A 128,666-nucleotide genomic window follows, 5' to 3' on the forward strand; every position below is an offset into this window, starting at 1 on the left:
GCGGAAATCAGACTAACCTTAGTTTTCAGTTTTTACCAGAGTTTTCTCAGGTAAAAAGTTTTATGCAACAGGCTTTAGAAAGTAACCTTTTAAGGACTGCATTTAGTGACTCATGAATAGTATATCTCACGAACTAAATAATGAGAGTGCGAACCGCAAGCTAAAAATTTGTGATATTCCAACCTGAAATCTGGACATTTTATACATTTTTTTTTTGTAACCAGGAATAGAATGAGTTCCTCTATAAACAATACTTGATGCGAGCGAGAAACGTGAGCCAAATTTTTCAGATTTTCCAACCTGAAAACTGGACATTTTAAGCATTCTTGTAAAAAAATAATTGATGCAAGTGCAAATAAGCGCGAGCCCAAAAGGGTATTCCATTTTGAAAAAGGTGACTTTTTTCCGACAGGATTTTTGGGGGGCAAGTATCCACCCCCCCCCCCCCGTCCCCGGTTGCGCCACCCCTGAGTGAAGCGAGCAAGATTTTGGAGCATGGGCGATTTAGCTCTAGCAACTTAAACTCCTTTTGTAATCATGAATAGGGTGAGCATCTAAACAAAACAATTAATGCGAATGCAAAGCGTTTTAAATATTTGAATATATATATACAGTGCGTCCCCAAAAAAAACTATACACTTTTGAAATGGCTGCCAAATAAAAAATGTAGCACTTTGGGGAAAAAGACTTACATATATGGAAAGCTAATAAAATCAACTTTCAAATAACACCAAAAAATTTGAAAACTATTCATGCTTGAGCGAGCACTGCCCACTGAAACAAAGGGTATGAAAATTAGGGTGGGCTGGAATTAGCCTTCCAATTTCTTTCAGGTTTTTTGTTTGGTACATGCAAAGTTGAGGGTTATTTGGTGATTTAAAGATCAGTTGTGATCAGTTTGTTGATTGTGAAAATTTAATGCGTTATTAAATTGAAATTTAATGCATGAGTGATCATGAATTGCAATATTTAGTGCAGCATTTTGTCTTTATCATGTGGATCTCAACAATGTGTTCATGACAGTCAGGAGAAGAGGGGGTAATATGACTTAGGTAGGTGAAGTATGTTGATGGGATAAAGGTCAACAGAACATTTAGCTACCCCTCTCTCCATCTCACCCCCCCTTGCTTCTCTCCTGAGAGACTAAGCTCGGCTAGGCTGGGCAGGAATTAGCCTTACAGTTTTTTTGAGTGGTTAGTCCTTTGGAACTTGCTAAGCTAAATTAATGAGTGAGATAAGTTTTGGATTCTTAGGCAAATTTCATGAGCTACTAAATTGAAATTTAATGCATGAGTGAACAGGAATTGTAATTTTAGTGTAGCATATTCATCTTGTGGACCTCAGAAGTGTGTTCGTGAGAGTCAGAGTAATGTGATGGTACCTGTTACAAGTGAGAGGGCGAGATATGCTAAGACTTGGTTAAAAGGGCATTCCTCTTCTTTTTGTCCTTTTACAAATTAAAAGTCATATGTACCCTCCCCTCTCCACATCTATTTCCCAGCACCCCCCTCCCTTCTCACTCTGTCTCACTTCCTGGATTATAGCCTATTCAAAACTTATAACTGCCAAGTGACCGGTGGCTGATGGTCAGTTTTTTTTAATTGAATGATTACCAAGAAATTTAATGATTATGATGATTAATGAAATAATTTATTTATTGAAAAAAACCCTGAATGTTTGATTGATCACATTGCACATTGAATGAGTTGATTTACTGATAAATTGTTGATTAAATGATTGATAGGACAAAGTTGATGCCCCAATTCAGAATTATTCATTAAATCGACATTCTGCTCTGGACTTCACGCGTACATGACAATAGCCATCAGTCTCTCAACAGGAGGGGAGGGCGGGGAAGAGGGAGGGGGCGGGGGCTGAATGTTCTGTTGACCCTTATTCCATCAACCTACTTCTCCCACTTAAGTCCTATCTCACCCCCTATTCTCCTGACTCCCATGGAAACATTGCTGAAATCCACATGATAAAGTTGAAATGCTGCCCAAAAAGAGATCCAATTAATAAAGTTGAAATACTGCCCAAAAAGTGTAATTTGTGTTCACTCATGCATTAAAGTTCAATTTAATAATTTATAAAAATTTGCTTATGCAACCAAACTAGTCACGGTTGATCATTAATTTATCACAACGCCCTCAACTTTGCAAGTTCGAAAGGATTTGCCTCTCAAAAACTGACATAAATTGGAAGGCTAATTCCAGCCCACCCTAATTTTCATACCCTTTGTTTCAGTGGGCAGTGCTAGCTCAAGCATGAATAATTTTCCAACTTTTTGGTGTCATTTGAAAGTTGACTTTATTGGCTTTCCATATATGTAAGTCTTTTTCCCCAAAGTGCTACATTTTTTATTTGGCAGCCATTTCAAAAGTGTATAGTTTTTTTTGGGACGCACTGTATATATATATATATATTTATATATATAGGGAGATAGGCAGAGTGGTCGACTGACAAGAAAATTTGATATTTCAAAGATTATTACTTGGAGTTCAGGAATGGGATATAAATCTCTCTAATCAAATGATGGGAGCTCGTAGCGCAAGCTAAACATTTTTTTCATATTCAGTACTTTTGTAATCATGAAAAGAATGCTTAATCGCGTATCTCGCTGAAAGCTACAAAAATCGAATCGTGAGCACAATAATCTGTTTAAATTGACTAGAAAATGGCCATCATGAAATTTCAAAAAAAAAAAAAAAAAGAAGCTCGCTCCTCATCAGTTTTTTATTTGGTATAAGGTATTCGTCCAGTTCTTGGTAACAAAACATGCATATAATGTCCACTTTTAAGGTTGGAATATCACACATTTTTGGTTCGCATTTTGCGCTCGCACTAATTATTGCTCATTAAGGTAGTCATTCTGATCCTGGTGAAATAAAATTCCTAGAATGTCCAGTTTCATGGATAGAATATCACAAATTTTCAGCTCGAGCTTCGCGCTTGCATTAATCGATTGGTGAGATATGTAGGCCTAGCACATATCCCATTCATGAGTCACCAAATGCAAAAGGTTCCTCTCCTGGTCAGTATATGAAAAATTTCAGCTCGCGCTTCGCGCTCGCGTTTGATTCTTTAGTTAAATTCACATCCTTTTTTCATGATTACGAAATAAAATCGGAACGTTTACTTTTTATGTGGGGCGTTTTGGCCCAGTGGATAAGTCTTCTGACTTTAAGGCAGAGGGTCGTAGGTTCGAATCCAAGTCATGGCATTATTTCCTTCAGCAAGAAATTTATTCACACTGTGCTGCACTCAACCCAGGTGAGGTGAATGGGTACCCGGTAGAAATTCGTTAATGCCTTCCTTTGGGCGCCTAGGCAGCCCAGCTAAAGCCGGGATAATAATAATAGCTGGGAGAACAGTTTTCAGAACTGAAGTGGCTTCCCTGGGTAAATAATATCCATATCATTATTATCATTATTATCATTTTAGGCCTACATGAAATTTCCAAAAGTTTGAGCACGTGATCCGCTCGCAACATCTCACAAAGAAATGAAACGTAAATATATAACTTATCAATCAGAGATCACTTAAAAAATTTTGCTCAACTTAATTACTACAAAACACACAACCTCTTTATACAGATGATAATGGCGAAAATATCTGTTTGCACCAAAATGCCCCTATTCGCCCCTTTTTTGGCTATGTCCCCCCCCCCCAAAAAAAAGGAAAATACGTTCCGCTGCCACTGGTTTAAAAACACGCATCGTCTTCATGGCTAACTGCAAAAAGTTCTTAAAATGTCCCCTTTAGATCAGGTCAGAGTCAGAGCTTATATTTAAAATTTCTGTTCGCGCTTCTTGCTAGCAGTTATTATCTAGTTACATAGGCATCTCGTTTTGAAGATCACAAACATATTGCCCATCATATTAAAAAAATATAGCTCGCGCTCGCATTATTTAAAAAGGGTTTATCATGTTATTATATATTTACTTTATTTTATAAGTATAAAGCTAATTATTGACTGTTAGGACTACCATTTCAAAGAAACAAACAAAAATCAACTTTAAGCTGTCGATCGAGGAAAATATGGCTGATAAAAAATTTGCCCCCCCCCTCCTATTTGAAGTTGGATCCGCTGGGAGGGAGGCAGGGGGCACTTGCACCCCAAAAATGAAATAAAAAACAGGGAAATGCATATTTTTCCAAAATGGGAAAGTTCCTTTTTCAAAAATAAATATGCTGTTTTTCATGTTTTTCGAAATAAAATACTATTTTTAAAGTATACAAGTAAAGTTTTCAGGCTGGAATATTGCAAATTTTCAGCTTGCGCTTCGCACTCTCAATTATTCGATTGGAGAAATATGTATCCTAAAGAGGTCACTAAATGCTTTCTTTAACAGGTTCCTTTTCTGGTCAGTATGTTTAAGCTCGCGTTTTGCGCTCGTGTTAATTCTTTAGTTAGATGCACATCTTTTTAATGACAGCAGAAATCTGCTCGGATTTTTAAAAACTTATTTTCATTTTTTATTGAAATACCCTTAAGTTTTAGCTTGTGATTTACGCTCGCAACACCTCGCAATAATGCCATTTTAAGAATAACTGACCCCTAAATGAGTTTTAAAACTTCACCTTTAAATTTTTTTTTACCAAGCCGCTCGCTCATTATACTCTCTCCCGAAAAATAAAGCCTAAATATACATTTTGCCATAATAAAAAGTCACTTCAAAAAAGTTTTTCTCTACTTAATCACTATCAAACACACAATGACTTCAAGCAGATGATAATCTTAAGGTGAACATATCACCAAAGTGCCCATTTTGACGTATGAGTTTCATTTTTTGGCTTTACCCTCCGAACGAAAATTTGTTCGGCCGCCCTTGCCTTCCCATCCTCATAACAATTGAACGGCAACAGTGTCCCCCGCCCCCCCCCCTTGCCTCTGCCTCGGCTTTCCCGGTTTTCATTTTTTGGATTAACGAACCTTATTTTGTTTTCGGAACAACGAACCTTATTTCGTTTTCGGATTAACGAACCTTCGGAAAAACGAACCTTATTTTGTTTTCGGATTGACGAATCTTCGGAAAAACGAACCTTTTTTCGTTTTCGGATTAACGAACCTTCGGAAAAACGAACCTTATTTCGTTTTCGGATTAACGAGCCTTCGGAACAACGAACCTTATTTCGTTTTTGGATTATCGAACCTTCGGAACAACGAACCTTATTTCGTTTTTTCGGATTATCGAACCTTCGGAATAACGAATCGTCGGAATAACGCCACAAATGTTCGGATTAACGAACCCTTTTTCATTTTCGGATTAACGAACATTGAGGTATAGGCAATTTACGTGTTTCGGAATTACGAACCTTCGGAATAACGAACCTTCGGAATTAAGAAGCTTCGGAATTACGAAGTGTAACCGTAACCTTGAGCATTTTCCGCAAATTAGCAAAATCCAATATGGCCGCCAAAATATGCACATTACCCATGAAAATCATAAAATTGTCCGCACATTGGCTATGAAATTCATGAAATTGTGTGGCAGGAGTGAAATACTCTGTCAAAAATGATTTTTGACAAAATATTTATTTTCCTGATATTCACAATGGCCGCCATAGGCCCCTGTATACTCTATTATGTACAATATGAATAGGGAAAACTAATTTTCACAAAAATGAGCACTAAACTGCAAAAAATCGCGATGTATGAACGAAGTAATATATGCAAATCATCATTACTAACGAGATATATCATTTATTATGTCATATATGGGAACATTGCTGTATTTTGATATCTAAAATAGCCGCCACTGGCCCAAACAGTATTGCGTATAATGGCAATGGGGGCCAAACAATTCACAAGAGTGATCACTAAAATGCATATTATTAAGATTAAATGAGTGGAATAGTGACTAAAAACATAATTGTTAACGAAATGTATTATTAATATGCCATGTATGTGATGAATGTTGTATTTTGATATTCAAAATGGCTGCCAAAGGCCCTAAAAGTATTACCGTAAGTAACGGTCTATTAACCGCACCTTTTTCTCGGCGGTATAGAAGCAAAAGTCGGGGGTGCGGTTTATCCACGGTGACGGGTCTGAGCCAGCCCGTCGTAACCCCTCTGCCAGTTCACAACACATTGAGTGGCCGGGCGTAGCCGCCCAGGGCAATGTCGTTTAGAGGGGTATGAGCTGCGGGTAATGAGAAGCGATTATAACATACGCACCCACCTTCATGACACTAATTTCGACTTCATTCTCGGTTCAAAGCAGCGAAGTTCCCTGGCTAAGTTCAAAGAGAAGCCAAGCATACTCGGTAATATTTTGTCACAGCTGAGCGAGCACGAGAGTTGAGTTAGCTGAGCTAGCTTGCGTTGTATATATTGTGGTTATAGTGCGACTTAAGCTGGCGCTATTCATTTTAACCCTCGATCCCCTCCAAAGTCCCGTTTTGCGCCAGCTTATTTTTTCTTTCCCCGTTTGCTTTTCATAACATACCATGTACACCACGCAACGAGAGAGACGGCACGAAGCCGTCAAAACAACTGTAAAAAATGCCAATTTCTTTGTTTCTTGAACCTTCCTGTAATCCCGTATCCAAAATTCATGCTAAGACATCGAATGCTAGACAAATTCTGAAAGTGATTGTGAGTTTGTGATGCAAGAAATGTGAATGTTTCTTCCTCCTACGGCGGGAAAGACACAGATCATTATTTGATAAGATGTACTGGTACCGTATCGTAGTTTGCAATGTACAAGAACGGCAGTGCTGTGTGTGTGTACACTGTGACTGTGAGGTGAGTGAGTGTGTAAGTGGCCAATATTGTCGGGACCTTTCTTTCTTGCAAACATTTGTAGATGAATTGATCAAGAACAGCAGATTTCCGCATACCGGTAATCTCTTTGGATACTTTGAAATCTTTAACTTAGTTTTTGTTTCTTCGTACCTCAAGTATAATGTGAGGATTTTTTTTTTTTTTTTTTTAGTCCAAAGTTGGGGGTGCGGTTAATCCACGGGTGCACAATGAGAAACAGGAGCAAAGAAATCACAAGAGTGAGCTCTAAAATGCATATGTGATAAATTAATGGGATACTGTCTAAAAATGTATTTTCTAACAAAATATATCATTCAGGTTTCAAGTTTGTGTTAAATACTGTATTTTGACTTTCAAAATGGCCGCCATAGACATTATACTGTATTATGTACAATGCAAAGTGGGAAACCAATATTCACAGGAGTGAGCACCATAAATGCACGTAATAGTGATCTATGAGTAAAATATTGTCTGAAAGCATAATTTCTATTAAGATATATCATTTATTCTGCCAGTTAGGTGATAAATACTGTTATTGGAATGTCAAAATGGCCGCTACAGGCCCTTACGGTATTATGCACAATGTGAATGGGAACAAATCATTTCAACAGATTTTGGCTTTGCTTGGCCAAATGGTGATGTATGAGTGAAATATTGTCTGAAAACATGATTTATAACAAAATGTATCATATCTTATGTAATTTAGGTGATAAATACTGTATTTCAACATTCAAAATGGCTGCCATATGCCCTTTTTGTGAACATTATTTGTCTCCATTCAAATTGCATATTATACGATAAGGGCCTATGATGGCCATTTTCAATTTCAAAATGCAGCATTTATCACCTTAATTACACAACATTATGATATATCTCGTTATAGAAACCATGGTTTTAGACAATATTTCACCCTTAGATCACAATTCACAATTATATGCAATATTTAGAGTCAAGCAAAGCCAAATTCTGTCAAAATTCTATGTCCCATGTTACAATGTACACAATACTTTTAGGGTTTGCGTACTTTTAGGACCTATGGCAGCCATTTTGGATTTCAAAGTACAGCATTTATTACCTCCACGACCAATATGTGATGTATTTAGTTAGAAACCATGTTTAAGACAATATTTTTACTCGTACATCACAGTTATATGCATTTTATGATTCTCACTCTTGTGAAAATTAGTTTCCCTATTCGCATGTTACATAATATAATTAGGGCTTGTAGAGGTTATTTTGAATGTCAAAATACAGTATTTATCACCTATATGGCAGAAGAAATGCTATAATTTATAAAAAAATGTTTTCAAATAACATTTTACTCATACAAGTTCAGGATTATATGGATGTCATAGTCAAGCAAATCCAAGTTCTTACAAAATTATATGTCCCCATTCACATTGTAGATAATACTGTTAGTGCCTATAGGGGCCATTTTGAATTTTATAATACAGCATTTATCTCATGCATGACAAAAGAAATGATATGTCTTGCTATAAAACATGTTGTCAGACAATATTTTACTCGTAGATCACAATTACATGCATTTTATGTTTCTTACTCATGTGAAAATTAGTTTCTCCATTTGCATTGTACATGATAAATATAGGGCCTATGGTGGCCATTTTGAATTTCAAAATGCAGCATTTATCACATAAATGGCATATTAACAATTATGTTTTTAGTCAGTATTCCACTCTTTATCTTAATAATATGCATTTTAGTGCTCACTCTTAATTGTCATTTTTTTGGCCCCGGCCATTGCCATTGTACATAATACTGTTTGGGCCAGTGGGCTATTTTAGATATCAAAATACAGCAATGTTCCCATATATGACATAATAAATGATATATCTCGTTAGTAATGATGATTTGCATTAATATTACTTCGTTCATACATCGCGATTTTTTGCAGTTTAGTGCCCATTTTAGTGAAAATTGGTTTTCCTATTCATATTGTACATAATAGAGTATACTATGGCCTATAGCGGCCATTTTGAATATCAGGAAAATAAAATTTTGTCAAAAATCATTTTTTGAGAGAGTATTTCACTCCTGCCACACGATTTCATGCATTTCATAGCCAATGTGCGGACAATTTTATGATTTTCATGGGTAATTTGCATATTTTGGCGGCCATATTGGATTTTGCCAATTTGCGGAAAATGCTCAAGGTTACACGAGTGGCATCATCCAGATTCGTAATCAGCACCCTCAAATTGACAAGAAACCATCAAAAAATATTGTATATATAAAAAAACAAGGTTTGGTCAAGTTTCTATGGGGCCTATCCTGGACTACTTTCAACAACGAACGAAGATCAATTTTTTTTAATCCGACCCAATATAGCCTTACGGTTCAAAATTCTGGAATATTGACCTCAAAAAGTAGAAACATACTTCAAAAGAGTTCCGACCCGCAAAGAAAATCTTACGCAATTATTATCTATAGGGTCTATGCAACATACGACCATTACGGTACATGAATTATGGAATATTACCTGATAAATATCCTTGATTGTTTAAAACATAATACTTCGGAAGTGTGCCAAGTTGGAAAGAATCTGGATATTATTTACCTTGCGTAATTAATATATCTTTCAACAACTTACGAGTATTGCTTTTTTATCCGACCCAACATAAAATTACCTCATGAAATGATGGAATATTGACCTCTAAAAGGTTTTAGATTGTTAAAAACATATTTCGGAAGAGTTCCGATCCGCACAGAATCATATTTTTATTAGCTACCTTGCGTAAATATTATCTTTATTTTCGAAAAACATACGAGTTTCCCTTTTTGTCCGACCAAAAACATTACGGTACAGAATACCTGAAAATGTCCTTGATTGTTCAAAATATAATACTACGGAAAAGTTCCGAATCGGAAAGAATCTTAATATCATTTACCTTGCGTAATTAATATATTTTTCAACAACTTACGAGTATTGCTTTTTTATCCGAACGACATAAAATAACCTCATGAAATTATTGACCTCTAAAAGGTCCTAGATTGTTTAAAACATACTTTGAAAGAGTTCCGAGCCGCAATATTACCTGAAAATACTATTATGATATCACCTTAAAAAAAGTCCTACATTGTTCAAAACGTAATACTTTGGAAGAGTTTCAAGTCTGGAAAAAATTGTATTGATACCTTGAGTATCGCTTTTATATCCGACCCGTCATGACATTACTCCATGAAATGATGGAATATGAACCACATAAAGGTCCTAGATTGTTAGACACATATTTCGGAAGATAATGTTATCTCTATCTTCCAAATACGAACGAGTAGGCCTATATATTTTGGTCAGGCCCAATAAAATTACGGTATGAAATGATGGAATATTACCTAAAAAAATGTCCTAGATTGTTCAAAACATAATACTTCGGAAGAGTTACGAGTCGGAAAGAATCATACTGATACCTTGAGTTATTATCTATATCAACTTACGAGTATCGTTTTTTTTTATCCGACCCGACATGAAATTACTTCATGAAATGATGGAATATGAACCTCAAAAAGGTCCTAGATTGTTAAAAACATACTTCCGAAGAGTTTCGAGTCGCACAGAATCATACTGATACCTTGAGTTATTATCTATATCAACTTCTGAGTATCACTTTTTTTTATCCGACCCAACGTGAAATTACTTCATGAAATGATGGAATATGAATTTCAAAAAAGGTCCTAGATTGTTGAAAACATACTTTGGAAGATAATGTTATCTATATCTTCCAAATACGAACAAGTAGGCCTATATATCAAATTTTTTTTTCTTTTTTTTTTTGGTCCGGCCCAATAAAATTACGGTATGAAATGATGGAATATTACCTAATAAAAATGTCCTAGATTGTTCAAAACATAATACTTCGGAAGAGTTACGAGTCGGAAAGAATCATATTGATATTATTATTATTATTATCAAATTATTATAATCCGAGTATCGTTTTTTTTTTTTATCCGACCCGACATAAAGTCACGGTATTGATGCAATATTTACCTCAAAAGATCTTAGATTGTTTCTTAAGGCAAAAAACTATCATATTGGTATAGATAATCACGCAAGGTATATACTTTATATCTTTAAAAATTATTACGAGTATCGTTTTTTTTTCCGACCCAACATAAAGTCACGGTATGGACCTCAAAAGGTCTTAGATTGTTTTTAAGGCAAAAAATATCATATTGATAAAGATAATCATGCAAGGTATACTTTATATCTTTAAAGATAATTATAATACGAGTATCGTTTTTTTTTTATCCGACCCGACATAAAGTCACGGTATGGATGCAATATTCACCTCAAAAGAACTTAGATTGTTTCTTAAGGCAAAAAACTATCATATTGGTATAGATAATCACGCAAGGTACACCTTTAAAAATTGTACGAGTGTTGCTATTTTAGGTATGAAAATATTGAAGGTATAAAATTATGGAATATTGATCATGCGCTTTCTGCGACGATTGACCCTTTTTAACTCAATTCTATTATTTGTACATGGATGCATTGTTGAAATCGTGCGCTTTCTGAACTGTGATAAGAAAAATTAGGGCACCTACAAAGGGAGGGGTTGGGGAATGGAAGAGAGAGAGAGAGGGGGGGGGGGGTCAATAGAGGAAGAGAGTGAAAGCGACAAAGATAATGGAGGGGTGAGGTTGATATTCTATACGTCTTTTCATATGGGGTTGGATCAAGAAGAAGATCAACTTTTAGTTTTAAATTGTGGGAAGATGATCACGCAAATGTTATTATTTCCACCTCGAATCTCGTCAGAATTATGAAATATAAATGGAGTGTGCTTTATATTTGCAACTTTTATTGTACATTTATAATTCTGCTCATTAATTGACAATCAAATAATCTTTGAGTTTGATATGATAAACCTTCAATCTTATCGTGCGGGATAAAAAACAAGCTAGACTCATATTTGGTTGGAAGATAGTTATTATAGCTTCCCTTTCGGCCTTTTCCCTCATTTTCTTTAATTTACTTGATATACATTGTTATTTCATGCATTATTCATTATATCTGATCACCTGAGGAGAAATACACTAAACTGGAAACTTGAAATTCACAATGCAAATTACATAATAAGATCTGAGAGCGATTAAAAGGTGAAGAGGAAAGAATTATAGTAATGTCGAATTTCATTCTAAAAAAATCATTATCATCACGCGTATAATACTCATTGGTCATCTACCTATATAGTCTCAATGATCCATCATGTGCAAATGGTAGCATAGGCCTTCGCACTTGAAATATCCTCATTATCCACCCGGCCCCCTTCCACCATCGACACAATGCGGATTATAAGTTTTGCAGTACCAAACAATCCCGGCAAACAATACATCTGACCCGAATCCATTCACTCATTGATTCATTCATCCAGCTAATCACTGTTAGGCGTTCAGGTTCGTAGTAATCAATGAAAAAAACCCTCTACACGGTTTTAAGATTTTGAAGGCGTTAAGAATATTTAAAAAAACTCATTGTTAGACTCAATGTTATCGTCTATGGTTGTATGAGCATGTAGGTTTATTTTGGTTTGTAATAGTAATTTCTTCATTTGCCATTTTTCATCAATTTTCACTTCCGCTTGTTGTGGAGTTTGTATTTATTACGTATATTTGTTGAATGTAAATGTATATTACCATGGAATGTATTCTTGGAATAAATAATAGTTTGATAACGTACACGCTTCATTTGTATAACAGCATTTGTTTAAAGATTTTTCTTTGAGGGGTTTTAGAGCATGACGAAAAACCTCCATTTGAGAACACTATACCCCAGTTTCCCTTGCAATAAATTCTCTTCTCCAAGTACGACAAACCCTACTGCCCCAAGCATGCAATGTAAGTATCAAAACACCTGTTTCTTGACCTCAGTCCGAAGATAACACAACAGCCCGGCATATGCAGTCACAGCAGGGGGCCACACACGATGGGATGCATGCGCAGCGCTGAGTGCGGACCCGGTAAGCAAGCCGTCATTTCTATTCGCTTACTTTCCTTATTTCGAGGTCGATTTTCTTCGTTCGAAATTAAAAATGGACTAACATTGAATTTCTGAATACAATATGCCTTTGAAAACGTGATTAAATATCGAATACAATAATTTCATTCAGAAGGTCCTACTACAGGCAGAGAAGTCTTACGTAATAGTACAGCTGTTGTTTATCATTTCGTCCTTGGCTCAACGCTCATAATCTGGCCTGTGGAGGTGAAATTGAGACAGCGGGGATTACCTGGGCAAGCAGGGTTGATCAGGCGGGTGTTTCATAAAGCTGTTCGTAAGTTAAGAGCGACTGGTGATCCTGTCTTGCGGTAAATGGTACACACCATTGGCGATAATCACCAGTCGCTCTTTAAGTCGCTCTTAACTTACGAACAGCTTTATGAAACGGCCCCCTGGGCTTGGAAATGATGTTTTAGATTTTCAAATGCAAAATGGGGTGAAATACCGCAGTTTGCAATCTGAACTGCGGTAAATTCTCAAACGGGGGTTTGACGTAATGGAGAGCTGAGTGAGGGGGGGGGGGGTGATTTGGAAATATAACAGGGAAATAGAAGTTGATCAAGAGTTATAACAAAATGGAATGGAAGATAATCAAGAGTTATAACAAAAGGATGAAGAGTGGTCTACAAAAATATGAAGTTAGAAAGTCAAAAGGGGCCTAAGCTTTCGATCCTAGCAGAATCTTCGTCGGGCATCCCTTCATACTCGGGAAATGTCTAGACGTCAAACGTTCAATTAAAAATGTCTGGACGATTAATGTTTAATTTAACCAAATAAAGACAAGGATACGTTCGTCAAAAAAATATGAAGTGCTAGTTTAGCACTTACAGTGCTTGTATAGTGACTGCACTACAATCAGTACTTGTAGTGCAGATACTATACAAGCACTTTAAGTGGTAAAATAGCACTTTATTTTTAACAGTGTGAAGTGAAAATATGCGATCATGGATTAAAGTATAAGAGAGATTTGAAAATACCAAAAAAGTTATGAGGGGGAAAAGCAGATGAGTATAAATTGATCAAATGTTGAGTAAGGGAAGTGATTGAAAGTGGATTACTGTACTCAGAGTGCGGTATCATGGTAAGAATATATACTCTGGAAATATTTAGAAATGACCACCCAACGATCTATTCTTAACATTAGATTGTGAATGTAACTGAGGAAATACTAGGAAATACTGAGGAAAAAATAAAAAGCGCACAGTTTGGGCATCCCTTCATACTCAGGAAATGTCTAGAAATGTGCGTCAAACGTTCAATTAAAAATGTCTGGACGATTAATGTTTAATTCAACCAAATAAAGACAAGGATACGTTCGTCAAAAAAATATAAAATGCAGTTTGGACATCCCTTTATACCCAGGAAATGTTTAGAAATGACCACCCAACGATCTGTTCTGAATAATAGATTGTGAATGTATAACTGAGGAAATACAAGAATATGGTCGAAAAATTAAAAAGCGCAAAATTTAGACATCCCTTCATACTCAAGAAATGTTAAGAAATGTGCGTCAAACGTTCTATTTTTAATGTCAAATATGTTAACTATTAATTAAACTTATTAAGTACAATAGTACGATCGTCACCCCAAAAAAAATGCTGTTTGGGCATCCCTTTATACTCGGACAAGTCTAGAAATGTGCATCAAACGTTCAATTCAAAATGTCAGGTTGATTAACTTTTAATTCAACCAAATAAAGACAAGGATATTCGTCAAAAAATATAAATGCAGTTTGGACATCCCTTTCTACCCGGGAAATGTTTAGAAATGACCACCCAACGATCTGTTCTGAATAATTGATTGTGAATGTATAACTGAGGAAATACCAGAATATGGTCGTAAAAATTAAAAAGCGTCAAGTTTAGACATCCCTCATACTCGGGAAATGTTTAGAAATGTGCGTCAAACGTTCTATTCAGAAAGAAATGTGGATTAACTTTTCACTGAAAAAATACCAAAATACGTTCGGAAACTTTAAAAAAACTCTGAAGTTTAGACAGCCCTTCATACTCGGGAATTGTCTTAAAATGATCGCACATTCTTTTGAATGTAACCGAAACATACCAGAATATGTTCAGAAACATAAATAAAAAAAACTGAAGTTAAGACAGCCCTTCATACTCGGGGAAATTCCAGTTTCAAATTGTGAATGTAACTGAAAAATGTCGGAATACGTTCGTAAAAATAAAACAAAACGAAAAGTTTAAACATCCATTCATACTCGGGAAATGCTATGAAACGATCGCCCAACGATTTGTCCTGCGTTTTACATTGATTGAGTTTGAATGTTACTCCAGAAATTCGAATGCGTTTGTAAGAATAAAAAGAAAAAATCTGTTTTAATAGTTTCGGACCCGGGTTTTGGAACTAAATACTCGGAACTGTCTTGAAAATTAATGATCGCCCGACGATCTGTCCTGAGTTTTTAATTGCGAATGTAACCGAAGAAATACCAAAATACGATCGAAAAAATAAAGAAACCGCTAAGTTTAGACTCGAGGAATGTTTTGAAATGATCGCCCAACGATTTTTCCCTAGTTTTTAATTGTGAATGTTACTGAAAAAATCCAGAATACCGTTCGTAAAAATCAAAAACTCAGTTTCAACATCCCTTCATACTCGGGAAATTTATTGAAATGATAGGCCAACGATCTATTCTGAATGTCAAATTGATTAACTTTCAATATAAACTGAATATCAAGTATATGTTCGTCTAATTTCAAAAAGTGCGAAGTTTGGTCAATCCTTCATACTTGACCATATTGTCCAGCGTGTGCGACAAGCGTTGTGATAATCTGAACGTTTACATGTATTCATTCATTGATAATCCGACCATTCGCTTTGCCGTTCAGTGGCACACTCCTTTTGTGCGAGAAGACAATGAAAATCAGCAGTCTTCTCCGCTCACTACTTCAGTGAGATTCTGAACTTGAATGAACGTGAACGAACGGGGTCTATTGTCCACCCTTCTTAATCCCTGTTCAGAGCCCGTTCGCATGCAAGGAGGATTAAATCTCTTGTGCCTTAGTCCAATAAGCCTGTTCACGGTTGTAAACTGCGCACGAGCAGAAAAGGGTCATTGGAGACAACAATGAAGGTGGCTTTCAAATTCACTGACATAGGCATTTGTGATTTGATGATTATTCATGTGTTCCTTTCAAAATATTTATCACATCCAAGCTGAAGAGTAATAAATAGAGCCTTCATAATCACTGGTATTTGACAGTAGCCTAAACAATAGTCAAATGTGCCAAAGGCAGACAATAAAGCAGATATCCAAACTTTATCCCTGATGTTCTATTCTAGTCACCTGGTCTATACAATGCCTTTTGTTATTAGAATTTGAATACTCTACCGGTAAAGCTTACGCAACATCTTCATTTGAAAATGATAGTGCTTATCCTAATGAAAAATCACAAAGGTCATTTGAGAAAAGTTGATCATGAGCTAACCGTGAACTGGCTTATTCTCTTTTGGTCTAATGACCACTTGATCTAATAGCCAATTGGTCTAATGACCACTTGGTCTAATAGCAAATTGGTCTAATGACCACTTGGTCTAATAGCCAATTGGTCTAATGCCCAGTTTGGCTAATCCTCACTTGGCCCATTACTCAGTTGGTCTAGTGTGCAGTTGGTCTAATTTCCTTTTCGGCTTATTTCCACTTGGTCTAATTTCCAGAAAGTCTAACATTCATTTCGTCTACATACCACTTGGTCTAATTTGTAAAAATTAGTGACTTATTTTCAAATTTCTGGTGAAATTTGATTATTATTTAAACCCATTCCCAGTTTCTCATGTTTTCTAAGTTGTTGCAGTGAATTACTTGTATTATTATTTTTTTATTATACATGTAGGCCTATTTTTATTTTTAATTATGTACCAGTAGGCCTACTTGTACTGTAGTAAAAGAGGCTACACTTAAAAAAAAAACACCATAAAATTTCATTCAATGAATGTTGTTTTAATATACGACAAAGTTCAGTGTCTGACTGACTATCGTGCTTTCGACTTTTGGGCCGATCAAGATTCCCTGCTTTTGCCCTCATTTAGGGCATTTTCCCCTGATTTTTCCCTGATTGGAATTTTTTTTTTAAATCCCTTATTTCCTTGATTTCCCTAATGGGCTGAGAACCCTGCCAATCCATTTTAAGGAAAAGGCAAAGAAGTAGAACAAAAAACAGAATGAGAAGATATATAAGATTAATGACTACTGTGGTGATAGCTGATAAAGGTCTGCAAGCGTAGATATACTATGTTATTACACGTCAGAATGAGTTATGGCTGCTACCAAGATGGTGGCCGTGATGTCGCAGCTAACCCAATAAACCTGTATTGTGTTATCAAACTGTATCTAACTGGTATGTTATTTCCCTCCAAACTTACTATTGAAATAACTTAACAAAATATTCATAACAAAATTACATGATCTAATGGCTTTGTAACTATTGGAATCCCCCAAACTGCTTATCTATTGCGTATTTTCCATCAAGTTGAAGTATTGTCCGTAATGGTGCATAACAATGATTTAAAAGAGGCATAAACATGTTTACCAGATTCGTATCCACACAATTATAGTTTCGTTCCTTTCTTCATAATGTTATTCTGATGAAACCGTGCCATTCCACCATTACTAGTATAAGCTACAAGGTCCCCAACTTATTGTTCTGTAAATGTGCATGCAATTATGTAGTGATGAGTATGATATAGTTTTCATCATCATCTTTATTATCGATATATAGGCCTGATTATAAGAATTATATTTGATTAGAATAATTCATTTGATGAGCAACTATCTCGTCATCGATAGTCCTTTACGGTGAGGTTTTGCGCCCAGCAGCCCCACCCCAGCTCTACCCCTCCGGATACTGGCGAGATGTATTAACTGATGCATGATATTCATCCATTACGTACCATATTTGTTCAATCTAGATCAAATAAATAATAATGAATTATGTTATATTAGCATAAATTATGGACATTAGACCAAGTGTGAATTTGACCAAATGAAAATTAGACCAAGTGACAATTAGCCCAACTGGGCATTAGACCAATTGGCGATTAGACCAAGTGGTCATTAGACCATTTGGCTATTAGACCAAGTGGTCATTAGACCAAATGGATATTAGACCAAGTGGTCATTAGACCATTTGGCTATTAGACCAAGTGGTCATTAGACGAATTGGATATTAGACCAAGTGGGAATTAGACGAATTGGATATAAGACAAAGTGAGAATTAGCCCAACTGTTTCTTAGCCCAAATGGAAATTGGACGCATTGGATATTAGACCAAGTGGGAATTAGACGAATTGGATATTAGCCGAACTGGTAGTAGACGAAATGAGTTTAGACTATGTAAAGTTGGACGAAGTGGTAAGTAGACCAAGCGGTAATATACCATCTGATAATTCACCAAATTAACATCTATGATCATGGACAATAGAATTGATTTGACAAAAGGAAGTGAGATATGACAAAAACTTACATCTTCAAGTAATGGTATATATTCATCTGAGCTGTATTTGATAGCCATGTCTAGTCTTAGATTCTCAGGCATCAGAAGTGAGTTCCAGATATGTTCAAGTTTATTCTGTGTGGTTTCCTTCTGTTTGGTTAGTTTCCCTGTTTCAGTGCGCTGCAATCAATCAAAGAAAATTTCATCACTCACTTGATTTGACTGGATATGACTTCTATTTCAAGCCAATACGAACCAGCAGCCTTCTCCAGTGCCATCTCAAGTCCTCAATGACTCAAATCCAGGTTACTAACCTGCAATGCATATTCAGAGCAATGTAGTCTTATAGGACCACTTGAATGTTATTAATTCACTACTCAATACATTTATACTGCAACAATTAAGTTACCATGGAGCAAAATAACTTTTCCCCACAAAACATTTTAGTCTCCATAAACAACTTATTAAGGGGTGTATATATCAGGGGTTGGATACATTATTTTATATATATATATATATATAGTCCGGGTTATAATTGAGCAAGGTGCCACACGGAAAAGGATAAATTTTCATATAGTGCATCTAGACCAGTTTTTTACGCTGAATATGAATATATGAGGTAACCAGGCTGTATCCTGAAAATTAACCCGTGAGGGCGCTTTTTTCAAAATGGCCGCCAAATTTTAAGAACATTTGAATTTTCGTACATAGATTTTGACATAAACATTCCATTGCCACAAAATTAGTGTCATATGAAAGACAAATAAATTTCCTACAATTTGGTACCACTTATAGGGGATAAGTAAGTCATTTGGCTGAGATTTTAAGTAGAAAACTGCATTTTTTGTCATTTTTTTCCAAAAATTGAAAATTTTGCAAATACATGATTTTACATAATTCTGAGAAAAATGAATCAATTATCTTGAAATGTTCCAGAAAACTTTATTGATATACTATTATCATATGGATGAAATTCCAACTCTGTATCATTCTTCTTAGCAAATTTATAAAGTATCAAACTTGAATACTTCAATTTCAGAAATGTCGCTTTTTGTATGCATTTTCATAGACTAATACGTATAACATGTATAATATGTATAATGTATAGTTACAAATTAAATGCAATTATCTCTGCTCGTTAATCACTTGGATAGTTAAAAATAGGCTTTTCTCTATCAGCTACATAAAACAAAATGTCGGCACATCAAGGCCTAACACTCTCATGGGGTGGGGGTGTCGAAGCTCCCCCCCCCCCCCCCCTTGGCTATATCATGTTGTTGTATATTGCCTATTTGTTGAAAAAAATCATTTTTTGGAGCACCCATTGAAGCAAAAACAGGCATTTCTACTATACAGTACAGCCACTTTGATTGCTTTGAAACCACTTGGATAGGAAAGAGTAGGCTTTGTTCTACCAGCTACATCCAAAGAAGTGGAACATCGAAGCCTACCCCTCTCGGGGGGGGGGGGGGGGGCTTTTGCTTAATATTGCATATTTATTTGAAAATTCACAATTTTTGACCCAACATTGAGGCCAAAGAGCGTTTGTGCTTCAAATATTGTGCACCCCATTTTATTGATTTGAAACCACTTAGGAAAGAGTATAGTTTGTTCTACCAGCTACATATAAATAAGCACTGGCACATCGAACCCTAGCCCTCTCAGGGGCTGTCTAAGTCACCCCCCCCCCCTCTATATCAAGTATATTGCCGATTTATTGGATATTTCACCATTTTAGATCACCCATTGAGGCAAAAGCGCGTTCCTACTATACAGTGCGTCCCACAAAAAACGAAACCGAGATTTATCGATGATTTATCATAACTTAATCGCAAATACAATAGACAAATGACCTACCATTTTAAAGCTTAGAATCTACTCTTTCATCTGATATTACTTAGATTATTTCTCATTCACGCATGAGTGAGTAAAAAGAATTTGAAAAGGGGATACCAAAAAGTCACTTGGCGGGCCGTATCTGGGTTTTAAAAAGAAAACCACATTTTTAAAAAGTTCAATATCTGCTCTTTAATTTGATACCTCAATTACAGAAAATGGTCAAGAAATAACAAAGTTCTGGTTATTTGAAATAAGGCTTCAATTTCAATAATTTCATAAAATGAAGAGGTTTTACAGGCTAGCGTTCAAACTCACTTGACACTCCGTTTTGTTGACGATCAGCCATGCATTAAGTCTTTTGTTACCGTGCGATAGCTTCTGTGGGAAACCGGTGAAAACACGTTTATTTAATGAAATTATGGAAATACAAGCATTGTTTCGAGGGATCATAACTTTTTTACTACTTGACCATTTTCTGTGATTTAGGTATCAAAGAAAAGAGAAGATATTGTACTTTTTAGTCATGTGATTTTCTTTTTGAAATTCAGATACCCCCCGCCAAATGAGTTTTTGGTATCCTTTCTTCGAATTGTTTTTGCTCAATCATGCGTGAATGAGGAATAATCTAAGTAATACCAGATGAAAGAGGAGATTCTAAGCTTTACATTGGTAGGTCATTTGTCTATTTTATTTATGATTAAGTTATGATAAATCATCGCTAAATCTCGGTTTCGTTTTTTCTGGGACGCACTGTATAGTACAGCCAATTTTATTTTCTTGCAATGACTTTGAGAAGAAAGAGTAGGCTTTGCTCTATCAGCTACATAAGTGCTGGCAAATCGAAGCCTATCTCCTTCAGGTGGCTTTAGAAGTTACCCCACTAATTTTCAGTATTTGGCTATTTGTTGAAAAGTCACAATTTTGGAGCCCCCATTGAAGCAAAAAGGTGTCTCTGATATATAGTTCTGCCACTTTTATTGCCTTGAAACCATTTAGAGAGGAAAGAATAGGCTTTGCTCTATCAGCTGCATAATTTTGTGCTGGCAAATAAAAGCCTACCCCTTCCGGGGGCTGTCGAAATCAGCCCCCTCACCCCTTTGCGTTATTGCCTATTTATTGGAAATTCACAATTTTTGAGCCCCCATTGAGGTAAAGAGGCATCACTGATATATAGTTCTGCCACTTTTACTGCCTTGAAACCAATTAAGGAGGAAAGAATATGCTTTGCTCTATAAAGAAGTGCTGGCACATTGAAGCATACCCATCTGGGCGGCTGTCAAATCACCCCACCCCTCTTGCATTATTGCCTAATTATTTGAAAATTCACAATTTTGGAGCCCCCATTGAGGCGATATGCACTTCTGCTGTATAAAACACCCAATTTATCTTTCTTGAAACCACTTGGAGAGGAAAGAGTAGGTTCCCCTCTTTCAGATATATATAACAAATTGCTGCCATATCGAAGCCTGACCCACTTCAGGGGACGATACATGTAGATGTTACCCCACCTTTTTTACGATTTTTGCCAATTCATTGGAAAACTCGCCATTTTGGAGCCCCCATTGAGGCAAAAAACGTGTTTCTGGTATATAGTAGAGCCACTTCTTTATATGTACCTGTTCGAGGAAAGCCTACTCTTTCCTCTCCAAGTAGTTTTAAGGCGGTAATAGTGGCAGAACTGTATATCAGAACCGCCTTTTTGCCTAAATGGGGGCTCAAAAATGGTCAATTTTCCAATAAATAAGCAATAATGAAATAGGGGTGGGGTGAATTCAACAGCCCTCTGATGGGGATAGGCCTTTTTTGCGAGCATGTCTTTATATGTAGCTGTTAAAGCAAAGCCTATTCTTTTTCTCTCCAAATGTTTTCAAGGGTGAAAAACGGCAGAAACATAATCAGAAATGACTTTCTGCCTCAATGGGGGCTCCAAAGTGGTGACTTTTTCAATAAATAGGCAATGCAAAAGGGATGGGTGATTTCGACAGCCTCCTGGATGGGGTAGGCTTTTATTTGCCTGCACCTTTATACGTGGCTGATAAAGCAAAACCTATTCTTTCCTCCTTAAGTGGTTTCAAGGCATTAAAAGTGGCAGAACTATATATCAGAACGCCTTTTTGCCCCAATGCGGGCTCCAAAATGGTGAATTTCAAGGGGGGGGGGGGTAATTTCGACAGTCCCCTGAAGGAAGTAGGCTTTTATTTGCCTGCACTTCTTTATATGAGGCTGATCAAGCAAAACCTATTCTTTCCTCCCTAAGTGGTTTCAAGGCAGTAAAAGTGGCAGAACTATATATCAGGAACGCCTTTTTGCCTAAATGGGGGCTCCAAAATGGTGAATTTTCCAATAAATAGGCAATAATGCAAAAGGGATGGGGTGATTTCAACAGCCTCCCGGAGGGGGTATGCTTTTATTTGCCTGCACTTTTTTATGTGGCTGATAAAAGAAAACCCATTCTTTCCTCCCTAAGTGGTTTCAAGGCAGTAAAAGTGGCAGAACTATATATCAGAAACCCCTTTTTGCGTAAATGGGGACTTCAAAATGGTGAATTTTTCAATAATTATGCTATAATGCAAAAGGGATGGGGTGGTTTCAACAGGGGGAAGGCTTTTCTTTGCCAGCACTTGTTTATATGTAGCTGATAGAGCAAAGCCTACTCTTTCCTCTCCAAGTCATTGCAAGAAAATGAAATTGGCTGTACTATATAGTAGAAACGCACTTTTGCCTCAATGGGCGATTCAAAATGGTGTAATTTCCAATAAATAGGCAATATACATGATATAGAGGGGGAGGGGTTGACTTAGACAGCCCCTGAGTGGGATAGGTTTCAATGTGCCAGGGCTTAATAATATGTAGCTGATAGAGCAAAGTCTAAGCTTTTCTCTCCAAGTAATTGCAAGAAAATAAAATTGGCTGTATGATATAGAAACGCCCTTATGCCTCAATGGGTGATCCAAAATGGTGAAATTTTCTATAAGTAGGCAATATACATGATATAGAGGAGGGGGTGACTTTGACAGCCCCTGAGAGGGCTAGGGTTCGATGTGCTAGCGCTTATTTATGTAGCTGGAAGAACTAATTCTACTCTCTCAAAGCAATAAAATACTATAAAGCACAAACACATTTTTACCTCAATGTTGGGTCCAAAATGGTGAATTTCCAAATAAATTGGCAATTAGCAAAAGGGGGAGGGGTGACTTCCCCAGGGAGGGGTTGGCTACGATGTACGTGCCACTTCTTTTGATGTAGCTGGTAGAACAAAGCCTACTCTTTTCCTCTCCAAGTGGTTTGAAAGTAATTAAAGTGGCTGTATTGTATAGCAGAAATGCCTTTTGCCTCAATGGGTGCTCCAAAAAACAGTGATTTTTTTCCAACAAATAGGCAATATACAACAACATGATATAGCCAAGGGGAGGGGCTTCGACACCCCCACCCCATGAGAGTGTTAGGCCTTGATGTGCCAACATTTTGTTTTATGTAGCTGATAGAGAAAAGCCTACCCTTAACTCTCCAAGTGATTAACGAGCAGAGATAATTGCATTTAATTTATAACTATATATTATACATATTATACATGTTATACGTATTAGTCTATGGAAATGCATACAAAAAGCGACATATCTGAAATTGAAGTATTCAAGTTTGATACCTTATAAATTTGCTAAGAAGAATGATACAGAGTTGGAATTTCATCCATATGATAATAGTATATCAATAAAGTTTTCTGGAACATTTCAAGATAATTGATTCATTTTTCTTAGAAATATGTAAAATCATGTATTTGCAAAATTTTCAATTTTTGGAAAAAAATGACAAAAAATGCAGTTTTCTACTTAAAATCTCAGCCAAATAACCTACTTATCCCCTATAAATGGTACCAAATTGTAGGAAATTTATTTGTCTTTCATATGACACTAATTTTGTGGCAATGGAATGTTTATGTCGAAATCTATGTACGAAAATTCAAATGTTCTGAAAATTTGGCGGCCATTTTGAAAAAAGCGCCCTCATGGGTTAATTTTCAGGATACAGCCTGGTTACCTCATATATTCATATTCAGCGTGAAAAACTGGTTTAGAAGCACTATATGAAAATTTCTCCTTTTCCGTGTGGCACCTTGCTCAATTATAACCCGGACTAATATATATACATATTTATATAACAAAATAATGCCAATGATAACGCTTTGATTGCCAATAAAGTTTTTATTATTCACTCAAATTTCAACGGTCCTCCGTCTTCTTCAGGAGTTTACAATGTGGTATCAGATCAATCAGAGAGCGCATCCTCAGACCCCGGGGGGACCACTTCCACTGACGAGTGGATACCATGCGCGACCAAGGGGTCTCGAAAAGCACCCTAAACACGTATTTTCCATATTCTGAAAATGCACCCCTTAACAAGTATTGGCGTCTGAAACCCTACCCTTAACAAGTATTGGAAACAAAACGACACTCTTGGCAAGTATTCCCTGAAATGAACCCCTAAACAAATACAGCGATATTTTATTGTTAAAACGGTCCGTCGGTCGTCGGTTTAACCTTTACAATTTACACACCATTTGGTTTAGTACGGCCCCAGCTTCCACACCTAGGGCAAATCGGACTCTAAACACGTAGTGTTGGGGCAAAAAGGACATCCTTTATAAAACATTTTAATATTGTTTTATCATCCCCGCAAAGTTGACCCTAAACACGTAGCTTTCCTAGCGAAATAGATACCCTTTTCTCATTATTTTTGTATTTTTGACACCCTTATCACGTTACGTACGTAACGTGCCCTATCTTGAAAAAGACATCCTTTTTACATGTTTTTTTGGTCGCGCATGGTATCCACTCGTCAATGTAAGTGCTCCCCCCCCCCCGGGCCTCAGACAGATGTTTCTATGATGACTGGCTGAGGATGCGCGCCCTTCACAGAAACAACTGTAGTCATAGTAACTCGTGTTTGTGATGATCAAATTGCTACGTAACAGTAAAGAAAATATTGCATAATAACATTACTCGTTACGTAACAATAAGAAAATTCAGCGATGAGATAATAGAACGAAGATCAAACTGGTTCAGAGAAAATGATTCTCTGAACTGATTTTCTGAAAATGCACCCCTTAACAAATTAGTATTGGCGTGTGAAACCCTATCCTTAACAACGATATCTTGTTATGTCACGGACGTCAGCTTTACCTTCATTGGGTTTAGTACCCCTACACACCTCGCTCAAATCGGATCCTAAACACGTAGTGTTGGGGACAAAAAGAACATCCTTTATAAGGCATTTTAGTCTTTCATACCGTCACAAATAGGACCATAAACACAGAGTTTTCCTAGCGAAATATATACCTTTTTTTCATTACTTTAGTGTTTTTGACACCCTTATTACATTACATACATAACGCGCCCTATCTTGAAAAAGGGATCCTTTTTACATGTTTTTGGGGTCATGCAAGGTATCCACTGGAATCCAATGGAAGTGCCCTCGGAGAAACTTAAGTATTAAAGATGGGGGTTGTTTCATCCTTCTCTATATATTGTGCAAATGAACATATCTGGGACAACTACGATCTTTTGGAGCAATAATTCATTGTTCACTATTTTGGATGTTCCTCTTTCTCCCTCCCTCTCTCTTTCTTCCCCTCTCTCTATCTCCTTCTCTCTTTTCTATATCCCCATCTACCTCTCCTCATTCTTTCTCCCTTCTCACTTCTTTTTTTTTTCTTTCTTTCTTTCTTTCTCAGTCTATAATGATGTTTACAAATTGTATAAACACTGGGAAGAGTCCATGTTGTTCGCTATGTTCACTGTCTATAATTATAACTTTAAATAAATTTTCAATTTTGTGGCCAAATTCAATCATCCTTGGTATTTGAGTATTGGAGAGATCCCCGTCCCCGATTTGTAATTGATAAGTTAATAATATATATTTTGCTTTTAATAAAACATCCCCTTTATGTTTATAACTTTAATAACTACATTGCTGATTTTTTATCTTTATTTCTTATTCTCATTTTAAAGATAAGGAATATACATGTAAATGTTATGTACCTGTTATTTCTATCAATACTGTATACTTATCATGCTGAAACTACTGCCCTGCATTGACAGAAATGAGGCATAACCTAAGTTCATCTTAATCCCTTTTTATACACACTTTGTAACTTCTGCTCTTTATTGTGATTTCAATAAAGTGATATGAAACCATGTTATGCAATTGCCCTTAAATTAATTTGACATAAAAGAGAAGGCAAGAGAAGAGAGTAATATGAGTAGATCATTAACTTTTGATGTGCCACAAATATTTGTATTGAAAAAAGTTGATTTTCTTCTTTTAATCTATAAGAAAATGTGAAAAATCACATTGCTTGGAGTGAATGACTCAAGATTAATCAACAAACATAATAAGAAGGGTATTGTTGTTTAGCAAAGCCTGTCCTGTCAGCATTAACCCTTATCTAACTGGGGATCAATTTGACCCCCTGGACAAATTTTGTCACTACGCTGTCCCGCGAAATTTTCTGACCGTGCCGCTCGCAGAATTTTTATTTTCAAATCTCACGCATATTTGAGACACATTTGCGACCCCCAGGTATGCAGTTCCAAAATTACGCAACATTGTGTAAGTGCATATTAGACCCCAAATTGCTCAAATATGTGATTCGGTGTACAAAGCCAATTATGCAAATTGTCTTTTTCAACCAAAAATCATCAATGTATGATTATTTTTACTTTTTTTACTTTTGTACCGGTAGGAAGTAATTCCTTAAAAAGCTGTGTGCGCTATGAACGCCTAGCTTAGCCGGGTAATATACATGTAGGAGCGCCTTGAGCACCTAACAAGGTGGATATGTGCGCAATATAAATACCCTATATTATTATATTATTATTATTTTTTTTTAATGGATTTATTTTATGCTATTTATGATCGCAAGGGGTCCCTGACAAAGTTTATTGGAAAAAACAATAAAATACAAAGGTAAAAAAAACAGAGAAATACATAAGAATTTTAAAAACAATAAAATACATAAGAAATTTAGTATATTTTGGCAACTTTTTTGTTGATATTTGTTAGAAATGCAAAAATTAGCATTTTAATAGTTATATAAAGTGAGTTAAAGGCAAAAACATACACAAAAAACCAAGTCTAGGGCAAATTTCATATGCTTATTTGCATAATTTATGAAACAATAAAAACAATTTCTTTTAAAATTTTACTTTACAGTCTTGCAGTTTACATCTTAATCTACTGCTCTACGCGCATGCAAATTTTCAGGGCAATCGCGCAATCAGCGGCCAAGATCTTGGGGGGGGGGGGTCAAATATATCCTGGTCTTAAATAGCCCAGTTAAAATAGGGTGAAAGAAAATGCATTGTTATGATTCAGATTGTTTCTATGAAGTGTCTCTGGAACGCAAGAGTTTATCTAAATGGGAAGCAAATTAGTTCAGAGTAAGAAATATTTTCAGTGTAACTGATAACTTACAGATGTAAGAGATGCTCTACTTGGAGTCCGGTATGTACCTCTGGATTGCAGCAGAGAATGCTGGCTCTGCCTCAGTGAACTACCCCCTCGAGGGGTGAGAGTATTACGTGATGTATTCCTACTCACAGCCCTGGAGTGTGTTCTCCGGATCATACCTTGAAATGCATCCTGAGAAAGGCTCTCTGAATCATCAATATCAACTACAAGTAGAAAGACAATAAATGATTTTCATATGGTCTAGTGAAATCCTTCTGTTCGGAGGAGTTTTTAAACATTCTTTGAACTTTTTGGGGTTTTCCTCTTACAAAGACAGCTAGCCATCTCACACGACATAACGAGCAAAAGTAGTTGAATACATCATGATTATTAAAGTAAATCATACTTTAGAAGTATGTTTAAATGTATCTTTTTTTGCCCCCCCCCCCCCCCACAGCCATTAAGATGACTGTATTATTGACAGTCAGACTGCAGGTCCCAAGAAAGTGGCTTCTTTCATCCAAGTGATATTCATGACTTGAGATGTTTTGCATATTTAATGAGCTTGATGCGGACCAAAACACCTCTTTTCATTCGGTCATTGCTGCTCTAATTGTGCATCAAATTTCATGAATTTGGTACCATTGTAAAGAAGAAGAATCATTCTTTCAGGTCATGTGTTTGGATTTATTCAAAGATTTTGTAATATAGGTTAAAATTTTGATCTAAAATATGCTACAAAATAAATATTTTCACCTGACAAAAGCTGCTATTTTCACACTTTATTTTTGTTTGAGCCCAAATGATTTTATATCATGATAAAGCTGAATATGTATGCTTTGAAATGATATAGGTTTCAAAATAAGAATTGGTTTAATCGGGTCAAGATCACACTTTTCATTTGCCAAGTACATAAAGCAGTTTGAAAACAAGAATACTGCACTCTGATTGGTCAAAGGGACCACACAATGGCAAATTCCAACGATCCCAGTGCCTGGGTTCGTGGGAAGGTCACACTTCCCTTGTGGTAATCTCCTCAAATACCCCGCGCCTGTTGTTCTGTGAACCTTATCCAGCCAATCAGAACTCTGGATTTCATGCAAGTACAAAATTTCAGAAATCTCGTCTTGTACCTTGGTGGGAAAAGTGTGATCTTGACCCGATTAAAAGGTGCCGCATATCAAGAGTGGCATTGTGAGAAAGTACAGAGGTTCAGCTTTATGGTGATATAGATATCATTGAGGCTCAAAATAAAAAAATTTGCACAATTTACAAAAGAAAACAGAGGAAGAAAATTCAGTTTTGAGGCACATTTTCAGGCCAGAAATTTACTTATTTAACAAAATATTGTATACAAAATAAATGACCAATATGAAAGAGTAACTTTTACTCTATCTGATGGTGCAATAATATTTCATTTAACTTGAGGTTAAAACAGGTAAATTCTTAGATAAAGAAAATCTCACGAATCACGAGATTTTGCAAGGAGGAGGATTCAGCCACGAGATGATTTGGATGAATCTGGCCTTTTTGCTCATTAGCATAGGGACCTGCGGTCTGACTGTTGAAGGCTCAAAACAGCTGAAGTACATGAACAGTAAAAAATACCTAGGGGTTGAATTCACTTTTCTTAAGGACGTTCCACAGTTATATTTGTGCGCATTATGATCTGCGCATAGTTTACACTCTGCGCGCTGACGTCACAATGGATGAACAGGTATTAATTAGCTGCGGGTATGAGCTGATTTTTCTCATCTTCTGCACTTTAACTGCAGATCCGATGCGTTATTTCATGAAGCTAAAAAGTTGAATTATTCCATGGACCATTCAAAAAAATATTCTCTACAATTTCAAAATACTTTACTCTGCAGTGCTGCCAAGAATCACGAATATTAGCCCGAGTTTGAATAAATGGTAGAGTGGTTTTGATTTTTTCTTCACATAGATACTAAGCATTCGGCCCATTTTTGGTGTTTTAAAAAGCACATTTGCTCTAATAAACATGCTGATAGTTTAAAAACAAGCACATGAACCCCTATTTTTTAATGTTTGTACCTCTTAGGTATACCTTCCTCTACAACTCTGCAAATTTTGGTGAAAATGACATGGATTTTGAATAAAGTGCAGCATTTATTGTACGTTTGTAGTTTGTTACTGAAATTTTACATTTTTCAGATTGGGATTTTGTTATCTTTTACGCCATTTTTAAGAACTGACAGTGCTGTTAAACTAAAAATTGCAAACAAATAGCACTATTAATAGATTCTCCATTCTAACGATACAATTATTAACTCTCTTGCGAAGTTTGATGACTTTTTCATGTATTTTGAATGAGTAATGGAGGTTTAAACTCATTGTAGTAATCTTGGGCGGTCTAAAAATGCCAAATTCTTTTGAATGCGCAATTCTTAAGAACATCAATTTGGGTGAACTTTGAAGCTCTATAGCAAAAAATCAAGCACATGGACCTATGTTAATTTTTGCATATTTCGAATATTAAGGTTCTAAAGTATCTATGTGCAAAGTTTTGTGAAAATGACATGGATTTCACTTTAACTGTGGAACGTCCTTAAATTGACCAATGTTTCCTCAGATTGGTTTTAAATGAATTTTAATTACACTTACAGGTAACCTGTTCCATTCTGATATCACTCTTTGGGAAAAAAGGATTGCCTTTAAATGTGACTTTATTTTTCTTCAAGACTTTAATCTGGGGGGTGTTTCACAAAGATTTGAGTATGACATAGAGTTGTACTTAAATGTCTAGTTGCGTGCAGTATAAAAGGCATGACCGCATTGGTCAGATCATGTGAGGAGGACGAGCACTACTGTGTATTGATCAATAAGATTGGGCATTGCATATCATGTACATGTACGCGTTGGTGTTTAAGTGCGACTCTAAGTCATACTCAAATCTTGTGAAACAGCCCCCTGGCATTATATACTGTCTAGTGTTCAGTTGCCACATGAAAAATCAAAGAATTCAGACCGCTGAAGATAATAAATTCTCTGAGCGATCTTGTATCTATACACATTTAATCAGATTTGTGACAGCTGTAAGTTGGTGACCGTAGCTTAAAGATTATATATATATATAATAATAAAAACAACTTCAGAAGGTTGACTGGAGGTTCATCCAAATTTAATTGCAACTCTGAGTTTCACGCAACCTTCGTGAGGTGCGATCTTCAGGCAACTGATAAAACTTTTCAATACCATTGAACAATGCATGTCGCGATCGCGCACAGCGCGTTACACCAAACACGCACATAGTGGGCGCAGGAAACTAGGTAACCAGTGCGCGCTGAGGTTTTTATAATTTGAATGTTTTCCAAATGTTTTTCAAATAATCGATACGCCGCGATGGGTGGTTGATCGATTAATCGATAATAAGATGAGATGCCATAGAAATGATAATAATGAAAGTGTAAAGGCTGCATCACTAGTGTTGGTGATGTCACTGCATTAGACGATGTGCGTGCATGGTGATTACGGGAGATTGTCTTTGAAATTGCATAACTTGAACTTGTTTTGGTGGCGGCATTTCGAAACGAGTTCTGGGCGTTTGTTCAGCAGTGACTGCTTATCAGCGTTCATAATGAGAAGTTTTTCGGTGAGGCACAGGTCACATCTCTTTGTCTCGTTGGAGTATGCTTGCACATGGCTGGCGATGGACCACTTGATGGTATACGGCGTGTCGCATCGTTTCAGGTCCCAGATGAACTTCGACAGTTCCGTGCTGTTCTGGTACCATTCGTGTCGGAAGGATTGGGGGTGGTTATAGTACCTGGACTTGAAGGGGGGCTCCGTGAGGCCAATGTAGGTCATCCTCTTGTCTGGGGTTGTTACTTCCGCATTGTAGATGACGTTGGTAGCCAAGCAATTCCCTTGGAGAGGGCAGAGGTCTTTTTTCCGGCAGTTGCACGTTATGCTGTTTGACTTATTGTCTACCTTCATTGCTTGCTTGTTGTGAGTTTTGATGATGCTGGCGACGTTCGGCATGCAGCTGTAACTCACTTTGAGCGTATTTCTATTGAAGATGCGATTGAGTTTGGATTTCTTCATCTGGGACCTGAAACGATGCGACACGCCTTATACCATCAAGTGGTCCATTGCCAGCCATGCGCAAGCATACTCCAACGAGACAAAGAGATGTGACCTGTGCCTCACCGAAAAACTTCTCATTATGAACGCTGATAAGCAGTCACTGCTGAACAAACGCCCAGAACTCGTTTCGAAATGCAGCCACCAAAACAAGTTCAAGTTATGCAATTTCAAAGGCAATCTTCCGTAATCACCATGCACGCACATTGTATAATGCAGTGACATCACCAACACTAGTGATGCAGCCTTTATAGGCATAATTTTCATTTTCACTTTCATTATTATCAATTCTATGGCATCTCATCTTATTATCGATTAATCGATCAACCACCCATCGCGGCGTATCGATTATTTGAAAAACATTCGGAAAACATTCAAATTATAAAAACCTCAGCGCGCACTGGTTACCTAGTTTCCTGCGCCCACTATGTGCGTGTTTGGTGTAACGCGCTGTGCGCGATCGCGACATGCATTGTTCAATGGTATTGAAAAGTTTTATCAGTAGCCTGAAGATCGCACCTCACGTAGGTTGCGTGAAACTCACGAGTTGCAATTAAATTTGATGAACCTCCAGTCAACCTTGAGAAGTTGTTTTTATTATTCAAAGCTCTTCCTGTGAAGGACATTGAGCACTCTATACAAGGATAGAATTCCCGAAGTATACAATAATAATAATGAGATGAGGTCATCTTTTGGGTTGACCTATCTCACATCTCATTATGTTTCACTCACACCTCAAGAGCGTTCGGTACAAGTAAACTTGTCATCACATTATATACAGTGCGTATCAAAAAAAAGTTTACACTTAGAAAAAATCCTGTAAAATTATACATTTGTAAAATCCTGAAGATTTTCCCACATTCTAACATTGGTACAGATCCATTTAAGCAAATGACGATATAAATGTCGAAAAATATTTCCGCTTGAGTGAGCACCACTTACTTTTGAACAGTTAGTGAAAAATGATTTGCGCAGAACTTTGAAATAGTTTCGCAATTAAAAGTAGACCTTAATCACGAAGAACATGTTTAATCTAGCTATCAAAATTGATTTGAAGATATCTTTTACTTTTTAATCTTGTTTCCTTGCCTAAAACACTTCGAATAGTGCATTGCGCCACACCCCACTCCCCCACACATCGAGGCCATCGTGATGATATTTGCTTTACACTGACCTGTGATTTCCATGAAATGGCTGAGGCTTGATTTTGATTTTGTTAACCATTGTCAAGCATGGGAATAGTGTGGAGAAACAAGTAATAAATGAAAAATGAAATGTAAACCCACTTTAAATGATTAAAACTTAGTGAAAAAATGCTGGAGATGTCATAAACTTTTGTTGAGGTTCACTTATGTCCTCAGATCCAGCTGGCACAAAAAGGGTAAAGGTTGTGCTTATTAAGTGTTGGAATTTCAATTTGGGTGGCAAAGTTGTTACAAAATGCTTGAATGTATCCGTTTTATTTCAATTGACTAAAAGTGCAAGGGAAATGTATGAGAAATGTTTCGCAGGGTAAGTTTGATTTCGCCCTTTCCCTTCGGCACAGCGTGAAAACAAGCATTTCTGCGCAAACAAATTTCTGCAAGCTTTACAAAAATGGACAGTGCTCACTCAAGTGTAACATTCTGTCAAAACTTTTTACTTTCATTAGATAGATGAGACCCAAACCCAAGATTATATGTGAAAAAATTACCTTTGTGTTGTATATTTTTAAATCCCAGGGCTTTTTCAAAGTGTAAACTTTTTTTGATACGCACTGTATATATAAATACATATATATTTATACATATTTATTCAGGTGAACATAAACAATTTCCTTGATCTATCTCTCACAGCATAGAAAGTGGTATAGTTGTTGGAAGTAAAGATTAGATACAAACACTGGAAATCAATTTCAAGACCTATGTGATCAATTTCTGGTGCAAATAGTAAAAAATGAAATCGAGTTTAACAGTTAAGTCTATCCCAGAAAAATGTTGATTGATGAAATAGAGAAAAATCACACTAGTGTAACGCTGAAAATTTCATCAAAATTGGATGTAAAATCAGAACAAGTGGAACGCCTAGCTGGCAGTCTCGTCTGCATTACGCGATTTAATATAGCAGCAGTGCTAACTTTGAAAACTACTATAAAATAATCATTCACAAAAACACCATTCATATAATAACACAATACCACGTTCAGTGACCATAGATGACATTTGAACGGTGACTTAAGACTTGTTAACTACACCCATGTCCACATTTCATTCACTCTATCCATAAACTTTCAAAGTTATGATGGCATTCAACAATTACCCCAACATGGCCTACGTTTATTGACCTTAACTGACCTTTGACCTTGGTTTTGTGACCTGAAACTCACAGGGGATGTTCAGTGATACTTGATTACTCTTATGTCCCAAGTTTAATGAAATAGAACCATAAACTGCAGAGTTAGGATGCTAATTTAACAAAGACCCCCAACACGGCCAAAGTTCATTGACCTTAAATGACCATTGACCATGGTCATGTGACCTGAAACTCACACAGAATATTTAGTGGTACTTGATTAACCTAATGTCCAAGTTTCATGAACTAGATCCATAAATTTTCAAAGTTATGAAGGTAATTCAACAAATACCCCCAACTTGGCCAAAGTTCATTGACCCTAAATGACCTTTGACCTTGGTCATGTGACCTGAAACTCAGGAAGGATGTTCACTAAAACTTGATTAACCTTATGTCCAAGTTTCATGAACTAGATCCATAAATTTTCAAAGTTATGATAGTAATTCAAAAAATACCCCCAACTTGACCAAAGTTTATTGCACCTAAATGACCTTTGACCTTGGTCATGTGACCTGAAACTGGTGCAGGATGTTCACTAATACTTGATTAACCTTATGCTTAAGTTTCATGAACTAGGTTCATATACTTTTTAAGTTATGATGTCATTTCAAAAACTTAACCTTAGGTTAAGATTTGATGTTGACACCGCCGTCGCCATCGCCACCGCCGCCGCCGCTGTCGGAAAAGCGGCGCCTATAGTCTCGCTCTGCTATGCAGGCAAGACAAAAAGGGGAATTTTTTTTCAAGAGATCACCCATGCAGTGCAGGCAGGCCTGAGAGTGGCCCTTTTAAAAAATATCTGTTTTTTGTGAACGTAGGGAGCGAAGTGACCAGAGTTTCGCACCTAACGGCCGAGGGTCCAGGGGCGATGCCCCGGAGGGGGTCAAAGCCCCCCAAAGGTCATGGATTTGGGGGTTTTCAGAGGATCTAGAAGGCATCTCCTCAACACCATGAAGTACCTGGAATTTGCTGTATAAAAGGGAAAGAATTGTGTTTCTGAGGCACAATTGACAAAGTGCTTAAATTCACCAGGAAATATACTTTCATTGGTAGTGCATGCAACAATACCTCTCAATTATACATGTTAGAGGTTTATGAGATTTTGAGTTCGATATTTCTGAATCAAATGCACAATACGTACATTAAATAATTCTATAGTAAAACTTGTGAGCATCATACATGTGCTGCTTGATCATGCTCCAGCCGCCATTCGCGTACTTGACTTCCTTATTACACCACGTACGTACAGTATAAGCTTTACCAGGTTCCTCAATTTTCCGTATGCACTCACTTGCCACCCTTCCATCCACTGATTTTTCAACTCACTTCCAAGTCCATTTCTCATGAACTGAAGCGTCGATCCCTTTCACCCTCGCCTCTTCACCTCGATCAAGAAATTTCCATTGAAAAGCCATAAGTTTTCACAAACTTTTCTTGTTTTTTCGCTCGCACGAAAGAACTCCCGTATTAACAAATCAACGTAATCACGCCTAGCGCTAACCCAGGGAGCGCCCGCGAAGCGGGCCGGAGTTCCCTGGGTTATCCTAGCGCCTGCATGCATGCATGAATTGAATGCAGCCATCGCGCGCGCACCGAGTGCACGCTCTTTCCTCCACTGCAACGCGCGAACGGTCTGGTGGGTAATACAAAATAGCAGCGCCTCAGGCCTGCGTGCAGGTGAACGGGCCGGTAATTTCATAGAAAAAGCCAGCGGCTGGTGTGAGACTGCTGATAAGCCCAGCCGTCACGTAGCAGCGGTCTAAAATGACGGAGAACATGAGAATAAGGTCCTGTCATGCTCGGGGAATGTATTAATGCAACCTATAAGGATGCAACGCCCAGCCATCGGTAACCGAGAGCTTGCCGACAAGTTGGGGCTGAGAGCCGTATGTCGGAAGTACCTGCATAGTAATGGAGGTCACCCGTGCAGGTGAGCGGGCCAGCGATTCAATAAAGGGCGCCGGTGGTTCAAGAATCAGAAAGAAAGGTCTGACAACCTAGATTTTCTTCTTCTTCCTCTTCTTTGCAGGCCCCGCGAGGGGGGGGGGGAGGGGGGGGCAGAAGAGGGCACAAGAGACTGGGGGGACGTGATCTCGCATGAGAAATGTCGAATCTGATCAAGCCATTCAGGCGCATAGATGCGATTCCATCGTTCCACCTTCTTGGGCACGTGGACGCAATTCTATGGTTCCACCCTGATCAGAGTATCGTGAGTTCAACACAGTGGAGCTCACGTGTCTCTAGCGACTAGGGGCTGGTAGCCCTGTGCTAATGTTCCCTGACAGAGACTGACAAAGCATCGAGCCTAGTCTGTGCCGGGAAGAGTCCCACCCTCTTAACCCGGACTAGTTGGACCAGATAGCCGGTGAGTCAAGCAGCCCTGGAGGAGTTGAGGTTTTCTCCACTAGTACAACACTCCCCCAAAATAGGTTCAGGTCCCAACGAGGGATCCTTGGCTATCACCTTTCCTGCACGTGGCCGCAGCGCCATGGTTCCACCCTAAATGCTCGGGCACGTGGGCGCGGTTCTACGGTTCCACCCTCTTGGGCACATGGATGCGACTCCAAGGTTCCACCCTTCTTTCTCAGGGCACGTCGATGCAAACCACGGTTCCATATTATGATATATAATATTATGATCATTAACAAGATGCACACTGACGGATCCAGCTGTGCCCCCCCCCCCCGGCCCCTTCAGAGGCACAATCAATATTTTTAATGTAAAAATTTACCGTTATAACAAATGTGCGCCCCCTTTTAAGAGCGAGGACCATTTTTTTCGCTTGTAAAATTTTCCTAGGGAAAATGTGCCCCCTTGGAAAAATCCTAGATCTGCCTCTGAAGATAGAAATACTAAAACAAAATAATCATAAAGGTAGGGCCTATAGTGCACTGAACAAGTATCACGTGTGACTTTGTCCCCCTTTGAGTCAGTGAAATTGATGACGCCTCCTGGGTGCCTCTCCCTCCACCCACTCCTCCTTGGTCCTCTGCATGGGCTTGGAGAATAAATAACGTACCTACATATATATATTATGTCTTTTACATCTTCAGATACCTGAAGAAGGCCAAACTAAATGGCCGAAAGCTTGTACTAATAAAAGTTGAAGAAATCCAGGCTACGTCTCTAGCTTCAATGCTTTTTGAGCTTCTTCGCCAATATATATATATATTTATATATATATTGATTGATTGATTGAATGGTTTATTTATTTCAAAATTCACTGAAAATAGCAGCCAAAGGCTGAATTACATTCAGTTTACAAATGGTACATGTATATACAGACATTTAAAAAATATACAAATTGGAATAAAATAGGCAAATATCAAAATGAAATTGTTCTACAAAATAATTATACATATATGAAATTAATTGAAATACCCAGCATATGAGAAGAAAGCCTCAGAGATAGAATAAAGTACATGTAGTGAAAACATGTTGGAACGAAAGACAGAATGAAATAAGAGGAAGAGAGGGAGACAGGAACAAAGTTAAAGAGGTTGGGTATTTAACAAAGATGGAAAAAAAATTATCGGTAATATATGTATATAATTATATATTCGAGGACACATACAGCTAGGCGGAACTATTTGGGAAGGCGTCTTCCATTTCTGTGTTATTCTGAAGTTCCGATGATGGTTCAGCGAATGTGCTTCATGCAAAATCGTGTTTTGGCATGACTTCTCAGAGCTGGGCATGTCAACGGACAAAAAAATAAATGAAAACATGTGATGGATCGAAATGGTAAAAATACATATTTTAAAGAAAACCAACGTTATAAAATTCAGTCAAACCAACATTTTTTGTTAATACCATGCAGTTTGAACTGAGATCAAAATTATAACCCGAGGCTATATTAGCACCAGGGGCAGCGGAACCGGGGGGCAGGGGCACTTTTCCCCCTAAAAAAATCCCAGTAGGAAAAAAATGCCTTTTTTAAATGGAAAGTGCCCTTCTTTCAACATGATGTATGTCCCTTTTCAAAATAAAATACAAACAGTACATTTTAGGTTGGAAATCACAAAAAATTTTGGCTCGCGCTTCGGGCCCGCATCATTTATTATTTAGTAAGGCACTCATTCTGTTTTGGTTACAACTTGTGCTTGCAATGTTCAATTTTCAGGTTGGAATGTCACAAATTTTCAGCTCGCGCTTTCCGCTTGCTTAAAAGGTACACATCTGCACATTATGTTCTTGGTTTCAAACTGCTTAGAATATCCAGTTTTCAGGTTGAAATATCACAAATTTTCGGCTTGCGCTTTGCATCAATTATTATTCATTAGGGCACACAATTAAGTTCTTGGGTTCAAAAAGTGCTAAGAATGTCCAGTTTTCTGGTTGGAATATCGCGCTCGCGTGCATTCTTCAATTAGATGCACATCTTTTTCATGATAACAAAATTGCTCGGAATGTTTGATTTTCAGGTCTTATTAGTCATGTTAGTACATGCAATGTCCAAAATTTTTAGCTCGGGATTTGTGCTCACAACACCTCGCAAGAATGCTCTTTTAACAATAATTTGCGCGATAATAATTGACCAAAAAGTGGCGAGTTTCACAACTTCAGATTTGACAATGTTTCCAAACCGCGTGCTTGGTACGCTCGCTCCCGGAAAAATAAAGCCTGAATAGATATTTCATCAATCAGAAAAGACTTTGAGAAGGCTTTGCTCAATTTAATTACTACAAAACGCACAACTACTTAACGCAGATGATAAGGGAGCTTGTCAAAAGTCCATGCACCGTTCTTGATCGTTTTTACCGCATCCGGGTTTTCGCTTCGGCTTTCCCGCCCACCGTTCCCTTGTCTTCAAAGGAACGGCCGCCATCAAAGGCCCATTGATGCCACCGTTCTTTTGTTCGTCTTTCCTGCAAGTCTTAATTTCTGTCGAAAGACCGAAGAATCTATTCTAAATAGCTCCCTCTACGACCAAAACAAAGGCGTGCCTTCATATTTACTGTCGGATCGGAGAGTTCGGGTCACTGTGGTTCGCATCTATAATGGAAGTTCGGGCGCATTCATAAAGCCACGGTAGCTTAATAAAAAATTACGCACGTGTCATAAATCGTTACTGATCTTTCGAATTTGCTGCAATAACCATGAAAACCTCCTTTTTTTGCAATTGGAAGAGAGTCAATTCAGGATGTTTTAGGTGGGAAAATAAGATTCCATACATTTTCGTTTCGTAGGCCCAAGCCATTCGTAGAATTCACGTCAACTTGGAATATTTATTATTACTCGCATCTGAAACAAGTTTGGAGCCCCCCCCCCAAAAAAAAAAAAAAAAAAAAAAAGGAAATGGAAAGATGAAATGACCATGACCGGAACAGCTTGGCACTATTAGGCATAGATAGATCAACGATTTATTAGAAACTGTAAGAAATAGTTTGTTCAATTTTTGGACGGGCAACCATTTCCCCAGGATAACATATTGTCTCAGTCTTAAATTTCCTTATCTCCTTGTTTTAAAGAAGCGGGACCAAAAGAGAAGTTGAAAAGAGGAAGAAGAAAACTAAGAAGGATAGGGAGAGAAAAGGAAGGGGAAACAGAGAGATAATAAAAAAATAATATTGGGGTGGAGGAAGAGGAAGGGTGAAAAAAAAAATTGGAGGAAAAACAGTTGAACGAGAAAAAAAACTAGGAAATTTGAGAGGGGAAGAAATTTAGGATCGACAATCAACGGGAGAGGGGGGACAAATTGGAATATGGAAATGGATAGAGACAGAAAATAAGGGGAAACAAGAAGAGAGAGCTGGTGGACGATGGGGGGGGGGGGGAGAAAAAAAGGGGGAAAGGGAAAGGGTAAAAGGGGAACAGAGGGGAAGACTTGCAGTGGCGGAGGCTGGATGTGTGAAAAGGGCTAAATTTTCCAATGAAATTTGATTTCATACCTATCACATCACAATCATTTTAGGGCCATGCTCATATAACCAAGGAGATATCATCTCCTTGATATAATATAGTACTCAAGAATGTAATGGTGACATGAACTTTTCTGACCGGGATTTACCAATATAATTATAAACTTAAAAGCTTTAAATCATCATCAAGAAGGAATGTAAGCGGACAAAATTCAGTTAAAAAAATAAGAATAAACTAAATGGGAGGCTTACAAGTTGCATAAATTGTGTGTGATTTTTATTTCATCAAAAAGTATGTTTCTTGGTGTTATTCATTGAATGTGCATGTGACTTTCGTAACGTTCAGTATTTTTCATTTGTCATAATCACCAAGGCTATACCACTACCACATTCACCATCACCGCCACCACCACCATCCTCATCATCAGTGTTGATTATCATCACTATCATCAGCAGCATCATTATCGTCAGCAGCAAATCATCTATGTCATTATCATAGTTATTGAAATTAGGATCATTTTGGTTAGGAAATAATGAAAGGGACTGAAAAAAAAGGTTGTAGCGGGAAGGGAAGGGGGTGAATTTGTTCTAAAGTAAAATCAATGTGAGTAGAATTAACTCCATGTTTTTATCTATATTGCAGTGATGGTAAAAATCAGTACAATACTAGGATGCCATGATGTTCAATAATTTAAACTTCAAATTTCAATACTTCACAGGTGAAGATATGGGGCCGTAAGCTTCAGGGTAATTATGTAGAATGATATTAACATTAGATCATTACTCTAAAATAGATGAAAGATAATTATTTATCATCTATATCAGGTTGTACACAACTGGCCTACAGCAAAAGCAAATGGGGCCATGATATAGTCTTCTCCAGCAAGAGAATTGAACATTATTGACCTTTCAGGATTACTTGGCATTAATACTGATCGAACTGTTCTTAGTCATTGCCCAGGCCTATGGTCATGAAAGAGCAAGATCACTCACCCGTGTAGAGAATCATTAATTGACAATGGCATGCTCCGCGGGTTCGCTATAGACCACAATGAATGGGAGAGGCGCTCAGAGAATAGTTCCCCATATCCGCTGTCGTGATTATTGTCATAATTTCAATAGACGAACCTACTTCAAAAGACCGTTGGCCCGTCCAATGGGGAATCTTTTGTACTATAGTGTATTAAAGTTCGTGTATACAGTAACTACCGTCCCGACTTCTTTCTTTCACCATCATCGAGTAGCGATTAGCACGTAAAATCGCATAAATTATCTCACAAAACGGATCTAATGTTCATGATTACCAGCATCACCATAATCATTACTATTATCTTTCATACATTGTATATTCTTAATTATATAAAATATAAAATTGATATTGGAGAACGATTGTAAATAGATAATGAATGAATGATGATGGTGATGATGATAACAGTGATGATGATAATGATAATTATAACTTTGAAGTGATATTAACAGACATGATAATACGAATAATAATATCAGTGATAATGTTGATGATTAAATGATAACAAATGAAGATGATTGGCATATTTTGCGTCAATGAACCATGTATAACTTGAGACGCGTTTTTTCTTTATCATGTTTGTTTTAAAAGGGTTTTCACATCATGATCCTGAAATACATAGATTATATTTAAATTAAAAAAAGAGAGAATGGATGGCCTTCATCTAATTTTGGAAAAGATTTTGCGCGTTCTCAAGTCCAACGCAGTATCAAACATGATTGCATATCGAGGTCGATGCGATTTTTATATCGACATCATTCCCCAGAGTCTATCAAGTTATGAATTTGTGTGCATTTTCGCAAAATTGGCATTTGTAATACGAGATTATTATAATGTTAGAGTACTGTAACATCCGAACTGCATGCCATCCCGGCTACGTACGTTTTGAATACATCGGCTATTTCGATTTCTGGATGCATGATTTAAAGCGGTGTACGCCTGAATTATATTGATTGTATTAATTTTATTATAACGTCGACAAACAGAATTCATCAGATTCTTTATCATTACACCAATGACATGAACTTATGCACATATAGGCCTACGTCTTCTGCTTGATAGAACACTGACCCCCCCCCCCATTAGAGCGAGAACAATGAAATTGCGCTCTCTCATTAATATTGATTTCGATACGGAGATCGGGAAACGCACGCCATTAATTAATAATAATTTACATTATTTGTATACCACTTAGCACAAAACGTTTATCTAAACGCTAAGGAAAAAATATATAGAGAGAAGGAATTTAACCAAAAATAAAGTAGTTGTACAGTTCACAGTAGGCTGTAAACAATTGAGGGGCTTCACATGCGGAGAGAAAGCTATATTTAACAAAAAAGGGTTTTAACACGGATTTGAATTTCTCTCTTGAATTTGAATTTGCTTGTTTAATACTTTTTGGTAGATTGTTCCAGAGTTGGATCCAGGGGTGGGGCAAGGGGTCTGCCCTCCCTCCTCCCCCTATTGGCGGAGCAAAAAAGGGGGGAAAGGAAGACCAAAAAAGGGAAAAGAGGGGAGAAAAATGGTACACATGAGAGGAGGAAAACGAGTGAATAAATAAGATGAGGGGCAGACTTCGAAAACAATAAAAAAAAAATCTGTCATGTCATTATATAAAATTTTCGCTCGTGCTTCGCGCTCGCATTACCTTTTAGGTGATTTGCATATATGGAACTTTAAACATCAAATTTTGAAGTCGATATACATAACATATTTCAGCTCGGAAATCGAACTTAAAAAAAAAAAGTGTTTTGTAAAAATTTCTTTTTTATTGTCTGAATGTTTGAATATTAACATTTTCTGCTTGCGCTGCGCGCTCACAAAATTTGATTTGTTAGGTACCTATTATTTTCCTGTATGCCATATAGTTATCAAAATATCCCTATTCATGTCAGATTGTAAAAACGTATCAGCTAGCGCTGCATGCTCGCATTTTGATTGGTGAGTTATAAAAATGTAAATATTAATTTTATAACAAACTACTTAAAATCTCAATTTTATGACAGTTTATCAACAATTTTCGGCTGGCGATTTGCGCACACATTGATTGTTAAAAATATATTAACTCATGCATCTTATTCATTATTACAAAAGTGCTTTAAATGGCCAGTTTTCAGGCTATAATATTGACTGATTTCTCGCTCTGATTAGGCTTATTAGATTAATACATTAATTTAATGATTTGATCCTGTTTTGATCCTGTTCAAAAACACAATTCGAATTAACTTCATCGCAGTGGTGCCAACACTGAACAGTTCAATGTTCTTGCTCGTGAATAAATGCTATTTTCCCGAAAGCACGAATCCAATTAATGCTTATTTAGACCACATGTCTATCCCGGCTTTTGTATGAAAAAAAGAGATCAGGCTCAGTGGGATTGAAAAAAAATCTTCCCCGCGCCTGAACAAATCACGCTTGCATTATTTAGTCTGATACTTACCCTCTCGATGACTTTGAATTATTTTGGTTGTAATTAAATCGAGTATAACATCTGTTCTATGAAACTTGATTTTGTAACATTTATTATAAAAATACTAATAATAATACTAATACTAATAATAAACAAATCATATTTGGTATACATAAAAAAGCGCCTTCTCATATTTCAATTTTACCTTAAACGTACACTGTAAATATTTTCAAACGAAATCTATGAAAAGGGTGGAAGTTAGACTTTCATTTTGATGCCAAATAGTCTCATTAATTGGGATTAGTTGCAAACACGGTGTTCGAGTAAAAGACACATCGGGGACACACCAAAGTATCAAGACAGTCACCCGCGCTGACAAAGTGGTAATCTCCCCCCGGGGGGGCCACTTCCATTCACGAATGGATACCATGCGCGACCATGGGGTCTCGAAAAGCACCCTAAACACGTAATTTCCATATTCTGAAAATGCACCCCTTAACAAGTATTGGCGTGTGAAACCATACCCTTAACAAGTATTGGAAACAAAACGACACTCTTGGCAAATATTCCCTGAAATGAACCCCTAAACAAGTACAGGAATGTTTTATTGTTACGGGTCCTTCGGTAGTCGGCTTTACCTTATTTGGTTTAGTACGACCCCACCTTCTACACCTCGCGCAAATCGGACTCTAAACACGAAGTGTTGGGGCAAAATGGACATCCTTTATAAAACATTTTAATTTTGTTTTATCATTCCCGCAAATTCGACCCTAAACACGTAATTTTCCTGGCGAAATAGACACCCTTTTTTCATTATTTTTGTGTTTTTGACACCCTTATCACGTTACGTACGTAACGTGCCCTATCGTGAAAAGGACATCCTTTTTACGTGTTTTTTTGGTCGCGCATGGTATCCACTCGTCAATGTAAGTGGCCCCCCCATTGAAATACCCCCACCAATCAAGGGGTCATCCTTCTATTGAAATCCGCCACCAGTCAGACCACCTCTATGTTCAACAATAGGGTAATCTCCCCAATAAAAAATGGGGTAATTTAAATCTACCTTGACAATTGGGTAAGTCGAGCTCTCCCATTAAATACAGCTAGCAATGCACTGGCCCAGGTCATTTTCAACGTCCGGCTTTCGGGGAATTAAAATGAGCATCAAATGGGTAGTTTTCTTGTACTCGTTTTGTCCCCATACTAGAGCCTTGATTTTGGTTCTTTTCGTAATGTGTATTTTAATATCTTTTCCATTATATTTATCAGCATTTCGACATTTAATGTAGTTTAATACTTGTCTTTATAAAGAGCAATATTACATAAAACCTGTTTGGCGCAGGAAATTATAACATAACGTTCCACCGATATTTCATCAACACATTTTTAATTAACCATGTAACTTTCCTCTTTATAGGTCTACTCTTAATATATACATTCGAGTTATATTATTTGCCTATCATCTCTCCGTGCATTTTAATAATCAAATATATTTGGAAAAGGGGTGTTTACCAGGCGAAAGTGAAGGTCCTCACTTGTGCATGAACGACATATCCTCATTAAAATACATGCTGTGAGTTTCAAAGGGGGCACACTTGTGTAAAAATGGCATATTTACATTAACAAATTCATAATGGCTCTCAAAGGGGGAGGGTGCACGGGCCGGATGCCACCCCCCCCCCCCCACCGGAATCACTACCGTGCCCTCCAGGTGCAGAATATAGACCCACTGACTTCTTTTAGTAGAGGTCACAGAATAGAGCACAATACTTTTGAGAGGCCAACTATTGTTCAAAATAAATACAGCGCCTATTAGATTGTATTATGTTACTTCGGCAGGATCTGCGCCAGCATACACTCCATCCTTCTTGATCTAGTATGCCTAATACCTCGGTCACATTTTTTTCTACGGCGGCCGTACGGCGAGTCGAAAACAGCCGTTTTAACAGTTTTCGTACCAGCTAAATATAGGTGGTTTGAATAAAAAATGAATAAAACGGCTGTTTTCGACTCGCCGTACGGCCGCCGTAGAGCAAATGTGACCGAGGCATTACCATTTCCTGAACGTTTATTGATTTTTGTGTGTGTGTCAAAGTATTTAAATAAAAAAAATGAAAAAGCTATACAGAATACAACTATGCGATTAAGAGGTGAAGTACAAAGTTAGAAGGGAAACTGGGCCAAAGAGCCTTCCGTATTACTTACTTTACGTCGGTAAATTATGTTTACCTTAGACACTGGGAATCTAATTTGCATTTTGACACACACACATTGCAGATAAATTCAGATATTTGATAGGAAGAAGAAATCAACGGCAATATGCACGTACTGCATTAGTCAAACGTGAAGGTTAAAGAAATAAGTATAGAAAAGATTTAGACAAATTCAAAGGAAGAAATGAAGTTGGATGAAAAAAAGGAGCCATAAAATTAAGTTGAAAAAAATTAAATATTGTGAGTAGAACTGGAAAATTGAAAGAAATAATTAAACCTCCCCCAACTGCAGAACGGTTTTGAAGGGGGATCACCATGCATAAACTGATGGTACTTTTTACGTTTTGTACGCTATTTGGGGGAAAAATAGTGTGGAGGCTTCAGCCCAGACCCCTTCGGTTCTGTGGCTCCTGGATGGTAATCGAGAACACTTGGTCACTTAGTACTCTAGATCACAGGGGAAATTGATAAGAGAATAAAGACAGATCCCAGGTAAAAATGTCGGGAAATGGAATTTTGTGAAGGCGAAATTTATAAGGATTTAATTTGTGCGGTGAGATCTGCGTATCTGAACCAGGTGTTTCGAATATTTACGCTAGGTTACGTAATCGTACTAGGCCGAATTTACTTTTTTTGAAGCGCATTGATATATGCATCTTTAATTAGGTCGTACTCGTACCGTTTCACGTGTGATAGCCCTTTGGGTGTGGTTTGATTAGGAGAAGGCATTTGAAGATCTACGTGCACGGACGTGTTTGTAGGCAGAGCACGAGAAGTTTTAAACGTGTGTTGGAGATTTCTTCGGTATGTAAACTTTTATAAAGCATTTTAAGTCTATAAGATGTCACTTTAATGCTGAGAATAATTCTAAGAGTATTTGTAACTATTTTAACTGGATTTAAGAGATTATTTTGAGTACTTTCCATGTCTTGACTTTGATGCGTCTGAAGGATAAGAATTTCGATTTCTGTAACAAATTGTGGGAAATGATGCAAATGCTCTGTGGTTATCTCCAAATAGAGATTTATCGGGTTTTCAGTATTTGTTGTTAATGATTTAATATGTTAAAAGATAACAGGCTCAGATACTTGCTTGTTATAGGAGTGATTTAATTGTTTTTGGTTCAGCATTTACGAACGTAGAGGGCGCCATTTTATCCGACTTCTCAAGATCGATGGCCGCGCCCATGAATCGAAGATATAAAATGTATGTATAAGATCATGAAGTGATTACACTGTAACATTACACTGATATCAAATTATAAGATGATTATTCCGTAAATAATATGATAATTCATATACTTCTCAGAGTATTTCGAGTGTAGAATTGATGGTGATGAATAAATTAACTTCTTATTTATAGCTGGGAGAATTGGGACTTCAGCTGGTCCAATAGGCAGTGGGTCTACCTGTGGCAGTGGGTGGCAGTGGCTGGTAGTGAGCTACTGTGGGGCTTGCAGTGGCTGTGGAGTTTGCAGTCCAGGGGTTGCAGTCTGTGGGTTGCAGTCTGTTGTACTGGTAGTGGCAGCCTGTAGTTTGAAGCAGTTGATTGACCTTTTTCTGACCTTGGGTAGGCATCTTAGAGTTTTGTTTCTTATATCATCAGATGTGTATCATGTATTAATGTCTGATATTAGGATGATTGCATTAATGATTTTATAATGTCTTATAATATTGTCAAACGGTGTTACAGAGGATTTGTTTTGACAGTTTAATTAATCTTATACGAAATAGATTGAACAGATGCAAGAGTTGAGTGAATAAGCTGGTATTGGTATTATACTAGATATTGTTCGAGGTGCTTTGTACTAAAACAAAGAGGGATTTTATAGGCTTATGCTGAATTTATAGTAGGCAAGAAAATAAGTTGTTGTAAAAACATAATTATTTTGAACTCTTACAAGGGAAATAGTTTCGACTGAATTTAACTTGGTAAAATTCAAGATTGTTTGCAGCGAGGCGTTAAACTTTAATGACAAGAAGTCTGTTTCATTTTTGTAAGCATTACAGAACTATCAAGTGATGAGATGGTAACTGTTTACATGTGAACTTTGTCATTGATTATTTGAATCTGTAATATGATACATGTAATTTATTGCGGTTTTTGTTTATGTATCTTTACAGGGTTTTTTGTTATGTTTCCTATGACGCCGATTAAATGAAACTGCCCTAGATCTGGTGTCCCGGTTTCTTTATTGAACTGTCCGGTCCCTTAGCAAGGTCCAACCCCCACCCACGACAGATTTGGCGACGAGGATGGGATCACTGGTTCTGCGCAGTCTTCGCCGATGACCGTCAGGAGTCGAGGAACAAAACCCCATGGTCAACCAGTCAACCGAGAAGCCGTAATAGAGGTCAAGTCAGCAAGTCTTCGCAGTGAAGTCAACCAAGTCTTCGCAGTGAAGTCAACCAAGTCTTCGCAGTGAAGTCAACCAAGTCTTGCCAGTCAAGAACGAACTTTAAATTGAGTGGTAAAGGTTAAAAATTAATTGTTGTCACTGATGTATACTATGTACTTGTGGTTATATTAAGTACAGTATATTAACCTTTTCTCCCGAATAAGACCAATCTAGCCCTTGTAACGATGCCCGGCGAAGAAGCGTCGATGTCCGAGATGCTGCAGGCCTTGACCGGTGTTCTGACAGGCCTTTCCGTGCAGCAGGCTCCGCCAGCTCCACCAGTCAAGCTACAGAAATTCAGAGGACTGCCTAAGGGGCCAGGAGAGCCCTCCCTAACCGAATGGCTCGAGGAGTTTGACACTTACTGCCGTAGGTACAAGCTAGAAGGCACGAACAAGGCCCAGGCTTTGGTTGAACATTTGACTGGATCGGCCAAAGAAGAGGTGCTATGTAGGAATTCCAGTGTGCGAGGCAACTATGATTCTTTGGTCACTGTCCTGAAGTCGCTCTTCAGTCCGGCGGAGTCCGTGCAATCGCTGAGTGCCGCTCTTCACTCAAGGGTACAGCAAGAAGGGGAGTCACTCGCCGAATACAGTAGAGTCTTAATGCGATTACACTCAAGAATGGAGCAAGCGGCCAGTTCTGAGGAGAAGAAGGCACTGGAACTCCTTAAAGATGGTTCGCTCAAAGAGAACTTCTTGAACGGCATTAGGGAGCCTTGGATGAAGAGAGAGGTACGGCGAATTAAACTCGCCTCAAGAGGAAGTACATTTCTAGAAATGAGAGAGGAGGTTCTAGAGTTTTTCGAAGGACAAGAAACGTTTGCCAGTAAAGCTGTGCTGGTGAAGGAGGCAGTGGCAGAAAAGAGGGAGATTCCTAGCCCTTCAGAGATGGAATTATTGAAAAGTGATATTTCAAAGTTGGCTCACCAGGTCTCGAGCCTAGTTGAAGTTGTGAGTCACATGACTAAGGACAACAACCAGAGGACTGGTCGTAGCAGTAAAGCAAAGAGGGACACGACCTGCTATAATTGTGGGAAGAAGGGTCACACTAGATCAGAGTGCCAAGAACCTACCTTGTGTTACGGCTGCAAGGGGACTGGACACATGAAGAAGGACTGCCCAGAGGGCCGACGAGCTGTCATGTCAGAGCGTAAAAACAGCCAGCATCCAGGGGTTAACATGGGTACAATCCAAGAGTCAAGCATGGGTGCTACTTCGTGCAGTGATGAGGGTCTATACGCCAGGTTGATTTCTTCATGCCCAAGGACGAAGATTCTGATATGTGGAGAAGAGCTTGACTGCGTTTTGGATAGTGGTGCTGAGACGTCGGTAATTCCTTCTTCGGTTTATCATAGCCACCTCAAAGACAAGTTGGGAAGCCCGAGACAATTGCCATTCTCCCTGAATGTGGTAGGCGTCGGAGGAGTCGCAGTTACGGAAGGCTATATTGAAGTGCCAGTTGAGGTGGAGGGACGGATGGTACTTGGTAGCTTCCTGATCACTCAAGACAGAGAGAACAGTAATCGTACCTCGATACTTGTAGGATGTAATATCCTAGACCAGATTAGGGACAAGGAGCGCCTAGTTGAAAGGCACCCCCTCTTGAGTGTGGTACAAGCAGATAGCATACTTGTTTCTCTGTGCAACGTTGTCACCGAGCATGAGCCATGTAAGGATGATGGAGATGGAGTTAGCCCACGCAGTGGTGATCCCTGCCTTCCCCTAGGTGTGCAATTAGATGGACTATCAGCTGATGAGCAGCAGAGATTAGTAGAACAGGCTTGTCGGAAAGTATCTGATAGGCAGAGAGAGGATGCCATGAAGGAGGAAAAGAGTCAACAGAAGAAAGAGAGAGGATCTGTTGCTGCCATGGGAATAGGCGACAGGGTGCTACTCCATCGTGATGCATTCACAGGCAGACATAAACTTGTAGACAAGTTCTATGAAAGACCCTACATCGTTGTTGCAAAGAACAAAGAAGAGGATGTCTACCAGATCCGCCCGGTTACTGGAGGAGAAGCTAAGTGGGTAAATCGACGTCGCCTAGTTGAAGATCCTCGTCAGGAAGATAGAGGGATAGACCAGATTTTCCCTTACCCTCAGGATAATGTTGAAGCAGAGAGTGAACTTAGTCGTCACGTTGATGATAACGTTGATGATGTCGACATCGAGAACCGAAATGACGACGGCAATGATGACAGTGATGATGAGGGCGATATCCCAGGTTGGCTCTATCTATCGAGTAGACAGGGTCTGAGGAATCCGGAACCCGAAGTAAGAGCCCCGGTCCGACGTTCGGCGCGAAGTAATAAGGGTGTAAATCGAAATCCTTTTCGATTACCCACGTCCTCCATCACAGGCCTTCCCACTTGTTAATGTAACTGTACAGATTATCTATGACACAAGCGGGGAAGGAGATACTTTGCACTTGATTTAATACATGATTAATGTTTTGGGGTTCATTTTTCTAAAAGAAAAGGAGGTTAATAGCAACAGTGGGAAAAGTATTGAATTTTCGAATTTGGCATTACTTTGTTTCCTGTTCTAGAGAAAAAGTGGTTTGTCAGTATATTCAAATATCTTTTCATTACAAAGATGCTGGTGCAGCTACTTATGGTTCCTTTTCCAGTAGTATACGATTGATATTTTGGAAATGTGACATTTGTTTTTTTTTGTCATATATTGATAGAGACCGGTTTGTGACATATATATGTATATATAGGATAGGAGTATAAGATTGAATTATTTTGAGCTATGAAATATGAATTCTTTGTGGGTCATATTATATATTGACAGAGAATGGATATAGTGTTCAGTTTCTGAAATATATTATAAAAGGTGTGAAATCAAATTTCATAGATATTCTGCTATAATTGTTTTGGAATTGATAAAATCAATGGATTTGTGTATAATGATTCAAGTATATTTTTGGGGTTAATCATTATAGATATAGTTTGTCGGGGACGACAACGTAACAAGCGGGGAAGATGTCGGGAAATGGAATTTTGTGAAGGCGAAATTTATAAGGATTTAATTTGTGCGGTGAGATCTGCGTATCTGAACCAGGTGTTTCGAATATTTACGCTAGGTTACGTAATCGTACTAGGCCGAATTTACTTTTTTTGAAGCGCATTGATATATGCATCTTTAATTAGGTCGTACTCGTACCGTTTCACGTGTGATAGCCCTTTGGGTGAGGTTTGATTAGGAGAAGGCATTTGAAGATCTACGTGCACGGACGTGTTTGTAGGCAGAGCACGAGAAGTTTTAAACGTGTGTTGGAGATTTCTTCGGTATGTAAGCTTTTATAAAGCATTTTAAGTCTATAAGAAGTCACTTTAATGCTGAGAATAATTCTAAGAGTATTTGTAACTATTTTAACTGGATTTAAGAGATTATTTTGAGTACTTTCCATGTCTTGACTTTGATGCGTCTGAAGGATAAGAATTTCGATTTCTGTAACAAATTGTGGGAAATGATGCAAATGCTCTGTGGTTATCTCCAAATAGAGATTTATCGGGTTTTCAGTATTTGTTGTTAATGATTTAATATGTTAAAAGATAACAGGCTCAGATACTTGCTTGTTATAGGAGTGATTTAATTGTTTTTGGTTCAGCATTTACGAACGTAGAGGGCGCCATTTTATCCGACTTCTCAAGATCGATGGCCGCGCCCATGAATCGAAGATATAAAATGTATGTATAAGATCATGAAGTGATTACACTGTAACATTACACTGATATCAAATTATAAGATGATTATTCCGTAAATAATATGATAATTCATATACTTCTCAGAGTATTTCGAGTGTAGAATTGATGGTGATGAATAAATTAACTTCTTATTTATAGCTGGGAGAATTGGGACTTCAGCTGGTCCAATAGGCAGTGGGTCTACCTGTGGCAGTGGGTGGCAGTGGCTGGTAGTGAGCTACTGTGGGGCTTGCAGTGGCTGTGGAGTTTGCAGTCCAGGGGTTGCAGTCTGTGGGTTGCAGTCTGTTGTACTGGTAGTGGCAGCCTGTAGTTTGAAGCAGTTGATTGACCTTTTTCTGACCTTGGGTAGGCATCTTAGAGTTTTGTTTCTTATATCATCAGATGTGTATCATGTATTAATGTCTGATATTAGGATGATTGCATTAATGATTTTATAATGTCTTATAATATTGTCAAACGGTGTTACAGAGGATTTGTTTTGACAGTTTAATTAATCTTATACGAAATAGATTGAACAGATGCAAGAGTTGAGTGAATAAGCTGGTATTGGTATTATACTAGATATTGTTCGAGGTGCTTTGTACTAAAACAAAGAGGGATTTTATAGGCTTATGCTGAATTTATAGTAGGCAAGAAAATAAGTTGTTGTAAAAACATAATTATTTTGAACTCTTACAAGGGAAATAGTTTCGACTGAATTTAACTTGGTAAAATTCAAGATTGTTTGCAGCGAGGCGTTAAACTTTAATGACAAGAAGTCTGTTTCATTTTTGTAAGCATTACAGAACTATCAAGTGATGAGATGGTAACTGTTTACATGTGAACTTTGTCATTGATTATTTGAATCTGTAATATGATACATGTAATTTATTGCGGTTTTTGTTTATGTATCTTTACAGGGTTTTTTGTTATGTTTCCTATGACGCCGATTAAATGAAACTGCCCTAGATCTGGTGTCCCGGTTTCTTTATTGAACTGTCCGGTCCCTTAGCAAGGTCCAACCCCCACCCACGACAAAAATATAATATAGGTTTTCCTGTCCGATTTCATGTAGGAGTCACTTAAATGTGTTAATTTGCATTTTAATTCACGCGATATTTTTCCCCCGGAGACATCGGTCATTCAAAGTTTAGAACGGGATTCATTAAAAGACGCTATAATTCCTTTATAAACATTTAACTAAATTCATGGTCAAGACTACCTCAAATTTGATATTTTTAATACTAATTTGTTAAGTGCTTTTGATTTCGTTTGAAGGTAAAGATGTTTGAAATGGTCTTACAAAGTAACGAAAGTACTTTTTGTTCTAAATTTCGGGCAATGAAATTCAAGAATTGTGCATTTAATCAACAATGACCGATATGACTGCTTGAGCATCCAATTTATTTTTTAAAAGTTCAAATTAATGATATTTTATTCGTTTGTTTTGCACGACATTTGTATTATGTGTGAATATATTAGTTTCTAACATGTTAATGTTTAAACATATGTACAATAAATTAGATATAGGCCTATGTTTAGCTCAAATATGAATTTCAACGATGCCCTTAGTTTTATCATTTTTCCCATAAAAAAAACGCTTGCATTTCATGTGTTTATTATTTTTTGTCACAGTAGCGTTTCAATGTAGTAATTTAAATGCCATCATTTTGGGACCCAGGTATGATTTATATTGCATCTTTTGCGAAGGGTTTTGCATTTCGTTTACAAAGAAGTTAAGGACAGTTCCATATTTTTCCTTTTCGCCCGACAATGCTGACTGTGTGGGCTCAGTGTGATGAAAAAAATCTTACCCGCGCCTGAACATTTACTTTTAGAAAGTCAATGTCTTAACGGTATATTCTTCAAAATAAAACAACTCGTGCTAAAGCTTAATTGTTCTATTTAAAAAAATCAAATCTAAATCTAATTGAACTTTGTCACTACTGAAACCTGAAACGAAAAATTATCAAAATAAATTGTGAAAGCGTAACTTTGGAAAATATATACCCCATTGGACTAGGCACACCGATAAAAGGACACAACGATATTCAGATCAGTGATACAGATCGGGCGTTTAATAGTTTGCCTAAAACGCCGATATCGTGGACATAGAGGGCGCTCATGCAAAAACATCTTATCGGAGAGCCTACCGGGGGGGTGTCAAAAGAAAAGATAAAAGCGCACGCTTCCGTTTTCGCTGCAAAAGGGCACGCTGGCGTCTTCAATGGCAAGAGCACTGACCCGTAGAAAGAAAAATGGACAACTGCACGCTGAGCGGGTTCGCCGTAGAATATAAAGGAAAAGACGCACGCACACCTTTGACAAGACGCCTAATCTCATGGTAAAAATATCAGTTTGCATAAAAAATGCAAATTTTTACCTTTTGCCTTTTTTGGCTTTGCCCCCCGGCTCCCCCCAAAAAAATTGAAAATACATTCCGCCGCCCATGATTAGCACCTATCGCACTCGCTGGTATTTCTATTTATCATCATTTACACCCTCTCAAAGAAAGCAGACTCACTTTTGCCCTTTATTTAGCCTACAATGGAACTTGCAGGAAAGCATATCAAACAGGATGCAAATGGAGGGGTATTCAGCCGGGCGTTATTTACACGCTTTGGAGTTTGGATTCTTGTTTGCCTAGAAAATGTAAAGTATTTCAACAGTTTTTATATTTTCATTACATCTTTGTCCTTATTTCTCTATATCCGTAGCTCTACCACGCGCGTATTCGGGGGCCCTCAGGGCACGCCCCCCCCCCCCAGGTAGGCAAAAAGGGGCGCCAAAATAGGGAGAAGAGGGAAAGAAGAGGGGAGGAAAAATGAGGGAAAGAAGAAGAGAAAGGGGGCAAGAAAGAGAGGAGGGGATAAAGAAGCGCTGAATTGATGTTCGCCCTAGGGGGGGGGGGGGGGCGCCGAATCGATAATCGACCTAGGGGCGCCGAATTTAAGTCCAACATAGATAGGGGAGCCGAATTGTGGTTCGACATAAGGGGCGTCGAGTTGATGTTCCACCTAGTGGGCGCCGAATCGATGTTCGACCTAGGGAGTGCCAAATTGATGTTCAACCTAGGTAGGGGGGAGCAAATTGATGTTTACATCGGGTAGCCGTATAGATGTTCACATATAGGAGGGCGCCAAATCAAAGTTCGACATAGGGGCACCAAGGGGGCGCCGAATTGATATTTTTTTGTAGGGTTGCCGAATTGCTGTTTGACATAGGGGGGGGGGGGTGCGCCGAATTGATGTTCAATCTAGGGCATGTAGGGGGTGCCGAATTTATGTTTTGCTTCGGGGTGCCGAATTGATGTTCGACCTAGGGGGTGCCAAATTGATCTACAACCTAGGGGGGGACGAATTGATGTTTTACCTCGGGGCGCCGAATAGATGTTCGACATAGGGGCACCGAGGGGGCGCCAAAATGATGTTTAACCTAGGGGCTGTAGCGCCGAATCAATATTTTTCTTAGGGGAGGGGGGGGGGGCCAAACTCATGTTTGCTCCCATCAATTACCAATCCTGTTCATGGTTACCAAAAGTGCCTAGAAAGTCCTAATTTTAGATCAGAATTTACAAAATTTCATCCTACTCTTCGCACTCGCATTAATTGTTTAGTAAGGTGGCGATCCTGTTCATGGTTAGATAAGTGCTTAGAATGTCTGACTTTGTATCGAAATATATATATTTTTTAAAGGGATGGTCCGGGCTGAAAGTATGTATAGCTTAATACATAGAGTAGAATTAACAGAGCAAAATGCCGAAAATTTCATCAAAATCGGATAACAAATAACAAAGTTATTGAATTTTAAACTTGAGCAATATTTTGTGAAAAAAGTCGTCATGAATATTCATTAGGTGGGCTGTTGATGTCACATCTCCACTTGTTCTTTTGTATTTTATTATATGAAATTAGATTTATTCAAATTTTTTCCTCTAAGAACTAGAAAATTGGATTGACAACTGATTTAGTGCATTAGATATTTATTGCTGCAACTTATTTCATTATAAGGGAGACATATTATTGACACAAATATGAAATAATGAAAAAAATATGATTTTATGTAATAACATAAGAAAACGGAAAGTGGAGATGTGACATCATCAGCCCACCTAATGAATATTCATGACGACTGTTTTCACAAAATATTGCTAAACTTTAAACTTCAATAACTTTATTATTTGTTATCCGATTTTGATGACATTTTCGGCATTTTGCTCAGTGAATTCTACTCTATGTATTAAGATATAAATATTTTCAGCCCGGACCATCCCTTTAAATCAGCTCACGCTTCGCGCTCGCATAAACTGTTTTGTTACTGCTCATCCTGTTCATGATAACCGAAAATGCCTACTCGAACGTCCAAATTATAGGTAAGAATATGAACAATTTTCATCTCTCTCTTTGCGCTCGCATCAATGTTGTTTAGTTAGATGACAATTCCGTCCATGATTACCAAAAGTGCTTAGAATGTCCAAATTTTTGGTCAAAATATCAATCACTTTTTAAGCTCGTGCTTTGCACTCGCACAATAGTTAAATAGATACCCATCGTTTCCATGGTTACAAAATATGCTTAGAATGTCCAGTTTTGGATCGGAATATCAAAAATTTTAAGCTCGCGCCTCGCATTAAATGATTTGTTAGATACCCATCCTCTTCCTGATTACTAATAGTACTTAGAATGTGCAAATTTTAGGTCAGAATATCAAAAAATTACAACTCACGCTTAGCGCCTGCATTAATTATTTAGCTATATATCCATCCTGTTCGTGAATATAAAAGTGCTTATGATATCCAGTGTTGGATAGGAAATTCAAAAATTGTCAGCTCGCACTTCGCGATCGCATAAAATGTTGATAGATACCCATCCTCAGAGGCGGACCGTGACCCGGAGACAAAGCATTAGACGGGCACAGCATTGTTCACAAAGAATACAGTGCCCCTCCAATCATTTGTCTCCTTCGGGTCACGGTCTGCCACTGCCCATCCTGTTCTTGATTACCAAAAGTGCTCATAGATTTTGCCAAATTTTAGGTCAGAAAATAAAAAAATTCAACTCACATTTCGCGTTCGCATCAATAATAATTGTTTAAATAATTCATATACATATCATGTTCACGGTTGCAAAAAGCTTAGAATGTTTGATCGGAAAACAGATGAAAATATCCCCCTCCACTATTGGCGAAAGCTGAATCCGCCCCTGGTTAAGAAATTACAGCTCCCGCACATAATTTTAGTATGGTTTACCACTCTGATGAGAAGTTGAACTAAATTGAAACCCCAAAATGCTGAACATTCTCAGCTTTCTGGTCGCATTTATTCTTTTATAGAAGTGGATACAACTTTGATCTTTTTTTCATGAACACATTAAAAAAGTGGTCTTGGATTGCCTTTTTCACGTGATTATGGAATAAGATAATTCAAAATGCATTTAGGCACTTATGTTTGCCTGGCTGGGCGGGTCGGGGTGCCATTTTCCGAAATCCTGGATACGCGCATGTCCGTTGGGCATCGTTTCCAACATTGTACCGGCATGATACTAAATCCATGGATCAGATCGGTTTACTTCCAATTCGTCTGATGCCAAATCGTCAAATTGCCAACTCGCCTACTTTCATTTAGTTTACCATAAGTTCATCCACTGTCGTCTAATAACCAGTTGGTCCAATAGCCATTTAGTCCACATACCATTTGGTCTAATTGGACAACGTGCTATTGTGCAAAATGAATGAAAATGAATTGGATACTGGACCAAATAGTTGTTCGACAAAATATTGATGGATGGAATGGCTGTAGACTAAATGAAATTAGACCATGTGGTGAGTGGACGAGTTGGCACTTGGCAGTCGACGAATTGGCAATTTACCAATGGACCTAATAGGCCACTCTATTGAACTTGTCCGAGTGTGCCATAACACCTAAACTGCTTCCTCATACATGTCATATCTGATACCCTCCATCCTCCACCGCCCCAATAAAGGAAAAGGGGAGGAGAGAGAAGAAAGGAAGAAAGAAGTATATTGTTGAAAGGGAATCAAAAGAACGATCAAAAGGGAATATGAACGCAACATTATAATACTCTGTTATTCTTTTAATTGATCGCTTCTCTTTCATGGAATTTATATTTTGAATAGATTGTTTCAGTCTTTCTCATCATTTTACTTTCAACCCTCTATTTCATCTATTAGAAACCTGTGGAGCGAATTACAAAACATCCCATCCTCGTTTCACCACCCATGACATTACGTCATTATCATTTTATCATTATCATGTAATGAAATTCATAATGTGTTTACACGCTGCATCGGCTGTCAACTTGACTACCTTGTAAATATTTATTTACAAGGTAAAGCTTATTTCCAAGGTAATATTTATTTACAAGGTAAAGCCTATTTCCCCACTGGAAATAAGCTTTCGAGCTTTCGTGGGTCATCCTGTGTAAGCCTGTTGTTTTTAATGTTACTGTATATATGTTATGGTGACTTGCCAAATAAAGTCAATCAATATTTTTTGACGATATTCAGTTGAAATAAGTGGCATTCAAAATAATGGGGAAAGCTTGGGGATAATATGGATTCCCAAATTTGTCACGGCCAAGACAAGAAGAAAGCGAGAAGGGGAACTATTATCTGAATATCATGTCAAAATGATCTATCACCGATAAAAAAATGATTTGTGCCCGATACGTATATCTGGCCCCTTCATATTTTTTACGTTCATTATTTACGCCACTCGTTGAAATTATACATTCATGAATAGTATATATAAGGGAAAGCATCCATATTGTATTGGCAGCGCGCACCCGGCGAGCGTACGCCTGCACACTCTAAGACGGGATAATAGCGTCGGCCAGCGGCAGCTAGCTGCGATAATTAAAGCACAATAGAACTCACATCCGCTCTCGCAGCTCCCCCTGTGCCTGCTGCCGCTCGCTGCCATACTTTATAATCCATTTGATTAGAGATTTAATCCCCAGCTCGCTGTATCTAGCGGCAGCTCGCTGCCGCTAGCTGCGCTGTACATATCTCAAGCGCTGCCGCTGCAGCGTTGCCATTTGGGGATCTCCATCCCCAAATTTTCAAAATTTGGGGATTTTGAGAAGCCTTTGGGGATGGAAAAAATTATTTGGGGATTAAAATAAATTTGGGGATTTTTCATGCAGTTTAGGGGATTTTCGAAGGTTTTGATGGAAAGCACCAAGATTCGTTATTTTTCAGTAATATTGCTAAAAATACATAGAGATATAGGCTACTCTTTATGCTAGAATACGTAGATGATCCGCAATTCAACCGATGAATTCATAACATTGAACTTCATTGGTTGCACAGTAAATGGTGGGGTTGCCAATCTAAAGTTACTTTGCATCGAAACCTAAAAAAAAAAAAAAAAAAAAAAAATTGTTGACTGCTGTGTATGGTATGAACAAATTAACACATATTAACTAATTTTGGGCAATAGCCATGATAAATGTCCTCACTTTTTCATAAATTATGGTGATTTTTAAAATTTGGGGATTTAGGGTCCAATTTGGGGATTTTTCGAGTGTCATTTGGGGATTTTCTTCAGCTCGGAGCTGGCAACACTGTGCCGCTGCTCCCCATTTCTATCAAAATTCGCAAAGGCAATCTCACGTACCCCGCGCCAGCCACGACTAGCCTTCAATAATTCCGCGGCTCGCTCTGCAATGAAGACCCAGAATGAAGAGTTAACATATACGTCGTGGTGCCTGTACTAGCTAGTTCCACTTGTCGTGCTGTTTTACTTCGATTTATTATTTTTATAAGCATGATAATGAAAGGCGTTCCTCTTTTATGTTCCTAGCAAAGCATGCATGCAAGCACGCTCTATATTGGAAACGACTACAGCTAGCTAGTATATGCTCGGCCGCATCGTGTCGCATGGCGACCGAGTACAGATCAACATCCACGCCACGTGCGCACGATGTGATTATGACAAAAATTCTCGATCTCGATATTAAAGTCGCGATGGTTCTTGATAGTTTCCGTTGTCAACGAACTGAACTGAAAATTAACACTATCGATAGAAATACTGCCGATTTCGAAAATGTTGCAGCTTGCGAATTGAGATTGACACAGAAGATTCACACATGAAAAATAAGTTGAATTAATGACTTTTTTAACGTATGATTTTGGGGCCGGATACTGATGGATAATGCATTACACGCCTATTTTATCCCGTTTTATCCGAACGTCAACATTGCTTCTTAGCACTGACAACAAAAATATTAATTCTTGAGCATGAAAATCAAGAAGCACAAGACCAACCGTTCGTTTTAAAAGAATATCAATGATCGAGCAGTAGCACGAATGGTGCCCATGCATAGTTTTTACCTCTATTGAGGCCATAGTTTGAGACATCTTGGTATGAATAGGCCTATATCATCCAACTCGCCGGATAATGTCCACCAAGAGCGTATAAATAGAGTGGTAGGCCTATTCATCTTTGCCATAGGAAGATATTAATATTTTTTAGTGGCCATATGAAATGAGACAATATGAATATGATGCCCGAATGTAACTAAATTAGTGCGAACTATGATAGCAACGGCAGACTAAATTTTGGAGAATGATAATGACGCCAAATCATTCAACACGTTAAATCGCAAATCAACAAAATGTCTACTTCTTTTTATTTTGTTTGACATCATGCTGCCTTACTTTTTATGTTAATTTGATATACTTCCTTTTATGTTTTTTTTGTTTTTATGTTTTTGACATTTTGATTTTGTTTCTGACATCATATAATTTGTTTGGGTATATTTGTTTTTTGTTGTTGTAACTTTTGCCGAATTTTTGATATTGTAGGCACTCTTGATTCTTGAAAATTATTGGGAACGCAATCTGCTTCTGTGGGACTTTATTGGAAAAATACGCGAATTGTATTTCTTTCAGGAGAATAAGAGTTTACATTGGGAGGTTTTAATTGATTTCATGATATTTATCATTTCCACTTCAAAACAATTTCGAAAATACGTCTCGAACGATCGTGCATTATAATCTAAGATGTCGAGTACTTTTATTTCAACGTATTTCCCTTTCTGACTTTATTGGAAAGATAAGCGAATAATATTTATTTCAGGATAAATAGTTTATGGTATCTGAAATAAATTCTATATAATTTCCACCTCAAATAATTTTTAAAATACGTTCCGATCGTTCATGAGCTGATCCGACGTTGAGACCATTATCCAATGTATTTAGAATTTAGATTTCTGACTTAATTGAAAAGAGACGTGAATTGTACTATAGGGTTAGGAGGGTTTTTAGGAGAGAGTTTATTCTAGAAGGTAATTAAATTATTTCAATATAATTTCCAAATCAAAACAATTTTGAAATAATTTCTGTCCCGAACGATTTTCAATTAATCTGAGACGTTTAATTCTTTTTATTCAAACTCTTACCTTTTACCGGACCTAATAAACCGGCCAAAGTCAACGATCAGCACCATTAGCGTACCAAATATATAGGGGGCAGACTTCCCCCCTGACGAGTCACAACACATGCAAGTGAATATCCCTGCCCCCCCCCCCCCTGACGAGTCAAAAGTGATACCTGACGGGCCATAAGTGACCCCTCTCCTAATGTGAAGACCTTTTTTTGCTTGTCTTTTTTTCTGGCGCGAAATGTCATTTACTTGTGGTTCAAGACCTTTTTTGTTTGTCAAATTTTTGGGCGGACGAATTTGCACCCCCCCTTGAAAAATCTAGGTATACGCCACTAATCAGCACTACTATTTATACCTCGGTCACATTTGCTCTACAGCGGCTGTACGGCGAGTCGAAAACAGCCGTTTTAACATTTTTGAACCAGCTGCAAATACGTGGTTTGTATTTAAAAAAATGAATAAACGGCTGTTTTTTATTCGCTTTACGGCTGCCGTAGATCAAACGTGCCCGAGGTTTAAGTCTCGGCATAAAAATCAGTACTTCTCAGTATCAAGAATATTCAATACTGTATTTTCTAGGCACGGGATTAAATCCGATCAGCCTTTCATCCACCAGTTTCCTATAGTGCGCTAACAATTCCCTAGTGACGCTAAAGACCACACGCAGAGTGGGGGAGGGATTGCGGGGGCGTTAAGGGTCGAATGCAAATTATCGCCCATTATCATTAACTTTCAAAGCTAGACAAACGCCGTCTTTTGATCGCTCTGTATCATTTCGAGCAGGAACAATAATAACAAACCGGATATGCGGTTTAGTAGTCCATTTTTTTCTTATTAAGAAACATTGAATGAAGAAAAGAAAACGCTTGGGATCCACAGATGACATCCCCATACAAAACATGTTACTTATGAAAAAAAGGGAAACTGTATGATACTCATTGTAACTTCCCTACTGCAATATTTGATGACCCAGTATCATTTTAGGTCTATTTTTTAAGTTTAGCAACATTTTGTGAATAAATAGGCTAGGGCCTTTATACAACTGATGGGAACTGATAGATGTGACGATCCTTTTTTTGTGCGCATGTGGTTATTCAAATGAGGAAACTCTTCACCCTCTATATTTTGTTATGAACATGATGAATGGGTGCTATACTGCGTATTTCGCGAACCAATTCCATTAGATTGTTGGATGCATGGAATATCTCTGTCGTTCTTTGATTTTCGCCATCATTTCCGATTGATGTTGTTTTGAGGTGCAAACAATTCAAGATAAATTTCATATATCTTTAGGACTGAATTCATGTTCTTTGAGAACATAAATGACACTTTCCCCGACAATATCGGAAAGACAAATGAAATGGAGTTACAAACATCTCAAATTAATGCACGATCGATCGTGCATGATTTTAAATTTAATTTGAGTGTAAACGATTTAAATAACTGATATTTCCCTAGATGGACGAACCTATGTTCTGTCCGAAAAAAAATTAAATGACTAATTTTCCCGACAAAGTCGAAAAGGCATTTTTTAATGAAATAAAAGTCACAACATTTCTTATTCTTGATCCAATCCAGCATGAGATGAAAGTATTTCAGTATGGAATATCGAGTTAAAAGATATCCTCTGTCAATAAAAATATATTTGAAGACTTTCGATGTGGAAATAATTGATTTTTGTAGGATTATGATTATCTATATCTTCCAACAATATACGATTGTTGTTCTTGATCCGACCCGTTATAAAATGATGGTCGACTTCAAGAAAATCGTAGATATACCTATACAGAGTTTCGATCTAGATGATACTTCTAAAAGGTTTCGAATCGGAAAGAGATCCGACCCGACATAAAATGGCGGTATAAAGTTGACAAATATCGAGTTCATAAAGATCTTAAATTATCAAAAATATACTTCTGAAGAGTTTTGGAACGGAAAGAATATAATTCTCCCTACGCTATAATATCTACATCTTTTAACAAGATGCAACCATTGCTTGTTCTTGTTCCGATATGAAATTAAGTATAAAAAAGTTACTCCTCCCCCTAATCAAAATTACACTGCTGCCGCCCATCCTCCTACCCCGGATGCCGGGCAAGGTGATTTAAAAATATAGTAATGTACATAAAATAATGATCCGCATATATTCATACAATTTGCGTTCAGAATTTTATATTGCTCTAGATGCACATCACAAGGCGGTAAATGAACGTGGACTGAAAAAGGGACGATATGTTCTATTTCCACTCCATGCAGAATCATTGCCATGTTCGTGCCATTTCTAGTTAATTGATGCATACGCAATTGTTGATGATTATTCTACATCTCTAACAATTTTGTCCAAAAAGCGTCACTTTTCTCCTGTATCTAATTTGTCAACAAAGTTAGAGCTGCAATGCTTTTATCCTCTCAACGATAAAATGCGAAGAAACAATAGATTTAATTCCCTATAGAAATTAGAGCTATTGTGACAAGTTCGAGCAACTGGCACTTCGTCATTTCACAAAGGAGTGATTAGTCCTCATGATCGAATTCATTGAGCCCGAGCTTCATTGAAAACAGTTGGCATCTCGGTTTTTTTTTGTCTGGACGATCTTTGTGCATTTCTTGGCAAAAATAACTATTACAAGATTTCTTTGAACAGGAGTAAAAGCAGGAAGCCTGACCAGGTTGACGTTATTCCAATAAACCCCAACATGAAACTATGAACAATGAGCACGCAATAAACAGACGAGCATTATATTTCAAAAGTGTTTCGGGTAATTATAATTTTTCAATGTAATTTAAAAAATCGCGAGAGCAAAAGAAAGTGTGAAAACGGAGAAAAGCAAAAGGATGTTAAAAAAAACAAATGTGAAAAATAGAACATGAAGATTTAAAGAACGGGATTTTTAAAATAGCGACCAATTAAGCCGACATTATATGTTTTGGGTAGTTGGACATCAAACATGTGGTGGGGGGGGGGAACACGTCCTTCCAAAAGTCAGTTAAACGTAGAGGACACAAAATTGCCATACATGTAATGTACCTCCCTGCTCACCCCCACCCTCTCCCCCCAGCAAATGGAAGCTTTATTTCATTTGATTATTTACGAACGTTCTCTACTTGTCAAAACTATCAAAATTGTCAAGGATCTGCCCTATAGAAAATTCAAGCGCACTTCGTGTCGTGTTCTCGTGCTTGCGCCATTTACAAAGGCCAAATGAAATTTGATCTTAGTTATATAGCAATATAATGAGGCATATCTCTTAAAGTAGCTGAAAAGGCGGCAAGGCATTGTGGCCCCGGGTAAATCTAGGAGTTACACTCATAAGTGCCCACATGAGTATGGACTTGGTTTTATACCCCTCCCCCTATTTTTAAGTTTATCTTTCTTTTAATTATGTTAACAATTTGCATAGATTTTGTATCCCCACGCCGATACAAAAGGTAAGTTAGAATCAAAGTTCTAATAATCCCGCCTTCTAACAAGGTATTCTGTTTGGATGCCTATTGACATTACCGCCCTAAAAAAATATAATTGTGCATAATAATACCATAGAGCTATATATACTTTGTTGATTTCAACGTGCCCGGGATTTTATAGGTCTAATAAGTTTCGACCCCCCCCCCCCTTTACATGAAATCGCCGACCAATTTTTCAAAAGATTCTAGTGTTGGATGACTTTTAATAGCATTAAAATATTATAAGAGGGCAAAAAAGTAGAGACTCCACATGATGTTCCTTCTTATCCCCTTTTAAGATTAACTGATTAAGAAATACCTAACAAAGGTGCTGTTTAAGTCATTAAAGATCAAAGCGTCATTTTGCTTTCACCATATAATGCGCGGCGAGTTCTTTTCAAAGAAAGTATCCGACTTAGATTATATTGATTAATTATCATTGAAGGGTCATGGGCGTAGCGGACATAAATATTCTGCGAAAGATCCTGCTCTTTTCATTGCGCTTGAGCGTTTTTCATTAAATTGATTAATTGTGTATACATGTACATTGTACGTGTATGAAAACAGTCATAATGAATTGTGAAGAAGCACTATTATACTCACCTGCTGCGACCAAATAATTCAATGATTATGTAAAAATGAAATGAAATTACTTGAATACTTTTGCATAAAATATTATGGCATAAAATCACAAATTTTGTAATTTGAACCATCAAATTAATGGCAAGGTGAACTATATCATTCTAAAACAGGAACAAGCGATTATCGTACATTGGTGGAAGAAATAGTTAATTTTTAAGCAGGGTTAATTAGATATATATGAATCCATCCACCTTGAAACGTACTAGAAGTATTTCTTAGATCGTTTATAAGACAGTTTATGGCTCAATATTTCGCACATTTACGCCTTCATTTCGTGTCGGAGCAGAAATAAACAAACAAGCTATAATCGTTCATTGTTGGAAAATACCGTAGATTATTGCAAAAGGCAGTCAGATGCTTTCCGCCTCATAACTATTTAGAAATCTGCTACCCGTTTTATCTATTAACATTCCAAATATTTTGCTTCATTTCATGTCGGGTCGGATTCAAGAACAAGCTATCATCGTACATTGTTCGAAGAATAGAATGGTTATTTTATTTCCGCGTTAAATAATCTGGGATCCGTGTTATCTGTCAATATTCCAATATATTTTATTTTATTAAATGTCTGGTCGAATTCAAGAGCATGCGATTATCGTACATCGTTCAAAGAAATACGTAATTATTTCGCAAGTTTAATTATATGAATACGAATCTTTCCACCTACAAACGGACCAGAATTATTTCTAAACCATTTAAGACACTTTTAGCTCAACATTTCATTCTTTTATACCTTCACTTCGTGCCCGAGCGGAAACAAACACACAGGCGATAATCGTACAATGTTGGAAAATACCATAAATTATTACGAAAGGTAATTAGATTCTTCCCGCCTTAAAACTATTTAAAAGTATATTTAGAATAATCTACGACCCGTGTTATCAATTAACATTCCATGTATTTTGTTTTATGAAATGTCTGGTCGAATTCAAGAACAAGCGATTATCGTACATTGTTCGAAGAAATACGTAATTAATTCGCAAGTTTAATTACATGAATACGAATCTTTCCACATTGAAACGTACCAGAAATATTTTTTAAAAGTTTTTAAGACACTTGTTAGCTCAATATTTCATTATTTAATACTTTCATTTCGTGCCAAAACGGACCCAAACAAACACGCAAGCGATAATTTTACATTGCTAGAAGATTCTATGCCCTATTTCATGTCGGGTCGGATTAAAAACAAGTGATGATTGTACTTTTTTTGGGAAGAAATAGATAATTATTACGCAAGGGAAATAATATAAAACTCATATCAATATGAATCTTTCCACCTCGAAACGTACAAGAAGTATTTTGCTAAAAATCTAAGAGTCTTTTTAGCTCAATATTTCATAGTTTAATACCTCCATTTCGTGTCGGGCGGACAAGAAAAATCGCCGCATCGGTCGCGCACATTTCACCAACGGAAATATAAAAAAGCACATCATTTGAGTACGAGTCTTCGCTTGCAAGTTGGCCGCATGCAAGCTGCGAGAAGCGGCGAGAAGCTGCAAGGATGAAATCTAGGATTAATGATTCTTGTTAATCTGCTTTAATCTGAGCAGCGCGCCGCCGCTAGCTGCGTCTAGCGGGGAGATACATCCTGTTCACTAATTACCGCAGCGGGGGTGTGCTCGCCGGGTGCACGCTGCCAATGCAATATGGATGCTTTCCCTAAGCATGGTTCCTGACATCTTTCTGTATTTTTCGATGTTTATACAATTCCTAGCCTTGGGTTGTGTGTATTCCTTATGTTTGCATTTTAAATGTTATGTTTCTCTTTATAATTTATTTCAATATTATTCTCTCCAACTTTATTATGGTATGACTATTCAAGGAAGTATAATTATTTGTTTGCTTGCCCTCACTTTTGCAGATCAAAGTGTCTCTCAGCGCGGATTCAGAACTAGTATTACTGTATTCTCATTGATCCCCCTGGAGTTGTAAAACACCCATAAAGGCAAAATATTATATTTTCATCGGTAGCATATGTGCATTACATCACCATAAATTAAGTACATCAGAACATAGGGTCCATGATCAGAATTAAACCTCACCAGAAGGGGCTTGCCCAAAAATTTCAAACAATTCTATTTTTGTTTTGTTTCGAAAGTCACATCACCACATAGTTGAACCATTCCAACACTTTCTACGATCAATACGATCGCCTCGACTGATCTGATACAATTAATTATTCCGCGATTATAATTATGGCCCTTGGAACCGGGGGTTTAAAGCACCCCCAAGATTTTATAAGGGGGTGCGGCGTGTATTATTTTCCATATAGGCAGCACCCCTGGAATTCTGGTAGGTGTCAAATTGGATAAATGTAGGAAAATTACCAACATTTTGTATTGGAACCTTTTTTATGTTTTTCTTTTGCTTTGTCAAATTGGCCTAGCTCAGCACCGCCACAAAAAATCGTAACCACGTTTCCGGGCGTCACAAATTTGGTCTAAAAATTTGCGGGAGACTTGAAAGTAAAAAGTCAGTGAGCGGCGAGGTAAACAAATTTTGCGCAGCAGATATATCGCGAAAATTGTCGAGGGGGGGCCATTATGGCCCCCCCGGGAGAATTAGGGTTAAGGGGTAGCAACAGTTGGTCTCCCATGGGGTGCCCCTATCTATTACTTCATCATTGGTATCCATTTGTCTTTGACCATCCATTGTTGGGATAATGCATCAATTGGATGATCCATTCAGATATGACTATTCATCCATTCTTTCAGTCATCCATCCACTGATCATGCTAATGGTTTGATTATAGCATGGACCTAATAGAGCCATGATTATAGGCAACCCCCTTCCCTCCCGTACTGTATAAAAACTCGGCGACCCATGGACTGGTCGTATAAGAGTGTGTTCTTCTCTTGAAATGTACACATTTCAAAGCAGACGTATAAATAACTAGTACATCCCCTTGTTCGTTGCTGCTTCTTCCAAGTTTGCTTAGTCTTCTTTCACATACATTGTTGCACTTTGCCCCATGGCGTGTCTCGTAAAGTTCTGTTGTAAAACTTTTACATGCTGGTCGGCCCCGGGAGTCGGCCCTGAAAATCACCCCTCTGCATACATAGAGCGGTTCTACCAAAGACCATAGCACCGCGCAAATTGTTGATTTTTTTGATTTTTTTTTTTTAAAATAAAAAAAATCTGATTTTTTTATTTAAATCAGATTTTTATGATTTAAATCAGATTTTTTTTTTCCCAACGAAAACTAATGGTCACACTTAACAAGTTTTAAACTTATATTTAAACTGTTTTACACCAATAATAGTGGTCAAGTAGTTTGAACATTGTGTATTGTACTATTTGACACAATAATCCACTTATATACAGGTAATTTTTTTTATTTTTTAAACTTTTTTGGAGTGCTTCTCTAAATGATAACACTTTAAAGCATTTTTTGCTCTGTTTCATTTCTATATTCCCATAGACATGTTAGCATACACGTGAGAACATGCAACTCAGATTTTTAAGACTGAACACAATGTTAAAGGAGAATGAAACCCTTGAAACCAGCTGAATCCATATCAAAGAGAAAAATCAAAGAAACATATTGTTGAAAGTTTGAGGAAGATTGAATGAATAATAAGAAAGTTATGAGCATTTGAATATTGAGATCACTAATGCCATGTAGATCTTCCCATTGGCAATGCGACCAAGATCTGTGATGTCACACACGTACAACTCCCTCATTACTTTAGTACTTATTTCACTTATATTCTCACTTTTATAGAGTCTATCACAAGGTGAGGTGTTCTCTTTATATGAGAGGACAAGTACATAGGTTTCACAACATTATATCATTGATGAATCGTTTGTCATATGATTAGAATGAGCAAAAAGAGATGTTTTGGGGTATATTTTCAGTGTCCAAAAGGGGAGAGTTGTTCATCTGTGACATCATAGATCTTGGTCGCATTGCCAATGGGAGGATCTCCATAGAATTAGTGATCTCGACATTCAAATGCTCATAACTCTTCTATTGCTAGTCCTATTTTACTCAAACTTTTGTTGATCTTATTCTTTGATTTTTCTGCTTTCACAAAAGCTAACTTGCTCCAAAAGTTTCATTCTCCTTTAACCAATGCCTTTAAGCCATTGTAAAGCTTTATCATATTAAGACTTGTTTCCACAGAAATAGGGTTTGCAACTCTAGAGCTACATCTGGTATACAAAGCATTCGCAAGTCACAACTGTACGTTAACATCTAATTTGAATGTAATATTTAACCAGATTTGCAATAGGCACTTCCTGATATGCTTGTAACAAAATACACATTTTATGTTTTCATTACAGTGTAACAGGCCTGCAGTGTAACCTCAGTTCCAAATAAAACTTCAATAAATTTCGTTGCAAGATGCAGGATAAGCACCACTGTCCACCACATCATTGATGTGCTGTTTTTTCAAACTATTACATGAACAAGCAAGCACAGCAGTTGTATTGCTGCATACAGTAACACTTGCCCAGCAACTTTCCCATTTTTAAATTCTTACTTATTAAGTATACATGTGTACTTTGAAATTGTGTAATTGAATGTATGGGTATTGATAAGAAAATACACAAGCATGCAAATATACACGTAATTCTTATCAAATGTACACATATGCCTTCAACTTAAGAAATTGAAAGAATGGGTATTAATAGTAACAAGAAGGAGGTACATACAAGTAGTTCAGCTGTTTTGTTAAAGTATCCAAGTTGTGGACTTTGAGCACCTTAGTAGATTTTATATATTATTTTATTGAAGATTTAACAGTTTGGTGTACATACAGAGAGTTATTTATCATTACTTCGTTAGAAACTTGTTGTTTTCATCAGTTTTGCTTGTTTTACAATTTAAAAATAAAACAGTGGTGTTAAATCAGACTCCATGAGGGTGTATCATTCTTTTAAAGTATCTCTAAAGCATGTGGAACAGAAATGAAAATGATTACATTGAAAGTATCTGTTAAGAAGAAGAGAAAATAGAGAAAACTAATTTTTGATTTAAAAGTTGATTTAAATCAGTGATTTTTTTGAAAAAAATCAAGTGATTTAAATCGCGATTTAAATCATGATTTAAATCAAACAACCCTGCGCGCAATACTCAACATCTCATTTTTCCATATCTCGATGCAAGCTTCTTGGCTTTCTGGCTGCAAAAATAAGAGTTTCCAAGAAATCTTGTCCCAGACGTCATTTCTGTCCCCTCATTTTTTTGGCTCATGACGCCTCTACTCTATTTGTTCGAGATTTGCAACTTGATGCGTTGGTCACATTCACACTATCACAGTCTACACGATGTAGACTACACGTATGTACTTCGCGTTGACAGGTTTCTCAGCTCACCTTTTGACCTCGCAAGTTCAATCTAAACAAACGAAGAGTAGTCAAGTGTTGCATTAGGGTTGCATTTTGTTGCATTGCACCTACTTTCATCTCAATACTGCAAGTCCTCATGGTCCTATCAACTTTATCTTTGTTTTATGTTTTCCTATAGACCTCTATTTAACCCCGTATTTAACCATGGACGTACTACGTCCATGATATAACAGACCCTGTTTTATGTTGTAGAACCCGCCCTGAAATAATCGTGTTTCTCTTCGCCCTTCCCTTTCTTCATACTTTTTGTTATAACTTTTTTTCCAATTTCTCCTCTTTACTTTGTGAGTGAAACACTATAAAATATATCATGATTTCAGGAAAGATAAAAAACACCAAAATATTATATTAGGGTATGTTGTGTTCAGATCCCTTTATGATCGCTCTCCTGATTCTCTTTCACCAATCCATTTCTTTTTTCTCTCTCCTCCCTCCCCCTTTCCTTTGGGGAGGGCCAAGGAGTCAGTATACAGTAAGCTGCGCTAGCGCCTCGCTCCCAGTTCCCATATAAGTACGCCAAGCTAAAAGTGCATAAAAGAGCTACAATCCACATGAATAAAAAATTCAAACTCGGCCCTTGCCCTTCTCTGGGATTCTCAAATCTCTTTTAGTCTTGGAGGACTTTCAAATTCATGACATAAGATTCCGAAAGTAAGCCGTATTGGGCAATCCTTTGCTTCGTCATTCACGTCCGATAATCAACGTGTCTGAATCGTTATTCACGTACGATACAATCATGGAGCTATAGCTCCATATAATATTCTTGTCCTGTGTGTGCTTTCGCTAATAGTGGATTATGTCTGAAACTAATGCAGAGCGCAAGCATATCGCTAGCCGGCTAGCATCGGCTCATTGAGCTTGCACGCACCTTTCGGTGTTTGCCTCTACTCAGCTACTTCTGCACACAGCACTGCACTTTGTTGATATGGGGATTTCTTGATACTGCGCCATGCGCCATGACGTATTTCATCAATATGCATGAGGTTGTAATGAATATGCATGATTCGAATGGTGTTCTAATATCAATTTATTTTATAACTCGAGAGGGCGTCAACAAGAAATCTCCAAGTTATCTCGGTTAACCGAGACGCTAATAATATATGTTTCACCCCTCAATATCATGAAAATAGAAAAGTTATGCAAGTTTCTTTTCCGTGATAAAATAGAGCAATAATATAGGTATTTAATGGATGTTATAATTTCAAAATTGATTCATTGCCCTTGTCTGAGATCAACCAATCATACAATATAACTTTAAAGTAATAAATTATCATATTTTCGGAGAACTAATACAGGTCTTACAACTTTATTTCATAATTAGTCATTTACAGGGGCCGCGGAAATGGGGGAGGGGGCTGCGGGGACTTCAGCCCCCTCATTTTTTTCCCAAATCCGTGTAACGTAAAACTTACCAACTAGTTATGATTTTTTGCATGGTAAGCCCCCCCCCCCTTTCGGCTCAGCTCCCTCACTTTTAAAACCATTCCGCAGCCCCTCCGTCTTATTCTCTTCTTTTTGCATTTTCTTTTCTTCAGCCTTTATAATTTATAATTTTATATTTGTTTTTTCTTCCCCCTTTATCTTTTTTCTTCTTAGCTTTCCCTTTCTCATCCATCCGTCTTATTTCTCTTCTTTTTCTTTTCCTCTGCCTTTCTTTCTTTCCCTTTTTTTGAACACCAATGTGGGGGGGGGGGGGCGTCGACCCCCTGGAACCGCCTATGTAAACAGTTGCATTACATGATTTGTTATGCATGGGTTATACACACTATAGTAAACTATCATTGAAATATTAAAGATCAATTAAGTTCTTTTTATTCAGACACTGTATTAGGCCTACTGCAAAAAAAGAGAGAAGAAAAAATAATCCCTGTGATTATCCCTTTCATTCTCGCAAAGCAGGATGTTGATAGTGACCAAGGCTAGGTTGATTTCAACCTGACTCCATTGTCAAAAAGGGCTCGACTTGTGGGGGATTTTAATGGGAGAGATTACCCCATTGTCGAGGGTGACTAACGAGGACACTTTGAACCTCTTTTTTCAACAAACAGTATCCTAAGCTTTGTACGGTATCAGTAGAAAGCTTATGCCTCCATAGTGTTGGTTTGGTGATGACATTTCAAGGGAGGAAGAGTCGCAATAAATATGGAATAAAATGATGTTTATTATTATTCTAAATATGATAACTCAATGTATTAAAAATGAAGTGTCATGAAAAATATCTTATACCATATAATACTACAATATTTTTGTTATTATCAAGTATTGAAGAATTATAGCAATTAAGTTGATTCGGAAGACTCAATAACGGTGTACAAGAACGCGTGGGGACATCCCGATAGACCGCGGGTCCGATAGACCGCGGGTCCGTTAGACCGCGGGTCCGATAGACCGCGGGTCCGTTAGACCGCGGGTCCGATAGACCGCGGGTCCGATAGACCGCGGGTCCGATAGTCCGCGGGTCCGATAGACCGCGGGTCCGATAGTCCGCAGTGTGTGTAAAATTATGATCAGATATATCAAATGTCATCGAGAGGTCCAAAGGTCAAATGATACGAGGCCATGGGGTTCTATCAGGTGCGGATCCATGGAGGGCCGAGGGGGAACTGCCTCACCCCCCCCCCCCCCCCACCCCCATGCAGCTCCAAAAGAGGGGGAAGAGGGGAAAAGGGAGAGAATAAAAAAAGAAAGAGGAAGATGGGAAAAGAAGAGAATAGAAAAGAAAGTAAGAAGGAGAAAGGAAGAGAAGAAAAAGGGGGAAGGAAAGACCAAAAAAAAAGGAGAAGAAAAGGGGAAAGAAGAGGGAAAAAAGAGGAGGGAAAAGGAAGAGAAGAAAAGAAAGGAGAAAGGAAAATGAAGAAAAAGAAGAGAAAAAAAAGAGGAAGGAAGAGAAGAATATTTAAATAGAGAGGAAGATGGGAAGAAAGATAAGAAAAAAGAGAGAGAGAGGAAGAGGGGAAAAGAAGAGAAGAAAGAGAGAGAGGGAGGAAGGGGAGGGAGAGAAGAAAAAAGATTAAAAGATAAAAAAGGGAGAAGGAAAGAAAAAGAAAAAGGGAGAAGTAAAGGGGAAAAGAGAAAAAAAGTGGAAGAGGGAAAAGAAAGAAAAGAAAAGAACGGAGTAAGGAAAAGTGGGAAAAGAAGAAGAAAAAAGAGAGAGAGTAAGTGGGAAGAGAGGAAAAACGAGAAAAGAGAGAGGAAAAGAGGGAAAGAAAAGACAGCAAAAAGAGAAGAAAAGGGGGAAAGAGAAGAAAGGGGGGAAAAGAAGAGAGAAAGAAAGAGAAAGGAAGGAAGGGGAATGAGGATAAAAGAAAGAAAAAAGAAAGAAAAGGAGATGGTAAACGGAAGAGGGAGATGTTGACCTGGGGCCCATTTCATAAAGGTACAGCGTCAGCGTCAATTCAACGTCGATTTGATGGCGCCAAAATGACGTTCGAACTATGGGGCGCCGAATTGATGTTCGATCTAGCGGGGCACTAAATTGATGTTCGAACTAGGGGAGCGCTAATTTGAATTTTGACCATAATGCGACAAATACATGTTTCAGAGAGGGGAGGGAGGGCAAAGTTAAAGTTCACATGGGGGCGCCAAGTTTATGTTCAACCGAGGACGCCAAATTGACCTTGAACTTAGAGGGCTTCATGCAAATTCATTTTCGACCGGGGACGCAACATTGCCTGTTTATAGTGAAATATATGTCCTGCCAAAAAACTTCAATTAATGCGGCTGAATTAAAATATCCCGTTTTTACGATAACAGAAAAAAAAAAATGTTTTCGAGTTTTAAGTCTGTTTAGCGAGATAGATACCCTGTTCAGGGTCACAAAAAAGGGTTATTATCTAATTCAGCTCGCGCTACGCGCTCGCAATATTTGATTAATGAGGTATGTATCCTCTGCTTCAATCCCACATGTAAGTGTTAGTGTTTTTCAAGTCAACATACATAGGTCGATCCAGGGGGCAAAGATTTTGCCCCCCCCCATGGTGGCGCAAAAAGGGGTAAGAAACAGAAAAAAGGAAGAAAAAAGGACAAGCAATTAGAATAGGAATTATACCTTAGTCCTTCTTAAGTCAGTATATACAAAATTGAGCTCGCGCTTCGCGCTGGCATCAATAAATTGTTTAGTTATAATTATACGCATCCCGACCTTACAGTTTTTTATGCGAACGAGAAGCACAAGCTGAAAATATTTGATATTCTAACCTGACAACTGAAAATGTATTTTTCATTTCATCATTATAAAAGTTTTCAGCTAGCGCTTCGCGGTCGCATTCATTTCTTAATAGATATGCATCGTGTTCATCATAACACCTACTAACATAGGCGGATCGAGGCGGCCCGAGGGCAACCTCCCCCCTGTTGACAGAGCAAATAAATTGTGAAAAACGGGGGAAGAAAAAAAGGGGAAAGAAAGGAGAAAAAAGAAGACGAAACATAAAAGGTGGAAGACGAGTGAATAAAATAAGGTCAGAAGAAGACTTGGAAAACAATTTTAAAAAATATTTGATGTCACTATATTAAAGTTTCGCTCCGCATCGCGCTCACATTGCCTGTTCGATGAGATACATATCTTGCTCAATAGGCTGATATGTAGTTTAAAATATCAAGTTTTGATATCAATATACAAAACATAATTCAGCTCGGACATCGATCTTTCATTATTTTGTTTTATTTACCAATTTATGTTTTAAGTGCCCTGGAAAATGTCCGTTTTATGGTTTGAATCAACATTTGCAACATTTTGTGCGCTCGCACTATATGCCAAGTAGGCCTACGTATATTAATTTTATAACAAACTACTTAAATCCCCCCATTAAAAAAATCCGGATCGCGATTTGCGCTCGCATTATTTGCTAAAAATATATCAACCAATTAATAAATCCTATTCATGATTACAAAAATACTTAAAATATCCAGTTTTTAGGCCTCATGCACTGTCAACAAATTTCACACACTCATTAGGCTTAACAGATTAATAAATATGAAATAAAATTTGTATAAATTGTCCCTTTTTCATAAATAAATATCAACAAGTTTTAGGAAAAGAAAGAGAAGATAGTCATCATTCTTATATGATGACAAAATGTCCTTAGGCCTAAAATGTCTCGATCCTAGGTCAAATAAATAATAAAATATCAGCTCGCGCTTCGCGCTCGCATTATTTATATAGTGCTATCAAATTTCCCTATATACACAGTGCTGTAAACAGTGCTTAAATTGACCCTTTTCATATCGGAATTTCAAATATTATTTTCAGCTCGGGCTCTGCGCTCGCATTATTGATTTCTATGATGAAAAATGAAATGTATTCAGATTGCCAGGATTCTGTCTAACTCTAAAACACGCGCACGCATGTTTTTAGGATACAAAGCTTGATCTTATTCAAAACGTGCTAAAATTATCCAGTTTCGAATCAGAATATCAAAAAAATTTTGCTCGCGCTTTGCGCTCGCATTATTATTGTAGGAAGATACCAAAAATTACCCATCCTTTTTCATGATTGACAAACATGAATCGAATGTCCCATTGGGGGATTTGAAATCTCATCTTTTTAGGTTGGAATATCAAAAATGTTCAGCTCGCGCTTCGCGCTCGCATTATTTAATCGTTGAAATATGTATCGTCTTAATGGCTAACTGCAAAACATCCTTAACATGTCCCTTTTCGACCAGGCCAGAACGAATATTTAACATTTCTGCTCGGCTTCACGCTCGTGGTAATTATCTAGTTACATACGCTGTTCAGGTTCACAAACATTGCCCAAAATGTTCAATTTTCAGGACAAAATACATGAAATTTCATTTTTAGATTACATAGGGCTTAAGAGATTATTACACATTTATGTTGCTTATAAAGTAAAGCTAGGAAATGACTGTTAGGACATGGGTGTTTTGCCCCCCCCCCAAAAAAAAGAGAGAGAATCAAGACTAAGAAAAAATAGAGAGAAAAGGAAAGGGATTAGGGTGAAATATAATATTATTTTCCAAATATGTCAAAATTTATCACAACCTTGTATTTTTGTAATAAAAATGTCAGCATATTTGCTTGCTCGCTTCGCTCACTGGCAACTTCTTATTAATTTTATGCGATACACCATATCGAGCCCCCTCGAAATTGTTGGCTCATTTATACGGCACTGGGACAACCCCTTCAAAGAAACAAAAAAATCAACTTTGAGCGGCCGATCGGGGAAAATATGGGTGAAAAAATGGCCCCTCACCCTAATGGCGGAAGCTGGGTCCGCCCCTGACTTAGGCTTTCAGGATATAATACATGATAAATCTGTTTTAAAAAATAAGATCGCGCTTCGCGTTCTCATTATTTATTTAGGCCTTGTGAGATACCTCAATTTGTTTTTAAGAATGAAATATCAGATTTTCTTTGACGTCTACCCCCCCCCCCATTTCATTTATTTTTTTTAACTTGGTGCCCTCGCCACCCACCCCCCCCCCCCCTCGTGCACCCATGCTGAATAAATACGCCACTGATGAGGAGAATTAGTCGATTGCTTCGAGATTGCATTATTCCCAAGAGGTTATCATTAATATTATTGAAGGGTATTCTAACACAACAGTACAGAAACTACAGCTCCCGTTCTCAGAATATTCTAGTAGGGCCTACTCTGGTTAGAAGTTAAACCAAATTGAACCCCCCCCAAAAAAAAAAAAAATCGCTCGTGCTTTGCGCTTCCATTGATATTACATTATATATTCATGGATTTTTTTTTCAAGAACACATGAAAAGTGGTCTTTGGTTTTGTTTTAATGTGATTATAAGATAATTCAAAATCCATTTAAGGCACTTTAGTTAGCCTGGAGTGGGCGCCATTTTTCGAAAAGTACACATATGGGCGCCAAAAATCAGGTCAAATTTGCCCCCCCCCCCCCCCTCCCTCCCCACGAAATCCTGGATCCGCGCCTGGGTTCATGAATCAACTTTCCAAAGGCGCTCAATCACACAAAACAAACATACTCACACACACACACACACACACATATGCCTATATATATATATATATATATATATATATACACACACACACACACCCCACACACCCTCACACACACACTTATCTCACCAACAAATTAATGCGAGCGCGAGCTGAAATTTCCTTATATTCTGACCTGAAAGCTTGATATTCTAAGCATTTTTGGTACCAATGATTAAGATGGGTATCTAAAAAATATATGCGAGCGCGAAGCGCGAGCTGAAAATTTTGATATTTTGATCTGAAAAAATGAGTTTAATGGATGTTTTTAATAAAGAACAAGATATATATCCAACAAAAGATTATTGCAAATCGAAGTGGGAGTTCTTTTGAGGTTTAGAACTGAAAACGGGACACTCTATTCACCTATCTAATCATGAAAAGTATGTTTTTTTTTTACAGAAATGATTATTATTTTTTTTAATAACAGCGTCTGGGGTAAAGACTGTGCTCTTATATCCATGCTTTCTTACAGGGTCTTATTTTTTAAGATTATAACATAATTTTTTAAAACGGGTCTGGAGTAAAGACTACGATATGTACCCTTGCTTTATAACGGAGTCTTAGTCTTGGGTCTTAATTCTGAAGGTTTTTTAATCAAAGGTCTGGAGAAAAGACAACGCTTTATATCCATCTTTTTTCACAGGAATGAGACTGTGGGGTCTTAAAAATTTGTTTAACTAAACGGGTCTGGAGAATTGAGAATACGTTATATACACGTTCTTTATAACAGAGTCTTAGTAGTGGAAGATGGCGGGTAATTTTTTTATATTCTAATCTGAAAAGCGGACATTTTGAGCACGATTTTAGATGAAGAACGAGTTGTGTATCTCAATCTCGCTTGCTGATCTCTGTGTAATATTGCAATCTTATTTCATTTTTTGCCCATGCGGAATTATTGGGGGAGCAAAACGATATGTTTGCCCCCCCCCCAATATTTTCATTGGTGGGGCAATCGCCCCCCCCCCTGCCCCCCCCCCCCCCCCATGATCGAGGCCTCTGCTAGAGTCATCAGCAATGAAACGCTTTTCAGAGAGGCAGGGGGGGCACCAGGCTTAGTAGACATTTGCTCCGGCGAAAATTGCTCAGATGGAAAATCTAAACATTAAGCGAAACATAAAAGCTAACCTCCAAAACTAAATACACCCTAATTGTAATCATGACAATATTCTGAACCAAAAACTCTATCACAATCCTAACACTAATCCTTTGCCTTCTGAGATATTAATTGTCGCAATTGTCGCAGGAGTATATGTCGTGTCACCTTAAAGGGACATTTAGTACTGTTTCGAACACTGCATGGGGCAATTAATTAAAGGGGGTGGGAGAGGCAAGCATGATTTCCACTGATACACACATTGAACTTGATCTGTTGATTTTATTTCCAGATTTCATCAGAAGTTGTCGAATTTCTTTAAAATTTAATTATAAACCCAAAATGTCTTGATTACTATGGCATTTGATATTAATTTTTATGAATCTATGAACATTCAAACAAGACATTGTTTCCTATCTCTTTTAACACACCCAAAGTGATGTACCGACGCCAGCTTGTGTAATATCAGCCACATGTGTAAAAACGCTGTACCCACTAACGTATATAAAAATATTTCCCACACAATCACTAGCGCACTTTACCAACTAGGTTGCAATTCATACACCTCCTCAATTTAACAACGAATGTTCCATATGATTTGAATGCAGGGGCTGCGATCCCGGGGGGGGGGGGGGCAGGGGGTTCACAGTGCCCCCACTTTTTGAAGCACTAAACAGTTTTCCCTTTTAACCCAATAAATTTGCCCCTTTCATCTTAGAAGGGTCCGTTTTATGTGTTAAAGTGTGCCCCTTTACCTTTTTATAAATATAAGTGCCCATTCTCGTATCAGATAAGTTTCCATTCCTTAAAACCGCTCTTTTCATGCCCTATCATTGCCCGTTTTCCTTATTTCGCGTTCTTATCCCTTCTAAAAGTGCATATTTAAATAATAAAAATCCTTTTAAAATGTTCCTCTCGCCCCTTTAACGCGATTTTTTCGTCGCGCAAATTTTCTTGACCGCGCTGCTCGCTGACTTTTTACTTTCAAGTCTTGCGCAACTTTTGAGACCAATTTTGCGTCACCCGGGTACGCGGTTCCGAAGTTACGCAATGTTATGTAAGTGCATGTCAGACCAAAAATTGCTCAAAAACGTGATTTCGTGTACAAAGTCAATGTAAATTGTGTTTTCAACCAAAAATCATAAATATATGATTATTTTTAGTTTTGCTGGCCTAAATGTATGTATTTATGCTGTTTATGATCTTAGAAGAGTCCCGAACGAATTTCATTGAAAAAACAATGGAAAACAAAAGGTCCAAAAACACAGAAATACATAAGCAATTGCAAAAAACAATATAATACATAAGAAATTGATCTGATATCACATTTTTTTCATGTACACTTGCTAATAACATCACAAAGGGTTTCTATGCCAAAAATTAGAACATTTGGAGCTTTATTTATGGAGTTAGAGGAAAAAGTATATTTCGCATACTAATTACGCATAAATTAGCATAATTACGTAATAACGATTTGCATGAAATAAATTACTATACAATTTTGTAGATTATATCCCAGACAACATGCGTGCCAATTTTCGGTGCGATCGCGCGGTCGACGACCGAGATCTCAAGGGGGGGGGGGGGGGCCGGCCATATGAACTCCAAAAATACCCCGGCCTAGATAGGGTTAAGTCGCCCCTTTCAGAGTGAAATTCTTCTTCTGTAGTGTGTACATTTTCACCTTTGATCAAGTGCCCCATAGAATATTCTGATAAATGCCCCTTCTCTTCTGGTTTGTTCAAATGTCCAATTTGCTAATATAAGGTATATGTATTTGCAATTAGCGTCCTTTCTTTTATGCAGGGGCATCTGAGCCGAGGGAGGGGGGGGGGCACTTGCCCCCTTAAGAAATGGACCTCGTTCCCTGGACCCCAACAGTTTTCAAGACCAAGAAAAAGAAAAGAAGAAAAGAAAAGAAAAATTGTGAAATATGATAGTGTTCTCTATGTCAAAATCTATCACTAATGTTTTTTTTTCATTAAAAGTTTCAAAATTCTGCTCGCTCGCAGCTTTAAAGAAATTTTGCCCCATATGCCATGTTTGCCCCCCTCAATCATTTTGCTCATTACCCTACAAGGTACATATGCTATTTTGTTTTTTAAAAAGTTTTTTGTTTCAAGTGCTCTTTTCAAAAGAGGAATTACCCTTTTTTGCTGTGGCCTCCCCTCCCCCTATCAATTTTGCTCAGCCGACCCATGCTGGTAGCCTCCTTTTCCAGACCCAATGCGACCTTACCCTACAAGATGAAGGTTATTAGTCTACTTTTTAATACTCAGTCTTGGCCATATACTCTTCCAAACAACATGATTAACGCTATATACCTGGGGAGCGTTTCATCAATATTTCCATCCGACAAGTTGTCAGATCTGACATCTTTTCCTTGATTCTGATTGGCTGAGAGGCACTGTTCCTATGGTAATTGTCGGATAAACTGGTACTTGTCGGACGTTTTATCCGACAAGTCCCATTGTATCCGACAGTTACCATAGTAACAGTACCTCTCAGCCAATCAATATCAGAGAAAGATGTCAGATCTGACAACTTGTCGGATGAAAATGTTGATGAAACACTCCCCAGGACTAGCTAAGCGTAGTCTTTACTCAAAACCCGGTGGTTAAAAAGAGAAATAAACTTTAAAACTTAGATCTCACCATCTTCAATACTAAGACCCTGTAATGTAGCACATGGGTATACAGCGTAATTATACAGTGGGTGTACAGTGTAGTTTTTTAATAAATGGGTATGGAGTAAAGGCTATGCTATAGGTACCCGTGCTTTGTTATAGACTATTAGTTTGGAAGATGATGGGGTCTTACTATTTAAGTTTTTTTTTAATCACCAGGTTTGGAGTAAAGACTACACTCTATATCCATTTTTTCCAACAGAGATGAGACGGTGGGGTCGTGAAATTGAAGATCTCCTATCTTTTTTTAAGAACAGCGTCTGGGGTAAAGACTGTGCTCTTATATCCATGCTTTCTTACAGGGTCTTATTTTTTAAGATTATAACATAATTTTTTTTAAACGGGTCTGGAGTAAAGACTACGATATGTACCCTTGCTTTATAACGGAGTCTTAGTCTTGGGTCTTAATTCTGAAGGTTTTTTAATCAAAGGTCTGGAGAAAAGACAACGCTTTATATCCATCTTTTTTCACAGGAATGAGACTGTGGGGTCTTGAAAATTTGTTTAACTAAACGGGTCTGGAGAATTGAGAATACGTTATATACACGTTCTTTATAACAGAGTCTTAGTAGTGGAAGATTTTGAATTTGTTTAATCACCCGGTCTGGAGTAAAGATTACACTTCAAACCCAGTAATCACCGATATTGGTAGAGCAGAGGACTGTAGATGATTGACAACTGTTAACCTTATGTCGCTGGTTCGAATGCGGCTCAGTGGACGTGGGTTTTTTTTTGGCGCAAATATTTACTACTGAATGACACGCGCCGTATAAGCTAAAACAACAACAACAACTTATTCCATAGGAATTAGACGGTGAGGTATTAAATTTGATTTTTTTGTTGTTATTGATACAACAAGGTCTAGGGTAAAGACTACATTCTATATTCATTTCTACAAGGTCTTAATTTGGTAGACGGTGAGGTGTTGCAGTTTTTTAATTATTTTTGAATGGCTATGCTCCTTATGTATGCTTTAGTACAGGATCTTAGTTCAGAATAGGATCTTCAAATTATTAAATGACCGGGTCTGGAGCATTAAAAGACTACACTCTACATCCATGTTACTGTGTTATTCCAAACGATAGTGGGTCTTCAATATAAGGTTGGTGCCCCCCCCCCCCTGTCTCTCTGAAAAGCGTTTCATTGCCGATGTCACTGTAGCTTCTCCCTTATGCAGGCATGTTTCTCATTTTAACAGTAATTTTATGAAACATTTCATGAGAAATAGCCTTTATATGGATAAATGCAGTGATTTGCACATATCCAGGAGGTTTGCACTTTCCCCGTGAAAATTTTTCATTTGCACGTCCCGTCGTCACGTTTGCACAGATGCCGTTGATAAATGTTGACAGATTTGCACATTTCCCGGCGTGGCGTTTGCACAAATTCCGTTGTTTGCACAAATCCCGGCGAAATTTTGCACATATACCGTTGCTTGCACATATCCCGGCGTTTGCACATATCACGGCTCCACAGGGGTCCACCTCAATTTAGGGGGGGACGTAGAAAACAAATTGACAAATAAAAAAAAGGTTCTCAACTAAAAATCTAGGGGGGACCGTCCCCCACCTCAAATTTAGGAGGAAAGGTCCCCCCCCCCTTCCGCCGCCTAAGTAATTAATACGCTTATTATTTCGACATAGCGATATATTCTATCTTGTCAAGTCGATATGTCCACATGGCGAGATATGAAGTGTACAAGTCCCGGCGAGAATCCCGATATATCGCTATGTTGACATGTAACTTATTTAAGTCGACTTGGCAAGATAAAATATCTCGCCATGTTGACATATAACTTTTTATAAGTGGACTGACTTGGCAGGATAACGTATCGCGCCATTATTTAGTCGACATGGAAAGATAAATTATCTCGCCATGTCGTCAAGTCGATGGCTCCGTATGGCGTCTAGAGGGTAAATTTCCGGGGGGGGGGGGTAACAGTCCCTGATGATAAAATATGAGGATAATATTTTCCTTGAAGTAGATGTCAGTGGGCGATTGTCCTTTGGGTCATCGTTATAGAACCCCAATGGACTCGTATCATTGGCCTTTTGACCTCTTGATGGCATTGGATCTCACTATATCCTGACCATAATTTTACACACACCGCGGGCTATCGGACCCGCGGTCTATCGGACCCGCGGACTATCGGACCCGCGGTCTATCGGACCCGCGGACTATCGGACCCGCGGTCTATCGGACCCGCGGGCTATCGGACCCGCGGTCTATCGGACCCGCGGTCTATCGGGCTGTAACCGAACGCGTGGTCCTGAAATTCGTAGTAGGGTCCATGCTGAAATAATGTGGCAAAGGCAGGGATTTTAAGAGGTGCATAATGAACTTTTACTCATCAACATGACAAAACATTGAACATAAGCTTGATTTTTAAAACAGTATATGCCTTGATATTATACAACAGAATGGAGCAAACACAACATGATGCCTGATAACAAGTTTGATCAATAATAGACGAGATCTAATCAAGAAGTTTCTATTACCTCTTTGGTATAATCACAGAAAATAAAACCAAATTCAACATCGCAGATGTCTTGCCGCGATCGCACGTACCCTATTTGACTACTGTTCTCAATGCAGTGGTTGAAGCCTCCTCATTGGTCAATCGTTTCACCTTCTTGGCAAGCGGTTGCTACGGCATTTCGGCTAGCATAGCGGTTACAAAGTAGATTTTTTTCCTGGCGCAGAGTCAAAACGGAAGTCAAACTTCAAATGCGTTTTTCTCTTGATTTTGATTTCCAAGAGCCCAATTCTTCTCGCGTTCATAGGCTAATATCTCCACTTATATTTACTCTTACGGGTCGAGTTATATATCATATTAAAGGTAATGAAACGGGAACAACAATCACTAATAAAAGAGGATTTGAAAATTCCGACTTGTCTCTCATTTCAGTGTGATGCATCACATATGTTTTCATGGTCACTGAGCTTTATACATGAATCAGATAAGTTAGGTCATTTAAAATGACGCTTTTGGTTGAATAACAGCATTTTGGGGTCATTTTTGGTAAAAATTGCCCCCAAATCGCAATTTTTGTGCATAAAACCTTAATTATTCATTCATCTGTAGTTTGTATATGTCTAAGTATATGATTTCATGGCAACTGAGTCCAACAATAGATAAAACAGACATGTTTGGTAATTAGTACTGTCTATTTTCTGTGAAAATCACAACTTTTGGTAAAAATGAGTGAAAATAGACAGTAAATATTCATGCAAGATGGCTTGTAATTCGTCCAACCATGTCTTTTCTGGTAATTTGGTAGACAAATTAAAATATATAAGGCGTTCTGTTTGAATTTAAAGAATCTGTATTTTATTTGATTTTTTGCCAAATATAACCCCCCCCCCAAAAAAAAAAAAATCTTTCTATGCAGGATATCAGACGCATAAGGTCTTGAAACTATGTCTAAAATTGCTGTTTGTATAAGATATTTTCAGTGCTTCGTAGAGAGGCTCCACATTATATAAGAATGAATAATAACAGAAAATATCAGAGGATGTTGTCAAACTTTAGGGAAAACAATTTACATTTTCATTAAGCCTGAGTCATATCGATTATTTTGAAAACCGGTGTTCGACAGCTTTAATTCGATCGAACATCGATGCATCGAATTTTGAAGGCGGGAAAATCGAGTCAATTATTTTTTGCTCCGGCCGTCGCGTCAATGCGCTATACACGCACTGCATGCGCTAACTGACGGTAAGCGCTGGCGCTGGCATGGCCTGGTGACCATTGCACAAGCAGATGACAGAGCAAAGTTCGTTTGTATTTTCCATGATCACAAAACACAAAAAAATGCCGGGGACCAATGCAGAATTCTTCCCAAAATATCTTCAACATTGATATTTGCAGATGACAACATATAAGTTGAAATGAAACAATATTAAAGACATGAATCACGCAGAGTCGATCGAATGATTTTCAGTCAACTAGTATTTGCAGTCCAGACTCGCATCGCACACACCTAGCCCCGTCCGCAGCCCCGTACACTCACTCTCCCGAAACGACAGGCGTGCTTGCCAGCAACCAGCGGAGAGCACTGTAACTTGCCTGAATTCTAATACGTAATTTTCTCTGGATGGTCATTTGAATTGGTATTCAATGCTGATATAACGATTGTGAGGGAAGATTGTGGAATATGAGTTATGACGATGTTCCAGAATTAATCCTGATATATCATGATAATCCCTTTTTATTTCAGACACGAGAGCATGCGATCGAAATAAATACGAATGTCTCGGAACGAGCTCTAAATTCATTTAAATTAATTATTGGATGTTAAATAATTACGATTTAATAAGATTTGATGGCCATACTAAAAATATTAACGATGTCAGCAAAGTATGTTATGTTCATATGGAAGTATTAATATTGGCATTATTTTTAATTTTATTCCATCTAGACGTCTCCGAGAAAAGAAGCACAATGCGCATGTGCGTTCGATGACGTATGACATATTTTCCATTCATGAAATCAGAGCCCAAAGTTGGGCACAAACTAGCTTCAAATTGATGGGAAAAAATACCAAACGCAATTTTCTCTGTTTTGTCATGTAAAATGTTATTATATGGTGATATTACGATCTTGAAAAGAGTTTCTGCATGTTGACAATGTTTGAGAATCAATCCTGACGTGATAATTTTTTTTTTAGACAAGTGCACTCACTCAAGTCGATCGTCATGTGATGTCCGTCATTGAAAATTGAAACGAAATACAAACGTTTCACATCAAGCTCTAAATGCATATTAATGATTATCATATATAAATTATTGTTAAATATTACTATTAAATAATATTCTATGGTCATGATATTAATATTGTTCATGAATGTAAGGTATATTTTATGTTGATCTCGTCAATTTTCCGGAAATTTTCTGGTTTGATTAAAGCAGAGTACTGCGCATGCACGATCGATGGCGATGACTTCCATTCATGAATTCATCGTGCATAAATTATCTCGGCACGAGTAGACGAGTAAGACTCGAACTATGATCGAAATAAACTTCAAATTAATGGTGAATAGGCATCATAATTGCACAATCGGTTTCATTTTTGGGGAATATAAATCAAGTAAGTAGTAGTCAAGTTGGACATTACTGTTTATGTTAATGATTGTGTGAACCAAACGAATCGGCCGGCCGACGTTTTTTTTTTTTTTTTTTTTTTTCCGATGCACCGATTTTGCAAAATCTGCACCGGCGCTCGATGACATCGATCGAACACCGATTTTTAAATCGATTCGACTCAGGCTTAATTTTCATAAATATTGTTAATTCTTAATGGTTTTCATAAAATTTCTGTTTTGCCATGCATTCTACTTGTAGTTTTACTCATGATTTGATATGCATTATTTACACTACATCTGGTAGCAGAGCGCTGATGTCATCAGTGATTCTATCTTTTGATATAGGTGCGTTTCTTGGTGAACCTTCCAGGCCCTTCACAGATTTCTTCAATTTTAAACAGAATTTCATCTGCAGCTTTCACATTCCTTATCTGAACAATATAATGAGGCTACATGTACATGTATCATGGGCCAAAGATTAACAATTTCATCCAGGAGCCGTTTTTTAAGAGAATTGCTAATATCAGGGATGCCAGTGGCAAATTGCTCTTGGGCCTGAAAATTTGTTTGTGAACTAAATTGATGTGCGCGAAGCGCACATGACGAGTGCGAAGTCTTTTTGGGCGGGGTCCAGGAACCGCCATAGGGCCCTGGAAGCTCTGGGGTTCTTAGATGCTCTTTAGTGCATTCTGAGCATATCTGAGGGATATTTTCCCTCATAATCTAATCCAATTTTTGGGTCATTTTTATATATACAAAAATTAAAAATACATAAAAAAATATTAAAAACACACAGATACATCTATATGTACATGTAAATGAATTACAAACTTACTCAAACCATGCAAGCTCTCGGGTCTCTGGCAAGGCGAAAAAATTCATGTAAACTCATGAATTCATGTATTGTAAACACAAGTAATGGCAATCAATGTTCCGTCACAATTTCCAGACGTACATTGTGGTAACTATTGATCCGAACCCAAATCCAATACGGGTAGGAAATGAATTTGTAAAGTTCCGATGCCGTACTGACAGTACGTGTAACTCCGTTGTTTGCAGTTCCATTACACTTTCCAGACAATAATGTGATATCGTATTCTCCAAATAAAATGAATTTGTGCCCCCCCCCAAAAAAAAGTCCCAGTGCCGTAAAACTCCGTATTTTTGCTTTGTTCTCACTCAGTTGACTCGATCGACTCACCACACTCTCGATCTCTCAGCGCTTCATCGTAGAAACACTGCCACATATCGGAATACCTACCCCCGGCCCACTTCGCGGGCCGGAGCTCCCTGGGTTTTTTATTTATTTATTTCAAATATTTAAAAGAAGGGTAGCCCAATCAGCAACAAGCTGGTTTTCATTGGGGCCCTTCGTAACAAACACAAATATTAAACATGGTGACACATTCAAAGAATAGAGCATAAATACTAATATTAAAAATTTAAATAATGAATAATCATAATTAACTATGGAAAATAACAAAATGAATAAAATATGATACTCCACAAATGTTACCTAAAAGTAAACGAAAATTATATTTACACATGAAAAAGATAAGATATGTACAAAACGAGGAGAAAAAATAGAATAGATTCCACCATTAGTCCCTATTACATATCAAATGTTTTTTCCCATTTTGCCATTTCCCGTTTATGCTGTTTAATGTCTTCTATGAATCGGAGGTGTTCGGGTAATTTATTCCAATGCAATGGGCCTGTGACAAAAAACGATTTTTGGTAAAAGGTTGTACGAGCATATGGCACCCTGATTATCATCTTATTTGTGCTCCTAGTTGTTCGAGAGGATACTTCTTCTATATAAATAAACTTATCACAAAGCACCTCAGGAGCAGCTTCGTGTAAACATTTATGAAACATTAAGCAAGATGCTCTAACAAAGACATTGCGTATTTTTGGCCAAGATAATATTTTGAAAATTTGTTCAGATGGAGTTTCCCAAGAGAAATTAGACACCATGTATGCTGCCCTCTTATGTAATCTCTCTAACTTACTGTGATTAATTTCAGATCTTTCCGACCAGACAGTACAGCAATACATTAAATGAGGCATTACAAAAGCCCAATACAGCTTATTCAATTGTGCTTTATCAAAATTATACTGTTTACAGTGACGAATAATTCCTAGTTTTTGTTTCACAATTAAAACTATACTCTCAACATGTGTTTTAAAGACGAGATTGTTATCTATGATAACTCCTAAACATTTATATTTATTTACACATTCCAATTGACATCCATTTAGCACCATCGATAGCATATTGCTGTCTAGTGATCTTAACTTTTGTTTTGATCCTAGTAGCATTGTTTTGGTCTTGTCACTATTCAAAATCAACCTGCTTTTGTTGAGCCAAGAGTCCAATTCCCTAAGAGCTTTTGACAGTTTGAGCTCAACCTCTTGCTTCGATCCCCCCCAAACAGAAATAGTAATATCGTCAGCATACATATAAACGGTGCCATTTGGTATAGCGTTAGGGAGATCATTAATATATAAAGTGAAACGTATCGGGGCTAAGATCGAACCCTGTGGCACACCCATTGTAATGTTTCTTAGACTAGATTTTTCTTTTCCTAATGATACATATTGTTGGCGGTTTTTCAAGTATGAATCAAACCATATGATGACATTAGGTGAGAATCCATATTGATGTAATTTATCTAATAGTAGGGAGTGGTTAACCGTATCAAATGCACGTCGAAGGTCTATAAGAGCTATACCATTCAGGTATCCTTTATCTACATTCTCTGACCATTGATTCACCATGTATAATAAAGCTGTTTCACATGAGTGCTTAGGGCGAAACCCAAACTGACTCTTATATAAGTAGTCTTTCTGAGATGTATAATCAAATACGTTTAAGTACACTGCCCTTTTGATTATTTTAGATAAAATTGGCAGTATAGATACAGGCCTGTAGTTTTTCAGTGTGGCTGAGTCCCCTCCTTTTGGAATCGGTTGGACTCTGGCTATTTTCCAAGCATCAGGGTATACAGAAGATTTTATGGACAAATTCAATATATATACTAAGCTTCCAATTACACGAGGAATATCAAAAATATATTTCAGTAATTTGACGGAGAGTTCGTCATATCCAGTTGCTTTTTTGCAACTATAAGAACTTATCTCTTTGATGACGAAATCTACAGAAATAATATAGAAATTAAACAAATCACTTTTTGTCTCCTTTTCCGAATTGTCTTCATTAATATGTTCACAATCTTTGAAATTCTCAATATTTTGTTCAAAATTGTTAGTGAGTTCTTGAACTGAGTCAATAAAATATCAGATATTGAAGTGCTCAACAATTTCTTTCAAGTCTGATATTTCGACATCGTTTACGTTCAATGTCATATTTTTAGGTTGCCTTTTCTTAGTGAGATGCTGCATAATATCCCACAGTGCATTTGCATTACCTGATTTAACATCTAATACAGAGGTAATATATGGTTTTTTAAGCCTATTGAGTTCCCTTGTCACAAGGTTTCTACACCTTTTATATTGATTCGAAAGATATGACGACGATAGTTTGATTGCTTTTTCATGTAAGTAATCCCTTGTATTCATCAATACAATTACATCACCTGTCACCCACGGACACGCCTTGTTTCTTATACGTTTTCTTTTGTATGGTGCATATTTGTTTATAATTTCCATCAGCGGCTTGTACCATATGTCCCATGCACAATTTACATCTTCACATTGATATATATCTTCAAAATGAACTTGGGATAATATAGACTGAAATTCAGAGAAGTCAAAGCATTTGAAATCTCTCCATTCTATAATATTTTCTTTTTGACTAATATCTGTATCATCGTAGTGAAAATCGACAGTGAAAATCATATAATGATCACTGAAAGATGTTTTTATTACTGCATTCATTGAGTGGTTGTCTATATCAGTGGAATATATAAGATCAATATTAGTTTGTGATGTTGTCGTCACTCTTGTTGGTATATCAATTAATTGATCAAACAGAAAACCAGTCATGATTTCATCAAGAGATTGTGACATAGAATCAATATAACCTGGACACATATCACAGTTTAGATCTCCAAGTAATATAATTTTTGTTTGTGATAGCTTGATTTAACACATTGTTCAATAAATAAAAAAATTAGACACCGAGTTCGGTGGTCTGTATACAACACATAAGTATTGTTTTTGAGTGTTTTATTGATAGTTTTACCCAAAGAGCTGTCGTCACATACGATATCATTTTCATATGAGCAATTTATGTCATCTTTCACGTAGAGTGCTACACCCCCTCGATGTCGATTGCGGTCTTTGCAGAAAACATTGTAGTGTTATGATTATGAAAATACTTGCCATGATTTTCTTATTTACGAGATAACTGGATATACTCATTTGATTTGCTAGTTCATTACGATTAACTTGCACGCCGAATAAAAGTACACAATTTTTCCTGCACGCGCGCAGCATCTCCCTACACACGCACTATCCCAAGATCATCACGCAAATAGGCGTCCATTTCCTCTCATGAGCCTGAACGCAAGACATGTTGCCACGCAAGGCGAGGGGTCGGTGGGAGGGTTCAAATGAGTATATCCAGTTATCTCGTAAATAAGAAAATCATGGTAAGTATTTTCATAATTTACATCAATAACTGGGATATACTCATTTGATTTGCTAGACCAACACGGATTCAACGTGAAGGGAGGCATGTCTAGACTAAGAAAGTGCGTACAAAAATAGGGAGATGAAGACACGAAAGGCCGCTGCCTTAAGGACAGAGGAGGCAAATAAGGCCTCATGTGAAGAAAGGTCCTTAAGAACAAGGAATTAGAAGAGCGCCAAAAAGGCGGTCCCCAAGATGTCGTATACGACGATTCCATAGAAAGAGCCCAAGAAGAATGATACTATAGTATCATGGGCCCTCGGCCTAGTGTCAGAAAGAGAACATCATCATCAACTGACTTGATCGTTTCAACAATCCAGCGTGAAAAGATGTCTCGAGAAGCTGCCGCAAACGGCTCGCGTGACAAAACAACCAACTGCACAGAGTTGGGAATTGTCTGAAGAATGGCAAACAAAGACGAGGGTTAGAAGTCACACCTAATCTAAGCCAATCCCGGCAACGGTCCGGGAGCGATGCAGAAGTATGCAAAGCTTTGTACTGTAAATGGTTATATATAAACAGATACAGGAGGGATCTCCACTGAAAGACAGACAAAAGATACCCTGAAAACCGACCCAAGAGGGAGTTAGTCAAGCGTCAAGAACGACCGACAGGTGCCATGACGGACTAAGCCATACAAGCTCAACGTTTGAGAAGAACTCAAGAGGTTGTAAGATTCGGATTGAAGGTACATGTACTAATCATCCGTAACCGGAGAGATGATGATTGCCGATGATCAAAAAACGATCCGATTTTGTTGAAAATTTCGACAAGAATCGTGATCGGAAGACTGAAACTTGTACGGTTCAGTAAGTGATCAAGGCGACAGCGGGCTAATAAAAAGCCACGGTCAAGTCACCGGCTTAATAATTTAAGCCAAGCCGCAACCATGCAAACGTAAGGAATGCGAGATATCTCAGAAGCCCCCGCGTGGGAGAAAGCGCCCAGAATTCGATATCTGTCTCAAATGCGTGAGGGCAGAACATCTGCAGAATTCTGATAGAGAGCTGTGGCAGGACGTTTCCAGCGGTCCGATAAGGACATGGAACAAGAGAGTAAGGTTGAAGTAAACCACTTGTAAGGCAGTCAATGTGTCGAGAAAAGCGACTGAGTGCCATCCTGTTAATAAGAAAATGCCACGGACCTGCTTTCTAAGTAGAATAGAACAGTCTGGTCAAAACAGCTCAAACGGGCATGTCGGAGAAAAAACGCGGCATGCATCACGACATAATAAGTGTGATAGACAGAGCGATCGAGAGAGGACCCCGGATCCCCTTTATCCCGTACTAAATAAAACACCCGCCCGAGGGTGCAGTGCCCGCGGCGGGAGAGGTGGGCGGTGGTTTGGCTGAAGCCACCATCGCCGAGAGGGCCCGTAAGGCTAGGCTGCGATGGATGTCCGCTGAGCGGAGCAATCCCTAGTCGCAGCAAGTGTACGCCAGAAGTGAGCTGGCGAACAATGTCTCTGTCATGATCTTACGTGTAAACAATGATCAAGAGATGTCGGTCAAGATGTTCTGAACCGACAGACAACGCCAGACATGATACCTCAACAGTTACGTTCCCGACGGAATCGAGTAAGGTAACAACGGCCCTGTCCTATCAAGGTTAGGGACGGAAACTGGCTAAGAGTGTCTAAGTCCTCGCTTGACAAAACAAGCGGAGGAGAAGGGCGACTTGAAGAAAATAATCACCAATATTTCCCTCAGTCTGCGATGAGAACCAGTTGTTTACGAAAACAGCCACAAGGCCTGGTTTCTCTGGTGATCGCAAGGGCAAGCACCGCCGGTGCCGGTTGCGACAGCATGGAACAGTCCGATATCGGTAAGATAAGGAGTTCCGAGAAGCTGCGGGGGGCGGCAAAAATGACGCCCTAAGCAGCGGGGGATGAGAATCTAAGCTTCTAAAAAGAAGAACTGCAGTGAAGTAAATCACTTTCATGGAGGGACTCATCCACAGTCGGCCCGAGAGAAAGCGGGTTGTGGTGATCGTGGTTAGACAGGCATAAGTATACATACACACACGCATACATTTTATACATAAATGTATATCCACAACGATTACATCATCCTCGGTCACGAAGTGACCATGGCCACATACATAGCATGGAAGGAGGATGAAAGCAGCCTGCGAGGCGACTCAAGTGTGCCGAGTGAAAAAGCTTCTAAAAAAGAAGACAACTCGACACACGGGCACGGTAAATGCATCGACCGTAGCCCACTCCACACGAGGAAGCGGCGGAGACGCCCGCAAGCTTGACCCACATAGAGGGCAGTGTATCGGATAGACTGTTTGAGCTCGACCGATGGCCTGGTGGCGGACAGTTTGGTGTGAACTCGCCGACCCGGCACGGTGGGTGCGCCCAGGAAGTAGGCATAGAAATGCCGACAGAAAAAACCTGGGGCTTGAAACAAGCCTGAACGCACGTACACAGCCGACAATCTAAAGAGATATATGGCTGTCTCTTTCCACCGAGATGATGCTTACCCGACCGGGAAAGACTCGGGAACAAGTTGTGAATGTCAACAGGAGGGGTATCTGGCATATAAATAGCCGATTCCCTCCGGGCGTTCGGTGCGGGTGCTGCCGGCGGGGTGCGGGGGGACGACCGATGATGGCAGCTCGGGCAGGGCTCGCACGAGCCGCCCGAATACGAGACAAACAGGTTACAAAATAACCATAATGCACCGGGTGGTGAAGGCATAGCGATTATTAAGTATAGGAGAACTATTAATCGCCGTGACATTCAGATCCGATATTTATGCTCATAAGCTCGGCAGAGCTACGAGATAGTGAGACATACCGCTGAGCGGTGATGGTGCTAATATCGGAATCGCCCTCACTACAGCGGCGATCGCTGGAGGACGGGTGTCTGTACTAGCCCTGACTCTAACCTTACAAGGAAGAGAAGGAGTTAAAAGTAAAGACAGGGCACCCTTACTTTCGTATAGAAAGTGAGGTTCAGGCCAAAAGCTGACGGTCCCGTTGCCTGGGCGGACGGTCCGCAGGCGTGATAGATTGCCCTCTCAAAAACAGCCAAACATTCTCATGAGAGAAGGAAGGCATGCGGTATGTTAGAAATTCTTACCTCCAATCTACAGGCCCGCCTAGGGGGTAGAATGGAGAGAGTTACCGCTGAAAGAGCCGTTGCCGTAAGCGATGCCCGGTCAAACTGTGAAGCTTGACGTAGAGGGCGAATTCGGGAGTACCTGCATATTAATGGGGGATACCCATGCAGGTGAACTCGCCGACGGCTCCCCGGAGTGCGGGCTGGCAGGAGAAACTCAATCCGCTCAATGCCCGACACCGGCAATAAGACCGACAGAAAGCAGCCAAGCGGCTGCAGCGTCCAACCAGCGACATACGGGGGCTTGCCGACTTGCTGGGTGAGACCCATACGTCAGCAGCACATGTGCATATCGTGAAAACACCCGTGCGGGTGAAAGGGCCGGCAATTTAAAAGAAAAGGGCCGGCGGCTGGTGCGAGGCTGTTGATAAGCCCGGCCGTCGCGTAGCGGCGGTCTATAATGACGGAGAACACGAGGGTAAGAACCAGTAATGCTCGGGACGTGTTGATGCAACCTGTAAGGATGCAACGTCCAGCCGTCGGTCACCGAGAGCTTGCCGACATGTTGGCTTGAAAGCCGTATGTTGGAAGCACCTGCATAGAAACGGGGTCACCGTGTAGGTGAACAGCGTTTCAATAAAAGCCCGGCGTGAGAGGGCAGGTGACTGCTTCAACCACACGGTGCTTAGCACGGCGGCTGAAGCTGACATGAAGCGTGGGGGAATCTACCCGCACTGCTCGTGGGCGTGTGAAGCAACATGAGAGTTGCCACGCCTGACCCACAATTATCGGGAGTCTGGTGACATAATGGGGGGCGATGCCCGTATGTCGATAACACCTGTGTATTAGCGGGAATTTCCCTTGCAGGTGCGTGAGCCGGCGAATCATGAAATTACCGGTGACTCTCCGAGGTGTGAGATGGCGAATGTCTGCTTGACCTGCCCGGTGCTTGACTCGGCGGTTTTAGCTGACAGAGAGCATGAGGTTAAAATCCGTGATGCTCGAGGGCGTTCTGTTGTAACATGAAGTTACGACGCCTGGCCATCGGCACAAGAATTAGAAAGAAAAGGTCTGCCCGCGAAGCGGGGTTAGCAACCTAGAATTTCTTCTTTTTCCTCTTCTATGCGGCCCCCGCCGGGGGGCAGAAGAGGGCACAAGAGACAGGGGGGACGTGATATCTCGCATGAGAAAAGTCACCCAAATCTGATCAAGCCGTTTAGGCACATGAATGCTAAATCCACGGTTCCACCTTTAAGGGCACGTGGACGCGATTCCACGGTTCCACCCTGATCAGATAATCGTGAGATTGACGTAGTCGAGCTCACGTGTCTCTAGCGACTAGGGGCTGGTAGCCCTTTGCTAATGCTCCCTGAAGGAGACTGACAAAGCATCAAGCCTAGTCTGTGCCGGGAAAAGAGTCCCATGCTCTTAACCCGGACTTGTTGGACCCGATAGCCGGTGGGTAAAACAGCCCTGGAGGAGTGAAGTTTTCTATACTAGTACAACACTCCCCAAAATAGGTTCAGGTCCCGTCGAGGGAGCCTTGGCTATCACCTTTCAGGCACGTGGCCGCTGCGCCACGGTTCCACCCTAAAACGCTCGGGCACGTGGGCGCGGTTCCACGGTTCCACCCTCTTGGGCACGTGGACGCAACTCCACGGTTCCACCCTCCTTTTTAGAGCCCATCGCAAAGGGTCTCACTCTCTTGTCCTCATACTCACCGCCGCTGATCACGGGAACAAAATACCATGTCTGGTTCTCTCCCAGCGGCAGGTTTGGAGTCATCAGGAGATGAGACAAAAGAGCTCATCTACCTGGTAAGTTCTTAGCCTGAAAGAACAAAAGGAGGGTCGAAAACAGAGAGGGGGCGGAGGGGTGGGTGGGCAAGAAAGGTGACAAGCAAGATCCTTTTCAGAAAATATTAATAATAAAATTAATAACTTCGGAAAGTTTTTTTTTATTTTTTTTTAAAATCAATTACACGTATACATGACGTTAATTAATTAAAAACGGAAACGTCTAAGTCCGAGGACGAAGAGCAGGAACAGCTAAGAAAAAAAAAACACAATTTTTTTTTTTTTTTGACAAGGGTCAAAAGAAATAATTAAGGAGCTGATCTGAAAGGAAGAAGTAAAAACTTACTTCCCTAAAACTGGAAAGCCGAAAACTCATTAGCGAAAACTTTTTTAAAGGACGCTAATAGATAACAGGGGGGCTTCCCAAAAAATTTAAGAGAAAATTTTTTTAAGACAATAAGTCTAAAAAAAAAAAATTCAATACAAAAATAATTATTAAATTAAACAATTAACCAATTGGTTAATTAAACAATTAATTAATTCATTAAATAATCAATCAATCAATTAATCAAACAAGAACAAAAGATTGATTGAGACAATCGACCGACTCACAAAAGAACAAGTTGAAAACAATTTTGAGAACAAACAAGGACGATGCTCCTACCTGTCCCATAGCCTAAGCTGTGGAGAGGAAATAAAATCAATTCAATTAAAGGAAGCGTCGTATCAATGCCTGTGGCACGCAGGAGGAGTGTGCGGAGCTACGGGAAATGGAAGCGGAAGCAACCCGTCTGTGAGAAAACGAAACTGACGGTTCGGAACTCACAAGTTTATTTAAGAAAAACGTGAATAATAACACGAAAGCTCCATGCACTAGGATATAAATGAAATAAATCTAAAGCCGAAAGGCAAATGATTGAAATAGGCTGTAAATACATAGATAAATATGTAAACAACGGACACTTTTAAGAAGTAAAGTGGGAGTGTACTTAGCTAACGTCTGATCACGGCGGCAGGCGAAAGTAAAAGAGGAAATGGACGCCTATTTGCGTGATGATCTTGGGATAGTGCGTGCGTAGGGAGATGCTGCGCGCGCGCAGGAAAAATTGTGTACTTTTATTCGGCGTGCAAGTTAATCGTAATGAACTAGCAAATCAAATGAGTATATCCAGTTATTGATGTAAATATACCATGTGCACCGCGATCCCATGGCCATGGCATGCATGACATCGCGCTAGTTTTGCGTGACTGTCTTTTTGCGATGTTCTCATGCCTAAATACACGGAACATACTTAAGAAATTGTGATAGTGAATGTCTGATTAGTTTAGATGATCAGAACGGCCTGAAACCCGGAAAAAACATCTCGAAGCCGGAAATTTGATACCAAAAATATAAAAAAGCCGGAATTCCGGCAATTGCCGGAAAACTGGCATCCCTGTAATATTAATATTTTTTAGTCAGTGGGCCATATGATCAGATACTGAAAGATTTTTCTCCTTCTTGTATAGTGCTATTCTGTTGTATGTTCAACAGTACAGTTGCAAGAAAGTCTGATTCTATATACCGGTACTGCATTCTCCTCTTCAGAACAGTGAGCCAAACATTTCTAAATCCCATATCTCCTGGCTTTAAAATTCATTACTTACAAGCAGATTGTTCCTGGAAAGAGATCCAGTAACTTTGATAATGTAGTCTAGCTTAAAAAAAAATGATTCGTACCCAAAGTTATAATACACGGAGGAACGTTGTGCCATTGTCATGATCATTGTCTGATTTTCTGAAGTAGTCAGTCTTTGGCATCTGCCTCTTTTAACTGCTTCAATATTATTTTTTATAAAGCAGCACATATTTTTCTTACAGCCTGCATACATTACATCTTCTTGAACTCAACAAAATAATGTAAAATAAAGGAAAATTTTCATTCTTATTCATGTTTTGTCTACAGTATCCTGACCACCCACTTTTATTGATGCCCAGCAGTTCCATCATCATTATCATGGGAAATATGACCAGATAGCACATCATTGTGTTGATTATAAAAACAGCATGAGAAACATTCATTCTGAATGAGTATATAGAGACTGTGATTTTATTGATATATACAGTAAATGTCAGTTACTAAATTGATGAAAATTTTGATTAAATCATACCGTACCAGAAATCAAACAAGTACTAAATCTATTGGCTAGGAACCCTATTAAACGTTGGTACTGAATTATTTATATTTTCTGCAACCAGGGGAGTATTTTATGAAAGGACCTGTCAGACATATTATCCGACAAGTACTGTTTTATCCAACAGTTACCATGGTAACATCCAACCATTCTCAAGGAAAGTTGTCAGACCTGACAACTTGGCGGATGAAAATGTTGATGAAACGCTCCCTAGGGAGGGGTGGGATGATGCCCCTTCTGAAGACATACATAAATATAGAGTGATATCTGTAACAAAAATATCTTTCTAAAGATAAGTTAAAAGCACATATGCTTTGGGTCTATATTAAAAGTAACAAGGCAAACGCCAAGCGTTGTCTCGCCTGCATATTGCAGTCATAAAGAGACTGCATGTCAAAACTACATGTATGCTATATGACTTAGATGGACCTCTTGTATGAATTTGGCAATCCTAACTCGAAGATATAGAAAGTTATTGTGTGTACAGCACAGCACAGTGCCAGTCATGGAAAGTTCATTGACCTTTGACCTTATTCAAATTTGACTCATATTTGAACTTGACCTGTGCCTTCAGGAGATGGACCTCTGTTATGAATTTGGTGATCCCACCTCGAAGCTATAGAAAGTTATTGGGTGTACAAAGTTATTATGTGTACAACACAGCACAGTGCCAGTCATGGAAAGTTCATTGACCTTTGACCTTTGACCTTATTCCAATTTGACTCATATTCCAACTTGACCTGTGCCTTCAGGAGATGGACCTCTGGTATGAATTTGGTGATCCCACCTCGAAGCTATAGAAAGTTATTGGGTGTACAACACAATTGTTGACGACGACGCCGACGCTGACGCCGGAAATAGTGATACCTATGTCTCGCTCCGCTACGCAGGCGAGACAAAAATTATGTAAGTACATGCATGTATATATATGCATGTTATCCAATAAAACTCTGTTCTAACATAACTTTTCATTAGGCATTTATATACTACTTGACTTTTAAAGAAGGAAAAGTGAAAATATATTGCATTAATTAATACAATATCAGATGATAATGTTGCTGGCTTGCAGATAGATAAATCATTGCTGTCTTGTGCATAACTGTAATTCATAACAGTAAATTATGAAAATACTTACCATGATTTTCTTATTTACGAGATAACTGGATATACTCATCTGATTTGCTAGTTCATTACGATTAACTTGCACGCCGAATAAAAGTACACAATTTTTCCTGCGCGCGCGCAGCATCTCCCTACGCACGCACTATCCCAAGATCATCACGCAAATAGGCGTCCATTTCCTCTTTTACTTTCGCCTGCCGCCGTGATCAGACGTTAGCTAAGTACACTCCCACTTTACTATAAAAAGTGTCCGTTGTTTACATATTTATCTATGTATTTACAGCCTATTTCAATCCTTTGCCTTTCGGCTTTATATTGATTTCATTTATATCCTAGTGCATGGAGCTTTCGTGTTATTATTCACGTTTTTCTTAAATAAACTTGTGAGTTCCGAACCGTCAGTTTCGTTTTCTCACAGACGGGTTGCTTCCGCTTCCATTTCCCGTAGCTCCGCACACTCCTCCTGCGTGCCACAGGCATTGATACGACGCTTCCTTTAATTGAATTGATTTTATTTCCTCTCCACAGCTTAGGCTATGGGACAGGTAGGAGCATCGTCCTTGTTTGTTCTCAAAATTGTTTTCAACTTGTTCTTTTGTGAGTCGGTTGATTGTCTCAATCAATTTTTTGTTCTTGTTTGATTAATTGATTGATTGATTATTTAATGAATTAATTAATTGTTTAATTAACCAATTGGTTAATTGTTTAATTTAATAATTATTTTTGTATTGAATTTTTTTTTTTTAGACTTATTGTCTTAAAAAATTTTTCTCTTAAATTTTTTGGGAAGCCCCCCTGTTATCTATTAGCGTCCTTTAAAAAAGTTTTCGCTAATGAGTTTTCGGCTTTCCAGTTTTAGGGAAGTAAGTTTTTACTTCTTCCTTTTAGATCAGCTCCTTAATTATTTCTTTTGACCCTTGTCAAAAAAAAAAAAAAATTGTGTTTTTTTTTCTTAGCTGTTCCTGCTCTTCGTCCTCAGACTTAGACGTTTCCGTTTTTAATTAATTAACGTCATGTATACGTGTAATTGATTAAAAAAAAAAAAAAAAAAAAAACTTTACGAAGTTATTAATTTTATTGTTAATATTTTCTGGCGTCCATTTCCTCTCATGAGCCTGAACGCAAGACATGTTGCCACGCAAGGCGAGGGGTCGGTGGGAGGGTTCAAATGAGTATATCCAGTTATCTCGTAAATAAGAAAATCATGGTAAGTATTTTCATAATTTACATCAATAACTGGGATATACTCATTTGATTTGCTAGACCAACACGGATTCAACGTGAAGGGAGGCATGTCTAGACTAAGAAAGTGCGTACAAAAATAGGGAGATGAAGACACGAAAGGCCGCTGCCGTAAGGACAGAGGAGGTAAATAAGGCCTCATGTGAAGAAAGGTACTTAAGAACAAGGAATTAGAAGAGCGCCAAAAAGGCGGTCCTCAAGATGTCGTATACGACGATTCCATAGAAAGAGCCCAAGAAGAATAATACTATAGTATCATGGGCCCTCGGCCTAGTGTCAGAAGGAGAACATCATCACAAACTGACTTGATCGTTTCAACAATCCAGCGTGAAAAGATGTCTCGAGAAGCTGCCGCAAACGGCTCGCGCGACAAAACAACCAACTGCACAGAGTTGGGAATTGTCTGAAGAATGGCAAACAAAGACGAGGGTTAGAAGTAACACCTAATCTAAGCCAATCCCGGCAACGGTCCGGGAGCAATGCATAAGTATGCAAAGCTTTGTACTGTAAATGGTTATATATAAACAGATACAGGAGGGATCTCGACTGATAGACAGACAAAAGATACCCTGAAAACCGACCCAAGAGGGAGTTAGTCAAGCGTCAAGAACGAACGACAGGTGCCATGACGGACTAAGCCATACAAGCTCAACGTTTGAGAAAAACTTAAGAGGTTGTAAGATTCGGATTGAAGGTATTAATCATCCGTAACCGGAGGGATGATAATTGCCGATGATCAAAAAACGATCCGATTTTGTTGAAAAATTCGACAAGAATTGTGATCGGAAGACTGAAACTTGTGCGGTTCAGTAAGTGATCCATCAATCAATCTGAGAAGGCGACAGAGGGGCTAATAAAAGCCACGGTCAAGTCACCGGCTTAATAATTTAAGCCAAGCCGCAACCATGCAAACGTAAGGAATGCGAGATATCTCAGAAGCCCCCGCGTGGGAGAAGGCGCCCAGAATTCGATATCTGTCTCAAATGCGTGAGGGCAGAACATCTGCAGAATTCTGATAGAGAGCTGTGGCAGGACGTTTCCAGCGGTCCGAAAAGGACATGGAACGACAGAGAGTAAGGTTGAAGTAAACCACTCGTAAGGCAGTCAATGTGTCGAGAAAAGCGACTGAGTGCCATTCTGTTAATAAGAAAATGCCACGGACCTGCTGTCTATGTAGAATAGAACAGTCTGGTCAAAGCAGCTCAAACGGGCGTGTCGGAGAGAAACGCGGCACGCATCACGACATAATAAGTGTGATAGACAGCGGATCCCTTTTCTCCCGTACTAAATAAAACACCCACCCGAGGGTGCAGTGCCCGCGGCGGGAGAGGTGGGCGGTGGTTTGGCTGAAGCCACCATCGCCGAGAGGGTCCGTAAGACTAGGCTACGATGGATGTCCGCTGAGCGGAGTAATCCCTAGTCGCAGCAAGCGTACGCCAGAGATGAGCTGGCGAACAATGTCTCTGTCATGATCTTACGTGTAAACGATGATCAAGAGATGTCGGTCAAGATGTTCTGAACCAACAGACAACGCCAGACATGATACCTCAACAGTTACGTTCCCGACGGAATCGAGTGAGGTAACAACGGTCCTGTCCTATCAAGGTTAGGGACGGAAACTGGCTAAGAGTGTCTAAGTCCTCGCTTGACGAAACAAGCGGAGGAGAAAGGCGACTTGAGGAAAATAATCACCAATATTTCCCTCAGTCTGCGATGAGAACCAGTTGTTTACGAAAACAGCCACAAGGCCTGGTTTCTCTGGTGATCGCAAGGGCAAGCACCGCCGGCGCCGGTTGCAACAGCATGGAACAGTCCGATATCGGCAAGATAAGGAGTTCCGAGAAACTGCAGGGGGCGGCAAAAATGACGCCCTAAGCAGCGGGGGATGAGAATCTAAGCTTCTAAAAAGAAGAACTCCAGTGAAGTAAATCACTTTCATGGAGGGACTCATCCACAGTCGGCCCGAGAGAAAGCGGGTCGTGGTGATCGTGGTTAGACAGGCATAAGTATGCATACACACACGTATACATTTTATACATAAATGTATATCCACAACGATTACATCATCCTCGGTCACATACATAGCATGGAAGGAGGATGAAAGCAGCCTGCGAGGCGACTCAAGTGTGCCGATTGAAAAAGCTTCTAAAAAGAAGACAACTCGACACACGGGCACGGTAAATGCATCGACCGTAGCCCACTCCACACGAGGAAGCGGCGGAGACGCCCGCAAGCTTGACCCACATAGAGGGCAGTCTATCGGATAGACTGTTTGAGCTCGACCGATGGCCTGGTGGCGGACAGTTTGGTGTGAACTCGCCGACCCGGCACGGTCCAGGAAGTAGGCATAGAAATGCCGACAGAAAAAACCTGAGGCTTGAAACAAGCCTGAACGCACGCACACAGCCGACAATCTAAAGAGATATATGGCTGTTTCTTTCCACCGAGATGATGCTTACCCGACCGGGAAAGACTCGGGGAGCAAGTTGTGAATGTCAACAGGAGGGATATCTGGCATATAAATAGCCGATTCCCTCCGGGCGTTCGGTGCGGGTGCTGCCGGCGGGGTCCGGGGGGACGACCGATGATGGCAGCTCGGGCAGGGCTCGCACGAGCCGCCCGAATACGAGACAAATAGGTTACAAAATAACCATAATGCACCGGGTGGTGAAGGCAAAGCGATTATTAAGTATAGGAGAACTATTTATCGCCGTGACATTCAGATCCGATATTTATGCTCATAAGCTCGGCAGAGCTACGAGATAGTGAGACATACCGCTGAGCGGTGATGGTGCTAATATCGGAGTCGCCCTCACTACAGCGGCGATCGCTGGAGGACGGGTGTCTGTACTAGCCCTGACTCTAACCTTACAAGGAAGAGAAGGAGTTAAAAGTAAAGACAGGGCACCCTTACTTTCGTATAGAAAGTGAGGTTCAGGCCAAAAGCTGACGGTCCCGTCGCCTGGGCGGACGGTCCGCAGGCGTGATAGGTTGCCCTCTCAAAAACAGCCAAACATTCTCATGAGAGAAGGAAGGCATGCGGTATGTTAGAAAATCTTACCTCCAATCTACAGGCCCGCCTAGGGGGTAGAATGGAGAGAGTTACCGCTGAAAGAGCCATTGCCGTAAGCGATGCCCGGTCAAACTGCGAGGCTTGACGTAGAGGGTGAATTTGGGAGTACCTGCATATTAATGGGGGATACCCATGCAGGTGAACTCGCCGACGGCTCCCCGGAGTGCGGGCTGGCGGGAGAAACTCAATCCGCTCAATGCCCGTCACCGGCAATAAGACCGACAGAAAACAGCCAAGCGGCTGCAGCGACCAACCAGCGACATACGGGGGCTTGCCGACTTGCTGGGTGAGACCCATACGTCAGCAGCACCTGTGCATATCATGAAAACACCCGTGCGGGTGAAAAGGGCCGGCAATTTCAAAGAAAAGGGCCGGTGGCTGGTGCGAGGCTGTTGATAATGGTAATGACGGAGAACACGAGGGTAAGAACCCGTAATGCTCGGGACGTGTTGATGCAACCTGTAAGGATGCAACGTCCAGCCGTCGGTCATCGAGAGCTTGCCGACATGTTGGCTTGAAAGCCGTATGTTGGAAGCACCTGCATGGAAACGGGGTCACCGTGTAGGTGAACAGCGTTTCAATAAAAGCCCGGCGTGAGAGGGCAGGTGACTGCTTGAACCGCACGGTGCTTAGCACAGCGGCTAAAGCTGACATGAAGCGGGAGTCTGGTGACATAATAGAGGCGATGCCCGTATGTCGATAACACCTGTGTATTAGCGGGAATTTCCCTTGCAGGTGCGTGAGCCGGCGAATCATGAAATTGCAGGTGACTCTCCGAGGTATGAGATGGCGAATGTCTGCTTGGCCTGCCCGGTGCTTGACACGGCGGCTGTAGCTGACATGAAGCGTGGGGGGATTTACCCGCACTGCTCGTGGGCGTGTGAAGCAACATGAGAGTTGCGACGCGTGACCCACAATTATCGGGAGTCTGGTGACATAATGGGGGGCGATGCCCGTATGTCGATAACACCTGTGTATTAGCGGGAATTTCCCTTGCAGGTGCGTGCGCCGGCGAATCATGAAATTGCCGGTGACTCTCCGAGGTGTGAGATGGCGAATGTCTGCTTGACCTGCCTGGTGTTTGACACGGCGGTTTTAGCTGACAGAGAGCATGAGGATAAAAATCTGTGATGCTCGAGGGCGTTCTGTTGTAACATGAAGTTACGAAGCCTGACCATCGGCACAAGAATTAGAAAGAAAGGGTCTGCCCGCGAAGCGGGGTTAGCAACCTAGAATTTCTTCTTCTTCCTCTTCTATGCGGCCCCCGCCGGGGGGCAGAAGAGGGCACAAGAGACAGGGGGGACGTGATATCTCGCATGAGAAAAATCACCCAAATCTGATCAAGCCGTTTAGGCACATGAACGCTAATTCCACGGTTCCACCTTTAAGGGCACGTGGACGCGATTCCACGGTTCCACCCTGATCAGATAATCGTGAAATTGACGGAGTCGAGCTCACGTGTCTCTAGCGACTAGGGGCTGGTAGCCCTTTGCTAATGCTCCCTGAAGGAGACTGACAAAGCATCGAGCCTAGTCTGTGCCGGGAAAAGAGTCCCATGCTCTTAACCCGGACTTGTTGGACCCGATAGCCGGTGGGCAAAGCAGCCCTGGAGGAGTGAAGTTTTCTATACTAGTACCACACTCCCAAAAATAGGTTCAGGTCCCGTCGAGGGAGCCTTGGCTATCACCTTTCAGGCACGTGGCCGCTGCACCACGGTTCCACCCTAAAACGCTCGGGCACGTGGGCGCGGTTCCACCCTCTTGGGCATGTGGACGCAACTCCACGGTTCCACCCTCCTTTTTCCAAGGCACGTGGACGCAACTCCACGGTTCCACCCTTTATAGAGCCCATCGCAAAGGGTCTCACTCTCTTGCCCTCATACTCACCGCCACTGATCACGGGAACAATAATACCACGTCTGGTTCTCTCCCAGCGGCAGGTTTGGAGTCATCAGGAGATGAGTCAAAAGAGCTCATCTACCTGGTAAGTTCTTAGCTGAAAGAACAAAAGGAGGGTCGAAAACAAAGAGGGGGCGGAGGGGTGGGTGGACAAGAAAGGTGACAAAGCAAGATCCTTATCAGAAATATTAATAATAAAATTAATAACTTCGGAAGAACAGGACCGACTTCTTAAACATGAGATCAAACAAAGTTAAGAAGCTGAAGTGAGAATTTTTTTTTTTTTTTTTTTTTTTTTTTTTTTTTTTTTTAAATCAATTACACGTAAACATGACGTTAATCAATTAAAAACAGAAACGTCTAAGTCCAAGGACGAAGAGCAGGATCAGCTAAGAAAAAAAAACAATTTTGACAAGGGTCAAAAGAAATAAGTAAAGGAGCTGATCTGAAAGGAAGAAGTAAAAACTTACTTCCCTTAAACTGGAAAGCCGAAAACTCATTAGCGAAAACTTTTTTTAAAGGACGCTAATAGAAAACAGGGGATTCCCAAAAAATTTTAAGAGAAAATTTTTTTAAAGACAATAAGTCTAAAAAAAAAATTTCAATCCAAAAATAATTATTAAAATTAATTAATAATTAAACAATTAACCAATTGGTTAATTAAAAATTAATTAATTCATTAATTAATCAATCAAAAACAAAAGATTGATTGAGACAATCAACCAACTCACAAAGGAACAAGTTGAAAACAAGTTTGAGAACAAACAAGGACGACGCTCCTATCTGTCCCATAGCCTAAGCTGTGGGGAGGAAATAAAATCAATTCAATTCAAGACGAGGCAAAGGTGCAAGTCAAGAATAATAAAGAATTAAAAAGATTTGGCGTCGTATCAATGCCTGCGGTACGCAGGAATAGTGCGCGGAGATACGGGTAAGGGAAGCGGAAGCAACCCGTCTGTGAGAAAACGAAACTGACGTTCGGAACTCACAAGTTTATTTTAAGAAAAACGTGAATAATAACACGAATGCTCCATGCACTATGAAAGAAATGAAATCAATATAAAGCCGAAAGGCAAAGGATTGAAATAGGCTGTAAATACATAGATAAATATGTAAACAACGGACACTTTTTATAGTAAAGTGGGAGTGTACTTAGCTAACGTCTGATCACGGCGGCAGGCGAAAGTAAAAGAGGAAATGGACGCCTTTTTGCGTGATGATCTTGGGATAGTGCGTGTGTAGGGAGATGCTGCGCGCGCGCAGGAAAAATTGTGTACCTGGTACTTTTATTTGGCGTGCAAGTTAATCGTAATGAACTAGCAAATCAAATGAGTATATCCCAGTTATTGATGTAAATAATGATCACCATTCACATTCATGCTATAGGCTCAAATTATGTATTTTCTGTATAATTTTTCCTTTAAAATCTTGTTTTTATATATATCACCATAATAATACTTCTAATCTCTTAGATATGCTTACATTTGAACTCAGCACCCTTAAAAGTATATAAAAAGACATATTGCACACTCCTTTTATGCCGTTAAATGTGCAAAAAGGGCAAAAATTCAATTTTCCCGCCATTTTTCACAAAAATGGTGGGAACCAATATTTTTAAAAATACATCGTAGGTCAAAATGGTTGTCGGATTTGTGTTCAGCAACCAAAATCGCCATAGAAACTACCCGTTTCAAAAAAATTTGTCATTTGCCCACCCCTATACATAGTTTGTAACATAATTTTTTTCATTAAATTCCTTGTTATAATACCATACAGATAAGTTTTGTCATTCTCTGATGTTATTTTGTACAGATTTCAAGAGACTGAGGGATTGATTTTCTAGAGCAAGTTTAGAGTCCAATCCTGTTATATTGTGCATGTGGCAATTAACAATAAGGTTTCAATACAATGCAACAATTTTTCCTTGATTCTTCAGTCGTATGTGCAAGGATAATTATTTCACTTGTCCCTGCGCAATTTTATAACAGGAGTGGACATTCAATGTAAAGATATTTAATTCAAATAACATCCGGAGGGGGGAGGGGGGGTGGTCCCAATATTCTTATGTATGTGTGCAAGGAAAACAGAAGAAGTGATTATACGAGGAGAGTGAAAGATGAGGAACGTACATGTACATACCGTAAGTAACGGACTATAAACCGCACCCGTGGATTAACCGCACCCCCAACTTTGGACTAAAACAAAAAAAAAACGTCTCACATTTACATACATATTTGATGTACGAAGAAACAAAAACTCAGTTAAAGATTTCAAAGTATCCAAAGAGATTACCGGTATGCGGAAATCTGCTGTTCTTGATCAATTCATCTAAATGTTAGCAAGAAAGAAAAGTCGGCCACTTACACACTCACTCACCTCACAGTCACAGTGTACACACATACAGCACTGCCGTTCTTACATTGCAAACTACGATACGGTACCAGCAGTACATCTTATCAAATTATGATTTGTCTTTCCCGGCGTAGGAGGAAGAAACATTCACATTTCTTGCATCACAACCTCACAATCACTTTCAGAATTTGTCTAGCATTCGATATCTTAGCATGAATTATGGATACGGGATTACAGGAAGGTTCAAGTAACAAAGAAATTTGCATTTTTTCCAATTGTTTTTACGGCTTCGTGCCGTCTCTCTCGTACGTGGTGTACATGTTATCTTATGAAAAGCAAACGAGAAAGAAAAAATAAGCTGGAGCGAAACGGGACTTTCGCGGCCGGGAGGGGTTAAAATGAATAGCGCCAGCTTAAGTCGCACTATACAGTGCGTCCCACAAAAAACGAAACCGAGATTTATCGATGATTTATCATAACTTAATCACTAATAAAATAAACAAATGACCTACCATTGTAAAGCTTAGAATCTCCTCTTTCATCTGAAATTACTTAGATTATTTCTCATTCACGCATGAGTGAGCAAAAACAATTTGAAAAGGGGATACCAAAAAAGTCACTTGGTGGGCTGTATCTGGGTTTCAAAAAGAAAACCACATTTTCAAAAAGTTCAATATCTGCTCTTTAATTTAATACCTCAATTACCAAAAATGGTCAAGAAATAACAAAGTTCTGGTTATTTGAAATAAGGCTTGAATTTCAATGATTTCATAAAATGAAGAGGTTTTACAGGCCAGCGTTTAAACTCACTCGACACTCCATTTTGTTGACGATCAGCCATGCATTAAGTCTTTTGTTACCGTGCGATAGCTTCTGCAGGAAACTGGTGAAAACACGTTTATTTAATGAAATTATGGAAATACAAGCATTGTTTCGAGGGAACATAACTTTTTTACTTCTTGACCATTTTCTGTGATTAAGGTATCAAATAAAAGAGCAGATATTGAACTTTTTAGGCATGTGATTTTCTTTTTGAAATTCAGATACCCCCCGCCAAATGAGTTTTTGGTATCCTTTCTTCAAATTGTTTTTGCTCACTCATGCGTGAATGAGGAATAATATAAGTAATATCAGATGAAAAAGGAGATTCTAAGCTTTACATTGGTAGGTCATTTGTCTATTGTATTTATGATTAAGATATGTTAAATCATCGCTAAATCTCGGTTTCGTTTTTTGTGGGACGCACTGTATGACCACAATACAACGCAAGCTAGCTCTCAGCTCGCTCAACTCTCGCTCAGCTGTGACAAAATATTACCGAGTATGCTTGGTTTCTCTTTGAACTTAGCCAGGGTACTTTGCTGCTTTGAATCGAGAATAAAGTCGAAATTAGTGTCATGAAGGTGGGTGCGTTTGTTATGGACAATATTTGATTAAGATCGTAATAATCGCTTCCCATTACCCGCGGCTCATACCCCTCTAAACGACATTGCCCTGGGCGGCTATGCCCGGCCACTCGATGTGTTGTGAACTGGCAGACGTCTTACATGTTTGGGAGAGGTTACGGCGGGTTGGCTCAGACCCGTCACCGTGGATAAACCGCACCCCCAACTTTTGCTTCTATCCCGCCGAGAAAAAGGTGCGGTTAATAGACCGTTACTTACGGTATCCATATGATTAATTTTTGTTTAAATGCTGTACATTGCAGGGTGTTTCCGACGGGTCCTAACTGGTACCAGTTGACGATTGGTGTTTCCAATTGGTCATAACTGGTGTTTCCAAATTGTCCTAACTGGCACCAGTTGACAACTGGTGTCTCCAACTGGTTCTAACCTGCCCCAGTTGACAACTCATGTTTCCAAATTGGTATTTTCATCTGGTCCTAAATGTATGGTACCAGTTGCAAATGAGTATTCCTACAGGTACCAGTGACAATGGGTATTCTTACTGGTACCAGTTGGCAACTGGTATTTCCAACTGGTACCAGTTACAATTTGTCAACTGGAATCAACTGGGTTCCAGGTGATCCTAGTATTCCATTTTCCATATTGAAACCAGTTCACTTAACTGGAATCAACTGGTACCAGTACCAGTTGGATGAACTGGTCCTTAACTGTTGTTTTGACCTGGGAGTGTCAAATTTTGCACAAATTGTCGCGGGCGACAATTTGTGGTGCAACAGAAGGTCGATGATGTCCCTCACTGACTAATTCTTCTATTTTTTATTGTTTGAATTATACAACATTTTCTTACAGATTTGACAAGGACCAACTTGACTGTTCAGGGAAGGGTTAATCATTGTTTCACTTGACAATGAGGAAGAAATAAAAATATTTCATATGTCATATAATAGAATGCAAAAGCATAAAGAAATGGTGAGTGGATGACGTCATCAGTCACCACATTTGCATACTGGCTAGGATGTTTTGTGAAATTAAGCGAAATTTTAAAACTTTCTTATTTTTTTACCCTATATTATTTGACAAAGCGAATTCTATTCATGGTTACAGAACCAGAGCTGCAATAACTGATGGACTTTTGATACCAAAAGCAAGGACAAATTCTGGCAAACAAGCTTTTTCCCATATTGGTGCAGTGGAGTGGAATCGTTTACCACATGATGTAAGGCAGGCACCTTCTTAACACACATTTTCTGCAAGATTCTGGAAAGTGACCCAATAGGCAACACCCCTCATGAAATTTCTTTAGTAAATGACTAACTCACCTAGATACAGTAAAATATATCTTACATATCTATATTTCTAACCAATTTTAGTATACTAATAAATAATTTCACGTGCCTGACACCATGTGGTTGCTGATTCCACTCCACTGAACTATATGTAGTTGACAATAAGTTTCATGTGCATTTTCTGTAATTGTTTTCTAATGTGTTTTTGTTATTGTATTCCAGGGCCTCTAAGTATAACAGTGTTTGAACCACTGACAGAGTCACCCTGGTAAAATAAGACGTAATAAATAAATATAACACTGTATGATGTGGTAAATAAAAAAAATCTTACTCTCAATTTCGGGATCCTTCCCCAAACCTCCAAGCATGACAGATCCTACATTCCATTGACCTGGTATGAATTCATTCTTCTGGATTTTAAGCTCTTCAAGTTTCTCTTCTCTTTCCCTGGCGCAACAAAAGGGCAAACACAGAGATGAACCACAAAATATTATTGTTGAAAAAGTTTATCTTAAACACACAGCATAATCTACTGAAAAGCTTGATGGTTTCTACAATGTCAAAATATCCCTTCTTATTTTTTCAACATAATTATGAAACAATCTAAAATTTATGGTGGAAATAAATTTCAAAACAATTGTGGCATGAATGTTTTTTTACTGAAAATGAAATCTTGTTATCATGACTATAACCTTCAGATTTTTTTTTTAACCAAGTGTGATAATTGATACAGATATAAAGAAATGAGAGCACATTAAAAAAAAAAAACTTGAAACAAGAGTGTCGCTAAGGCGAGCACATAATACACCCGCCTGTAACACGGAAAATGGAGTTATTGGTCAAACAAGAAAAGTGGAAGGTGGCAACTTCACCTTTGACCTTCTGACCTCAAAATCGATAGAACTGCTGATATCTATGCTACTATCATTCACTCCAAATTATATGAGCCTAGATTAAGTTAAACTGAAGTTATCGCGTTTACAAGGACTGCAGAAGGGTAAGATGAAAACATGTCAGTGTGACCTTAACCTTTGACCTTTTGACCTCAAAATCAATAGTCTTCCTGGGATCCATGCTAGTATCATACACAACAAAATTATATGAGCCTAGGTTAAGTCAAACTGAAGTTATCGCATTTACAAGGAAAAGTTAACAGACGGACGGACGGACACCGAGCGTGATACCATAATACGTCCCGTCTAGACGGGCGTATAAAAAGGATTGCATGTCCATCCTTTTTAAAGTTTTTGTAAAACCATATATCATTTGACCTTTTAACCCCTAGATCACCTTTAACCCCATCATCCTCATATACATATGTGATGCATCACACCGAAATGAGAGACAAGTCAGATTTTTTCAAATCCACTTTTATTATTGATTATTCTTCTGTTTCATTACCTTTAATATGACATATAACTCAACCCGAAAGACTGAATATAGGTGGAGATATTCCTGACCTTTCATTGGAGAACGCGAACGCTTATTTACGATGGTAGTTGATTTTGGAAGAGACTTTTGGGCCTGTCGTCATGGTCTTAAAACTCTGACTGCAATGCAAATTGTGTGACATGAGATTTTTTTCTGTTTCGCATCTGGAACGGAAACATTCAATCTGCGTTTCGTGTGTAAAATTCTGGTTGCTACTATGGTAACAGCAATATAACCGATTTAGGACGACTTTCCAGCGCTACATTTGGTTCCTCCCAGAGCTCGAGAGGCCGCCCGGGGGGCCAACTTCCATTGAAGAGTGGATACCAGGCGCGACCACGCATAAAAGGGAAAGAGTGGGCAAGTACGTTACGTATAGGCCTATGTAACGTTATAAGGGTGTCAAAAACGATGTTTAAAATACTGAAAAGGAGGATATGTTTTCAATACTTGTAGGGTTTCACTAGCTAAATACTTGATAAGAGATGCATTTTCATAATCTGGAAAAGACTTGCTTCCCTTGTTTAGGGTGCTTTTCGAAACCCCATGGTCGCGCCTGGTATCCACTTATCAATGGAAGTGGTCCCCCGGGAATTAGAATTTAATCCCCCATTTCTGGGGAAAGTAAAACATAATGCCCATTACATTGTGTGCTAGAGACGTATCGTTTGTGTAGGAGTAGGCAAAAGAAAAACCCCCGAAAATTTGACTGTTGTTCAGACGCGTTTAGCATGTTTAGGCCTATTGCCTATGCCGTGTACATATCAACGCATGCGAAATGGTTTCGGCTGGGGACATGGGAGAGGTGATCTGACCCATGGAATCAATTGCCAGTGATCCACCAATAATCCACATTAAATGCAATATCGATTCGATGGACTAATGATCTATATCTAAGCCTTAATTCAGTAACTTTTTCCTTACTCAATATGTACTCGATTTGTTTGAAAAACCACTTTCTTATCCATGTCATAATCTATTGTAGGCCCTGCATTTTGAATATCTCCAGCCAGCTGTCATAGTAGAGGCTCGCCACTGACTCAGGGGGCATATACAATGATGACCATCAGTCGTAATGTACATGCATGTATGGTGCGGGTGACGCGGAAAAGAATTTTGCACACGAAAAGCAGATCTGTAGGGCCTGTAACACCCCTGTAACACAAAGCTTAGCATTGATTGTAGAGAAGTTTTCTATGTTTGATTCTATTGACTATAATGTACAATCAATCTTAAAAATCAAGTGTATGATTAAGCGTTAACTTTTTGTGTTAGGGGACCCTAATATTATCGTCCGTGAGGATTGCGAAAGGTGGCTATTAGCCTTTGAACGCAAAAAATCTACTTTATCACCACTATGCTAACCGAAATGCCCTAGCAACTGCTTGACAAAAAGGTGAAACGATTGACCAATGAGGAGGCTTCAACCGCTGTGCTGAGAACAGTAGTCAAGTAGGGCATGTGCGATCGCGGCAAGACAACAGCGATGTTGAATTTGGTTTTAATTTCCGTGATTATACCGAGGTTATAGAAACTTCTTGATTATACAAGGGATTTATATCTTCATCAAAGAAATGAAAATGTCATGCATGTTCTACCTAATTATTGTAAGAAAAAGTCAGATCTAAAACCATGGGGTGGGGGGTTCTGATGGTTTCGTTGTGTCAACTATTATTGTGATTATCAATATCATCAACATATTATCTCTTTTATTACTGTCATTGTTATTATTGTTGGTATCGAAGAACTCGTCACCACTGCTCAACCAGGCATACACTTTGATCCGTTTCCTTTGCGCGTTTACTTCATACTCGTTATACATCACCTGTGAAACATTTTCTTATTTTAGTCCATATGCAGATATGTTCTCCTCATCGTCTCCCCTTGTTATTCTTCGTAAATTACTAATTTCATGCATCATGTTATTGTTTATTTCACAATTTTCTTCCCCTCTTTAGGTCACTTTCATTATTTTAATTATGTAATTTAATATTAATGAATAATTTGTTTTGAGGGGTCCTGATTTACCAGCATAGCTTCACAGTGGACCTCTCCATTTCCAGCATGTTATTTTCAGCCACAAATATTTCATGATCCATATTAAGTTTCAAAAGTATAATTTAGATGAATATATATATATATATATATATATATATATTGTGTTGCATGTTTCTTTATTACATTTCAATTGTTAAAACTGTATTTATGATGGATTTTGTCTACTGTTTTGTTGGAAATGAGAAAAAATAAAAACAAACTGAAAACTGAAACGTGTTATTTGAATGTCAATCGCGTATAATGTGTAAAGCGAGTTACTATGACCGCATGGTCCAATTAGATAAATTATATTTGTAAAATAGTTCATGTCTTTGTTTTCTATAAATATGAACCTGTTATAATGGAGATAGGCCACCTTTTTTTTCCCTTAAAAATTTATGGTTTTTTTTTATTGTTTTTTTTTATTTGCTTGATCTTGTCTGTTATCGATCAAACTTGTTTTCAGGCATATCATGTGTTTGCTCCATTCTGTTGTATAATATCAAAGCATAATATGCTGTTTAAAAAAATCAAGCTTATATTAAATGTTTTGTCATGTTGATGATTAAAGTTCATTATGCGCCTCTTAAAATCCCTGCCTTTGCCACATTATTTCAGCAGGGTCCCGACTACGAATTTCAGGAACACACATTCTTAGTACACCGTTATTGAGTTTTCCAAATCAACTTGCTATAACTCTTCAATACTTGATAACAAAAATATTGTGAAATTTTAGGGTATAAAATATTTTTCATGACACTTCATTTTTAATACATTGAGTTATCATATTTAAGACAATAATAAACATCATTTTATTCCATATTTATTGTGACTTTTCCTCCCTTGAAATGTGATTACCAAACTAACATTATTGAGGCATAAGCTTTCTTCTGATACCGTAAAAAGCTTCGATACAATTTGTTGAAAAAAGATGTTCAAAGGGAACGAGACATCAAAGTATCCCCATTAGTCATCCTCGACAATTGGGTATTCTCTAGGCCTGGTACGAATGTCAATTTTACCATTCGATTATTTCCTAAAAAAACATTTTATTGTTCGTCAGGAATCACGTCTTCTAAGCCAATAGTTGACCTACTTGTGAAGACCTCCTGAATAGGGTTTTTCAATTATTGAACATCTTGGGTAGCGTACTATCTGGGTGATTCCATACGTGTCGTACGGGACATTTAGAGAACTTTTGACAGTTTTTTTACAAGAAAAAAAAAAAATATTCCAGTAACTTAAGGTGATCATCAAGTACTACCAGAGTGTTAGGAAAACCAAGACTTAACATGACTTGAATTCACATACTGTATAATACAGATTTAAAATAGTAATGTGTCGTACGGACGCAGAAAAAGTGGCTTTTTTAGAAACCTGAAGTCTGTGAGTTGGACAGATAATTTTCATAGAAACTGAACTCAAATTGATATTTAATTACCCAAGAACAAACACATCTCTGAAAGAAAGCAAAATAAACATTCATGAATAAATAAATTCTTCTTTTTTGATGAAATGCTATTTAATAAGTAGTCATTCAGGACAATGTAATTAAGTAACCTTAATATATACAATCGGGAGCAATGTATTATCATTTTTTCATACAATGGTTCACAGCATTTTTACAAGCTGAAAAACTTGAGGTTTTGTGTGAAGTTATATTTTAGTGAACTAATTGATGATTTCCAATACACTATTTAAACAATGAATGAATGAAACTGTTTGTGTAAATTATGGGGCTAAAATGTTATGATTTTACACATAAAATGTATATATACATGATATATGTCACTTGTAATTCCACAACTTTTTCTAAAGAAATGCAATTCTACTTTTTCAAACCTTTCTGCATTTCATGAAACCATATGGTTTGTCTTATTTTCCAGATTTTTTTTTAACAACATGGTTTGTCTTATTTTCCAGATTATTTTTTACAACTTGAAAAAGTAAGGAGTTTCAATACTGTATATGAAAAATTAGTGATCATCAAGGGAAGTCCAAATAGATGATTGATATGTAAATATATTTTTTTACATCTTATAATAATTTCACATTAGCATGCAAGAGGAAGTCATCTTCCAGGCTAGGGTGAATCAATTATAAAGATTTTCTTTTCATGCTCAATGTCAAAGAAATTAACCTGCTCTGACCAGTGAAAATCACCAGTTTATAGGTGAAGAGATTCACAAAAGAATACGCCTACATGAAGTCAATTAAAATGGTTAGAATCACCTATTTCATGTTCTATGGAGATAAAAAAGTACTTTTTCAGTTCATTTTATGTCAAATTAATTACTTAAAATAAAACAGGCCTACTTTTTCTAGTTTCTGAATCCAAATCCTGCAATTAAATGCAATATATATTGTGTGTCGTACGGGACATGTCCCGTACGACACTCACTGTGTCGTTCAGGACAACTTTTAATAGGACAATTATTGAAAAATGAAGGGCAGTAATTAGATCCTTATGGGATAAATCGATCACCCATGGGTCAAAGATAGAGAAACTGATATTGTGAAATTGCATCATCAAAAATAAAATTGTAGGAAAAACTTTTGCAATTTCATGTGTTGTACGAGACATTGCCAAAAATAGGTTCGGAAAAATCAGGGCTGCCCCTATTATGGATCATGAATATGTTGTAGATATTATATTTGGAACCATCAATGATACATTATTCCATTGACCTGCAATATTTTAAATCTGTTCGTGATTTGTCAATATCGTTTTAGGCAGTGTTTGTACTTGACTATTTAATTAGCAAAATTATTGAAAATTGAAAATTCCATTGTCTCCCCCCAAAAAAACTATATCTGACTTCACTTTTGGTTAAAACTCATAATTTTCATAAAATTTAGGTATCATAGTAAAATATTACACTACTTATGACTTATTGAAGGCATGTTGATATTTATGATATTTTTGAAGTTCTAGTGTGGAATCGCCCATCTGTTTCTTATAAATTAGAGTAAGCCTTTTATTCCCCCTTCTCTTTGATTTCTACTATTCAAAAGAAACTATATGAAATGAGATTAAAACTTTCACTTGATTGTTCCCATGAAATATCCATCCCAAATCAATGCTTGTATTATGCATCCCTCCAAGTGCAACACCCCTGCATAAGAATGAATCAGCCTACAGTCTTGGGTCCAATTTAAGTCTCTGTAAACAACACATTCATGAAATATTCTTTGAGACAGATATGCATGTGGTGCTTTTTACTTATTGTAAAATTTCATCCATTGCCCACACCATGCCCAAACCCTCACCTGTGGTACTGCCCATGATGTTAAATATATTTTGCAAAATATTTTTCATTAGAATTACCTCTCAGAATTACAATTTCTTATCATTTGAACCTATAACTGGGTCTGTTTTGGGAGACTAGTCAACATCTTGAATTAGGTGATGGCGCATGTTGGAATGTTATTTTGATTGTGTGAGTGGGGGAGGGGCCTGGCAGAATGGATTGTTTTGAAATATGAAAGAATTATTGCTTCCACCACTATCTTTCTCTCTCTCTCACACACACACAAACACACCCACACACAGAGATGGGGAGGGGTCAATTTTTTTCTGGAGTCACGACCTTAATGGTATGCCACTGGCTTCTTTCTTTGTCTCCCAAAAGTTTCATTGGCCATCGAATGTCCAAACACATATCGGCTCAAGTCAGCTCGTTGTGTATGTGTGTATGTACTTTCTGTTTTAAGCACACAGACATGCAACCATGAAGCTATATCTCTTAATAGCTTCATGATGCAACCATCTAGAGTTATATACACCTATGCAACAACATACATTGTGTATCGAGGGCATGCAAGGCCGGGTGGGATTAACATTTTCGGACCTCTTTGAGGTTGGTGTTTAACTGTGAATGTGATACAATCATTGTTCATTTTTGAAAAATTATATCGGTAACGTTATTTTTCAAAACTGTATCAAATATTTAAAAACAATTTTTATCATTGTTATCTGTCATTTTGGTACTATTACTTGAGTAATCGAGTTATTCCAAGTGTCTAATCGGGATCTGCCGAACATTTGATTAGTGTAAATTTTGCTGATCGATTAGCAATCGGCGGCAAGCCATTCGAACAAGCCTTGAAATAAGCGGGCGCTGAGTGCAAATTCTCGCTCATAAAGCCATCAATTGCGCCCATAAAGCGACCGGGCGCAAATATTTTCCAGGTAATTGCGCTCGCCGTGAGTGAGCAGTGAAGCCATATCATACATGTAATTTAAATATCTGAAAAGCCAAAATCAAGTAACTTTCAATTAACGATAAGCACAGTTTTAAATTGCCAAGTGCGTCTTTTTTTCTGCACCATAAAAAGTGAGCTACGTCAGTCTTTTTTTTCTGTAATACATGTGCGCGCGTGCTTCCGGTAGCGGTTTTTCCATACTTCACCATGTGCAATTTCTAATGCACACATTTCCAGTTGGGATATAACAATTCTGCGATATAGTTATTTGAATTGCACAGGAGATAAATCCCTGTTCACAGCACATATGATGTGCAAGTCTTTTATCCTCACAGTCGCCGACTTTGCTTGTCAAAACGGAGCCTTAATAATCCAAAATCACTTAGCTTATAGTTGTGAATTATAGCTTTTCAATTTCTTTCTTGGAGAGGGGTAAATATCAGACAATAGATCATCAAACAAGGCTCCATCTAAGAATTCTATCAGTAATGGCCTAAGTGATGTTGATTTTCCGTTTCAGATAGAGTTTAGATTTCATGTTAATTTTTGAAAACTGTCAAAAAACTTTATGATTTCTTCATTGTGATAAATATTTAAGTTATTAATGAATACATTTTCACCGAATTTAGACTCTCCCAGAATGAAAGGCATTTTCTGTGGAGATCTGCTTTTTCAAATAACTTAAAGGTACATGTACATGAACCTACAATACATGTACATTAGCCTGTAGCTATGTGCTGGAATTTGAATAGACTGAGTTAGATATTGATTTCATTTCTTCATTTCTTTAACATAATTTATATGCAATCCAAGTGCACCTCACAGTCACAATCACACACGAACACTCACCCACACCCGTGATTCTAACCATGAAAAAAACCTAAATTTTTTTTTTCTAAATTTATTACTATTTTATCTGAATTCTCTTTCTCCATCTCTCTCTCTTTTTTTATATTTTTATTTTATTCATTCATTTAGATTTTTTTTTGGGGGGGGGTTCATTGTTCGTGGTTCATTAAAGATGAAAAAGCCCATGTGTGTGTGGTTGTAAAGGGGATGTGGAGTGAGGGTGTCAAAATACTTAAACATTTAAATCTGATTTCTTAACTGTTTGAATAAGCCTAATACTTAGCATGCTATTCATGTACTAATTAAAAAATTGCAGGAGCTGCGCTTACTATAAACAAATTTGCGGTGTGGTTCACCGTTATATATATTTTTTAAATTGCCCTCTGTTCCTGTAAAAAGCCCGTGAGCCGGGGGCAATTTTTTTTTTGTAATTGCCCCTGGTCTGCAGCTGCTTATTCAAACCATTCGATCAATCGATGTTTACTCCCAGGCCTAGTAATCTCTCCCTTTAAAATCCCCCACAAGTGAGCCCTTTTTGACAATGGAGTCAGAATGAAATGAACCTAGCCCTGCGGTCACTATCAACATCCTGCTTTGCGAGAATGAAAGGGAAACCACACAGACTTTTTTTTTCTTTCTTTTGTAGCAGTAATACAGTATTTGAATAAAGATGGCTTAATTGATCTTTAATCTTTCAATGATAGTTTACTGTAATGTGTATCAGCCATGCATAACAAATAATTTAATGCAACTGTTTGCATAGGCGGATCCAGGGGGCCGACGGGCCTGCCACCCCCCCCCCCCCATTGGTGGCACAAAAAAAGGAAAAAAAAGGGAAATTATGCCCATTGACCCAAAATGACCTTTGACCATGATCGCGTGACCTAAGACATGTACAAAACAATCATTCATACTTGATCATCCTTATGTCGATGTTTCATGAGCTAGATCCATAAATTTCCTTAGTTATGATGCCAATTCAACACATAGTCCTAACACGGCCAGAGTTCATTGACCTTCAAATGACCTTTGATCTTGGCCATGTTCCTGAAATGCATACAGGGTATTCAGGGATACACTGCTGCTCGTATGTCCATGTTTCATGAACAAGATCCATAGACTTTAAAGTTATGATGACAATTCAACAAATACCCCCAACATTACCAAAGTTTGTTGACCCTAAATGACCTTTGACATTGGTCAGGTGACCTGAAATTCGCACAGGATGTTCAAGGATACTTGATTGCTCTTATGTCCAAGTTTCATGTACTAGATCCATAAAATTTCAAAGTTATGATGACAATTCCTCAAATAACCCCAACATTGCCAAAGTTCGTTGACCCTAAGTGACCTTTGACCTTAATCATGTGACCTGAAACTCGCACATGATATTCAAGGATACATGGTTGCTCTTATGTCCAAGTTTCATGAACTAAATCAATAAAATTTTCAAGTTATGATGACAATTCCTCAAATAACCCTAACATGACCAAAGTTCGTTGACCGTAAGTGACCTTTGACCTTAATCATGTGACCTGAAACTCAGGCAGGATCTTCAGTGATACACTATTACCTTTATGTCTACGTTTTATGAAGTAGGTTCATATACTTTCGAAGTTATGACAATATTTCAAAAACTTAACCTTGGTTAAGATTTCGATATTGATTCCCCCATCATAGTCTAAGTTCATTGACCCTAAATGACCTTTGACCTTGGTCATGTGACCCGAAACTTAGGCAGGATGTTCAGTAATACTTGATTACCTTTATGTCCAAGTTTCATGAACTAGGTCCATATACTTTCTAAGTTATGATGACATTTCAAAAACTTAATCTTGGTTAGGATTTCAATGTTGATGACGCTGCCGCTGCCGTCGGAAAAGCGGCGCCTATAATCTCGCTATGCTATGCAGGCGGGATAAAAAATGACCTACCATTGTAAAGCTTAGAATCTCCCCTTTCACCTGAAATTATTCAAATTATTTCTCAGTAACGCAAGAGTGAGCAAAAACAATTTGGAGAGGGGATACCAAAAAGTCTCCATTACGTCAAAACCCCGTTTGGGGAAAGACCGCAGTTCAGATTGCAAACTGCGGTATTAGACCCCATTTCGTGTTTGAAACATTTCCAAGCCCTGGGGGCCGTTTCATAAACCTGCTCGTAAGTTTAGAGCGACTTTAAGAACGACTGGTGATCATCGCCAATGGTGTGTACCAAAGACGAAATGATAAACAACAGCTGTGCTATTACGTAAGACTTCTCTGCCTGTAGAAGGACCTTCGGAATGAAATAATTGTATTCGATATTTAATCACGCTTTCAAAGGCATATTGTATTCAGAAATTCAATGTTAGTCCATTTTCAATTTCGAACGAAGAAAATCAACCTCGAAATAAGGAAAGTAAGTGAATAAAAAATGGCGGCATTCCCTGTACGGACCGCGCTCGGGCTGTTGTGTTATCTTCGGACCGAGGTCAAGAAACAGGTGTTTTGATACTTACATTGCATGCTTGGGGCAGTAGGGTTTGTCCTACTTGGATAAGAGAATTGATTGAGAAAAACTGGGGTATAGTGTTCTCAAATGGAGGTTTTTCGTCATGCTTTGCCGGCTGTATCTGGGTTTCAAAAAGAAAACCATATTTTTAAAAAGTTCAATATCTGCTTTTTGATATGATAGCTCAATTACAAAAAATGGTCAAGAAATAACAAAGTTCTGGTTATTTGAAATAAGGCTTGAATTTCAATAATTTCATAAAATGAAGAGGTTTTACAGGCTAGCGTTCATCCTCACTCGACTCTCGACACTTCACCGTGCAATAACTTCTGTGGGAAACAAGTGAAAACATATTTAATGAAATTATGGAAATACAAGCATTGTTTTGAGGGAACATAATTTTTTTTCTTCTTGACCATTTTCTGTGATTAAGGTACAGTGTATCAAATAAAAGAGCAGATATCAAACTTTTTAGGCATGTGTTTGTTTTTTTTTCTTCAAATTGTTTTTGCTCACTCGTGCGTGAATGAGGAATAATCTAAGTAATTTCATATGAAAGAGTAGATTTTAAGCTTTACATTGGTAGGTCATTTTTCTATTGTATTTATGATGAAGTTATTTTAAATCATCGCTAAATCTCGGTTTCGTTTTTTGTGGGACGCACTGTATAGGCTAAAATGTTGGTTAAAATATCAAGATTTGAAGTCAATATATGCAAAAATATATTTCAGTTCGAACATCAGGCTTTCATTATTTGGATTTACAAATTGACTTTTTTTAATGCTCTGTAAAATGTCCGTTTTATGGTGTGAATATCGACGTTTTTAGTTTGCGCTGTGCATTCGCATTTTCATTTGTGAATTATGTATATTTCTACATAACTACTTAAAATCCCCTTTTTACTTGACAGTTTATCAAAAAATAGGATTGTGATCTGTGCTTGAATTAATTGTTAAACATATATTAATCCATGCATCCTATTCACAATTACAAAATTGCTTAAAATGTCCAACTTTTACTCCTCAATATCAACAAATTATGTTGTTCAGTAGTGAACACCATATCTACGAAGTAGCCATACAAGCCTATTCCCTTAAATGCCATTCGATTGCCACGCTCGAATACACCGGCAAAAACAAATTTCTCCTATAAAAGGAGAAGAGTCTGCAATGCAGACTAGAGCCCCGCACGATAAGGTGGGAAACCCCGCTTCACTATAAATACCTATCGTGCGCGGCTCACTTCCTCTTTCTGAAGGCGAACGAACGTCAGATACAGAAAAGAGTGGAGGTGGGAGGGTAGCATAGGTAAGTATGGCTACTTCGTAGATATGGTGTTCACTACTGAACAACATAATCTACTTCAGATACGCCATACTTACCTATTCCCTTAAATGCCAGATTCCCACGGAAACAACTGGGAGGTGGGCAAAGCATCAATATGCCAAAGGCAATACTATGCCGAAGGCAAGACATCAATAAGCCAAAGGCAAGGCAAATAAACCCTTACAGTCCAACTGTGCATATTACTTAAGACAATTTACCTGTAAGAGTGAACATGGTAAACCAGCAGTTACTGTATAACAATAAAAATCATAGATCATATAATATAGTCACGCTATATAGTGTCGGAGACCGGACCAGGTGACCCTTGGAAAAAGTTGATTCGTCCCCAAGTACATCTGAGAGGTAATGTATCCAATATGCCGGTATCATTATAACCTGCATGGGTACACCCTTCAATAAGACCTTGAAGAAGGCCCATGAAACTGCCAGGATTACCAGCAGATTTCACTGCCTCAACAATCAACAGTGACACAGCATCAGCCGGAACAACCCTGTAAAGAGGGATAAAGCTAATATAGAGCTGAAGAAAAAGATGATCTGAAGAAAAAGTCTCTGATCTGAAGCAAAAGTCTGTTTGATTTAATCAGATACCAATCTAGAAACCTATCCTCCCTAATAATAAAAAGGAACTTGAGGAAGGCAGTACAACGTCCTTCCATAAAGGGGAATGGTCTTGTCCAGCTAATTTATCGCACCTAGCACTCACAATCCAGTGAGAAACTGTTCCAAATGGAGTGCAGAAACTCACACAGATATGCTCTGAAGAGTTCAGATTTCAAGTCCTATAAAGTACCCCTAAGGACCTTAAAAGACCACCATAGTTTAAACTTGCTCACAGAGTCATGGAGAACAAAGAAATCCAACGTATGTGATGATTTCAGCATGTGTGATGATTCTTGTTGGTTCTTCACCAATAATGGTGCATGGGAAAATAAGTCTCACCTTGCTCCTTCCCCGAAGATATGTCCTACTCCTACTGCTAAAAAGAAACAGTTTTGATTGTCAAGTCTTCCGTAACATTATAGAAGAAACAGATTTATCACGGCAAACCGTCTGTGAATCATAGAAAATTTTTATCATAAAGCATGGAAAGTCAGCAAATTTCGTCTCGAGATGCTTCTAATGGAACAGACTCCTCCTTGCACCATCTAAAGTACATTTAGTGCAGAAATCTTTAGACATAAGGGCCCGTATTCTGATAGTGTGGTTTAACTTAACCCTAGTCTAAGTGTGGTAATAAACTGCCATATCTAAACCTAGGTTTAAGTTTCGTATTCCGATAGCTATGAAAATACTTACCATGATTTTCGTATTTACGAGATAACTGGATATACTCATTTGATTTGTTGCTAGTTCATTACGATTAACTTGCACGCCGAATAAAAGTACACAATTTTTCCTGCGCGCGCGCAGCATCTCCCTACGCACGCACTATCCCAAGATCATCACGCAAAAAGGCGTCCATTTCCTCTCATTAGCCTAAACGCAAGACATGTTGCCACGTAAGGCGAGGGGTCGGTGGGAGGGTTCAAATGAGTATATCCAGTTATCTCGTAAATAAGAAAATCATGGTAAGTATTTTCATAATTTACATCAATAACTGGGATATACTCATTTGATTTGTTAGACCAACACGGATTCAACGTGAAGGGAGGCATGTCTAGACTAAGAAAGTGCGTACAAAAATAGGGAGATGAAGACACGAAAGGCCGCTGCCTTAAGGACAGAGGAGGTAAATAAGGCCTCATGTGAAGAAAGGTCCTTAAGGACAAGGAATTAGAAGAGCGCCAAAAAGGCGGTCCTCAAGATGTCGTATACGACGATTCCATAGAAAGAGCCCAAGAAGAATGATACTATAATATCATGGGCCCTCGGCCTAGTGTCAGAAGGAGAACATCATCACCAACTGACTTGATCGTTTCAACAATCCAGCGTGAGAAGATGTCTCGAGAAGCTGCCGCAAACGGCTCGCGCGACAAAACAACCAACTGCACAGAGTTGGGGATTGTCTGAAGAATGGCAAACAAAGACGAGGGTTAGAAGTAACACCTAATCTAAGCCTATCCCGGCAACGGTCCGGGAGCAATGCATAAGTATGCAAAGCTTTGTACTGTAAATGGTTATATATAAACAGATACAGGAGGGATCTCGACTGATAGACAGACAAAAGATACCCTGAAAACCGACCCAAGAGGGAGTTAGTCAAGCGTCAAGAACGACCGACAGGTGCCATGACGGACTAAGCCATACAAGCTCAACGTTTGAGAAAAACTTAAGAGGTTGTAAGATTCGGATTGAAGGTATTAATCATCCGTAACCGGAGGGATGATAATTGCCGATGATCAAAAAACGATCCGATTTTGTTGAAAATTTCGACAAGAATCGTGATCGGAAGACTGAAACTTGTACGGTTCAGTAAGTGATCCATCAATCAATCTGAGAAGGCGACAGCGGGGCTAATAAAAGCCACGGTCAAGTCACCGGCTTAATAATTTAAGCCAAGCCGCAACCATGCAAACGTAAGGAATGCGAGATAACTCAGAAGCCCCCGCGTGGGAGAAGGCGCCCAGAATTCGATATCTGTCTCAAATGCGTGAGGGCAGAACATCTGCAGAATTCTGATAGAGAGCTGTGGCAGGACGTTTCCAGCGGTCCGAAAAGGACATGGAACGACAGAGAGTAAGGTTGAAGTAAACCACTCGTAAGGCAGTCAATGTGTCGAGAAAGGCGACTGAGTGCCATTCTGTTAAAAGAAAATGCCACGGACCTGCTGTCTATGTAGAATAGAACAGTCTGGTCAAAGCAGCTCAAACGGGCGTGTCGGAGAAAAACGCGGCACGCATCACGACATAATAAGTGTGATAGACAGCGGATCCCTTTTGTCCCGTACTAAATAAATCACCCGCCCGAGGGTGCAGTGCCCGCGGCGGGAGAGGTGGGTGGTGGTTTGGCTGAAGCCACCATCGCCGAGAGGGTCCGTAAGACTAGGCTACGATGGATGTCCGCTGAGCGGAGTAATCCCTAGTCGCAGCAAGCGTACGCCAGAGATGAGCTGGCGAACAATGCCTCTGTCATGATCTTACGTGTAAACGATGATCAAGAGATGTCGGTCAAGATGTTCTGAACCAACAGACAACGCCAGACATGATACCTCAACAGTTACGTTCCCGATGGAATCGAGTGAGGTAACAACGACCCTGTCCTATCAAGGTTAGGGACGGAAACTGGCTAAGAGTGTCTAAGTCCTCGCTTGACGAAACAAGCGGAGGAGAAAGGCGACTTGAGGAAAATAATCACCAATATTTCCCTCAGTCTGCGATGAGAACCAGTTGTTTACGAAAACAGCCACAAGGCCTGGTTTCTCTGGTGATCGCAAAGGCAAGCACCGCCGGCGCCGGTTGCAACAGCATGGAACAGTCCGATATCGGTAAGATAAGGAGTTCCGAGAAACTGCGGGGGGCGGCAAAAATGACGCCCTAAGCAGAGGGGGATGAGAATCTATGCTTCTAAAAAGAAGAACTCCAGTGAAGTAAATCACTTTCATGGAGGGACTCATCCACAGTCGGCCCGAGAGAAAGCGGGTCGTGGTGATCGTGGTTAGACAGGCATAAGTATGCATACACACACGTATACATTTTATACATAAATGTATATCCACCACGATTACATCATCCTCGGTCACGCAGTGACCATGGTCACATACATAGCATGGAAGGAGGATGAAAGCAGCCTGCGAGGCGACTCAAGTGTGCCGATTGAAAAAGCTTCTAAAAAGAAGACAACTCGACACACGGGCACGGTAAATGCATCGACCGTAGCCCACTCCACACGAGGAAGCGGCGGAGACGCCCGCAAGCTTGACCCACATAGAGGGCAGTCTATCGGATAGACTGTTTGAGCTCGACCGATGGCCTGGTGGCGGACAGTTTGGTGTGAACTCGCCGACCCGGCACGGTGGGTGCGTCCAGGAAGTAGGCATAGAAATGCCGACAGAAAAAACCTGGGGTTTGAAACAAGCCTGAACGCACGCACACAGCCGACAATCTAAAGAGATATATGGCTGTTTCTTTCCACCAAGATGATGCTTACCCGACCGGGAAAGACTCGGGGAACAAGTTGTGAATGTCAACAGGAGGGGTATCTGGCGTATAAATAGCCGATTCCCTCCGGGCGTTCGGTGCGGGTGCTGCCGGCGGGGTCCGGGGGGACGACCGATGATGGCAGCTCGGGCAGGGCTCGCACGAGCCGCCCGAATACGAGACAAATAGGTTACAAAATAACCATAATGCACCGGGTGGTGAAGGCATAGCGATTATTAAGTATAGGAGAACTATTAATCGCCGTGACATTCAGATCCGATATTTATGCTCATAAGCTCGGCAGAGCTACGAGATAGTGAGACATACCGCTGAGCGGTGATGGTGCTAATATCGGAGTCGCCCTCACTACAGCGGCGATCGCTGGAGGACGGGTGTCTGTACTAGCCCTGACTCTAACCTTGCAAGGAAGAGAAGGAGTTAAAAGTAAAGACAGGGCACCCTTACTTTCGTATAGAAAGTGAGGTTCAGGCCAAAAGCTGACGGTCCCGTCGCCTGGGCGGACGGTCCGCGGGCGTGATAGGTTGCCCTCTCAAAAACAGCCAAACATTCTCATGAGAGAAGGAAGGCATGCGGTATGTTAGAAAATCTTACCTCCAATCTACAGGCCCGCCTAGGGGGTAGAATGGAGAGAGTTACCGCTGAAAGAGCCGTTGCCGAAAGCGATGCCCGGTCAAACTGTGAGGCTTGACGTAGAGGGCGAATTCGGGAGTACCTGCATATTAATGGGGGATACCCATGCAGGTGAACTCGCCGACGGCTCCCCGGAGTGCGGGCTGGCGGGAGAAAATCAATCCGCTCAATGCCCGTCACCGGCAATAAGACCGACAGAAAACAGTCAAGCGGCTGCAGCGACCAACCAGCGACATACGAGGGCTTGCCGACTTGCTGGGTGAGACCCATACGTCAGCAGCACCTGTGCATATCATGAAAACACCCGTGCGGGTGAAAAGGGGCCGGCAATTTCAAAGAAAAGGGCCGGTGGCTGGTGCGAGGCTGTTGATAAGCCCAGCCGTCGCGTAGCGGCGGTCTGTAATGACGGAGAACACGAGGGTAAGAACCCGTAATGCTCGGGACGTGTTGATGCAACCTGTAAGGATGCAACGTCCAGCCGTCGGTCATCGAGAGCTTGCCGACATATTGGCTTGAAAGCCGTATGTTGGAAGCACCTGCATGGAAACGGGGTCACCGTGTAGGTGAACAGCGTTTCAATAAAAGCCCGGCGTAAGAGGGCAGGTGACTGCTTGAACCGCACGGTGCTTAGCACGGCGGCTAAAGCTGACATGAAGCGGGAGTCTGGTGACATAATGGGGACGATGCCCGTATGTCGATAACACCTGTGTATTAGCGGGAATTTCCCTTGCAGGTGCGTGAGCCGGCGAATCATGAAATTGCCGGTGACTCTCCGAGGTATGAGATGGCGAATGTCTGCTTGGCCTGCCCGGTGCTTGACACGGCGGCTGAAGCTGACATGAAGCGTGGGGGAATTTACCCGCACTGCTCGTGGGCGTGTGAAGCAACATGAGAGTTGCGACGCGTGACCCACAATTATCGGGAGTCTGGTGACATAATGGGGGGCGATGCCCGTATGTCGATAACACCTGTGTATTAGCGGGAATTTCCCTTGCAGGTGCGTGCGCCGGCGAATCATGAAATTGCCGGTGACTCTCCGAGGTGTGAGATGGCGAATGTCTGCTTGACCTGCCTGGTGTTTGACACGGCGGTTTTAGCTGACAGAGAGCATGAGGATAAAAATCCGTGATGCTCGAGGGCGTTCTGTTGTAACATGAAGTTACGACGCCTGACCATCGGCACAAGAATTAGAAAGAAAGGGTCTGCCCGCGAAGCGGGGTTAGCAACCTA

The 128,666-nt window shown here is 38.9% G+C and overlaps 1 protein-coding gene across 1 annotated transcript; it reads right to left on the reverse strand.

The window, feature by feature from the left end:
- Positions 1-17,646: 17,646 nt before the first annotated feature.
- On the reverse strand, positions 17,647-113,874 carry LOC135154176 (uncharacterized). Its single transcript, XM_064099484.1, has 5 exons — positions 113,804-113,874; positions 110,676-110,791; positions 27,562-27,761; positions 18,280-18,429; positions 17,647-17,721 (listed from the first exon to the last, which is right to left on the reverse strand). Exons 1-5 carry the CDS (start codon positions 113,872-113,874, stop codon positions 17,647-17,649), a joined length of 612 nt encoding a protein of 203 aa, XP_063955554.1.
- Between the last annotated feature and the right edge of the window lie 14,792 nt (positions 113,875-128,666).

This window comes from Lytechinus pictus, chromosome 5 (assembly GCF_037042905.1).
Source record: "Lytechinus pictus isolate F3 Inbred chromosome 5, Lp3.0, whole genome shotgun sequence".
NCBI lineage: Eukaryota > Metazoa > Echinodermata > Echinoidea > Temnopleuroida > Toxopneustidae > Lytechinus > Lytechinus pictus.

Excerpts from the sequence above, each read along its gene's own strand:
- LOC135154176 (XM_064099484.1), bottom strand. The coding sequence starts at position 113,874 with ATGGATCATGAAATATTTGTGGCTGAAAATAACATGCTGGAAATGGAG. Across the intron at positions 110,792-113,803 it reads TCCACTGTGAAGCTATGCTG|GGAAAGAGAAGAGAAACTTG; the intron begins GTAAATCAGGAC and ends TTGTTGCGCCAG. Across the intron at positions 17,722-18,279 it reads ATATACCATTACTTGAAGAT|ATTGAACAAATATGGTACGT; the intron begins GTAAGTTTTTGT and ends TATTTGATCTAG.